General features: G+C 38.7%; 9 pseudogenes; 4 read left to right on the top strand and 5 right to left on the bottom strand.

Moving 5' to 3' along the window:
• Window positions 1–69,124: 69,124 nt before the first annotated feature.
• LOC124143870 lies at window positions 69,125–73,093 on the top strand (annotated as a pseudogene).
• A 5,499-nt stretch (window positions 73,094–78,592) lies between these two features.
• Window positions 78,593–81,531, bottom strand: LOC125373153 (annotated as a pseudogene).
• Window positions 81,532–83,758: 2,227 nt separating this feature from the next.
• LOC125373161 lies at window positions 83,759–87,393 on the top strand (annotated as a pseudogene).
• Window positions 87,394–92,148: 4,755 nt separating this feature from the next.
• LOC125373197 lies at window positions 92,149–95,093 on the bottom strand (annotated as a pseudogene).
• Window positions 95,094–97,330: 2,237 nt separating this feature from the next.
• LOC125373164 lies at window positions 97,331–100,966 on the top strand (annotated as a pseudogene).
• Window positions 100,967–105,721: 4,755 nt separating this feature from the next.
• Window positions 105,722–108,666, bottom strand: LOC124143860 (annotated as a pseudogene).
• A 2,769-nt stretch (window positions 108,667–111,435) lies between these two features.
• LOC124143859 lies at window positions 111,436–115,029 on the top strand (annotated as a pseudogene).
• Window positions 115,030–119,804: 4,775 nt separating this feature from the next.
• LOC124143858 lies at window positions 119,805–122,713 on the bottom strand (annotated as a pseudogene).
• Window positions 122,714–127,633: 4,920 nt separating this feature from the next.
• Window positions 127,634–130,644, bottom strand: LOC124143857 (annotated as a pseudogene).
• Between the last annotated feature and the right edge of the window lie 13,535 nt (window positions 130,645–144,179).

Genomic DNA, 144,179 nt, shown 5'->3' with positions numbered 1-144,179 from the left:
GAAACTATCTATCTCTGCCAGATGCATCGATACCTGAGACTCCTGAAACAGAGGTTGCAAGAATAATCTGACATTGAAAGCTTGTAAAAGAAATATTTGACAGAAATAAACGTTGAATTTATGTTGCACTGGTAAAATCATTAAAATGTTGCGAGTATTGAAATATCCTTCATTCCCTTCTGATCCACAAAATAAGGCTCGACTGTAGTGTACGCCTTCGTCTCCTCTTTGATGGTAATCAAAGGATTGAAGAATGCTTTCCATATAGTCTGGACGATTCTGCCATGACTAGCTTTGCAGTTGTGTCCCGAAGAACCAGGTTCGAACCCCGCATGTTTGCAGTGAACGGAAGCCGAACCGGATGTTTAGTGCCCTCGCCGTCATAAACTATCATCTTGCTAAGGTGTTGGAAAACCATACCCATTCAGTCTCCATCTAAACGTTAGGGCGTTTTAATATTTGATAAGATGGAAAACATAATCAGCATCCACATATTCCAAGGCATACATACACATCTGAAAGCATTACCATCTTCAAGCTTCTGTTTCAGAGGTTTTAAATACATGCATATTTTCTATCTGCAAAACGTGCTTTTCAATTGTTATTAACATTTATTGGCTTCTAGGACCAATTCCAGAACAGCAGACTTATGTATCCAGGGAAAAGTAAGCAATGTCCTTGACAAAGGCATGTGCAATCTGGCGAACGTATTTATACCACAGGAGCTTTTATGGTCTTGCTTCAAATTCGGAACAGTTGAAGATAAAGGTTTTCTCTTGGCTTATTCAACCTCCAGGCACGAAATTAGCAATATCAAATCTGATCATATGTCATTGGCGCGCTTGCATTTTCGTCATATCAATTGCAAGGTGTTCATAAACAAACTATATAATCGCATATTATTAAATAACTATCCCCTCTTTCTGACATGAGAGTTTATGGTTTTCTGTACATGCATGAAACACTATTTTAGCTTCACCACTGTAAATAGTCAATCGCCTGAGCTAGATTCCTTTCCATATGTATAAGAAATCACCGTCCAAGACAGAGTCGATTGTAAGATTCCAACTATATCCTAGACATGTTTTTATAATTCACTATCAAATAAAGATAATACTAGGTGTTCGCGGAAAGGTGAGCATGTCCTATCCCACCGATTGGCACCCGTCACAAACACATGCAATGGCAAATCAATGTTCACCTTACAGCACGAGGGATCGTAAGTCAAAATATATCAAACACGACTTTTGTCTCTGCTGTCACTGAAAGCTTTACTGAGACCTCAAAATGATCAAGCAACTTTTGAGCAAGAGTCGTTTGACGCCATTTGAAGACTCCATAGAAAGAGCTTGTTCTATTGTGATTCAAAATGTGTGAAATGAGGACACCAAAGGCTGACCCGGCTGGAATATTGCCCGTTGACTATAGGAAAGTTCCTGTCGTCTCGGAGGCTTTTTTTTCGCTCTGAATCTTTATACATGGATCTATGTATAAAACTGACGACTCGGTCTCACTGGTCTCCTTTATTTCTAGTTCAGGGGGATAAATCAGCGAATCCTTGTTTAGATTTCCGTTTAAAGAAGCAGATCAGCGAGAAGGGTAGAGCAATTGGTGCTCATGGGAATGTCTTCTTCTTGCCTAAATGTCTTACCCCACAATTGTACGTTATGTTATCCATGAGGAAGTCCATCTTTGCACATTTTGTTCTCTCAGTAAACTTCAGATGACATTTGCTTTTATTTTTGACAAATTGTCATGGACTTCTGATGATAGATGTGTAACTATATTTATGGTCACCACGTTTTGTACAAAATGTTCCATGGAATTACGTTTTTCATTTTGAGTAGTGGTGAACAAAGTTAAAAAAAGCAAATGATTTGACAGAATTGATCTTGGTTCTTTTGTGAGATTGCAAAAAATCAAGAAAATCCTTTGATTGTTTTGAGAATACATGGTATTAATTTCACTTGTCACAAATTATTAAATAGTTTCTGTGAATAAATGTAGTTCTTCCTTGATCGTAGTAAGGATTATGGTTAATCTTTGAGATATATATATAGATATATATATAATAAACATAAATGTACTGGTTTAATATCATCGCCCATGTACTGACTGACTGATGACACAGAAAATGTAACAATTTTGGGGGTTGGCACTGAACAAAGCAGCCCGTCCACCCAATGAATGGAGCTGTGTCCGTTAAATGTTTTACTTTCTTGGTAATTTAATCTTAACAACTGTTCATGGATATGTATCACAGAATACAATAAGCAACATTTTTCATCAATACCTTTGTTTGGAGTCACATAAATGAATAAATGCACATCACAATACTGGTATTTCTTTGATTGTATGATGGATCATATTCGTAAATACAATGGGAGTGTGTAAATATATAATATACTTAAATGTACTGGGGTAATATCATCGCCCATGTACAAATATATACATATATGTTCATCCATTTGTTAATGTGAAAATAGATGTGTGTTCCAAAAACGTACATGTTATATTTAATGGTCAACATTGAGGACACACTGTGTCACAACAAACGTCAGCGGTTGAATGGTAAGCTTTGCAACACCACCGTGCACACAACATTTAACTTCAAGATGATACAAGATTGTGACAAGCTTGTCAGCGTTTCCCTCTGGTTTTTGAAGGTCGAGGTTACAGGAACTGGACACAATCTATTACATAGTCACAATGATCCCATTGTGCTACACTATCGTATCAGAATTTTGTTCTTCAAGCATGTGTTAAGTAGAAATGCACGTACGTGTTACTGCTAATCTTTATCTCTGAGTATTGGTGACACGTGAAGATCCAGGGTAGAATAGGTCTTCAGCAACTCATGCTTGCCGTAAAAGGCGACTAAGCTTGCAGTAAGAAGCGACTAACGGGATCGGGTGGTCAGGCTCGCTGACTTAGTTGATGCATGTCAGCGATCCAAATTGCGTGATCGATGCTCATGATATTAATAACTGGAATGTCTGGTCCAGACTCGATTATTTACAGACCGCGTTCATATAGCTGGAATATTGCTGAGTGCGGCGCTAAACAACAAACCAACCAACCAACCAAATCTGAGTATTGATAGATATACACCCGTGGTATCATCGAATACCTTCCACTTGGTGCATATTTGCTAACCGTACCAAGAACATAACTGTTCAACTGTCAGTTCTCTGTCTCAAAAGTGCTGAAAGCTGACCCCGAAAGAAATCGTTGATTCAAACCTAAGCCCCTTGAAAAAATTAAGTTCCACGTCTTCCTGGTTATTCCTTTCCGTCCGAAATTAACCATAGCCGCTGATGAATGGGCGCTGCACAGTAGGACAGTGACCCAAGTTGGCTTGTTATGTACACGGATGAAAATAACTGTCACACGACTTAAGTTAAAAGATGACAACTGTAATTTTGAAAAGGAGATATTTCCCTTGTGTACCTAATGCTCTTGATTCTCTCTGTTGATGTGAATACTGATGTCAACATGGTAAAGGTGGTGCTTTAGGCATCTTCCCGAGGCAAGGGAGTGGACTGACTGTAAAAGTCCAGTTTCCTTGTTGCCGAACTACTCTGGAATGTCTGGGCTCGATCGTAGCGTCAGTAGTGGCTATTACAAATTATGTCCCTTCTGTGTCCCTATGACCAATGTTTACGAACCGGATGTCGATTGGACTATGCATGAGACTCGTTAGTCCAGCCAAAATATAACTCCATAATCCCAGCCAAGTTTAGCGAGGGTTGAAACTGGACTTTTATAGTCAGTTAACTCCCTTGCCTCGGGAAGATGTGCTTAAGGTTGACTGGATTGTCCTCTCATTTTCAACAAAATAAATATCTTCCACTAAAATCAGCGATTGAGTAAGATAAGTTTAACTCCTGCTTTTTATTTCAGTATTTCAGTCATGGCTTATAGTGCTAACAATCCAAGAATCGATTTCATGGCGCATCGTTAATATACGATCTCGTACACTTGGAAGATAAAGAGGTAAGTTGTATATTTCCAATAAAATGGATTTAGATATATTTTTGACAATAATTCCCAGAACACGTTCCTAAACATTTCTGATGGAAAGACATTATAGAATAAAGTAAATAGAATTTGAGAAACTATTGTCACATTGTGTATCAAAGGATGAAAGGTTTACAATGGAGTAATTGCCAAACTAGAAGTAATGAATGGATAATAACATTCATGATATCACCAATGAAATAGTTCTTGTATTAAAATGAGGACGGGGTGAAATGGGGTTTAACGTCGCATTCAAGATTATTGCACCCATATAGTGATGTATATGCATGTGTGTTGCTGCTTGTACTAGTCCGGACTAGTGCCAAGTTTGTAGTACTTGACCATTCAGACACAGTGTACTGATTCCGAGCAAACAAGACGAAAATTTACGCAAGATTGAAACCTCATTCATTTCAAGTAGGTTGAAAAACTTTGAAATTTATGCAATTTCAGAGGTATTTTTCCTTTGGGCTCCAAAAGTGGACAGATGAACAGATTATATCCAAAGGTAAGACTAAGTTACACAATTATTATATGAATACTGACAGACAGAGGGTTTTATGCAGTAAAAGGCCTCTGGACAAAAAAGCATATAACAGTATGATCAAAGATGTGCATTTTATATCGGAGTTACAATTGGTTCTTACTCTTTAATGTGTCATAGAAATAGACATAACATTCCTGATTATATCAATGCTCTCACGCCGCATTACAGAAAAACAATTATTATTTGTAGGAAATGTACTAAAATACTTTACAGTGAACTTATACAACATTGCAGAATAGGAGTCACATGCACGGAAGGTACATTTGGAACGTAGTAAATAACCAACAAGCTACGATTAATTACTGATTATATGTCTAGGGTGAATGATGTACCCCTCAAGAAGCGGGTAACGTTGACGACGGTTACGTTTGTTATGACTATGATTACGTGTTATCAAAAAGTAAACATACATATGAAACACTTTTAACGGTAGCACACTAACTGACTGTCCAAGTGATTTTAACGAGTTTTTATCAGCAATTAGTTTGGGTACTTATTTGTTATAAACCTATTTCAAGAAATGTAATTGAGAGAGCAGAGTTCCGGTTCAAGAATGGCAAATCTATTCGAATAGATGACATACATGTAGAGGTTTGAAAAGAATTTCCTTGGCATCACAAAGCGCTCTTCTAATGTAGCTTCGAAAGGAAATATGGGTTTTAATTCTCCGGTTGTTAAACAAGATTATATATGTTTTAGACTCTGTATAAAGCTTAATGATGATACTGATACCCGTTATGATTTGAGCAAGAAAATATTTGATATGTCCCAAAATTAGAAACATTCGTGAAAAAAATAGAATTGTAAAATTTGCCTGTAATAATAACCTTAATGACATTTTAACCTCGCCCTAAACAAACAAATTAAATATTTTTATTTAAAGGTGATAATGAAAGATGGAGCAGAGAATTGTGAGACGACCAAAATTATGTAAATGGCAATAAGCTTAGAAGTTACAGGCAATTTAAGACTCAAAATGTTGTTGAATCGTATGTTTTAAATGTAAAATACAGGGACCACCGTCGAATTTTAACTTTGTTCAGATGCAGATCTTTACCTTTTGCCATAGAAACTGGACGTTTTAACAAACCACCAACCCCAGTTCTTGATAGCATTTGCCAACAATGTTCTAAACAATTTAATGAGAGAATTATTGAAGATGAATTACATTTATTAATAACATGTCTTTTTTATAAATATTTTAGACAAGCAATTTTTAAATATCGCATATTATGAAATCCTTCCTTTATATATCTGACTGATTTAAACACATTTATATGTATATTAAAGTCAGAAGCCCTATTAGCAAGCAAAATTTATAACATGTATAAACGTAAACAAATATTTCATTCATGAACATTATGTTAACTATGAATATTACCATGTATAATGTTTTGTGCAGGATACAAACAGTACGACTTTATATATATAATTATATATTGTTTTATTGTGTCTCATGTAAGCCTTATGGCTGGGCGTTACTTATACTTATATGTCCATTTTTTGGCATATGCAGAGTTAATGTAACGCGTGGCAAATAAATATATTATTTCTCTCTTCTCTCCATGTAACATTCATTCACGAGCCTCAGGAATTTCTGTGTTGAAAATGACCACTTTAAAATGAAAAACGTATAAAAAGTCAACACTACAGAGCGCCTTCATTGAAATCAACCTTTCCTCAGACAACATAACATTTATGACGCCAAATGACATCATATGGTATGTCCCTTTCCTGTCGCGGGTACCGGGTGTCATCGCCCGATGGACTCTAGTCTAGATAATGGAGACTAGTCATTCTCTTGCGATGACGTTTTGTGTTTATTTTTTATCTTAATCACGCCATGTAACGTGCAAATTCTAACATGATCCAGGCTCAAGAGCAATTCCAAAATCATGTTAATGGAAAAATATAAGTGCTTCAACATATATCGAATGTAAATTTGCAAAAGATGGCACTGATAGAGTGCATTTCAAAACAGGAATGATAGATCATATTAATGTTATCACTATACAGAATAGGTTTTTGCAAATAGGCGGAATTGGATATTTTCTTACTGCAAAACTACTGCAACCACATTGCAGAGTTCAAATTTCAGGCATCCCGGGCCAGACGAAAAGCATAAATTTACCAGAAGCCCTTACGTTGGAGTTCATTTTCTGTCCATACACCCGGTGCAAAGCAATCAATTTTCATGACAGGATTCTCTTTCGAAAGAAATACCAGACTAACTACCATTAATGGGTTAATACCTTTACGTTGCAGCTATGTCTTTACCAAGCGTACACCCTTTCCCATGTACAAGAAGTACTGCAGCCATAGTATCTAATTTGTTTTTGACCATAAAACAATATATACTCATGACATTGCTTCAATCGTGGAGTTTTCGGAAAATGAGTCAGTAATCAGAAGCCTATTTCAAATAATATATGTTATCATTAGTATTTCACTTTTTTATTTAAGTTGGTTTATTATATTAAGATGTCCAGTGTCAATAATAAACTACCATCTATATTGAGTTAACGAAAACTCACATGAGCCTTTGAGCGTAATTGAAGAAGTGGAGAACTATGCATCAGCAGTCAGGATTTGCAATTTGAAACCTCAAACAACCTATTACGTTTCTTTGCTTATATTTGTCATGAACTCATTGTTGTACCATTGATTTCTTTTTTCAATAGAAAACTGTAGTCAATCTTATTTAGAAACAAATGGAATGATGTATCCTTGTTCTGCTCGAACTAAACTTACTTCTAGCCACAGATTCACTCCATCAATTTTTGACAGACGTGTATGAAGTGGTCAAGTAAAGCAAACATATGGACATACACACAGAATACACAATGCGGCCGAGACGTTCTTGACCTCTATGGGATAATTCACCTTCAGATGCCTCCTGGATGAAATATATAGTTGCTTCACTTGTCATGTGTTATGAGTTTTTGACCCCTGAAATTATCCCTGCTTCTACACTAATCCATAAAATATAGATCGTCTGTGGCTGAGAATAGCATGGCCGTCGTCTTCTCCTTGATGTTAATCATGGGAGATGATGAATGATTTCCGCCCTGTAGGATAGTCTGGGATGGTTCTAATGATGACATATCCTACAAGTCACATGAATAAGTATACCCATCTCCTCAGTGATAATTCAAGGAATCCGCATATCTGAAATGACCCTTGCTTGACGTCAGGTAATGCAATTAGAAACTGAAGTGTTCCTAAACAACGAAACATTCAAACAATGAGATATGTTTTCGCTGATGTCTCCTAGACCTTGCCTGGGCCTCTTACATTGACATTTTAGTTAATGTTGTACTTTCCAATAACAATAGATATCTATTCGGTGGCCTTGTTAAAACGATGCCTTATCACGTCAAAGGCCCGGGTTCGATTCCCAAAGTGTGAACAAACTACAAAACCATTTTTATAAAACCATCTTTAGCATGCTAAAAGCAGATTCCGTTCTACGTTTCCAACCATCATAGAATATGCTTGTGAATCACTATCAATTCGTGATCATACCGGGTGTTTGACGCCAGTTTCCGCCCACTCACTCGTTTTGTTCTTCCATTGTGTCAGAACCTGACGACATGACAATGATAGTCTCAGACATGTTATTGGTACATACGCCAATAGGTGTGTGATGAATATCGAACAGATCATTATCGTTGTGTGTTAGAAATGATTAGGATGTGTCACAGAACTGTCTGTAAAACAAAGGTGCATCATGGGCAACTAATGCACGTAATTGGAATGACAGCCTTGTCAGAATTGTCTGCGCTCAAAGATAAACTTGCCTCACATTTCGTCAAAACACTTGTCTGTGTTGTGGAACAGTCGGGGCTTGGAATTATATCGGGTCTTGTGAGATAGTGAGAGGAAGATGTCTTTCAAATAGGTGTGTTTCAGACAGACAGTTTGATATGCTTTGTCATTTGTCTGATGAGAAGACTTTCCAATTTGATCTGAGTTTTACTATACTTGGATAAGTACGATCAGGTAGTGTTTCTGTCTGATGAACAAAATCGTTATGTTCACTATTATCTGATGTAGAACAGTTACACATTTGTAAAGTAGCTGGACTAATGTTACCGTGTTTAGCAAATAATTTATAGACGAGCTCATTTACCAACATCGTTTCCTCGGCTAAACCTGGTGCTAGCTGGAATTCGGCATTAGGGGAAAATAAGACTGGTCTGCTCAGAGTAAGTGTAATGTGTCTGACTGGGGTATCCATGTTAAAATGCGTAATGGTATCTCAGTGTGCCAGCGCTATAAAATCGACATGCCGACACGGAGGCACACAAACATGCACGCACGCACTGGAATGTTACAGCTGCATTGACTTATAGTACAGCTACATCACAGAGACCAATAAATAACGGTGTCGTCACTTGACAAGGAAAACCGAGGCACTGGGAAGCTATTCTATGGCAGAATTACCACGGAGGTGAGATATAGGCCTCGTCTTGTTACACAGTCAGTATGTGTTGTATTTGTTTCGTTTGAGGCGAGATGTCATCACTTTGGTTCAAAGAGGAGATTGTAATTTGACAAAGTGAACATTTTGTGAATGTATCTCCATTTAAACCTTTGAAGAGAAACTATTACAATATGGTATCAGCAGTAATATTAATATTATAGACATCTGATAACAAAGTACCTACTGCCATCACGCGTACCAGTATAATTGGTAGAATGAAGAAGCATGTGCCTTCTTGTCACATAAATTACTTAAACAACAAATTCATCCATATAATTTGTTGTGTTCATAATTATACTTTTATAGATAAACTAAATTTGGCGATACGGCAATAATGTAATACAAGACAGATAACCGGCATAGAACCTTTTATATTAAACCTGTTCCTTTATTCATTTATATTTTTGAAGGAGTGAGTGAGTGAGTTAGTTTAACGTCACATCGGCAATATTTGAGCTATATCGTGACTATGTTTGAAGGAAGCTGAGGTCCTCATTATGTTCTCTCAATAGGTTACACCCCATTTGCTCGTCACGATATGGCTGAAATATTGCCCATGTGACGTTAAATAATAACTCACTCACTCACTACACCCCATTTGTCAGACATCCCATTTGCCGGACACCTTAAAATCACAAATGTCAAGGTTTATGTCAAATGTATTGACAGGAAAATTAACGGCCGGTTTGTGTGTATAGGGAAATCCGACAACAAGGTTTGTGTAAAGGAATGCTATGAAAGAAACAAAGTCAGCTGCCTACATGTGAAACAATATCCTACATCTTCGACCACGCAGTTATGGCTTCATCGACGTGAGAATATCATGGTTTTATGTGCAATGGAATCCTTTCTTACAATTACGAGGAGTGTCTCAAAGCCACATAAGGGTTCACATCACTCACAGTGGTCTTGTTCGTGATAGATGTAATCTGATCAGATACCTCTCTGAACACATAATAATGATTCATAAAACTGATGTAAAACCATTTTACATGATACATGAGGACGGAAACCAAATAATGATTTACATTGACCATGGAGGAAATCTGATACCATAAATTATGGTGACTTATTCAATACCAAAACATATTTCACATCACTCATTGTGATGTCATTTAACATGAAAATCCTCCACCGTACAATATAATTTTTCAATTCCAAATAATGATATACATACCTCATTGTGATATTACTTAAGATGGGCATCATTTTAAATTATAACAGGGACTGCTTCAACACCACAACTTATACAATGAGAAAACTAATCAAATACAATCAAATGATGAACCTCTCTGGTTTCTCCCCATCATTGTATTTTATCATTTAGAAAGTTACTTGGGCAAGCATTTACTGTCACGCATTAAATATTCATTTCATAAACATCATTTGAACATAAACTGCCGGGCTAAAGAAAGTATACACCCATGTTTGATGGGGGCTTAAATGAAACGAAAAAGAAATGGTTATGTAGTGATTCTGTATCTGATAAGGGAATCATGGTTGTGTGTTTGAACTTTCTTTTGCCAGGCAGTTTAGGTTATATTTCACAATGGATGCTCTGACAAAATAAGTCGTGAGTATGGTCACCAAGCTCCAAATCCAGCTACATCACGGCACGGGGACACCAAAGATTGGTTGGTTATTATGTAGCCCACGCTTAACGATCAATAAAGTCTCAGTATACAAACAGGATCTAAAATTAGTTTTAACAAAACAGGCATATTTCAGATTCACGACAATGATACATTGTATCATTTATGTTTTAGTGATGTGTATCGCACTGCTTAGCATATAGCATATGATCTCTGTTCTGACGAGTTAAATCAATGAACAGATGTATACAGAGTGTCAGATGTACAAGCAAGATGGAACCTTATTGTACATTGTTATATATTGTTAAGTGTAAGTGAACGTTGCTTGTTCGTGAGAAAGGCTAAAGCAACTTAATGTCTATGTTCCAATTCATCCCAAACATTAATTCAATGCCCTCTTCGGACTACGAATCGACTACAATTGAAAAGGCTGTGTATTTTGCTAATCGGTTAGTCGGTAATTAAACAGCCACTGGAAATTGTGGTTTATGATCAATATTAATGCAATGTACCATTCATTACATATACAGTAGACTACGCTTATAACGAACTCGAGGGGACCACTAATTTTAGTTCGTAATAACCGTAGTTCGTTATAAGCATACATACAGCATATATACAACAAATGGTCGGGACTAAAAATAAGTTCGTTATATCCGTCAGTTCGTTATAAGCGTGTTCGTTATAAACGTAGTTTACTGTATATGTATAGACCAAAAACATTACCAGCAATGAATACTTTTCGAAATTGTTTTGCTTCACAGTATTTCCTTCATATCGTACTTTTGCCTCCCTCACATATGATCAAATAAAGACATTTTTCAATATTGTAAGTTCATCCTCGGGTTCGGGGGTAGTACATAAAAATACTTCCACTTGCTTATCGCTGATGCGTCCTGCTTAGAAAATACATTAGCGTCTTCCCGGTACGATATATCTGAGTATTTATTTGACTGAAACTATATATCTATGCCAGATGGATCAATACCTAAGACTCTTGAAACAGAGGTTGCAAGAATATTCTAACTTTGAAGGTTTGCATAAGAAAATATTTGACAGAAATAAAATCGGCAATTTCTTCTTCCAGAAAATCATATGTTGCGAGTATTGAAATATCTTTCCTTCCACTTGGATCCACAAAAATAAGACTCGACTGTAGTGCACGCCTTCGTCTTCTCCTTGATGGTAATCAATGGATTGAAGAATGCTTTCCGGAGAGTCTGGACGATTCTTATGATGACATATTCTGAAATAACACACGAAGAATTATATCCGCATTTGGCCACATCTAAATTGGGCAGCATGGCCTGTTATTAAAGGGGATGAATTTTATCATTAGGGTCATTGATGGCAGTGCCCACACGTAAACCCCGCAAAATATGGACGTATTTACCCTAACGAAGACAGAAGATATGCGGTGTAGTGAAATGGGGATTAACGTCGCATTTAAGATTATTGCACTTTTATAGTCGCGCGCGTGCGAGTGTGTGTGTGTGTGTGTGCGTGCGTGCGTGCGTGCGTGCGTGCGTGTGTGTGTGTGTGTGTGTGTGTGTGTGTGTGTGTGTGTGTGTGTTAGGATGTGTGTCTGAGTGTGTTATTTCGGCTTAGTGCTGCGTTTTATAGTGCTAGCCCCATGAGATACCATGCCGTGCGCCAGGGACCCTATCGATAGAGTTGTGCTCAACTGGTTATCAGACATCAAATTTGTTACGTCAGCAAAGGATCATATCAAAATGAAAATTGACAGCGAAACACATATTCCTTTTAAGTAAAGTATATCTGAAGTATATGCGTAGTTATGATTGTTGTCCTGATTGATAAAAATGGAAAGTTAAGCACTAATGTTTTAGTTAAATTGACGATCCATATATCATAAGAACGGTCTTCAAAAGAACGAAAAAACATTTCTATGCTCATCGTGTTTGCAAGCACTGAAACATCAACAGCTGATTGTTCTTCATCAAAGTTGCTTTACTGAATCATCTAACTCTCCAGACAGCGTAATGTTTCTACAACCTCAATATTTTCATATTTGTTACTGCTGAAATCTAAACTCAATGCTTTTGATCCCACTTAGCCTTCATGTGCAACCACAAAGTTAGTGATACATATCGAACGTACCTTATTCTTGGACGTCGTGAAGATGTGTCAAGATATGTGTAAAAACAAGTTGACTGCAGGTTACCTATTATTGAGCAGGCAGCGCGTGTGTATTTCGGGGCATCCCCTGTGATGTATGAATTGGTGAGTATCAATTGTGTTTGTTGGTGAATGAGACTAATTCCTAGCACATGAACGTCATAAATTCTACAATGACATTTCAATATTCAATATTATGTAAAACTTCCAAATAGCATTATTTTTTATTGATAACTGAATATATCTGTATTTAAAGCCATCTTTAGCTTTGCTGTTCCGTCTTAAAGACCCAGGCTCGAACCCCACATGTATTCAGTGAACAGCAGCCGGATATTTAGTTTCGTCAACGTCATATGACTATCATCTTGCTACAGGTAGTGGAAAAGCATACTCACTCAGTCTCCATCTACACGTTAGGGCGTTTCAGTATTCGATCAGATGGAAAACGGCATAATCAGCATCCACATATTCCAAGGCATACCTACACATACCATCCATCAGAAATAATTATCATCTGCAAGATTCAGTGAGAGTTCTTAAATAGTCCAAAATACATGTTTAAAGGCAAAACGTGCTTTTTATTTGTCTATTTGTCATTAATATTTTACGGGCTTCTAATACCAATTCCAGAACAGCAGATTTGTGTATCCCTGAAAAGTAAACAGTGTCCTTTGTACAAGCATGTGCAAATCTGGCGGACGTTTTTCTGCCGCGGAATTCTTAATAATATGTACTTCCTTTAAAAGCAGAATAGTTGATGATATTTATTTTCTCTTGGCTGTTCCACCTCAGGCTTGTAATTATGCATAATCCTTTTTTTTAAGTAAAACTGATCAAATTCCAAATCTGTGCATTTACCAATTGCAAGTGTTCCTGAACATTCAGTTTGATCAAACTATATAACCGATTCATATTCAGTAACAATCTACTACTTCTGTAAACGAATGACTTATCACATTCACTAATTTAGATTTGATACTAATCGTTCTTCATCATGTTGGTTGGTTGGTTTGTTGTTTTACGCTGCACTCAGCAATATTCCAGCTATATGACGGCGTTCTGTAAATAATCGAGTCTGGACCAGACAATCCAGTGATTGACATCATGTGCATCGATCAAAGCAATTGGGACCAATGACATGCATCAACCAAGTCACCGAGCCTTACCACCCGATCCCGTTAGTCGCCTTTTACGGCAAGCATGAGTTGCTGAAGACCTATTCTACCCTGGACTTCACGTGTCACCAATACTCAGAGATAAAGATTAACAGTAACACGTACGTGTATTTCTACTTAACACATGCTTGAAGAACAAAATTATGCTACGATCCTGTAGCACAATGGGATCATTGTGACTATGTAATAAATTGTGTCCAGTCTAAATAATAAACACGATATGCTAATTTTGAGTTACGTCTGCTCTTTTCAAGTGCAGAATTTATGCGTCTTATAAGTAAAGAAAAACGTTTAAGAAATATATTCGATTTGCATCACAGTGTGTGTGCGTGCGTGCGTGCGTGCGTGCGTGCGTGTGTGCGTTTGTGTGTGTGTGTGTGTGGGGGGGGGGGGGGGGGGGGGGGGGGGCAGTTTTAAAGTCTCCACCCGAACATATTTTTTTTTGTCGTTGTCTCAGCATAGATAAATTCTGCTGAACTCTTGACGTAACTCAGTCCACCAGCAGAAACATCGACCCAGTTGAAGTAAATATAAATTGTCAATGCAAGAGAATAACCAGATGATCTGTGTTAAATTCATGTGGTTGTATTTATCACATAGTTTGTCAGATATATGTGGGATGCGTGATTTAATATGTTTTTGTTTTTTATTTGTTCCTGGTTAAAAAATGATCAGACTCTCTCAAAATAGCAAAACCGTTGTAGAAGCATCCATTTTCTTTTAGGAAATCGCATACCGAAGAAAATCATCTATTTCGATGTTGTAAATAGAAAGTATGTTTGAAACACTGATTTTGAACATTCAAATCTCGTTTACATGTATTGTACTATAACCGGATCTTTTTCTATTACGTTTCTGACAAAATTCAAACAAGAATTGACAAGGGTGCAGCAATGGTCAATGGTTCCATTTAATGCATTTTTCAAACAGATGTGAAAATTCAGATGCCAAAATTCACCATCCGGGGTAGACTAGGTCTTCAGCAACCCAGGCTTACCGTAAGAGGCGACTAACGGGATCGGGTGGTCAGGCTCCCTGAGTTGGTTGATACATGTCATCGTATCCTAATTGCGTGGATCGATGCTCATGATGTCAATCACTGGATTGTCTGGTCCAGACTCGATTATTTACAGACCGCCGTCACATAGCTGGAATATTGCTGAGTGTGGCGTTAAACAACATACAAACATTGGACTTTGAACATTGCCAATGGCAAATAAAGCCAATCAACACATGGTCATTACGAATAAAATAATTATTGCCATGGAGCACTCGTTTCACAACACTACAATACTGTTATTAAGTCTTAAGTCTATCGAAATGTACTGGACTGTACTACTCCAACTTTTTAATCATTGTAGACGCTTATATTATGGAAAAAAATACACATTTAATATATATATATGCAATGATTATTTCAGTAACACTGAAAATATCGCAAGTGAAAACAAACTCCTGGTTTGATTAATTTCATCAGTCCCTACGAACCTAGATCAAACGTCAAGATCAAATTAAACTGAGAAGGTTCATGCCCATATCAGTCGGAATATATCTGTGACCTCTATTCAAATAACTGAGGACAAAGATACAAACCTTCGTTGTCTGATTAACCTAAACAGGGAGTTAATAACATAGTTATGTTTTCAACAATCAGAACGACATGCGGCAACTGCTCGTTATCTAATTTTTTTATAAAGTGATCATCATGTACAAAACAATTACAGCTGCGTTAGAAGTGTCCTGAAGCTCAGTGAAGTATTCGAGTTTGCACTAATTGTCAAGAAAACATAATTCCATGGAGGAATGTCGCTGTCCGTGTGGATATATAACATATCTATGACATATCGGCACATGATAGGCTTTCTCTATGGAGGTTAATGTCAGAAAACCACCTGCATATAACTCAGTTACGTTTCTTGTACTACTGATTTATAAATGCATTATATGAAAATGATCCGCACATGTATGTAATATTTTAGTGATTTGTAATCAGGTATAATGACATGTTCAGTAAAACATATTGAATATCCATTCGTAATGATGGGTCAAATACGGACCATTCAGCCTGATTCACTCATGCATTACATGTACGTCTTCATTGATTACCTATAAATCCAATCATTTATTTACTGTTGGTTTCCGCTTCTTTATTCGTACCAGATCGAATGACGACATTTAAAGGGATATCCCATGTCCAGTTACTCAGGTACTGTTTTTATCTGTCAAGCATGTCAAGCATGTCAAGCTGCCTATAGGAATCATTGCTGCCGAGGGACATAGCCTTCCTGGGGCTAACGATTGTAATTCTAATAATGCTGCTAGTGAGTGTTCGTCCACGTATAGGACTTGGTTCTGACAAAACAGAATGTATGTGCATCTGAAATAGAAAACGCCTCTAACAAACCTGTCATTACAAGTAACTGAATAAGGCGTCACCAATCAAAGTGTGTTCAACAAACACCGCACGGCGTCTTCCTTTAACAATTACCCCACATATAATGATACCGCTGTGTTGGTTTCCATCACTTGGCTTTTAATCACCATACGTATGGCTTCGATCAAGGTGTAAAAGTCAACGATCTGAGTCAATTTGGTCGTTCCTCTTATTTAGTGAGTTAGTTCAAATTTAAGTCACGTCGGCAATATTTCAACCATATTGTGACTTGAACAAATTTACATCCAAATTATTTGGTTAAAAGCTTTCGTCAAGGGATAGTATAATCACTAGTGGAATATCACTGGTTTTCCTGACACCAGTTGTGGAACATTTAAACAGACAATTAGACACGGATACGTAATAAACAATCAGGCTGGATCGCCAGCCACCACACCAGGGACCATTTGGACTCACGGTACCTCTCTTACCTGCACGGTACCCACCTCCCTCATATAACTGAATAGTTGAGGTGAAATGGGGTTTAACGTCATGTTCAAGGTCATTGTACTTATATAGCGACGTGCATGCACGTGTGTGTGTGAGTGAGTGAGTGTTTTGGTTGGTGGGTTTGTGAGGGAGTAAGGGAGGGAGCGAGCGTGTGTGGCTGCTTGTGTTAGTCCGGACTAATGTCGATTTTAGAAGCCCACCGAGATACCATGCCACAGTTTAACATGAATATCCCACTCAGATATAGTATACTGACTCCGAGCCGACCAGCCCATTAATGCCGAGCTCCAGGCAGGGAAACAAGTACCATCTTTTGACGTATTTTGGTATGACGCGTCCGGGCATTGAACCCCGGATCTTTCGCTCTCGGGGCGGACGCTCTACCACTAGACCACGGAGGCTGTCTGACATCTGTTGAAAGAAGCCTCCAACCAAACAGCGTAAAAGCTAGAAGCTTCCTCGTCCGTTTCTTGCTAATTTCAGTGAACTGTCAGACCATTACACTGTTATACTGCATTTACTGATAAAACGTATTTGTGCGGAAATATACATTCGCATTCGTGAAGGACACCCTGATTATGTTAAAAGCCTTGAAAAATAGATATGTGTACGTTGATTTAAATATGTATGTGATAAATATGTCTGCATTGTTCAACAAAATGAAAGCTCCGGACATGGCCATGTTCCTGTAATTCAACAACACATTAAGAACATTCAATAGACGGCTGTCCACGACATGTTCCCATATATAACAGCACAATGTCGGAAAGGATTACACTCGACGTATTGCTACGACACAACCCGAAGGTAAATATAGTAATCCAATATCCAACAGGGATCGATCTTGACAACCAATATAATTTGGAAAAGCAACGATCCTGGAGAAGCGTTTTTATCTTCAAATAATTTTAAATAGAGGGTTTTTTGCTTTCTTAAGACAACCTACGTAAAAAGAGGAGGAAGCAACAAGCTCATAAATCTCTACTTTCAAGACGTTTGTCCTTGGGAAAAAACATGTTTTTTTTGGCAACGTATAATTTGTTTTTTCGCTAGTAGAAAAAGGACTAAACCAATTATTTCACCCTAACGACATGATTTAAAATGGATCATCGTGCGCCTGCTGTGTACGTCCATCTCAATCCAGGATAATACTACAGCGAGGGCTCTTGTTAAAATTCTCCGGGAAGAAATAGCTTCGTTTATGAAACTTAAGGAAAACAGCCTCAGCAAGCCTTCGATGGAGAATCACTGAACAATGGAAATTTAGGAATAAAGGAGAGGCTGCCTCCGAATAGTGTCAATGGTCATAATGCGAGACCTGGACAGGAACTCTTCACCAGTTTGACAAACTGTGCCCTTGACAGGTCCGATGAATGTGTTAACCTGACTGTGAACATGGCAATTAGAGTCAATACTTGAATGGGATCAACCTTGTCATCTTCGGATCCAAGGGCCGGCCATATGCTCTACAACTAAAGGAACTGAGGGTAACGTTCGAGTTCACCTAAATTACATAGTTGATAAGTGAAAATATTTAACGGATATTCTCCACTCGCCAATAAATAGTCACAGAAACGGTACGATTTGACAAGGGATTTAGTGGAACCAGACCAATTATCCACATTAAAAAGCCCATCTCCCTATATAATATTGCATGCCATGTTACTTCTTAAGTAATTTGTGATTATGTAACACCTGAAACGTTTCACCTGTCTACACAGCATTCAAGAAGGGTTCAGATTCTTACCTCTAGAATATAAACAGGCCAATCAATCCTTAGTCGTGTGCCATGAAGAACATGCAGAATAATACCTTAACAGGTCGTATATCACGACGTACACCAACCTGGCACCATTTGTACTCCCCCAACTGGTCTGTTTCTTTATGAGTACGAGTCAGAATGTCAGCAAAGTCAAACAGGCAGAGCGTTATGCGACTCTTGCTCAAGGGTGTAAGGCCTTCGTGAAGCATTCACATGTTTTATAGACGTAATTCAAAATTGACATACCGTTTTAGAAGTTTAACAAAATCTGTAAATGCACTATCGGGTCACTGGAGCTTTTGGTTCATCGATCACTTGTTTGTGTAGTTTGTTTACAGGCCGCCGCCGTCGTATGGCAGTAGTACTTCTGTGCGGCGTCTGCAAACAAATACTTACTTTTTATGCAAATTGTGTAAATAGAGGGTGCTACTGGTAGGGCAGGGCATGCTTACCCTTTTCGTGAACAGCTGGTGTCATCACTGATTTTCACTAGGCCATTCATGTAATTTTCACAGCTATTTTGTCCTTTGCGCCAAATTGAATATCTTTCAGTGGATAATTTAGACAGGGTATTCTCTTGCATTGACAATATATATTTATAGTAGACATGTGGAGGACATTTGCAAATTCGACGCATCAGTGAATGAAAGATATTCCCTATTTTGACTTGTACCATACATGTATGTACCCGTGTTTATTCATTGCCTTTGCACCGGTGGGACAGGAAACGCTCGACTTTAAGCGAACACCTGGTATCATCACGATGTTGGAATCGTACAATGTACTCATGAGTTTTGCAGTGAATATTTATGAATATGGGACGGGTTTTGTTGTTTTTATTCACAGAAGCTTTTTATGTGGTCGGATTCGTACAATGGACAGAGCACAGATTCCGTATGATTACGAAAATAAATGTTTTTGTCACTTTCATTTATATATATAAAAAATTATATTATATTATATATTATATTTTCGATTTTCCTGATCTATACACTGGCTGTCACAACACGGGTTACATGGACGTCTCTGACATTTTTATACATGCAAAAAGCTACTTTCCTAATGATGGCACAACCTACACACCCGCCAGTTTCCTAAAGCAAAAGTAGCTGTGGGGGTTTTAAACACGCAAATCCGTGACTTGTAAAAATACCCTTGCCCATCAAAGAGTCGCCAGCGGAACCTACGTTGTACATATAATTTGATATGCTACATATCCACATGAAATGTGGTGGGCGAATTAAGGAAAGGGAGGAGTGATATGTCTGTGTATCACTGTTTAGTGTCACACAAGACAGACACTTATACTTTTTGTTCTGTTATTACCAACGTAATGCCTTTCTTTATTTGACATTACACTAAGGCATAAGAATCGGCTGGCGATCTTTATGATACGTTCACTTTGTAATGGGATGCAACTATTTTATTGAACAAGCGTTGAAGATGGATACATATACAATTTTCATCGTTTTCAGCCAAAGGATTACTTTTGTTCCCTTTCCATATTAACTTGAATCTGTTTATCATCCATTCATATTGATTTGTCCAGTATCATCTAACGGTCAGTATTACTGACATCTCCACTGTGGTATTTCTGGTTTATTGAACGGGTATAAAGACGGCGAAAAATCCTTACACCCTAAGGAAGGAAATTTAATTGTGTTGACGTAAGGTATTAGTTCATCGTCTACACAGGTCATTGTCTATGAAGACGATGTCAAAACAGTTATGGACCCGTGAAGATCAGGGGTAGAATAGGTCTTCAGCAACCCATGCTTGCCGGAACAGGCGACTATGCTTGTCGTACGGGATCGGGTGGTCAGGCTCGCTGACTTGGTTGATGCAAGAAATCGTATCCCAATTGCGTGGATCGATGCTCATGATATTAATCACTGGTTTGTCTTGCCCCGACTCGTACTCCCCCCCCCCCCCCCCCCCCCCCCCCCCTCCATCCCAACCCCCACCCCCACCCGTACGAAAGCTACTTCTTCAATTATTTGGCTAATAGTCCCCCAGTCCCCCTGGTCAATTCCTTGCAACATGTCTGATACCTCATGTTGTGGAGACATCATCATGGCTTCTCGTTATCTCTCTTCGCCTCCATATAACTCCCTCTCTGAATGCACAGAAACACTGGGCGGTGTGGTGACAAAACATGATGTAAGTGTATCGTCCAGGGCAGACAGTTGTAACACGTCTGCCAATACATTTAGCTCTTTTAAAAAAGTAACATTCTTTTTCAAACTAACGGTACATGCGGTGACATATGGTTCTCATTTCTCAAGTGCAACAAAATCAATAATCACACTTTCCACTTTCATCACAACATGCCACATTGTCTTTGTGGGTTGAGGTGAAAGTGATGAAAGATGTTGAGTTAGAATCATGAACAATTCTCATTTTGCTGCTACAACACCAATTCCCAACTTTGGGAAGGTGGATAGGATAGATGTTAAATTCATTCAATCTGTTCAAGTGACTTAGATTGTAAACATGGGTCCACTGTAAAATCCATACCATTCATTTCGAACGCCTGGTTTCAATGTTTGATAGTGATTCATAAACAAATGCGACAAAACCCTTTCCATATTTATTTGAAACATCTAAAAGCGGGGTCGATTGTACGATTTCCAACTATTTCATGAACACGTGTTTATGAATCACTATCAAATAGAGATAGTACCAGGTGTTGGCGAAATGTTGAGCGTATCCTGTCCCACCGTTGGCACCCATCACAAACACATGCAAAGGCATGTCAATTGTTGATCTAAAAAACCCGCATGCTAATGATTTTGTCGGAATCGTACAAGGGACTCTGCTTTTAACAGAGACTTCGTATAATTAAAGATAGAGTATTGTCGCTTTTGTTTACCTGGCAGTGACACCAATGGAAAGACTGTTCATGGTGGCGTAAACCCAATTCATTCCTATATAGATTTAATGTATAATATGCAAGTATAATTTGTTAGCTGGCTGGTTCACAATGCAGTGACCAAAAATCAAGCTATTACATGGATGTGTGAAATAAATCGGATCTGGCCATGACATACCAGTGATGAATATCCTGAGCAGAATCCAATACAATGTGAGGAGTACTGCGTGGATTCACAATGTAACATGTTATCGAGCCTGACGACCCGAATAAAGGTAGGCATAATATGTTTGTTCCGAAAAAGGGGCATTGTGTCTCTAATAGGGGAAGGTTTGTGCATGTGAAACGTATTGTCTAAATTAAAATAGTTAATATCCTATAGTGACTATAAGCAGTATTTTGTATAGTCCAAAGACGTATAAAATTAATGTGTGTAGTATAAATGAGATGAAAATTGTCAAATGGTTTTAAATAGTTTTATGTTTATGTAAGGTTTATGTTTAAAGTTCGTATTTATAGAGCGTGCCAAAAACGATAACTCTAGTATTTTGTTATGTGTCTGAGTGAGAGGCGCGCTCGTGGCTGTTGTTTGCCGAAATGCGGAGCGTATAAAACGGTATGTAAACTTTATTTGTGTAAACAATTTAGTGAACATTGTTGTTTATATGATATCTTACGTTTAGAATTGTATTTTTGGTAAAATGTAATGTTTTTGATAGTTTATTTATGGAAAAGCAAATTTGTGTTGTTAGAATAATTTTTGCATTAATTGACTGCTATAGACATTGTTGTTTTATTTAATTTTGCAGTCAATCCTATCCTTCTGAATATATCTCGACCATATCATGGAATAAATCGACGGTTGGATTGGAATTGTCGTTCGCTCTTATTTACAGTTTATCTCAGCCGCAAGTTGTACACGACTTCAAGTAATATTCCCAGTTAACTCCGTGCAGCGGTTTTGACACCGGGTCTGACAAAACCATTGAGTTTGGAAATACAGTTATCTGTACTGAAGTCAGTCTGTGAAATATCCTTGACAAGCGTTTGATGCCTCAACCTTTGATCATTCAAAATGGCTTCTCAGTTTCTGAATGCGTTCTCGAACAGTCACATCAAAGACAAAAATCGAGATATCAATAAGCGTTTATCGTCCATTTAAATGTCTGTAGTTTTGTCAATTGATTAAGCAATCTCACACACATGAACATTAGATATTGCAGACAAAACAACTGGCCTGCAAAAGTAGCTCCATGTTTGCGAATGACATTTGTTATCCATTTGTGCATTTGCAATCAGTTGACACGTGACATACATTTTAGACGAGATGGCGTGGTAGAATCAAATTTGATTACATTTGTCAGGGTTTAATAAGAAACAAGACAAGTCAAATTTTGTTATTACGTGATTGCTGTCAATGATTCGCAAAAACATATAATTGATCACCGACCACATCTCCGTATGCTTAATTATTCTTTTAGTCTACTAAGTGTTTTATTTGGCAATGAAGGCGCTTGGTGTAGTTTTAATCCTGAGTTCCAGGCGTCCCTATTGGCCAACGCTTTACTATGTCTAGAAATTCGAAACATTTTGAAAACTTGGAACACTATTTGGGTATTATTTTTTTCTTAGGACGCAACAAATCTTCGTTTATAAAGGAATAAAGGACAGGTAGACAGCTTACCGTACCTTCAGTTGTTAATCACTATTATTTACTGTACAGGGATAAACGTTCCTGATTAAGAATATATATTTATAATACTAGTAGTCTGGGAGCCACCAGTGTGGCACGATGCACTTGCCTTTCCGCGAACCACCCGGCATTATGTCAACTAGTATTTGAAAATTAAACACATACTTTTGATATGGTCTCATCGCACAACGTTCTCTGCTTTTAACAGTGATTTAGTATTATTATAGAACGGGTTTTGCCACTTTATTATATATTATACATTATTTATATCAATGTGGGTTTATTGTGTTCGTGCAGATGTATTCGCGTTCTGGCTCGGAGGTCTCAAATGAAATTTCATTCATTTTGCATCTATCTATACCTAGGACAATACTTGTGATATTTATGTAGTTTGTTATATATTTCTGTATCTATGCAAATGCATCATATATGCAATTTTGTTTCAATACCTGCGGCCTAGTCGTCTAAGCGCCGCGATTCGCTGTGGAGAGTTGCGTCCCTTGGGCACGCCAGAAACCTATGATTGTGGGTTCGAATCCCGGTTTGCCCCGAATATGTTTCTAGGTTTGTCAGCACCATACCCATGTTCGTGGGTTTCACCGGTGGTAAACGTCTGAGATCTGCATCACTTCGGGCTTTCCTCCCACATTAAGCTGACACGCCGTGATATAACTGGAATACTGTTAAAAGCGGCGTTAAACCTAACTCACTCACTCACTCACTGTTTCAATACCTAAACCTGCATCATCAGATATGTACATGCGTGTTTATGTTTGTAACCAACCAACCAACGAGTTCAAAGTTATCCATCTGATGCTTGTTGCACGAGCTTGGACAAACGTGTTTCATATCAGTGTTATATGACTCTTGTTTACCACGTGGGCAATACACAATGATCAGAGACTACTTACAAAAACACAAGAAAAACACTAATACCCAGTCAACGGATTTGCGTGCATCACCTGAGTGAGAAAAACTCAAGTATTATGTAGAGATCTAGAAAGTGGTGCATTCACATCGCCTTCCCTTTTACAGCTGGATGAACAGAGACCCATTTCACAAAGTCGCTTGCCTAAGGAGACACCACGTGTTTTGAATCTGTGTGTCAATGTTGGAAAGGACCAAAACCCACAGTCAAGATTGACATCAACCTACTCTTAGCTGCCAGGGCTGCTTAACTTCCCTGATTAATGTCCTGAGCACTATGCACAAGACCACACACCACACTGTATGTAACACATTGTACATCCGCGAAGATTGGTCTATTCTGGGGCATTGAAACGGTAATTCCTTAGGGGAAATCTTAATCGTATTTCAGTGACAAGTACAGAAAAATGCAAGCACAGTGAAAGGGACATATCCAACTCACACTGCTATACCACCAATGGAAATGGTAGTCTGGAATCAATACTCTGGCTACTCTCCTTCTGAAACCCAAAGGAATAAGGCACTGCGTCACATATATGTTTAAGTCAGCAGAATGCTGTTTTGAATTTAGAGGTCTGTTATTGTCCACGTGAGGCCAAAGGGGTTTGTAACGTTAGATGACACGTTAGATGATTAGCTGTACCCAACCGCTACTTTGTTTTTTCCTTGATTGTTGTTTAACGCCGCACACAACACTATTCCAGCTATATGACAGTGATCGGTCAATAATCGAGTCTGGACCAGATAGCCCAATGATTGGCATCATGACCTCATCGATCGACGCAATTGGTGTACGATGACCTGCATCAACCAAGTCAGCGAGCCTGACCACCCGATCCTGTTAGTTGCCTCTTTTGACAAGCATAGTCGCCTGTTACGGCAAGCATGGGTTGCTGAAGACCTACTCCACCCCTGATCTTCACGGGTCCATTAATGTTTTGACATCGTCTACATAGATCAAGCATGCTAAAGACCCGGAGCCACAACGTGGGAGCCAAACTTAATGGCTAGCCCATGGTGTGTTGCCACACGTATATAGATACATATTTGATCCAATTCCTGCGAGGTCACAAGTACGTTAAGGGTTATGAATACAAAATCCTACCTCATGCATCACACGGTATTTACAGAGTAAACACAAAGAAAGCGGTCTCTAGGGTCAATGGAAAGAGGTGATGTGAAATGGGGTTTAACGGCGCGTCCAAGATTATTGCACGTACATGTATATAGCGAAGTGCATACACTTACGTGTTTGTGTGTGTGTGTGTGCGTGTGTGTGTGTGCGTGCGCGTGCGTGCGTGCGTGTGTGTGTGTGTGTGTGTGTGTGTGTGTGTGTGTGTGTGTGTGTGTGTGTGTGTGTGTGTGTGTGTGTGTGTGTGTGCTTAAAAGGCAAAATAATGGTGAAAATATTATGAATGGAATCAGTGAAAATCACTGATAACACTAGGTGAGGTGAGGTGAGGTGAGGTGAGGTGAAATGGGTAAAACGTCGCGTCCAAGATTGTTGCACTTATATAGCGACGTGCATGCACATGTGTGTGTATGTGTCTGCTTTTACTAGTCCGGACTGATGCCGATTTATAGTGCTAACCCACTGAGATACCAAGCCGCAGTTTAACATGAATACCCCACTCAGACACTATACTAACTCCGAGCCGAACAGCCCCTTAATGCCGAGCGCCAGGCAGAGTAACAACAAGTACCATCTTTTAACGTCGTTTGGTATGACGCGGCCGGGGATAGAACCCCGGACCTTCTGCTCTCGGCGCGGACGCTCTACCACTAGACCACGGAGGCGGTCTCAATGAAATGAAGTGATAACAAAAATTGTTGTGTACACACACATGAAACTTCACTTAAGGAATGACCCCGTCTGTAAAACCTTTCGAATGTTATTGTGATTTGATACGTTTTACGCTTAGAAGTGTAACTATATTCAACCGTGCGCGTACATGAAACATTATGACGTCCCAGTTCCACGAATGTATAAAATAGCCTCAAAACAACTCATGTTCACGCAGAAGTAAGTGAATGAGTAAGTTGGGTTTAACGCCTCTTTGTACAGTGTTCCAGTTGTACAAGAGCGTGTCAGCTTAATGTGAAACCCAGGTGACCTCTCGTATATGAAGATCCTAAATCATTTTTTGATTATTCGTTCAACTACTTCTGAAAGGACAAGAAGGATGCACACTTCTGACATTATATGTGGTGTTCTGGGAGAGATTGGAAATATGCAAACTTCACATGATTACATTTGAAAAAGATAAGGGATGCACACCTATATTCATATACGGTAATTCACAGATGATAATGAAGGATGGCCACTTCCTGTGTTCATAGAAAGGGTTCTTGGTGTACCAAATGTTGTTTTTTGTCTTCTCGGTCTATATGTGATGATTCAGGAAGGTTCCTACATTCACAACTCTTATATTCATCTAATGTGCTCCTGAAAAGATAAAAGGATGTACACCTTAATATCAACGTGGTATATAACCTTGCTAATAAATCTATCACGGAAATTTATAAAGATTTAATGATTAAAAGCTAAATGTATACAGAATCAATTCATTAACACGTCGTTTTAACGTTCAGTTTATCAAAGACATCATATTTCAGTTTTGCAATATGTTCATATCACACGTAACATTAAAGAACTTTTGACGGATTAAAATATACAATAGCATATTTACAAATATAGAAAATATAGAAAAAATATACGTACCAGTCAAGTACACTGGTTTCGTCATTATCACGTTGTCGAATCACTTTAGATTGTGTGATGAAAATAAAAGCGACAAAACCTATCCATATTCATCAGAAGTATCTGCAAAGAAACAGAGTTCAATGTACGATTCCGACTATATCATGAGCATGTGTTTATGAACCACAATAGTGATGATACCAGGTGTTGGCTAAAACGTGAGCGTATCCTGCCCCACCTGTGGCACCCGTCTTAAACACATACAAAGGCAGGCAGTTGTTTACCTAAACAAAACATCGCCTCTGTGTTCTTGTGGCTAGAGGGGCGGTCGGGTAGCCTAGTGGTTAAAGCGTTCGCTCGTCACGCTGAAGACCCGGGTTCGATTCCCGACATGGGTACAATGTGTGAAGCCCATTTCTGGTGTCCCCCGCCGTGATATTGCTGGAATATTGCTAAAAGCGGCGTAAAACCATACTCACTCACTCACTCACTCACTCACTCACTTGTGGCTAGAGCGTCTGCTCGGAGAACGGAAGGTCGGTCGCTCGATCCCCTTCCGCGTCACACCAAAAGACTTCAAACGACTGTAGTTGTTGTTATCATGCCTGGCGCTAGGCTTTAAGGAGAAAAAACAGTAACTGGTCCACTCGGGCTCAGTATTCTGTGTCTGAGTGGGGTAGCCATGTTAAACTGCAGCATGGTTTCTCAGAGGGCTAAAAGTATATAATCGTCAGTAGTTCGGCCAGCACACACACACACACACACACACACACACACACACACACACACACACACACACACGACGTTAAGCCTTATTTCATCTCACCCAACCTTCTCTTCCATAGCCCCTGACGGGTAATGACTTAACACGTGCTAACAGGCACTTGCAATACGAACTGTGGATGAAGAAATCTATCTGAAGAACAAAATAACTTAATTTTTAAATATGTCCATAAATTTATTGTAGAAACAAACATATTTTAGATTGTATCCTAATACAACAAGAATTATAACAAGAATTATATTTCACGAGCGACTTTCAAATTATCTGGATTTTACAAGTGACTGGCACATATAATACATGGTTGTTTCAACACTCTGATTTTGATGTAAAACAATAGCTTTCCCTGTAACTATCACAGCTTAGTTACATTCTAGATTTCCCGCCCTTCACATAAATTTAAAATGTCTATTACATGTAGTTTATTAACTACTGTGTTAATTTATAAATATATCAAGTACCATTGTATATCAAAAATGTAAATTCATCATATGTATATATGTAGATGTATGTGTGAGTGTATGTAGGTATATGTGTTTGTGTGTAATACTGTATATCTATGAATATGTGTGTGTTATTATATTTTCTCATTACTTGTAATTCCTATGCACTGTACATTTATTCTGCACCACAGAATTCACATACCACAATGTAATGAAATGTATATAGGAGAAGGCCTCGTAAGTGTTGTCACTTGTGCCTAATCCATTTGGTTTTCCGCAATTAAATATGTTTAAAGCAAAATCAAATCAACTGTGGATGAGGACAAGAAGAGCTGACAAACGTCACAATGGTACCCCTCCTTATAACGCCCTGGCCGCATAGTGAAGCACAGGTTCATTACACAGCAATCATCGATTAAGAAAAATGTGTTTAATTTCAAACTGTGTCACAGTTTATGGGTTTGATAACATGCTCTGCGGTTATGGTCAGGATTGGTTTACTTTACCCGATTCCCGCAATATCAGTGTTTACAATTTCGGCCAAAACCTCAGAGTCTTGTTTTATCCTGCACATACCAATCTCTGGAAATCCTCCAACACAATAAGCCCATCATTCAGTTTCAGTGCCCACTTGAAATTTGGCTGCTCTGAAACAGACTTTAACACTTCCTAGAATGAAAGTCAGAGCAACCAAGTTCAAACTTTGAAATACATTCATCACTGCATGAGTCTATAATGAAATTTTCTACAATTCCGCTGATTGAAACTGCAGCGCTATTGTAAAAATAGCACAATCGCTACCACGGCCGAATCAGGGCGATATCGAGAATTCCTGCATGTTGAGCGCCTGTCTCTGTTTCTGGAGAAAAGAAAACCTATAATACGAATCTTAATTTGATGATCGGTGTCCAAATCAAGTCAACGTTGTCGCTTTCTATAACATAATCTGCCAGATCAAAAGAATGAGATTTGCAGATTTGCAGACGAGAAAAAGAGAAATGATATTTATCGGTCGGGTTGAGCAAAAACGGATATGTTCGGCGTTGACATCAAAGCTCCAGCCCAACTGAATTACTTGACCTTGTTCAATTGCAAAGTCCTCCAAAATGTTTATATGCCAAACTGCCACATCAAATAAACTGACTCATTAGAAATCTCTCGGCTATCTAAATAAGACATGTTTGAGTTTGGAGCGTTTGTTTGCAATTACGATGGGACATAAAACGGCGTTTACAAATAGGTTGGTGTTAAGATTCAAATGCTCAATCTACTGCTTCCTTGCGTTAATATTTACTCTATTTTCATGAAGTCACATGAGTTCATATATCTCTTTTCTTGTATACATGAATGTACGTCTCTGTGGAAGGTACAGCCAGTGTCCTACATTAGATCAGACAGACTTTCTTTTATATAAACTGGTGAGAACCATCATTTGTTGGTATTCAACTTCTGTTATCCTGTTGAATGACTTTCAGTGAGGGTTTAGCCAGTGCGTGCCATTGATAGAATGCAAGAACTGAAAAGAGGCTGGCTAATTGAAAAAAATACATTCGTCCCAGCCAGCTGTCATCCAAAGTCTGTCTACCCTATATGATAATACCTCAGATAATATAAACATTATGTAATTAATTATTAATAATTTGATCAAAGAGCTTGGTGCAAGTGACATCAGATAATGCCACATATAAGACCAGTATGTTAACTGGGAAGAAATCTGCCCAAACCAAGCATCAATACCGTCAACTTTTGTTTTGTTCTCTTAACAATCTGAATATATGTCCATTCTCCTTTTGCATTGAATTCCAAAGTCTCATTAACATTCGTACAAAAAGAGGTATCTTGCAGATTCCTGTTTATGTACCGCCAAATGCCTGTCTAAAAAAGTATTCATAATTTGTTATACAAGCAAGGAAAGACTCGCGTTGTATTCCCAGAAAGTATTTGAGACAAGTGAATTAAATACTATAATGTGAATTCTCAAATGAATACACTGTCTTACACGACAGACAAGCATAAAGCGTCTTTGAGTCATTGGGCATTTGTCACTAAACGTGGTGACCGTAAATATATTTATAGATCCGTGACAATTTATAAACATTGAAAGCAAATGTCATCTGAAGTTTACTGAGAAAATAATTTGAACTTCCTCATAGATAACATCTGTGTAAACAATTGGGGATAGGACATTTATTCAAGAGGTGGGCACAAATTGTGCTCCCCTTCTTGTTGATCTGTTTCGTTATGCATACTAGTCACAATTTCTGCTGGGATTGGCAAAAACATAAAACAAGGGTATTTGGCCAAGAAATTCCACAAAGATTCAGAGTGACTTAGCACTCGCCACAAGACTGTATGACAAGAGGATTGACTTTAACTTTCCAGTAAGTCAACTTCATCAGGGTTACAACATTCAGGACCTTAGAAAAGCTTTCAAAAAATGGAAGACACGTGGAGGACATTTCCAAATTTGACACATCCGTGACAAAGATTATGTCCAATGCAATTCCGTATTTTGAATTGTACCACATGTCCCCGTGGTTCTTTACTTCAAGTTAACGACTGACTTTCCTATGGATGTGTTTCTGACGGATGCCACCGGTGGGGCAGAATACGCTCTCTGTTTTCCCAACACCTGGTATCATCACTGTTTGATAGTATTTCATAAACACATGATGTGGTCCGAATCGTATAGTTTTGGCAGATACTTCTCATGAATATGGATAGGGTTTTGTAGCTTTCGTTTTCAACATACAATCTCAAGTGATTGAATGCTATGATGACGCAACTAGTGTACTTGTCCGGTAAGTGTATATATAACAGGTATTTCTTAAGATCATACATATACTGTCAGCAAAAGAAACGTCACCATTGATAGATATATGAGAACCCTTATTTGTCCGAACACTATAAACATACTTTGAGACATTAAAAAGATGAAACTTGGCAAAACTGATCATCAAGGTTGAACTTAAAGTGTCAAAATTCTTAAAGTGAAACACAACACTAGTCTCTGAGAAAATGGCATCACAAGTCAGTATCTCGTGTGTCCGCCATGTGCATTGATGTCTGCCGTGCAACATCGATACATGGATGAGGCGGCTGATGAAGGCACTTGAGCCCACACTCAGCCCACAGTTCAGCCGTCTTTGAATCTCGTCCCACAGGTGCTCAATGGGATTTAAATCGGGAGTGAGGGCAGGCCACTGCATGGTTCTGATACCATTCTGCTGGAAGAAGTCTCTTGTTGATCTCGCAGTGTGGGCACGGACGTTATCTTACTGAAACTCGTGGTTGCGGAGTCGTGCCAAATGAGGTATGGCGTGTGGTCTCAAGACTTGATCAATGTACCGAGCAGCTGTGACGCCATTGCCTCTCCCTGGACCGATGTTCTGGAAGACCACAGGGCCGACCCTCTGTGCAAGACCAATTCCACCCACACCATGATGCCCACTCCACGAGTCTCTCTCAACAACATATGCATCCGAATAACGTTCCCCACGGCGTCGCCAGACTCTCTCTCTCTCTCTCTCTCTCTCTGCCATCTGCTGTTGAGACACAGTAACGGCTCTCGTCTGAGAAGAGGACTCTTCTCCACTGCTTGTGGCGCCAGTGCTGGTGCTTTGTTTCTCACTGAAGATGACGTGGTGTCAGAATGGGTCCTCGGTGTGGCCTATGACAGTGGAGGTGTCTGCTCGTCAATCATCGACGCACGGTGTCCGTACTGTGTCGCTGGTGTGTCCCCATGGTCTGCAGTTTCCGCAGCAGTAACAAAGCGATCTTGAAGATGCTGTCGCACAATCTGACGATCCTGACGTCGGGTGGTGACCCTTGGTCATCCACTACGTGGTCGGTCATCTGCAGAGTTCGTGTTCTGGTACCGTTGCTGGAGCCTGTATGTGGTCATTACGTGGACTTGAAATTCATTGGCCACTTGTGCGGCAGTTTGTCCAGCTTGTAATCGTCAAACGGCTTTGTGTCGCTGATTTCTTGTCAATCTTGACAGGTGGAATGTTATCTGAGCTGTGTGGATTTTTATAGGACAAGAAATGGGGGAACGCAAGTGCACTTCAATTTGCACGGAACTCACACGCATCGGGTTACCATGGCCGTTGCCGTGATGCGTTTGGGCGATCGGTTTTATTGTCATCTGCTTTGTTTTTTTATCATCAAATTTCATTTTTTACCGGACAAGGTAATGTTAAATTTTAGAAACTTTGACAAAAATTACCCAGATATTTAAAGGACAACTTTTCAGGCAAAGTTACTTGGGGTGACGTTTCTTTTGCGGTTCAGTATAGTAATAGTTTTGTAGCTTATTCTTAAGAGTGTTTACTTCATGTAAAAGAGTTAACAAAACGGAATACATCACACAGAATTCATAGAACCGCACTAGTGTATTGGTGCTACATTTACGATGCTTTTGAATTGCTCAGATTAAAGTTATAACTGTTGATATGATCAGGTGTTGATCAGACGGATAAATTGAACACACCAATGGTAACCAACCGGGACTAAGTCAACTTTAGTCAGTATCATGGGAACAGTCTGGAAATGAAACAGTGACGTAATCAGGTTGATGTGTGAAGAACACGTCATTTATATATATATATATATAACAGTAAGGTTTAATCGCACTGTTGATGAGGGTTTAATTTGACAGCTGGCTATGTATATTCCATCGCTGGTAGACATCTTGAGCTACAACGCGGTGGAAACAAAAGGCTGAAAATGACCTAGATGTGTCGCCGATGTCAAGTGAAAATTTCAAAGACTCTACATCTCTCGCGGGATAAAGATGATAGGACGTCGTCTGCACAGCCTTAGAAGTTATGGATCAGAGGGTATTTGCGTCGCAATTCTGTCCAAAACACTGTGTTGAGATAATGCTCAGAGAAACGTTCCAATATTCAGTGTCATGTCATGTCAAAAATACTAACATCGAAATGCAATAGTAGCTAATATGTCCAATAAACATGTCACAGAATTTGTAGGTGTAAAGAAGTTATCACTTGGGAAGCTCGATATGGGATCTATGTATGAATTTCCTTCTACTTGTATATGAGTGAATTTATTGGTGTCATTGGTTTCGACAATATTGCTTTAAAGTAGAAGATATGACTGACACTTATGTAATTGCGATGTTCGTTTTTTTATCAGGAAAAACTAATGCATCGTCTCCAAGGCCGTTAACTCAGACTAAACTCTGACTCAGGAAGATAGTATCACAACATTAAATACCCAAAGGCAAAAACAACACTGTTCGTATACATTCATTTAATCGTCTCCTGATGCCAGGCAAAGCTATCTTTCAAGGGTGCAAATGACAACGGAAACAAAAGCAACAATCTGTGACTATATAGCTAGGTATGATCTTCCATGTGAGTTGAAATATTGTCGACATGATATATATGACCTTATAAAGATAGGTGTGTTGTAAATTTTAACATCTAATTGCTGTGAAACTCTTAAGTCAGTTACTCTTCTTGTCTGTTCAGGAGGATAGTTGGCATGCCTTAAGTTCGCATCGTTTTTAACGTGTCACCGGTGGGGAAGGATATGCTCACCTTTTCTCGAACACCTGGTATCATCACTTTTTTATCATCACATAGACACATGTTTACGATGTAGTCGGTATCGTACAATCAACTCTGCTTTAAGCTTTATTTTGTGAACAAATAGAACATCATGCAGAAGACCTGGGTACAGTGCGTGATACGCCATGATACATCTGAAGTACTGCGTAAAAACCGCTCACTCACTTTTGATCTAAAACACTGGAGAGACGGTGAACATTATTGTAAAACATTTTGTAAAACCTATTGTCTGCTAAAGCATCTGTGTCTAATGGGTTTAAACGAGTGTTTTCTAATCACCTCTCGTCCAGTAACAATTACAGTTCAGCCTAAAAATAGCCAGTCTTGTTCCTAGACTCCACAGTATTTCATAATGCTTACCAGACAATGCTTTCTTCACCTTTGGAAAGATGAACCAAATCTGGTGAAAACGGAATATATTCAGCGACTTGCACCACATTCATGCAGCTATGCCGACAGCAACCTTGTTCACGAACAATTCACCTTTAATGTGTTTTCCACGACGTGCAGCCATTGATATTTCTCATGCTGTTGCCTAAACCGATTGGCATAATATTGGTCATTAATGGTCTCACCTTTAGGGAGGTAGCCCACCAATCGAATCGCAGAAAACTGAAGCTGTCACCCTGCCAGCTGATGGAACAGACTTTGCGTTTTCCATCGGAGGAGACGTCAGATGTGTCCACTGCTTTGACTGTTGTTTAGTCTCTGGCTGATAGCGATGATCCCATGGTTACAAATCGCTCAACAAAATTAGCTCTGATTGTTTCAAAAGACGAAAATGCTCATGAGAGATGACGAGCCTGGGGCGTTTCTGATCATTAGACGGCAGCTTCCAGTTTATTCCTCAGAATTTTCTCAACTCTCTCGTGAGAGATGCAGACTGTATTGGCAATGTGAACTCTCGTGAGAGATGTTGACTGTATTGGCTATGTGACGGGGGGTGAGTCGTTGATGATCAATAATCATATCATGTTTTTCCATATCAACATTTTCCTCGTGTTGACAGTAAGGGTCTTCCTTATCATCTCCGCTGCCCACCTCTTAACCGTTGACACTATGCATGTCTGCATTGATGGCTGTTGGAGTCACGGTTATGTATTTGTTTCAAATCTGTTCCGTCTGTAAGCATGGTAAGTGAACTTGATGCATGATGCAAAATGTCAAGAGTGTACTAAACATCCTTTGGGCCTTTGGGCTACGCACTTTTCAGCCCCTCATCGCATGCGGGAGGGACATCATGGACGTAGTCAGCTGTCTTTGTATGCGATGATTACGCGTCTAAGGTGGTTTTGGTTCTTCCGGTCGTATAGCAGGTGGTGAACTTGTTAAGCATCGTTTTCTATATCAATATTTAGACAACAAAGGGCAAAACATACCATCATTTAAAGCCAGTTTAATATATGCCAAGAATGTGTCTGCCCAAAATAAAATAGCTCGTCTCATAAAGCAGAATATTATAAAAATGATATTAATACGTATAACAAAGAGAAAAATGCAGATAATAGATATATTTAAGTATTCTTAAAGACATTTTAATGTTTCAATGTTGCAATGTCCTTGTTGCATATATATATATTGCAACATTAAAATGTCTTTAAGAATAAGATTCATTACCCAAAGAAAATACAATGAGAGATAGAAGTGTGCTCTTACAGTTATCTACAGGTGAACATCGAGTGTATAGACAATGGTTTGTACCGACTACCGTCGCCACCTTGTCTCAACTTATACTTTTAAATATACAACGCAACGATGACCTGATGGCCTATAGTTCCATAGTAGGAACGCGCCCACTGTAAAGGTCACTGGGCAAATGTTCAAGACTGGCGACTAAAACTGACCACGTGTAACACTGACAATTCTTTATGGGCCACTAGTTTAATCATAATAATGGCCCTGTCTGCAAATCATTCGAAATTAAACTTTGTGTTATTAATTATGCTTAATCCTTAAGCGCAAACATATACCAATGAAGTCATGATGATATAAATCTTTTAATAACTAACACACATACACACACAAAAAGTATAAAGAAAAATCATGACAATTTTCCTGGTCTGTGCACTAGCTGTCATAACAAGTTTTTTGACGTCTTTGATATTTTCAAATTTGCAAAACTCCGACTTTCCCCATGACAGGCTGTCAGTGCACAACCTGTACATGTACAGCCCAAGACACCACGTCGACATAAAACTATAACATAGCCTCGGATATTTCAAACACGCAAATCCGTGACATTTGTGACAAATTCTGCCAAGGAAGAGTCACTGTTGGTATAATCTGACATGACATGTGCCTGAAATCTGGTGGGTGATCTGGGGAAATGTCGGTGTGACATATCTGTGTATCACGGTTATGTGACACAAGACTGACTAACTGACTGACTGACTGACCTTAAGTTCTCTAATTCACAGCGTTATTCATGTCGTTATTTGAAGGTACTGTCAAAGCTTTTGATCTTTGGTACAGGCGTGGGCCATCACACTTTCAATGCGCCATGAATGCCAATTGTATTGTTGCATACAAGAGGAATGCGATGACAAGTTGCCGAACTTGATCATTTGTTGTTCTCGAATAAGACATATTATGTATACTTCTGAATCTGTTCTTTATACATCCTCATTACCTTGGCCATTGTTCTCTACTATGATATTGCTGCAATATTGCTGGACGAGGCGTAACATTATACTCATTTTTTCCATGGTAGGTCATTTCTCTGACATGGATACATCATTATACAGTGCGGTAACCCTTGTTCGCAGTTCAATTATAGTTTAACCCTTTCAATAATGGGAGATCTCGGCTGAAAAGAGTCGTTTTTATAGTCCGACTATATCATGGGCATGTGTTTATGAGTCACAATCAATTTTGGTTGTTTTTGTTTGTTTGTTTAACGCCGCACTCAGCAATATTCCAGCTTTATGACGGCGGTCTGTAAATAATCGAGTCTGTACCAGACAATCCAGTGATTGATAACATGAGCATCGATCCACGCAATTGGGATCGATGACATGCATCAACCAAGTCAGCGAGCCTGACCACCCGATCCCGTTAGTTGCCTTTTACGACAAGCATAGTCGCCTTTTACGGCAAGCATGGGTTGCTGAAGACTCATTCTACCCCGGATCTTCACGGGCCGAGTCACAATCAAACAGTGACGACACCAGGTGTTCGCGAAAAGGAGACCGTATCCAGTTCACCTGGAGAAAACAAATGGTACAAATCAAAATAGGGAACTACATCGGGCATCATTTTTGTCACTGTTGTGAAAGGTGGAATTGTTCACCAGGTGTTTACAATAAAACGTTTTGGAAACCTCACAAGACATTGAATGGTGTAACCCTGACACTTGCTTCGCGTAGAAGACGTGGCAAAATGCATACTCGTATGATTGAAGCATCATCATTGATGGTTGTCAAATGATCTCATGCAAATTCAAATTCCTGAGGATAATATCCGCGTACAGATGATTCGTCTGGCAATATGTGTTAAGCAAGTTGTCTGGTACCGCACAAGTGTTGTGGCTTCTCGTTATCGCCCTGAACCTCGATATAATTCCCTTCCTGCATGCACCTACACACTAGGAAATGTTGTGACGAAACACGATGTAAATTTATCGTTCACTGCAGACAGCTCAAACAAGTCTGCCCATGCAATTAGCTTTATTTGTTACACTTCTGTACATGGAAGCGGTGCAAGGTGACACATGCCAAGAAATCAATAATCTCAGTTTCGTCTTTCATCACAGCCTTCCACATTGTCTGTGTATCTAAAAAAACAGCTGTGTACTACGAGTCGTGAAAACAATCACAGTTACTCCCACATATATAGGAAACTATTTCCTAACCTAGTAGAGTTGTACAGGACAGGGGTGAAACGGTGAAAGTGTAGCTCCCGTCGTGATGTCTGTACACACTACAGTAGGTCCCTGAAAACAGTCCACCACTGTCCTTCGGGAAATAGGTCTCTCGGAACGAATTTTAGGAAATGTTTTTAATATGGAACACGGCACTCGATTACATTTTATCTTAGGGACGGCGGTGATTGGCAAAGAAGCAACGGAGTATCCGTATGTTTTGCAAATGTCAATTTTACGAGACCGGCCTCGGCTTCGGCCTTGGTTAGTGGTTAAAGTGTTGCCTCGTCATAGTTACCATGTGTACCTGGCCGTAACATATTCTAACGTAACCGATGCAAACAAAAGTCACGCAGTTGCCAATGTGGATAACTGTACTGAACTCCCTGTATGAATATTCTTGACAAGTCTTTGGTGACTTAAAGTCATACTGCGCATGAATGCTCCCACCTCCGATGAGTCAAAATAGCTTCCAACTTTCTGAATGCGTCCGCGTACAGACGAAACTAGTTATCAATAACCGTTTGTTGGGCTTTTACACCTCTGCTGACCCGTGAAGATTCCGGGGTAGAATAGGTCTTCAGCATACAATGCTTGCCGTAAAAGGTGACTATGCTTGTCGTAAAAGGCGAATAACGGGATCGGGTGGTCTGGCTCGCTGACTTGGTTGATGCATGTCATCGATCCCAATTGCGTGGATCGATGCTCATGATATTAATAACTGGAATGTCTGGTCCAGACTTGTTATTTACAGACCGCGTTCATATAGTTGGAATATTGCGGTGCGGCGCTAAACAACAAACCAACCAACCAACCAAATCTGAGTATTGATAGATATACACCCGTAGCATGTGTTAAGTAGAAATGCACGTACGTGTTACTGCTAATCTTTATCTCTGAGTATTGGTGACACGTGAAGATCCAGGGTAGAATAGGTCTTCAGCAACTCATGCTTGCCGTAAAAGGCGACTATGCTTGCAGTAAGAAGCGACTAACGGGATCGGGTAGTCAGGCTCGCTGACTTGGTTGATGCATGTCAGCGATCCCAATTGCGTGATCGATGCTCATGATATCAATCACTGGATTGTCTGGTCCAGACTCGATTATTTACAGACCGCCGTCATATAGCTGGAATATTGCTGAGTGCGGCGTTAAACAACAAAACAACCAACCAACCAACCAACCATCACCTCTGCAGATTTGTCCATCGATTAAGCAATCTCTATCAGAAAACAAAACATTCAAATATGGAGACAAAAGAATTGTCGCCGAGGGTATCTCCGTGTTTACGAATGTCAAATTAATAACATTAATTATTGCCCATGGTGCAGTGAAAATACATCCCACTTATATCATGCTTGTCGAAAAGGTGAAGAATTGGGTCTCTAGGTTCTGTTACTTGAACAACTGCATGTCATCGTCCCCAGTGAAGATTCGGGTTAGCACTTCTTCAGGAACCCATTCTTTTCGTTAGAGGCGACTTACGGCATCGGGTGGCCAGGCTCCATTACTTGGCTGATTCATGTCATCGTATCCCAATTGCTTAGATCGATGCTTATGATGTCAGTCACTGGACTGTCTGGTCCAGACCCGATTATTGACCGACAACCGTCTTATAACAAACGGCGGTCGTCACATAGCAAATAAACAAAACCATTTCAAAGTACCCCATGTCCATTGGTGCCCGTGTCACTGTGACACTCACTGCAACGTTTACAGCAACATATATGTCTGGATACGTCTGCCGCACAGACTTAGCTATACCATTTACGAGTTGTCCGAATCATAGCAAGAAGGCCCTACTTTGGCATTATGTTTCCTCAAAGTAGACTTCAGCGGCTGCAGTGCTGTCGATTATATTATCACTGACTCCCTCACTGTTGACGTAGCGTTTGGTTTGGTGATGAATTCCGTTTCCATCTTCAAACAGAGATTTGCAGGACAGTGTGTATCGGTTAGGGAATAAGCGTTTTTCCAAATACTGTGTTCCAATGCAAGAAGTCAACTGTTTCGTTGTTCATATTCAGGGTACTTTAACAGGTGTGTGTTATTGTGACGAGTCGTTGCGTTGTCCCAGCTCTGCAAGTACCAGGCACCATTTGTCCACATGACAATGATTGTCCCCTCAAGTCTTGAGATTTCCTCAGTGCTCAGAACATAAACGTACTGCCATGACCGTGAATGTCACCGGATATCGACCCCATTGGGCATCTGTTGGATGAGCTTGACAGACGTTTATGACAACATCAACCAGGGCCACAGATTCTGCAGCACTTTCAGGAAGAAAAGGAACCAAGGATCAAATTCAAGTTTTATCTAGGATTCGATCAAATGCGCCTTAGACAACAATGCCATCCTTCCTAAATGCTAGTATCGGGACGAAGGGGCAGTCTTGTTATTAGAAAGTTCGCCAAATATCTCGATTCCATTCACACCATGTTCATTAAGAGTGAAAGAAATTGTTTTCAAGTCGTTATTCATTATGTTTGTATCACAACATCGTTTCTAATATAATGACTGAGTAACCGACGATCAATTCAATATTCACAATATAAAGCCACTTAATGAATATCGTCTTGGGACCAATGAACATTTGATATATAGCTTAGTTTAATCATTATTTATTTCTGGTTATGTCAGAAAGAAATGGGAATCAATATAAAGTCAAAACAAAATAGATTTATCTTTGTTAACGACATATTTGCATTGATACACACATTTTTAATAAGCCATCATAACCAAATGAATAAAGTACATGTAAGTCGGTCTATAATACACGATAAATAAGGTAGAAGCAATTTAGTCTTCAGAAAAACTAAGTATTTGGTAATCAGTCGCTTGTGAAGGTATAGCTGTTACACACAAAATAATGCAATTTAGTGACTAATGCCACTGACCGAGCTGCCAAACCAAAAAGGTTCTTCCACTTTTGTTACTTTCTCCTGGTATCCTTTTCTTTGTGATGTCTGGTTCCAACTGCAAGAGTGTGATGAATAATTACAGCCTTTCCCCCTGTATTGTTTGAGTCTTCACGTACATGCGTACAAGCAAGAGCTAAAAAATGTAGATTTGTCCTCACAATCTTGAAGGATTCCTATTTTCCGCGATTGAATCACATACTCCAATGACTGTCTAGTCCATATGTTCCATTGTGCCTGTTATTGTGCATGGCAATTGACCGCTAGTTAATCAGTCAAGGTTCACTATGAAACAGGAACATTTAATAACGCCGGCGTACAGCTAAGTCACGCTAGACTTTGAGGAGTGGCTATTTATTTTGCGTATAGGCGTTTGTATGCCCTCCTCTTGAATAGCGTCAAACATATATGCCGAGATTATACACGTCAATAGACAAAGAGAAGTAAGGAGATAAAAAGAAAGTGCATTTATTCAATGTGTTGTACAGTTACCCTTCCAAGGTCCAGAGACGTGCTCAATAACTCCCATACCTTTGCATCATCAGCATTGCGCGGTTCATTACCATTAGATATAGGGCAAACACTACCACTTATAGAGCGCAATACTCGAGGGGTAGGTTCAAACCATTGAATATTTATTATCCTGGTCAATGGATTAGTGTGCATTCCAATTTGATTCTCAGCTCCAAATGGATTATTCAGTACAACATGTATGTAGAACGCTAGACGGTATTGCAATTACATTGTCTACCGGGTACGCATTTCAGGCTTGATGAACATATTGTGTCGTAAACACAATGCACAAAACCACGTTTCACAATGTACATGTATGTAAAACAGTGTACATTCCAAAATATAGTCTCATTATATTCTTATCTTATTTCACCGACAAGAACAGGAACATACAAGCATTCAAAATAAAAAACGAACTCACAATGCCAAATTGCTCCTCTATTGAAGAGATCGAGATGGTCTGAAATCAATATTCAGACACATGTCTACCCTAACCAGTCGCAATCACAATGAACATATTTTACAGATGTGATTCACAATGGCTGTCACATACTGTATATAGCACCATCAACTCAGTTTTATGCCTTATGCATCACGCAGTCGTGCCAATTCAATTTTCGCCACCAAAGAAATAACAGCAAATCTGCGACAGAAGGTCAAAGATAGGTAGTGTAAATATAAGTGTCTGTAAACAATAAAGTGAAACTTTGCATACATTATTGATGCGCCAGTGAAATTTAATATGCTATTGTGAGTTGATACGTGCTGTTGACGTGTTGATGTACTTAGTGTCAGTTGTTCTCAAGGAGTGGAAAATCCGTTATCTCGCTTGAAAGAGATATTGTGTCGAGCAATATTTCAGCAGCTACATGCTCTTTTTACGATGATTTCAAAGAACATCAAATGACCCGTGGGGGAAAGTCAGGGTTAAAACCCTCAAGGGCTTGGTAAAGCTAGAAAACGTTTTAGGGTAGACATGTTGGTGACATTTAAATTAGATCTAAATTATATGCATCACTGACAAAAAAATGTTGCCCGATCCAGTCCCTATTTAAAGGTGCAAATTTGACACGTCTGTGTTTTTGTGACGGGTGCCGCCCGGTGGAGCAGGACACGCTCACCTTTTCGCGAACAACTTGTATCATCACTATTTGATAGTGAATCATAAACACATGTTTATGATGTTGTAGGAATCGTAAGATTATATGGCCTGGTTCAAATCATTCGATCTTCCGCCCCTGGTTCTTATAAACAAATATGGCAGGATTGTTCGATCGAGGGAAAGGAAGTTTGGTAGGACAGTTTCTTGAAGGTTGAATGTACATATATCATTAAAGACAACAAATCTCTTCCATATTCATTAAAAAAACACATCTCTACTAAAAGCGGAGAGCCGACTTGCATCTTATCTGCTTGCCAAGTGCGGATTGGATACTTATCTGAAATAAAGCAACAAAACCCTTCCAATAAAACGAGTCTACAGTGACAGAATTCTGTACATTCGTGAGTGCATTTACATTACTTCTAGGTCCTGTTACTTAATGCTGCTGCCATGTATTTGACCAATTGCATTGCCTTGTTTGATTGTAAACTTAAACCCAAGTGTTTGAATATAATATATTCATCATTCATTGATCTTGTGTTGTCATACTGCTTTTACAAATTAGTTTCGTGCGAACCGATTTCTGGGTTAACCTTATGTTTCACCTCGTATCACGCTTCCTACTCAATCATCTACAAATAAAAACAATTCACTGTTCACATGGAAAAACACAGGAGCACATGGTACAATATAGGGAATTGCATCGAACATAATTTTGTCACTGATGCGCCACAAAAAACCTTGCAGGTCTTACTATTAGCCTTACATTAACGTTTTTAACTGTGAAAATCAGAGCAAAGCAAGTTCAAACTCTTCAATACATTCATCACTGCGTGAGCAGTAATTCCGCTAACACAATCATCACAACTACGGTCGAATCAGGGAGACATCGAGAACTCCTCCATGTTGAGTGCCTGATTCTGTTTCTGGAGAAGAAAATAACACCTATAATATGAATGTTAGTTTGATTATCGGCGTCAAAATCAATTCAGTGATGTCGCTTTTTTCAACATGTTCTGCCAGATCTGAAGGATGGTTTAAGATTTGCAGACGAGAGAAAGAGAAAGTGATATAAAGCGGTCAGGTGGAGCAAGACCCAATTTGTTTGGCATTGCAGCCCAACCAAATTACTTGACCATGTTCAACGGCAAAGTCCATCAAAATGTTTGCATGCCACTTCCCACAAATATCTCTTGTTTTTTGATTGCTGTATCAACTTCCGTGTATGTCACCTAAGGTCATACAATACTTCTTTGATGAGCATGGCTCGGTGGAAGTAACATCCAGTGCCCCGCCTTAGATTTCATAAGATATACTTTGTAATATCTTTGAATATGGATTTTGACAACGGTTCTTCATACTAACCCGCTCACCTATCCTGGAGTGTAGCTCTACAGTGTTCATGATACTCAATAGCATGTTGTTAATTTCTCATTATCTTAGATAACGCCCTATTTTAGTTTTTCATATAGCGGATCAATGGACTTTGATTTAACCGTATCCTAAGTGAAACGTATTACATCCCTTTCTCACTCAATCCATGTAACAAATTTTAACAAAACAATGGTTCTTTTTACATGTAGCCTGTAAACAATGTTGAAAGGCAAAATGTCACATGTTTTCATACTGCCCACACATATTTACCTTCAACGGGAGTCCTCGGGCTCAAGAAAGAAGTGTGTCGATTATCAGTATTAAAAGACAAATGAAGTGTCAACATTACACCATTATGACGATATTGATTCTCACGAGCCCTAAACGTAAAATTGTCTTCACGTTATATGCAGTTATATGCGTTATATGCAGACTGTGATTAAATTAAATCATGTCAAATATTCTTATTATGAAATACATCAGAAACATATACACCAAAATATGCACATACGAAAAGTAGCATGTAAAATTAAGTGAGTGAGTATGGTTTTACGCCGCTTTTAGCAATATTCCAGCAATATCACGGCGGGGGACACCAGAAATGGGCTTCACATGTAAAATTAAGGAACATGATAATAAAGAACATAGACAAAACGACAACTCTGTATAGTATGACTGAGGAATTATCTATAATGGTTTGATACGTCTATTGTGGTGAAAAAACAATTTCATCTCAGTTGAGGGGCGAACGGGTAGCCAAGTAGTAAAGCGTTCGCTCGTCGTGCCGAAGACCCGGGGTTCGATTCCCGACATGAGTACAATGTGTGAAGCCCATTTCTGGTGTCCCCCGTCGTTGTATTGCTGGGATATTGCTAAAGGCGGTGTAAAACAATACTCACTCACTCATCTCAGTTGACTGAATTGTAATGACCGAAGTGACAGCTAACATTAAGGCGACAGATCTTCATTCATCATATTCATTGGTGAGGAAGTGATACACAAATGTAGTCCTCTTGGAGTCTTCTGATCGTGCACGTGATTTTGAATGTCGGGTTGTGGATTGTCTGTCATCCTTGCTTGGTGATGGCGGGGCCCTGAAAAATACATTGCCGAACGGAGAGGAAAAGTTAGTTTGTTCATGTCAGTACTTCTTGATTTGGAGAGGTTTGGACCTCTACAAGTATGTACTATAATATATTTACAAGTCAGTTATTTATTGCAAAATATTGTCAGGTGAGAAAGATATTTATGACAGTGCTAACATTCGTTCATTCAAGTGTGTGAGCGCGCAAGCGAGCTTAATGTGGCCATTTGGAGACGTTTATAATTTTGACTGAGCACAGGTATGATGCTGAAGTAGCATAACGTCATTAAACATATGACATCCTGAACTTGTCATATTGATGACGGGATTGACCTATTGGGGTCAAGGCGTCCAAATTGGGATCAGGTCCTTACTTAAATTTAACAGCTGTATGAAAAACACAGGATTACATTCTTGGCGAACTGTTTGGTGTGCATCCCACGATCAGTGAATTCTGGCACAAGTAAGGGACGAAACTACGCACAGCTTGTCGAAGCCAACCGTACACCCTCTATGCATCTAACAGGTCTGTCAGGGTATTTTTGTATCCATAAAAGAGTACATTAGGACAAGTGCTTATGTGGACAACCACAACAAGTGTTCTATTTCATCATATAATCTCGATAAGAGATGGCCTACACAATCCACAGAACACTGTTCATTCTTGTTAACAACCGTATATATCCTGAAGATGTCGGTGCTGGGAATAAGATCAGATAAGCCAGTGAAGTTCAGTGTTTAAACACGGGTTACCTTGTAACCAAACCTATTCAAATGTACATGTATGTACATTCGTCTTTCACCTTTTGTATGATTAATACTGATGGAATACAGTTCAATAAAATTGAATTTATGCTGAATTTAAATAAAGCATTTTCAATACATATTCATGAAGACATCTCCTCGACTTTGATTCACATTTTGCACGATGTTCGCGTGTTTGTTGTACTTTGTACTGTGGAAAACATACAAGGTGCTCATAAAAACCTTTTGTTTAACCTTAATTAAAGCCAATACTTGCTGAAAATCAACTTCAACGCGCGATAAGTATGCTGCAAACAGGAATGGCGCGAAACGAAGTTGACAGACATTTAATGTTCATCGAAACACAATATATCCTTTCTTTGGAGACGTTATCTACAGAAGGGCAACACTCCTTACTTGCCACAGTCCGGTCGTCTGTATGTGAAGTCACGTCAATAAGACAACCATATTCGAGTGGTGCATCTACGGAATCGATACCAAACTGCCACACCAGCTCGGACAATTCCTGGGTTGAGACCAATCAGTGGCAGAGCCGTACGCAACCGGTGGAGGGAGGACAACATCCGGCCCAATTTGCTTCCACCGTCGTAACGTCGAAGTCACGTCACGTTGCAGCAGGATAATGCTCTTCCACATGTTGCACGTTGCTTTTTGTGGCGGCGTAACATTTGCTGTACTGCCATGGCCGGCTGTTTCTCAAGACCTCACCCCCATAGAATATGTTTAAAATGAGATGGAGAGACACCTACGACAGGACCAGTACCAGCCGATGATGCTAGCTTAGTTTGAACGATGAAGCCATTTCGGATAAGTCGAAAATGTGAAAAGAATATGGACGTCGCCAAAGACGACCTTTCAGGTCAGATGAGCTTAAGTATACTCAACCTGCCAAATTACATGACATTATTACCCATATGGGCTCAAATATGCAGTGTAATAACTTTTTGATATTTGCACAGTGTGCAATTAGTGATTCTCGAAGCTGATTGGTCAGTGGAACAAAGATCAATTTTCATTGGACAACGGAACTATTTTTTCTCTCATCCCATTCATTCACAAATCCACGCCTTTCCCTTCAGATGTTTTACGTGCTACAATCTCACTGTTCCGGGATTTTTAAGACAAGACACATAGTTTCATATTAACAACATGATTTCACATTATCAATTTTTTCATTTATTTCACATGATTTTCATTTTACAGTAAAAACCAAAACTACGTCCCCGTTTGTAAACAGACATGGCTGGCCATTTGAGACCTGTCAAAGTAAATGACCTCGGAGATCTGACTGACATGAAAAGTTATTCGTATAATTCAACCTCTGAACACATTTAATGTCTTTGTTGTCAAAACTGCATATGGCCAGATTGAAGTTCCAAGATTCAGATTGTGATGTTGCCAGAAACTGTCTCTAGGGCGCCAAGATCATCACCACCAAGTCCTAGATTGCGTCTGTGTTAGAGGGCTTGCTGTTTGATGAATTTTTCGACCGGCCGAATCCAAAAGTCGGACTTTGTATAGACAGGTTTGCCTTTGTGAACGATGATGACATCGATAACTGCCAATGAAAATGAAAACACAATGAAAAAGACTAAACTTGACAAGTTGACATGAACTTTGTTCACAAATGTATACAGATAAGAAAAACACGAAAAATATGACTACTCACACTTTCAACGATGGCATGAGAATAAAAACAAATTCATTTTGCAACAACATTTAGACTTTCCGAAAGACATCATAGAGATACACTATTTCGTACAATTTTGTAACGTTGAGTGAAGAAATAAGAACGTGACACTTTTTTATACAATGTATACGTTTTTCGTAACCGCGACGTCTGCAAAGTACGGCGCTGAGCGGTATACAGGCTGATTGACATCCGGGGACAATATGACTATGAGGGTTAATGACACAGGAAAGGTGCAACTAAACATTTGCAAATGTATCATTTCGGCATGCACATCAGACAATTCAGAATTCAGATCAAGGGTAGCATAGAGTGTTACCTTAGCGACATGATTACCAGCATCTGGTTGCGAAATCGATGCACTTTGCTGAACTCGGAGAGGTTTTGAAATCAAAAGCAAAATAATTATTAAAAATACAAGGAAAAGTAAACATACCCCAGCGAGCTGATCCTGTGTCCGACACTGAACTGAATGAACTCCGTGGATGCGGACAGCTTAGCACCAAGTCTCCAGATACCGTGATTGTCTATCAACAGGTATTCGACCATTATGAATCACATCAAAATATCAACAAACTCCCGTCATCTGACTGTGTCCACTCCGCGTTTGACAAATCCTCCTGAAATCCCACATGCACATGTTTCCAATCAGTGACACTTGTCTCAAATCACACACGATGTTCATTAAACTTGTTGTCCGGATTAAACTGTAACGCCGGTTCTCTTGTCATTCCTGGTTTCGGCTGTCTCATATCTGGGTCAAGACGGGTCATTCATTCCGACACTGTGACAGCAATCATACTTTTCAAAGTTTACCTTCTTTTCGTAACTTTTCTCTAACAAACAAGACTTCTGTACATTCCGTCCATGTTGTTGTTATAGGTTTTGGCATTTTTGTCAAATGACACATTAAAAAATTGACAGGTTTTCCGTGTTTCCTCTTCTCAATGTGAAATGCATGTATCTGCCGATGCACGACTGTCAGTGACGAGATCTTGTCAAAACAAGCTTTGATTAAAAAACCTGACAAACCTTTTTGGAAACCTGTCTTCTTTATCAATGCTAGATAGTGTTCGCTGTATATATATAATAACTGCAATAATGTGATCTTTACAATTTTTTAACAGAACTATGTTTTTCACGCGTAAAAACACGTTAAATGAGTAATGCGGTTGGAATGAGTGGACAGTGTTTTTTCACACGCGGATTGATACAAAACAGCTGATTCTTGATCGGCGACAGTTGATTGTTTTTTGCTTGAAACATGTCTTTAATATGAATATGGGTAATAAATAGGATAACCCACTCGGTACGAGTGATTACGGAAAATATGTCACTCGTGAAATTAATGTTTTAAGTTCCTCGCTAAAGCTCGGAACTTAAAACATTAATTTCACTCGTGACATATTTTCCGTAATCACTCGTACCTCGTGGGTTATTCTATAAATGTTACATAATGGTGTTAAACAGACAATGTAGGCTCCACCTACTAAAAGTCTGCATTTATACATGTACAACACATTTCATAATTAATCATGTATTTCAAGTAATGTAGAGGCTATCGCATATCAATTTTACAACACAGCGAACAATGTCTTCCAACCAACAGCAAACCTTGTAATCGACAGTTACACCTTGAGAAAATAGTAATACAATCTTGTCTATAATCTATAGGTTTTACGAGTTTCATTGCTTTTGGTTTTCTTAATATAACATAATTGATGTAATATCACGGGGTGTCAGCTTATTGTGAAAGAAATGCAGCTATCAGACATTTACCAATTTAGTGAAACTCAGGAGTATGGGTATGGTGCTGACAAACCTTTAAACATAATTAGGGCTAATCGGGATTCGAACCCACAATCGTATGTTCTTGGCGTGCTCAATGTACTCAACTCTGCACAGCGAATTGCGGCGCCTGAAACGACTGGGACACTTGCGCCCCCTGCGCTCCCTCAAGGAGCAAGGAACTATTAAGGCTAACCATAACGGACACGTTACATCAAAATTGCGTAAGTTTTTTGCCTTGTCAAAAAGCATTAAAGAGTCAATAAAACGGGAAACATGTACACACGAATCAGGGAATGGCAGTAAAGCAATTGCAGTATTGGCACCAATGGTAAAATAATAATATTATGCCAACTTCAATGTTGGATAATAACTATAATCAGTATAATTATTACACTCCTCGGCAACATGGTTCTATCTGAAATGAAATACCAACAAAACTTCGTTAATTGATCAAAGCGAGATGCAGCATTACTGTCCTTACTGTCCATGTGTCAAGAACATCTCACATATATTGCAAGGGATAATCTCACTGTTGATAAGGGTCTCGGATCTTCTTAGCTGCAATCGTGGGGTTAAATTGAACGGATGTCTATATATCCTTCATCGCTGGCAGAAATCTAGAGTGTAAAGTGGTAGCAACAAACGACTGAAGTTGATCTATACATGTCGGCGATGTCAAGTCAAAATTTCAAAGAGTCTACATCTGTCGCAGGCTATAGATGAAATTACGTGGGCTGGGCAGCCTTTGAAGTTATGGATCAAAATGGCATTTGCTTAATTGCTTTAAGTCACACTGTTGTCGTCCAGGGTCAATCAGTGCTCAAAGAACAACTGCACATTTCAGTGTCATGAAGGTTAGACTAACATAGACGTGAAAAGTCCAATTACACAAATGTTTCGTGAACATCAGGGTTTCAATAAACGTAAAGACTTCACAGTGATGGCAATGGATAAAACCCATGGCGCTATTCAAAAATGTCTTCCTGTATGTTTGGTTATATGCAAGTGTTGATGAGTGAGTATGGTTTTACGCCGCTTTTAGCAATATTCCAGCAATATCACAGCGGGGGACACCAGAAATGGGCTTCACACTTTGTACACATGTCGGGAATCGAACCCGGGTCTTCGGCGTGACGGGCGAACGCTTTAACCACTAGGCTACCCGACCACCCCTGCGAGTGTTGGTGTCATTGGTTTTGACAGAACTTGAAATTAGAAAAGAATGACTGACACGTGTGTGCAGACTGTATGATATTCTTTTTATTATTAAACCTCTCGGCGTTTGTCTCAAAGGACGAAAGTCATGTAATTTAGATCATACTTGAATTTAGGAAGATTATATTTAAAGGGAGATTATGTTATACTCAAAAGTATTTGTAATCATATGAATTTATTGATACCTAAACATATATATTGACAATCGCAATATCAGATTCCGATAACAGTTACCCTTTAATGTGTGTGTGTGTGTGAATGTGTGTGTTTGTGTGTGTGAGAGAGAGAAAAAGAGCGAGAGCAGTGATACTTCATTTGTCGCGCCTTCACGAGGTACAGACAATAAAGACAGTCACACCTTAAATGTATTGCCCTTCCAAACGGTTGTACGTATATAATGTTTCACTTTATCCCAAATCTACAACCAACAACTATAATAAAAAACAACTTATAAATATAGATGTCTATATAGTCTCCTAACACAAGCGCAAATATATCAGATTCTCTTTACATGTGTGAGTGTGAGTGTGTGTGTGTGTGAGAGAGAGAGAGAGAGAGACAGAGAGAGACAGAGAGAGACAGAGAGAGAGAGAGAGAGAGAGATTTACCAATCATCACAACAATGCTCGTCCTCCCCGACAACATCCACCTACACACCAGTGATACTTCATTTGTCGCGCCCTCACGAGGTACAAGCGCACAGAGGTAACTTATTTCTTAAATGTGGTAATATAGTAATGAGTAATCGGAGCTGAACATATACATGTATGAAGAACGTTTTCTTTTCGACAAACAGATAAAGAGTGCAAGGTGAACTTGATGCAGCAAGGCATTATGTGTCCCACGACCTATTTATTCTGGAATCTATGTAGTGACATTTCTGATTCCTTCATCTTATCGTGCTAGGGTAATCAACCTCACTCGGAAATATACCAGATCAACAAAACAAACCAACGTCACGTTTGTATACGAACGTAAACATAGTAGCAAAATATCAAGTTCCTTTCAGTTAGGACAGCTCTAACCTATGTATCATCTTCAATTGTCAGAAATCACAAAGGTTTTTCGGAATATGTATGTCAAAATGAAAAAAAGACAAAACCAATTTGTATCCTTGGCACAAACTAACGTAATGTAAAACTTCAATGTTATCAAACTTTCTAAACATACACGTTTTGGAGGTGACATGTTTAGGATACGATAATGCAATTTACCTCAAGTAATGTATACTACTCAAAAGAAGTTAAGGATCACCTGATTCTTTCATATTACAATAGTTAATCTCTCATGCCATGACAGATTAACATTACCAACTTCTTTTTGGTAGTAAATATACACCACCATTCATCATGCCATATGGAACTAATCCATCGTGATACATTTAGGATGAAGTTTGTGAATTACAATACCAGGTTGCTCTGAAAAGCTCTGCATCAGTTCACAGGAAATTCATTTGACTCAATGGTGTTGGTAAATGGAAACATGTTCTCATTCACACAAGTAATACAATGTAACCTTGCCGGGCGTGTCACTCATGCCAAATCTAATCTTATTCCACTGAGCTTGTGTCTGAAAGGAACCGAATACGAAGAGCCATTGAAATCCCTTATCTCAAGCCTATATTTGTAAATGGCAATAATAACAGACTGAACATTTCAGGATCTACGAGGGGTGTTCAGTAAAGATTTCCACTAAACCACTTAGGGTTATCATATTTGATTTGAAATTTCACATGTGTAATGATACATGTATCTTTGGGTTATCTTTGAATTTGCAGCACCGAACTATTAATATTACCACTTTTACAGATGTTATGATCGAGTAGGGTGTGACAATGGAGCCAGTAGAATACCGAGCAGTGATTATATTTTTATATTTGAAAGGTCGCACACCAAAAGAAACTTTCGATGAAATGAAAGCAACTTATGGGAAAGATGCCCCATCATATGTGGTTGGACATCTGTGGAAACAGCTGCCATTCCTGGTCGCCCCCATTCAGCCATTGATGAGGACACTATCCATCAAGTGGAGACCGCCATTTTGGCAGACCGACGTATAACTATTCGCCAGTTAGCACAAGATGTCAAGATCAGTGTAGGGTCTGTGGAAAAAATCATCCATGAAAGTTTGAACATGCATGCACGATGGATTCCCAGGTTGCTCACACCTTTCCAAAAGCAGGAACGAGTCAATTGCTCAAAGGATCTTTTGGACATGTGCCAAAAAAACCAGGCAAACTTTTTTGACAGACTTATCACACAGGATGAAACATGGGTAGTGATGGTGGATTTCTTGGCAAAGGGTACCACAATTACAGGTGCTTATTATGCTTCACTGCTGCGGAAATTGCGGGACGCTATCAAGCTTAAGAGGCGTGGCATGCTGACCAAGGGTGTCCGTCTCCTGCAAGACAATGCTCCAGTACACAACTCTCATGTTGCCCAGACAGAAGCGCGGTCCTGTGGCTATGACATCCTTCCACATCCTCCTTAATCTCCTGACCTTGCACCATCTGACTTCCACCTCTTTCCAACCATGAAGTCATTTTTGAAGGGAAAACGTTTCACAGATGATGAAACACTGATTTCTGAAGTCAAGTCCTGGTTTGAGACGCAAAATGAGGGCTTTTACAAGCGAGGTCTCCATAGTTGCATAAAACGATGGGAGAAGTGTGTAACTCTTGGTGGTTCCTATGTGGTGAAAGACTAATACCTATGCCAAGTTTCATTCCACTAGGTCCATCGGAAGTGGGTCAGGGGAAATCTTTAATGAACACCCCTCGTAAAACAGTATATGTTATCACAGTTAAATAATCAGTCAAACCATTCTTGAATTAACATGCGCCTAATAACAGCAATACCGCATTCCTGATCACAGTTGATACCAGAATATCGCCAACATGGCAAGTTCGGACGGGTGAAGACACAAGCGTCGATATGAAATAATTTTCTATGCTTTAATGAATATACATAAAATTATCAAGAATATACATAATTTTGACACAAGTTTTACCATCTTGGTCTACACATACATGTACTTCGAATTAACAAATTTATTTATCGGGTCACAAAATATGTTGATGCAAAGCTGTGGTGACTTTCACAAAATTGTCCACTTTGTTATATAGGTAAACGCAGCTCTTTGCCAGTGTCAATTATTGGCTTGGAAAAGCGATCTTGATTTAATGATTTTCTAATAACGTGTGACAGGGAGGACTTATCATGTTATCATGTTCTATTCCGTCAACTACTGAAACTTTAAGGAGACGAAAAACGCCAGAATGTATTGATAAGATCATGAATAGCACAATAACTTGATTTCACTTCATGTTGTTTGTTGACGGCTTGTGAAAAATAAAAATGCATATTTTTTCTATAATAAAGGTAATCGATAATGTTGAAAAGATTGAGCTATTTAATCACAGAATCTGTTTATCAAATGAGTGCCTGCCTTTATCACGTCACCAACCTTTAACATTAGTATCCAAAGCCCCATACAACACGTCGTTTGTCTGTCACTGAACACCAACGTTTTACGAAACGATTCTTGGAGCCAACATCAAATTAATTGCTTGTTCTTAGCGTATTACTTGATAAAGTTGCAGATGCAGAAGACACATTATTTGGGGAAACGTCTGAAACATCTTAATAAACTCTCTTGACATAAGTCACATCTTACGCAAGTAAATGAAAGTGAATAGATAACAAGAGTAATTATGTTTATAAGATTTGTCCGTCAAGATTCCTTTAGCCCATGAATATTTTGAAAGCTTTTTGCGGCACAGAAACGTAATTCAGCAGGAACTAGAAAGATAGAGTAAAGGTCATTTTTTCGAACTTGACATTTGAGATGTTCGGTTAATAAAATTATGCAAACAATGACGGGAGAGGGACGGAGCTGGGCTAGTGGGTTGTTGGGATTGGGTGGTATTGGTGGAGGGGCTTGATAGACTATGACAAAAAACACGAAGTAAATTAATCATAGCCGCCACATTCGCTTATGTCCTTTCAAACATCGCCATAAGACTCTTGCTCAAAAGTTGTTTGATCAAGGTTACAACATTCAAGGCCTCAATTAAGCTTTCAAAACGTTTTATAGTAGCCATGTGGAGGATATTTTCAAATGTGAAGAGAGAGAAAATTGATGAACGATGAAATGTCTTTTTTTACTTGATACTATACGTGTTTTTCGGGTGAACAATTGGACTTGCCTTTGCATGTGTAGTGACGGTGCCACCGGTGGAGCAGGATAAGCTCACCTTTTCTCGAGCACCTGATATCAGGACTATTTGATAGTGATTCATAAACACATGCTCATTGTACAGTAGCAATCGTAGCAGTGAATACATGGACAATATACCCCTAGGAAGATGGCCGCATATGATATTCTTCAGCAGATATTTAAGAATTCAATTGCAGAAGGTCTCGCACATTTCCAAATCTTCAGTTTCGCCATTCAACAAAATGAATCATGGAAATACTGTCTTCCTTAAACAAACGAAAAGTGTCCAAAATGCAAATTCATATTTGATTCCAATATTTACACTTACTTTTTTGTTGTGGCACTTTGCTCTCATGTTTCAACACGGGAACAATCCTACTAAAAGTGTGACCTTTTTCATGAGCCTTGGTCAGAGGTCAAGAATGATCTATGACAGTTTTTATCAGATGTCTTGAAAGTTTTCTTTTTGAAATGAAACCAATTCTCTATCCCTTTTCACGCAAGAAGAAGCAAATATGCGTCATAAATCGTTTAAGCGCTCATGATTGAACATGTCATTTTGCATGATATTGCTTGTTGGCGATATGAATAACAGCCAAGTTGATCAAAGATTATTTGTCAAAATGCATTTGTTCGGATATGATCAATCGAAAAACAGCTCCAGTCGATCAACTCGTAAATTGCTCTTTTCAACATATTCACGTTCCATAAATCGCTCATCACTTTCAATGAATGCTTGATCCTTCATCAATGAGTATCAGTAAGTACGTCAATAATACAGCCGCAATGTACTTCTCCGCTGGGCAGTTAACAAGAAGATCAATCAAACAGCATGTGATGCCACAAATGTTTCCTTGGGGTTCTACAGAGGAACAACGTACATAGGATCGGCAATGAGACGCACTAAAGAAAGGCATCACATACCTGGAAGTGTCGTGTGGGACATATGGAGGCAGGGAAACTATATTTGATTGAAATGTTACAAATATCACTAAGTGCCATTCAATGAATACAGATCTGCTTGATGAAGGCACTGGTATCTGTACAGAAACGTCGCATACAAAGAATAAAGACGTTGAAATACAGGAATCAACTTTGTCTTACTCTAATATTAAAAAGATGTTCCAAATAATTGTAGGATTTCGAATTACCTTTATGGCAGTAATATCATAAAGATACATTTCCCTGTCAATGTAATACACACATACAAACACATACACATACATATTTTGTATTACACATAACATTTGGCGTTGTAATAAAACTTTATATACTTTATGAAAACCAACCAAACCGTTCAAAGTACAAAAAAATATAACATGCAGGGTAAGACAAACAGTGTTATCTAACTTTTAGTGTGATATTCTTCGTCGGTTGAAAAGATGCCATTAGACATGATGAGATCACTAAACACAGCAGCTGGTATCAGCTGTGAAGATCAAAGGTCCTCCTTACAATGAGGTGTCTCAACATGTACTTGAGACGAAACCTGTCAAAGAACGGGCCGAGTTGGGAGGCGAGACCAGTGATCCGTCACCGATGGTCCGTTTGTGAAATAGGATGAAAAGAACAGTCTAGACGTCACTGTTGCATAATATCTGGCGCTAGTCAGTATCATCTTTCGTCATGATATGAAGGACAAACGAATGAATTTCAAAAGAACTGTTGTTTTTTTCGCTGCATTGAGCAACATTACATCTATATCATGGATATCTGTGTATAACTGAGAAATTATTGGTGAGGCAACTAGCGGTTGATAGCCTGACCAATGCCGTTAAAATACATGTACGATCACACACAGTGAATCAGGTGACATCATTTTGTATATCCGATCCTCTTCTTGATCGGTTTTCACGCCATGTGTTGTGGGAGCTATTCAGTTGATATTATTAAAACACTATGCATTTCTAACGATAGAACCCTTGTATACTCAGTGTAATGCATGTAAAAATAATATTTAAATCAAGACGATTTGTATCCTTCAAGTTAATGGTTCACGATGAATGGATTGTCATTACGGGACAGATGACATGAACATAAATGTAATTCAGAACGTCAACACCCGATACTAATCAGACATATCTGCCGAAACAGATTCCTTTGAGCGTAAAAGGCAAAATAGTTATGACAATTATATTGATGGATTACAGAAAATCAGTAATGACACCAGGTGTTAGCAATAAGGGTAAACATGGATTGTCATGCTCACACAAATATAAATAACATTAAAATGAACAGCTGGCCCCGGAGATCGCCCGTGTCGAATATTGATGAAGGGGGAATACATAAACAGAGGGAACATATCAACACCCTCTACAATATGGCTACGCGCTATTTTTCAACAAGTGATGTATTGAAAAAGGGTTGCTTTAAAATACATAAACAATTCGAATGGTATGTTTTTTAGCACAAAAACAAGGGATCATAAATGCAAAGGTCCAACGTAATGATCCCGCGATTTTGGAGATTAAAATGTGAAATACCGTAGCTCATATGATCTCATATTTATCAACAAAGGAGATACTTTAGACGCTAGCAGTTGTCAGCGTGACTATGTTAAGATCTTGTAGCAAATGTAGTGTTTAATACTAGCGTCCTCCGTCGTGACAATATATACCACTTAAAGCATCGTTAACTTTTATGCATATAACGAACCTTGTAGTTGACAACAGACGTGCATATGAAAGTCAAGATGGACTTATCTGTTATTGCTGAGCAAAGCCATATACAACAATGAGTTCTCACGTTATAAGAAATGTAAATCAAATTTTATGTGGCCACATATGAGTGTGAGATTTCCAAGTACGTAAAGTTGTTACAATTAATCATATTTCTTCGGCGATGATTTAAGGGAAACATTGTTGTGCACAATGTTAATTTTCGATACAGATATTCAACCCATAAAACCCATTAAAATATGTTGATTTGAATTGATTCAACAAAATCGAAACCTTTATTGTGAGACCATTTTTTCATAACCTTTTGTGCAGGCGACAGATGTCGGGCAAACATGTGATGGCCCAAGGTTTCATGTATTTCAGTCCGTTGAGCTGTCCGTAAAAAGTCATCTTATTTCACCACGTGTCACAGGGTTCCCTTTTGACACCTATCTTGTTCAGGTGAGCTAAAACTATACTGTGTCACTCCCAGGATCACGTGACACATGCCACACATGCCTTATCAAAGCCTCGAAAATCCCCATCTTTGATCTTCTTTGAAATTGGCAACAGGAACGGTTTCAACAATATTTCTCCGTCAATAACAGCAAAGTTATCACAATTTATTGATTAATTCGATTCCTGCGTCAACTGTGTAACTTGCCTATGAGATTGACCAAGCTCATTTCAGTGTAAATATAGAAACACCGATCGCGATCTCCCGTTCCTGATCACAGCTGACACTGCTGCCTCATTTTCACAACCATTACTACTGCGTCGTAACACGATCTGACAGATAGAAAAACAGAAGTCAGTGTGATACAATTGTCGATGCTTCAAATAACACACACATAATCCAATCAGAAAAGCGTCATCAGGACACATTGTTAACATCCCCGGCAACACAAGTGTATTATCAGATAATCAAATCGGTCACTGAGATGATTTACACACAGTGTATTCTTTGCTTTTGACAAGTATGGACTAAGAAAGGCAAGTGTAAAGATTTCTAATCAAGGGACTTCTATCATTTTACTGTACCCTATGCTATCAAGTACTGAAAGGCTTGAAAAATATCAAGAAGATCACGATTTATACAATTACGTAGTTTGATCATTGCTTAGTTGTTGTTTCAAGCAGCTAAAAAAAACACATACCAGTCGATAATGAATACATAACAATGAAGCACATGGGGTCAAACAAGTGATTCATTCAGCATCATTAAACTGCTCAAATATTCAACTGAAATAACAGTTGAACTGCAAGCAAATACCAACCACACCCCGAAAAGGGACCCCAAAAACGGTCAAATATTCCACTATAACCACTTCACGTCTGGATTGTATAACATTTAGTAAAATATGCAAGTTACTCAAGTCGAAAATGAACTTGTGGACAGCATCAACACACCAAAAAGAAGCTTGCGGTGTCAGCTCCAGAACAACTGTTTCCACTTTCCAAGGATTTTAACATCCAAACTTCAGCGCACATATATTTGAACACGTTTCTGTGACTGTCGGTTATCGTTTGTAGCACCTAAACATATTTAAACAAATTAAGTTCTCATTTAAATTGATTGTTCATAGTTAACAATGTACTACAGCAAAAGTAGTTTACTGGATGTTCTAGAACCTATCAAAAATATATCGGGTTGTCGGTGATGCAAGACAAGGCACAATGACCTTACTGTTGCTAATTGTTTTGCCTCGATCATAAAGTCAAATTGTCTGCAACGATACATCTAGTTACCAGAATTGGAGTTGACGACGATTTTTTGTACTTGAATGACTATGCATGTAAATAAAAGCGACAAAACCATTTCCATTATCATCAGATATATCTGCTAGAAGCAGAATCCTTTGTACGATTCCGACTATATCATAAATATGTGTCATGAATCAGTAGTGCAGAGTTGCGTCCCTTGGGCACGCCAGAACCCTATGATTGTGGGTTCGAATCCCTCTTCGTCCCGATTTTGTTTCTAGGTTTGTCAGTACCATACCCGAGCTTGTGGGTTTCATCGAAGTGGTAAACGTCTAAGACATGCATCACTTCGGGCTTTCCTCCCACATTAAGCTGACACGCCGTCATATAACTGGAATACTGTTAAAAGCGGCGTTAAAAAAACTCATTCACTCACTACAAATCAGTACGAAAGAGTGATGATGCCAGGTGTTCGTGAAAAGGTGAGCTTATCCTGCCCCACCAGTATGAATTTGTATCCAGATTCGAAAATATTTTTCAGTTGCAGTTTAAGTGCCAGGCATTTGTTTTTTTAGCCTTTTTTGAAGAAAATCACGTTGTAACAATGTAGTTTTTGTGGTAGGCAATTTCTTTTGTTAGCATAATCATTGAAGCATAATCATTTATTTCAAGAAATTTTGGGAACGATGTATTTTTTTCGATAAAATGATTAATCACAGACAACAGCAGCATGTCAAATGATCGGTCTCTAACCGTCAAAACGATGAAAATGTATAGACACGTCAGACTACTTATAGGTATTATAGTCCAATATTGATAATATACCGGTGACTGGATGTTCCCATAGTTCCTTTATCTGTATTTATGTTGATTTCATATTGTTTGGAGCACAGCTTTGATGCTAACGATGTTGCAGTAGCCTGTGTGATTTCCAGCTTTGCAATGCAAGGGAAGCAACTCTAGTTTCTTTTGCAGCTATGTACTGTGATGACTTAACATATTTAAAGAGGGTATTAATGCCACAACAAAATGCACAATATGTTGACGTCGAGTGTATGAGTGCAACCCATGATAATACAATGTATTATATTCACGTAAAAGCAACAAAATAGTCTAACTGGACCCAAAAGCAATCAATTGAAATTAAATATTAAGTAAACACTTGGAATTCAAAATGGACAGTGGTCGACTTCATATGATAATTCTTTTTGGCAGAGATTTCTTATGAATATCGAAAGGGTTTTGTCGCTTTTATGTGAATTAAAGGTGTCTCGAACTACGGACAACTCGAACTGTTTCCGATGACTTAGAGATCAGGTGGTTGAGCTACACATACATATTTTTTGCACGACAAGGCTCTATGGATGTCGGCTTACCTTCTTGCAGCGCTGGAAATCAGTGGAACACTGAAGACAGGAGTGATACAAGGCGGAAGGAATAACCGGCTCGGGGAGAGACTCAAGGAACAGCAACAGGGCCTCGGCCACTGAGTGGACGCTGCCTGCTGGTGGGGGAGGTCAAGGAGAACATGTGACTACTATACTGACACACTACGTAAACGCATCTTCCACCTACATGGTATTATGAGTTTGTTTAACAACTCTTTTAGCAATATCCCAGCAATAGCAAACATGGGCTTTACTCATTGTATCCATGTGGGGAATCGAATTCGGGAATTTGGCGTGAAGACGAACGCCTTAGCAATAATGCCACCCCATACATTTATTAAAGTGTTCGAATTCGCTGATTAATGTTTTCAGGGAAAATAAAACTCGTGAAAATATTTACAATTTGTGGTTGTGTATCATTTCTACGCAAAAATGGAGTCATTCTGTTATTCTATATGTAACGCCCGCCAAACGTTCAGCATTGAATGTCTACTAGGTGTTTACGTTATACAGACTAATGCCGTCACACACAAAAATGTGTAAGTCAAAATCGTCCACCAGGAAAAACCTAATCACTTCAACAATTATATGATGCAACGACATTTAAAGAGTTTTGTAGAACATGAATACTCTCTTCGTTTTTATCATTGATTTGAAATCTACAGAAAACACCAAGGGTGCGAAGATATTCAGGGCTGCCGGTGTCAAGAGCATCTCTCATCTGCTTGATCTCTGAAGGGTGACCTCACTTCAGGAACATCGATTCCTGACTACGTTTACAGAGAAGCTGTTGTTTATTTGTTTGTTTGTTTTTTAACGCCACACTCAGCACTATTCCAGCAATATGACGGCGGTAAATAATCGAATCTGCACCAGAGCATCCATTTAAACTGCCAAGCAAAAGAAAAGCATCTTTCTGTTGTCTCTGTTGGTCTATTGTTTTTACGCCGCAGTAAGTACTTTTCCAGCTTCATCACGCCAGCCTGTATATAATCGAATCAGATTAAATTGTAGTTGATGTCATGAGCAGGATACGAAGACACGCATAAACCATATTATCGACCTTGCCTGCCTTCCTATCCATTTTAGTTGCCTCTCACGACAAGTGATGGAGTGTTTGGGGACCTAATCTGACCCATGTATCCATGGTATCCTAAACTACCGGGCAAAAGAAGGTATACAGACATATTTTTTATGGTGGCTCAAAATGATACAAACAATAAATGGTTATTAGATTATGATGTATTTGAATTGTGTTGGATCATTATTGTGTTTTGGACTTTAAGCGTTCAGTGTTTTGGTGACTGGTTCAGCCTTGTAACATTTTGATAACGTTTGTAATGTCTTGGTAAAATTCGATTTTCAAGTGAATTGTCTTTTTGCTTGGCAATTTATATTACGTGCAAATATCCCTGGTTAGAGAACGGTCACATGTTATCAATGAAGTCATTTAGCTGACCACAAGACTGTCGACTCGTACGGCCAAGGTTGTAACGCGTAAAATGCTGGTTTCGACAGTGTTTCAGTTTCGTCAAGGCGAGGCAGTGTTAGGAAGGCAAGACTGAAGTGATGTACGTCATACATGTCACGACCTTGTGTCAACACTCATACAGTATGGTGCTGACAATCCTAGGATTAAATTCGGCGTGATTCTAGGATTCGAACCATCGACCAGCGAGTCCTTTAGCTACAGAGAGCATCTCTGCAAAGTACCACTGAACCATCCGTAATACAGATATGACGCTGACAATCATAGGACAAAATTCGGAATAATTCTAGGATTTGAACCCACGATTAGCAGATCATGGTGGCTACAGTACGTGACTCAGGCTTCACTGGACCACCGTGTCTGAAGTATCCAGAATGATCTAGAATATAAATAGTATATACTAAATTTATATAATTCACTCCACTTTCGGATTCGTCAGATGACTATCGCGCTCTATCCAGCAATGTGTTCAAAAAGCACGTGTTTATATTCTATCTATTACGAAATCGTATATTTCAGCACATATGGATACGGGTTTAAAGATGAACATTAGCGTAACATCGGCCTTAACCGCCGTGGCCATAAATTGGTTTATGGCATCATTGCGCTAAAGGGGGATACATGGAATTGTCGTCTAAGGCGCCACAATTCCCTGCAAAGAGTTGCGTCCCTTAGGCGAGCGGGAATCCTAAGATCCTGGTTTCGAATCCCAGACACGCTCTGATTATAATCTTATTTTTGTCAGCACCAGACCTACTCGTGGGTTTCAACAAATAGCTAAATGTGAAAGACATGCTTCACTATATTCCTCTCACAATAAGCTGACACCGTGATATAAGTACTGCGCTGTTAAAGCAGCGTTAAACCAAACACACTCACTCATCAAGGCGCCGACATAACACGTGAAGTGTATGTAATTTTTGCCTATTTATTGTAGATCTGTCACAATACGGTTACGACGTGACGTTTGTGCACATATGAAATGATTAGAAGAACCACGGCGCTAATTGCATGCCTAGTTTATTCCAAACCAATTCAGTTTTAATACTCATCTTTTTGCCATTTCTTTCGAGTCAGGAGTATTGTTTTTCTTTATGAAATGTTTCATATTTGAAATTTTTAATTTCACATTTCAAGATAATAACATCTCAACTTACTTGTATTTACGGCCATGGTATGTAGCCGTTGAACTTAAGAATGCCGCTTCACTCTGGATACAGAAATGGGGACCAAAATGTCATTTCATGCCATGCGAATTTCGATAGTGGTAGGAAAGTACATTGGCGGTACATTGCCCAATATTTTACACGGTTTAACCAATACCAATCAGCCAATACTGAATATCGATAGTAGCAGGACAGTACAATGGCGGTTCATTGACCCAAATATAAGACTGCAATAGAAGATGAATATTTTTGTACACATATAAACGGTTATCAACTGAGTGAGTGAGTGAGGTTTTTTTACATTATTTGAGCCTTCAGTGGATGTTAGCTTGATGTGGTAGGAAAGCTCGGCGACTTTTTATCATTTCGTCTGTGATTCGTCCGTGTTCATATACGAGGGTCTCGATGGATGTGCCGAAGCTACTGGGAACATACGTCTTCAACATATTCGTAAACCTGAGGTCAGCCTCTGTGACTTAGCTGATTGTGTGTCATGTGCAGCTATGTCAAGGCCATGTCAAGGCCATCACTATTAACCAGAGATGCACTGAAACACAAAGATGTATAACCACATGTTTTATCAAGCGTGATTCAGTATAATGATTGGAATATTTCACTGGAGAAACATCTTCATTGTCCTTATTTTCATATACCCAAATATAAAGAGATAATTTGAGATTCAAGGACTATTTGGAATATATACTTGCAAAATATTAAAAGGCAATTTTCGGATTTCTTTATATTTTAATCAATAATTCATCGATTAAATACATAAGTAGTTGAAATAGTTTTCGGAACAAAATTTCACGAAAGCTCCCATGAACGTTTCTAGCACCAAATATATTGTCTTTAATTTCATCAAACACAGTCGTGGGATTTATGAATAATAGCTTACAGAAAACAATTGTAGCGGTTGCTAACCTGACTTAACATAGGAAACCATACCGCGATTGAGATCTTGTGACTTTCCTCATGGCAAAAAGAATAGATGGAGCAAACTATAATGCCTCAATGAATTTTACACGTTAATATATTCGATAGAAATTGTTATGGTCCCATTTTGGGAATCGAACCCGGGTCTTTAGCGTGACTAGCAAACGACTTAACCACTGGTCTACCCCCCGTCCCAACTCGCTATACACGTAGTGAGTGGGTGATTGTGAATTTACGCTGATGTTCGCAACAGTGAATCCATGTGACGACTAGGTACGCGATGGATGTGCTTCACACACTGATCACATTTAAGGAATAGAGCCCGGGTTCTCGACACGACAAGCAGAAGCTTGAACCACAAGGCGATCCCATCCTAACTATTTCGTTATAAAACCAAAAATCAAATATTTATCAAACATCAACACAACAGAGTAATCAGTTTACATTATCCACCGAAACAGATTCCATTGGGCCCAAAAGGCAACGAATTTCTGAAAATTGTAATAATGGATCACTTTAAATCAGTGATAACACCAGGTATTCGCGAAAAAGGTAATCATGTCCAACACACAACTGGCCATTTCTGAAAGGCAATACCGATAGAACACCGACCCCGGCATCAAAGAGGTAACTGACAGGTTTGTGGTCGCTGATCTTTAGTCCGGATGGGAGTTGTAACGCAGCTGTCGAATCCCTGACCCTTTCCAAAGTATCCGGTCACACCATGCTGGCAGACACCGTTTCTCGCTGTGGACGGGAAATCACGCCAGGAATGATTCCATGAAGACAAACCAAGATGGGTCTGGCATGTCATGCTCCCACGAAGCAATGTACTTACAGAAGAACAGATGCAAACAAGTGTCAGGCTGTTGATGGCTTCACTTCAATAATGTGAATCACATATTTCAAGCTGTGAACTGCAATACCATTATTGATGTAATATATCTAGAACAACTCACCGTTATTGTTACTGGCTAATTATAATTAGTATGTGTGTTTAACTTAGGATGAGATTTGCTGATGTTTTTGAACATTTGATCTGACAGGTTAGACATGAAGGGAAAGTTGCCTATTTGAAAGTTGAATTCATCCCTCTTATCAGACAGTCTTGTGGAGAGTGTTTTGTCACTCTGAATCTTTATGATTTGAATATAAAAAAAAGATTAGGCGGTATCGCTTGTCTCCTTTCTAATTTAGGTTGGTGAATCAGGGAGGGGAATTGGCTATTTGATGAAACAGATCCGCAAGAAGGGGAGCACAGTGGGTGCCAAAGGGGATGACTACTTCTTGCCTAATTTCATGTCTTACGACTAATTATTACATTGATGTTATCAATGAGAAAGTCCAGCATTTCACATATTATTTTCTCAGTAAACTTCAGATGGCATATGCTTCAATTTATGGGAAATTGCGCTGAACCTCTGATTATGGATACGTAACTGTATCTGTGGTCACTACGTTTTGTAAGAAAAACACTGGCTTTTCTGGCCCAAAGTCGATTGCTTACAGACCGCCGTCATATAGCTGCACTATTGGGCGGCATTAATAAACAAGCAAATCTTTTGTCTATACCAGGAAGCAAGTATCAGATCACGGAGTGTCCTTTTAAATGTATGGTTTACCTTGTATCCCAGTTGTCAGTGCCTAGATCGTACCTTATCGATGGACGATAATTTATGACAACCTCAGTGTAACCGGCAAACACTTGCCCAGCTGAAAACGAGATGTGTCAAAATTTATTAAAAATATGGTATTGATGTTTCTTTGTTGTTTAATGCCGCACTTAGCAATATTCCTGCTATATGACGACTGCTTCAGTGATTGATTACAAGCAGCAATCAACGCTGCGGGGCACGATGACATGCAATCCACAGAGCCTGACCACCCGATCCGATCTTACGAACAGCATAAGTCACTGGGCATCAATTCTAAACCGGAATCTCAACGGGACACTGTGGTAATGAAATTAACCAACAGTGCTGTCAATGCTTGACCTGAGGTACATGTATTAAAGATATAAATGACTCGTTGTCGTTGTTTATCCTACAATAAAACACTGCAGAGAGAAAACACTATATGAGGAGCACAGTCCCGATTGGTTTATTCTCCCTACAGTGTGTTATTGTACGATAAACAACGACCACGAGTCGTTTATTACTTATGTGAGATATCAACATTTTGTAGAGCCCCTTTTATCAGGATGTTCAAAATTATTTACACGTATTTTAATAATGATGATTCCCTGACTAGAATCCGACCTCGGAAATGGGAAACAGGTCCATTTTATGAACAGGTGTGTAAAATTTCCCGCATATTCTCACAATCCTCACGTCGATTATCGTACCTTTTCTCCAAATTCTGATTGTCATATTTCTCCCACTTTCGGATGCGATCTTTCTGCGTTTATCTGCGTCGCCCAGCTAAAGCTATGGGGAACAACTCACAATACACTTCCGCTCAAACCTAACATCATCCATATATACGACGTCATCCAGTTTCGAGCGTATGTTCGAATCTCCTGAATAGACGTCATGATAGAACTGTTTCATCGTGAAATAATTAAATTTTTGTTGTGTTCATGAAATTCCTGCATTCTGATTGGCTGATTGGTCACGTGTTATTGCATTCATTTCCTAATGAATGTAAAACATTAAGCCACGCCTACCAAGGCGCACTACTTTTATTACTGCGGAATGTCGGGGAATCCCAATATTACAGTCGAGGGAATTCCCTTTCTGCTCACGTGTATCGTCATGCACAGGACATTTAGCGACTTTCCTGCATATTCATTGTCCAAACTACCCTTTGAAACCGAAGGCCGAGAATGAATGAATGCAGGCTCGCTCGCTTTTTTTTTCCCCGCTCGCCTCGGTTGAACTTTCATGTCTTCCGGTTTCATTTCTAACTATCATTTTTCCAACTGTCTTTTATCGTAATCAGGGAAGTAATGTTTGAATCTGGCGGTAACTGACCATGTTATTTGAAACAGCCGCCTTCTCCCGGACATATTTCTCCCGGTTCGTTACAGTCTGACGGTTGCAGTTCTTTTCGCCTCTTGCCTTAATTGACAGGCCCAATGAACATTGTTTTGATCCTACTCTCCGTTGATTGGCTACTGACTGTGTAGGCGTGTCAAGTTATGTGCATAAATTCAACAATCACCTGATTCATGTCACGCCACAGTATATAATCCTACACCTTGAATGTTTAACAATCGCGTCATTGTTGTCTGTTTTGACATGTACAACTGTTTTTGGTTAAACTATTGTAGATAAAACATGTCGAACCTAATTATAAGCATTGACTGTGTATTTTGGGGGTTCATTGAGGTATGAATTGAAAAACCGATATGCAAACTGTATGAATCCGCGTAGCAGTCAATCCTTAAATAAACCTCGCTTCGTTGTTCATTGATCTTTGCGTTTTATTTATCTTATATATGTAGATACATGATCGTGTGACAGAAGTCTTGTATACTGATTATTGCGTTTGTGTACTGTGCGTATTGTGCGACCAAACCCTTTCCATAAATCTCTGTTTAAAGCAGAGTAGATTGTACAATTCAGACTATATCACGAGCATGTGTTTATGAATCACTGTCAAATAATGATGATACCAGGTGTTCACGAAAAGGTGAGCGTATCCTGCCCCACCGGTGGCACCCGTTAAAATCACATGCAAAGGCAAATCAATTATTCACCTGGAAAAACACGGTAACACATTGTACTGATGGAATTGCGTCAGGCACCATTTTGTCACGGATGTGTCAAATTTGCAAATGGCTTCCATTTGTTTACTATAAAACGTTTTATATCCTGCGGGCGATGGAAAGCCAAGGGCTGTAACCCTCACAGAATCTTGTTACCCTGATCAAACAACTTTTGAGCAAGATTCGTATGACGCTCTTTGAAATCTTCAATTCTCAAGAAGGGGAGCACAACTGGTGCCCATGGAGAGGCCCTCTTCTTGTATAAATATCTTACCCTAAATTTCAGATACCGTATTCGACGTAATAAGCGCCCCGCTCTAATAAGCGACCACGGCGGTATTTGCTAAAATAATGGCAAGTGAACAATCCCAATTAGCACCCCTATCGATCCGATTGATCAATGTTCACAAGACTTATTTATTAGCGTACAATACGCGATTGTGTGTTATACGCACCCTTAATTATGGGCAATTAAATTGAAGAAAAATATATCTGTCGTACATAATCATTTCAGGCTGTCAGCATAACCCACGAAATTTATCTTTCAACTCGTTTTTTTCACCAAAATAATATTCTAATAAGAGCCCCCTATTTCTAATTTTGAGAGTGCCCTGGGCGCTTAATACGTCGAATACGGTATATGTTACTCACTGCCCACATCCACTTTACAAAGGGGTGCGAGGGTACGGGAGGGGTTTACTCCATAGCCATAAACCTCCGGTAACGTCATCCCATTGACCTTTGAATATAGACGGAGAGGCTTTTACTTTCAAGTAAATATGAATTGTCAATACAATAGAATAACAAGCCTAGCTTGTCTGCCTAAACAGATTCCACTTGGCGCGAAGGGCAAGAAGAATTAAGACCTGGTTCGAGGAGATACTTTTTAGCTATATCAATTACTTCGCATCGAATTGTGATTTTTCCCCTCTCTCCATCCCTGCATCCCTCACACACTTTGTAATAGCAGTTGAAATTGTATGAGGAGATTTATAATGTTGGCCACAGTACAGAGAAGAGTGACGGTCTTAGCGTCGGCTGTCCTGGGATTACGATGCTTGTATAGTATGTACATGTACGCACTTATTTCGTCAGATCTTGCAAAACACCTGCTGTTTTTTCACATGTTCATAAATATAACGAAGAGTTGACACGTTGAATTGAAGGAGGCTGTTTACAACCTAGAATTGCGTAATTATGCAAGTAAGTGGAGTAATCAATATCAGGTTTTGAACATGTGGATGCTTACTGCGCAGTGAATCACCTTGGTACAATAAAAAAATGAATGTCATAGGCAATGCATACGATATGTCTTTGACGAACTTATACATAAGACAAACTACTGACAATATCCAATTAAGACAATATCCAGGGTGTTATACGTCCTTATCTATTATGATGAACACCCTGGTCGTTTTCGCCACCTTAGCTTCTTTGTAAACCCTATTTAAAGGGCATTATGGTAAAGATTGCCCACCAATCCAATTACTCTCACGAGAGAGAAAACATATTATGTGTTAAATTGCAGTATACTTGCAGTATAGTGTAGGTTGTGAAAATAACCATTGTCGTAGTTGCTTATAGTCTCAGTTCAGATGTTCATATCACCAATTAATGGTTTCAAAATGTGTATGTGCTAAACAGTTAATTTGGTAAGTTGTAAGTTAGGCTGCATATTGATATTAACTTTAAAAGCGTATAATAGATTGTGGCCTGGCAAATATAAGATGTATAATCAATATTATGAAATACTGTTACATCACTTGACATCTTCAATAAGAGCCATAAACCTTCAAAGTGTTATCAGTTTGGCTGCACCATGCATAATGGCACATTTATGATGGTGAGAGAAGAACATATGATTTCTTCCCTGATCTGTATAAAAGCCTACCTGTCTGCAAACATTGTCACTTCATCTCGATCCTCAAAGATGAACGCAACATCCTTCTCTGCACCTTGGCCGGTAAGTTGGTATTCTTATTCCAAATGTCTCTGATCTATTTTACAGTTACAAAGAACGAGCTACTGTCATACTATGGTCGGGTTTCCAATGATAAAACATAATAAATATGACCAGGATCACTTATTTTGTATTGTACATGTACACGATACATGCTGTTGTAGCTACGGCCCTGGCTGAGATCAGCCCCAACATCGTTGGAGGCAGCAATGCAGCTGCAGGAGAGTTTCCCTGGCAAGGAAGTGTCCAGGTGAGGAGCGGCAGCAGCTGGTTCCACATCTGTGGCTGCGTCCTCTACACCACCAGCAAGACCCTCACTGCCGCCCACTGTCTCTCCAACAGGTAAATATGTACACTGATAACACAATAAGCAGAAACATGCAATTAAACCATGTTAAGAAGTAATTATTCATATTACTTGATATCACGATCTGATAATATGCTAATGAGATCACATGGTCGGAACGACTTTTAGCGCCATACGGGGCGATGCAATGTCTACTTGATAAGTAAATCAGAAGAAGTTCAATTAGGGGTTTGCCGATGTGTGGGTGTTTCAGGAGACAAACATGGCTGAAAATTATTTGGCACTATAGTATATAATGGGGTGGTTCTCTCTGTAGTCATACGCTGTTGCTAAAGTTACTTCCTTTCCTGAAAAATACCAAAATTATCTTAAGAATAGTATTATATATTAAAGAGATTATTACATTGGTGTGTTTCCGTATCGTAAATTTCATTTATCAGGAATACAAATATGTATTATGCTCGACAAGACTCGCATAATACACACTTTCTTCGGAAGATATGATTTGTACGATACGGCAACGCACTTGCCTGATAGAAATATTTTGTTTTAGTTGTGACATTGCAATTTCGAATGTCCTGAAAGTTGAACGGTAGTTTCGTAAAGGAAGTAGTGTGTATGGTTTACCACAAAATGAAAAAGGAAGATTCTATCAATCCTTATTTCTGAACTGAAGGATCATAGGCTTATAGTCAGAGATATTATTTCAGAGTAGTAGAGTCTATACATTATAGCATGATAATTAAACATTGACAATTCTTGCAAAGTTACACTGCTGTTGGAGGAATTTAACAGACACTCAAATTTAGTGATAGACATTTGGAAAAACAAAGTTATATTCTGATATATACTTATTTCTAAATGTTTGACAAACCAGAAGAAAATGATACTCATCTTTTGCATTTTAATGACATTATGGGCAAATTGGATCCTCTCACCAGGTGTTTGTATATTGTCCAGGTACAAGCAAAAACAATCGAAAGCTAGCAGGATCTGTTCGAAGTGTGTTTTACATTAAAAAGGGATAAATACTGTTCAGTGTATATATGCGTTTTCATAATCTGTAAGAAATGCATCTGCTTGATACCATTCAAGTTTGAACCAATTTTTGTTAAAAGTATATCCGTCAGTCTTCGTATTCGAATTCGTGACATGATAAATATAGAGTTGGATTCTACACACTCATCAACATGCATTGCCAATACAATGATTCTTCACGTCAGTCTGAATCATCTGTTACAGACTTTCCTTTTCCATTTCTGTCATAAATTAACATTGCATTTAAACGGTCCTTGTGCAATCTATTAAACTCCTATGGCCACCTTTATTGTTTTCTATTTTTCTAGTCTCAGTCAGTACTTAATAATCTTAATGTGTGAGTATATAGACATAGGAAATCTATCACATTCGCAGAATACGACAAGAATGGGAGTCTAACTCTTAACTCTGAGAAGTTGTTTTTGCATTGAAATATGTGTATTTTTTCCACAGCATTAAAGTGATTTTCCCATAGTATTATTGGACTTATATTGACATCAAAACTGATTTGTACATAGTGTCACAAAGAATATCTAGCTAGGTGTATGCTTTAATATACCCACTAATACCTTTTGTGTTTGCGATGATGCTTCTTTGACCAAGATAATTGGTAAAGTAAACACCAACATTTTCATGGCAAGTACAGTTTTCTTAACATTCCCCTTTATGGAACCATTTTTCACAACCGGCTCGCTTTCCATAATTTCTAAAGACTACGACATTTATTTTGTCTCTGTTAACAGTTAGTTTCCATTCTTCACAATACGTCTCCAGTTCCCCTATCTGTCTCCGTAGACCATTAATACAACTTTTAAACAAAATGATCTCAAATGCAATTTTATATAAAAAAATATGTTAAAGCTGGATGTTTCTGAATCCCATGCATGCACTCATCTTGAATCTGGATAGCTAACTTGTTAATAGAGAAAGAGAACAGAAAATTACCTAATATTATTATGAATGTGAATATCTAACCAAATGTACTAAGAAAAGTATTACCTCCGTAATCATTTACACACAGTCTGTTTGGATCTTTTTGTTCGTGGATTATATTAGTATATGGTTGAGAACAAAAATCCCTTTTTCACATTGAATATTAATTTGAGATGTAGAAGTAACAAATCTGAAGAATATTTTGAAGAACTGGGGAATAATATGAGATAACCTCGATGCTTTGTTGCATGTGAGATGCTGTAAACACTCAAATACTTCTTCCCTTGATAATTGTAGAATCACGAATATTTTGGGTAACTTCCGGGTGCATTTCTTGTTTTAACTATCAAACACAACACAATTGTTATAATCAATCACTGTAGATGCCTTAAGTGTTATCGGCAAAGTGTGAAACTAATCCCTATGAAAGCTCAAATGTTGAAGCATGTATTAACTGAGAAAATATTTGAATTTAGTAGTTGTGTGAGGAATGATTTAATCACTTAATGCTCATGCAACCCTGAAAATGTCTCTCTCGTGATGTTCACAGCGCCAGCAGTTACCGTCTGGGGTTTAGCATGCTTAGAATGAACAATGTTGATGGCACTGAACAGAACTCCTCAGTCATCTCCTACACCAACGTGAGTTATGTCTCTCAGTTTAAACACTTTTACATAACGTCTATCGCCTACAGTTTACTTTCATGTTTGAATTTTAAAATGGAAAACATGGAATTATATTGTGTTGACAGTTTCAAGTGTCAGCTACTGAACACTATTGTGTCTGTTTATCTCGTGTAGCACCCTAATTACAATGGTAATGCTGCTGGCTATCCTAACGACATCGCAGTCCTCAGACTGTCAAGCTCAATGGACACAAGCAGTTCAGCTGTGGGAACCGTCAGTCTGGCTTCTGGTAGCAACGACTATGCCGGACAAACATGCACGATGAGCGGATGGGGAAGACTCAGTGGTCAGTATTCCTAATTGAGTGCAGCCTTTCGTTACCATGTTACGGTTCATTTGTCCATACGATCTATGCACACTACATCAATGTGGCAGTACATGTACCATGTGTTTGCTCCCGTAGGAGGTGGCAGCACCCCCAACAACCTTCAGAAGGTCGACATGACCGTGCTGACCAACAGCGAGTGTTCCAACAGATGGTCTGGTATCAGTGGTGCCACCGTCAACATCTGTATCTTTGAGTCTGGCAAATCTGCCTGCAGTGTGAGTTCACGTTACCAGGCCTACCTTTGTTGACATATAAATTACGTAGATAAGCCATTCCTGTACTGGCCCTACCGCTATCTCTGCAAGTGTACTACGTTGTTTCACATAAAATGATTTATCATACGGATATGTTGTTGTAGTATGACGTGTTTGTCATTGTGAATTACCATCTTATATCTTCCATTAACGTGTGATAATAATCTATATAGGTTTTAACTGACAAATTACTTTGTGTTTTAGGGTGACAGTGGTGGCCCGCTGGTATGCGGTAATACGCTGACTGGAGGTATCAGTTCCTGCTCTGGCAGCTAGTCTAGTGTCTACAATCGTGTGTCCTCCTTCTACTCCTGGGTCCAGGGACAGTAAAATGCACTCCTTGTGGAACTGGCGGTTCACATTTCACGAATAAAATAAACCAACCATTCAAAATGTGTTATCTCTTTTTGACAGAAAAAGAATCAGTCTGTATGATACATTTGTGGAAAATTTGCTGTGACAAATCAACGCTTTATCTATGGACTCCCTGTCTCTGTGGGTTCTTATGGCCTAAAACCCAGCTAACACAGAAACATTTTTAAAATGTTTTGAAAGCGTTTCTATATAGATGCAAAAACCTAAATAAGTGGAGTTTCTTTTACGTTTTCAAAACGTTTCAAACAAAACGTTGGCTAGAAATATTATGGAAACCTAAAAACATTATTAAAACGTTTTGTGAGCGTGTCCATATGGTTTCAAAAACGTTAACAAAAACCGTTTTCAAAAACTAAATGTGTGGAGTTTCTTTTACGTATTCAGAACGTTTCCAAAAACATTTTAGTTAGAAATATTATGGAAACCTAAAAACCTTCTTAAAACGTTTTGAAAACGTTTCCACATGGTTACAACAAAATTCGAAAAAGGGGTTCACCCCTTATGAGTAGCGCCGGGGTGGGATTTTATTGAAAACATTTATTGTCGTGCAACATTCTTGACAAAAAGAATTATGCTTCAGATTGGTGAAAAATAAATATTGCCTGCCACAAAAATGACACAGTTGCAAGGTTGCTTATCGTCTGGCTTATAGAGTTAAATAAAAATATATATCTGCTTTTATAGCTGTGACCGAAAATATGTCTGATCTCCTTAGAAAGTTCCAGTTCTAAAAATCAACTCTATATAGTATTTTTCAACTTTCAGTCATGGAACGTGTCCTTTTAACAAAGAACTCCAAGACACAGTTGTGTTGACATTTTAATATTTTAAGATAATTGAAAACTTATACACTTTTCGAAATTATAATGCACAAAAAGTTTTTATTAATCTCGAGAAGGTATTTGAACTATATATGATAAGAAACATTCAATTGGAGATCAAGTTTTATCAATATTCTAACAACAATGTATAATATGCAAGTGTTTGATGTATACATATGTTAACATTCATAGAACACAATACATTTATGCAAATACAGACAATGGGATTCAACAACTGTACTTGCATTAACATTTTTCACAGCCCCAGGTTTTTTTGGTGTATTCCTCAATGATCCAACATTCTTGTTGTGCCTCGTGTCTCAGTTACACCCTTGCTGCAGCGAAAACAACAATGTACCACTTTAGAACAGTCAAAACTATATTCAAGCATATATTTATAGTTTATCCAAAAAAATAACATATATCGTATAATTGTTCAAAACACCAGTAATACAATTATCAAGTTCATACCAAAATAAGAAACACCTTACGTAATTTGGTTTAAATATCATGCTCCGGTCTGAAAGAATGGATTCTTGGCAAGACCAACCAGGGATTGATATTGTGATCCACGTCCAACAACCTCGGTCGGAGTTCAATGACACACAATTAGTCTTCATTTTGCCTCCCATTAGGCAGCTGTTAGTACTACCATGGATTATTAGGGACTAATTCTAACCCGGAATCTAAATGGAAATAGATATATCAAACAGCCTTTGTTACTAATTACGACTCACATATTCATCACTGCGCAGTTTACAGGTACAGTACAATTTTGAAATATATATCATATAAAATTTATTTGGTTCTACAATTATTGAACATAATAGAGTTCAATTTAATTCTGTACAGTAGATGGCAAAATATGGAGATCGGAAACCAAACGAATATGTTTGCTATCAATTTCGTGGTATTTTTCATTGGTGCACATTGGCTACAACTATCTCACCTTAATAATCGACAAACGATAACCAACTCACTGACAATATATTGTAATAACTTTTGACCACTACCATTCACAAGCTTATCACCACACCACCAAGGACCAAGTACCGCAAACACCCCGTTATAGCGCAACGCGAGACTCTACACGTTTTTATTAGAAGGGTGACGAATATATTTATCGTAAAATGATGAATTGAGTCTTTGGGGAAAATATTAAAAATACACATTGTAAGCGCTTTGTTATGATATAACTTGAGAGAACACCAACAACCAGATGATCCACATTCAGTCAGAGCTAATTACATGTAGGCCTATTCGTAATTGGCAAGCATGTTTCTGTCTCTTCCCGAAAATACAATTTAATAACATCATTTAGTGCTTTAGACTATGGCGATAACTAGCAGCCTACAGGTGATCAACCTGAAAATATTTCCATTGTTTTGATTACCTCTTTTCGCTGTATAACAGAAATCTACTCAACCTTTCCAACGGGCTGAAATGAGCGAAATTGTTTCACAAAAATCGAATTCAAGATGAGTACATCTACAGTAAACTTTAAATAGAAATTATTTCAGAAATAATGCGGAAGAAATGGCGATAACAGTCAGTGGTCAGTAGGCGATGTATACGTTAGGGTAGAATGTGGTAATTTCGTACAGTGGGATCGAAAACCGAACGAAATATTACGGCAACAAATAGTGAGTGAGTGAGTTTAAACTTTAACATCCTATCGGCATTATTTCGACTAAAAGAAAAACAAAACTCCGCCCGACTTAATTTTGAACAAACATATACTGCTTGCGCTTGATAATTACCCTTTGTATCCACCATAATATTAATAATATGGGAAAAACCCTTGGGCATCCTTCACCACTATATACATCATGGTCTGTGTATCAAATATTAATATCAACTATGGCTCCACACAAAGGGAAAGTTGATCATTGGACAGTAAAAGTATCCCTCTTTTCTAACACACCGGTAAAACTGTAAACATGGTAATAACATTTTGTGCTCCAAGGCATAACCTACATCTTTCAACATATATCCTCCACTTTAGCTTCTGTTTCTTAAGTTTTTTATATAGTGATTCATGCACAAATGCTTGTGATATAGTCGAAATCGTACAAATGCTTTTAGTTGAGATTTATTAAGATTATGGAAAGGGTTTTGTCGCTTTGATTTAACAGAGCGATCCAGCTGTTATGGAGACATATAAAGTCATCCATTGTGTCATGACGTCAGAGCGTTTCACAGGAAACAAATAACTGCGAAATAATGTTGTTTGCACATCTGTTTGTTGCTTAACGCCAGCAGCATACCAGCTGTATGACGGCGGCCTGTAAATAGTCCATGGCACGATGACACGCTATCGACCAAGTCACCGAACACGAACACCCAATCCTCTCACGACCAGCCTTAGTTGCTGAGTATCAATTCTAACCAAGAATACACAGAATTATAACCATTTATTAATAAACTCCCGAAAAATACCAACAACTGTCTACGTTGATATACATTAAACGCGGCTAAATTCGGGAATCAAATGCTCAGAAACTGCATCTCCGAAATAATTTTAAGTAGTAAAAGGGAAGCCAAACTCGTGTAAATCGCCAGTCCCAGGAGATTTGACACAATTTGTACAAACATGACTGTCTGCCTGCTAATCATATATATTTTGATGTATATTAAAGTATTACATGGTGAATATACATGTATATCCTCATTACGCATACACATATGCATTTGCCCAGTCTCATGCAAAGTACAAATTACAGCTTCTAGCCAGGATAGGGGCGGTCGGGTAGCCTAGTGGTTAAAGCGTTCGCTCGTCACGCCGAAGACCCGGTTTCGATTCCCGACATGGGTACAATGTGTGAAGCCCATATCTGGTGTCCCCCGACGTGATATTGCTGGGATATTGCTAAAAGCGGTGAAAAACCACACTCACTCACTCACTCTAGCCAGGATATAAAGATAACAGTGTCAATGAATAACACATTCATATCCCTGAAAGAGGGTCTATGGGCAATGCAAACAATATAATATTGTGATCCTCAATGGAACCGATTAATAGCTTAACGATTTAATTGCATATTCGTTACATCATCTTTTAATATCCCCATGCATCGCTCCCGGCTTTCCTCCCACATTAAGCTGCCACGCCGTCATATAGCTGATAAACTGTTCAAAGCGTCGTTAATCCAAATAAATTAAAAGCGACAAAATATTTTCCTTAATCTTAATAAAAAATCTCAACTGAAAGTACTGGTACGATTCCGACCGTTATCACAACCATGTGTTTATCAATCACCATCAAATAAGATTAGCAAATTAGCTACAGTAACGGATTTATTTTGAAAAATGTAGGATATGCCATGGAACACAAGAATGTTATTACCATGTCCAGAGTCTTTCCATTGTGTTAGATGTGAAGAATTATTTCGACCATCAAACGATCAACTTTCCCTTTGGGTGGAGCAATAGTCCAGCAGCTGCTACCTTTGGCGCCTTCACAACTTTTGAGGTACAAGCGAGCATGCTCTTTCTTCCCACATAAACAAAGTTTGTGTTTGTTGCCTGCCACCGCGACACATGCTCATCACATTGTTAGAATCATACAAACTAATCTGCTTAGAGCAGAATTTCTGATGAATATAGAATGGGTTTTGTATGTATTTTATTGGATGCTGATTATGTTTCACTTTGAACAAGAACGGAGTCTTCTTAAATATCCGTGGAAGATGGTGTGAAGATAATATGATAGAAGATAATGGTGTCAAATCTAAATCATGCATTAAAGTACTCTATAAACCCTTTGCTCTTGTTATGCTTTCAGTTGTGGTCATTTGGTTTTAACTACTGTCGACAAGACCATTTGGATCGTGAGATGAAATGAGGTTTAACGTCACGTTCAAGAGTATTGCAATTATATAGTAACGTGCGTGCGTGTGTGTGTCTGTTGTGGCTGCTTGTACTAGTCCGGACTTAATTCGCTCTTTGAAATCTTGATGCAAAGAGCATGCTCGATTGACTTCAAAATTTGATAGGTGAACGCTATTCCTAGAACCAGTGCCCTCAACCAAAACAGGGGCACAAACCACCTGGATGCCAAACTTAGTTCAACTCTTACGAGTAGCAATGGATGCCCAGGTTTTTACCCTAGGTTACCGAGGGGACCTCTGTTTTGGATTTCGTTCCTGGTAATTGTGAGGTGACATTTACTTAAACATTCTCACATTTACTAGGGAACTCATGAAAATTGGCGACTGTTCAGTTCACGATATACCGATCTACAGGGCGCATTTGTTGGTAACAGCAACTCATTTAACTTTCATCCCCTTCCTGTTACAGCTGTGTAAATAGAGGCTACAAAACACTTTTGGCGTATTACATCATACTGTGTATGGTAAGAATCAGCGTCGCCGTTTCCATAAAAATTCATATAGCGTGTACTGTTCACGTATTACATACTATCACATAATGGGTGGTTAATTTATATATGATCATCAATTATTGAGGAGTTTTGTTATATCTAGTGAGTTATTATGTAGGAAAATAACAATAAGCACATGTATTTATTGTTTTGAAATTTCCTGACATTGGCTATATCTTCAGTAGTATTTCAGGCCATAAGAACCAACAGAGACAGGTATGTAGTTTTTAAAGCCTTGACTTGTCACTGCACATTTTCCACAAACGCATCATACAGACTGGGTCTTTTTCTGTCAAAAAAAGATAACACACTTTGAACGGTTGGTCTATTTTATTCGTGAAACGTCATCTGCCTGTTTTACAAGAGTGTCTTTTATTGTGTCTGGACCCAGTTGTAGAAGGAGGACACACGAGTGTAGACACTGGGGTAGCTGCCAGAGCAGGAGCTGATACCCCATGATGTGATTCCAGTCAGCCTATTACCGCATACCAGCGGGCCACCACTGTCACCCTAAAACACAAAGTAATTTGTCAGTTTAAACCTATATAGAGTATTATCACACGTTAATGGAACATATGCGATGGTAATTCACAATGACAAACACGTCATACTACAACAACATATCCGTATGATAAATCATTTCATGTGAAACAACGTAGTACACTTGCAGAGATAGCAGTAGGGCTAGTGCAGGAATGGCTTAACTACGTGATTTATATGTCAACAACGGTAGGCGTGGTAACGTGAACTCACACTGCAGGCAGATCTGCCAGACTCAAAGATACAGATGTGTCCAGAGTTGACGGTGGCACCACCAATACCAGACCATCTGCTGGAACAGTCGCTGTTGGTCAGCACGGTCATGTCGACCTTCTGAAGGTTGTTGGGGGTGCTGCCACCTCCTACGGGAAGAAACACATGGTAAATGTACTGCCACATTGATGTAGTGTGCATAGTTAGTATGGACAAATGAACTGTAACATGGTAACAAAAGACTGTACTCAATTAGGAATACTGACCACTGAGTCTTCCCCATCCGCTGATCGTACATGTTTGTCCGGCATAGTCGTTGCTACCAGAAGCCAGACTGACGGTTCCCACAGCTGAACTGCTTGTGTCCATTGAGCTTGTGAGCCTCAGGACTGCGATGTCGTTAGGATAGCCAGCAGCATTACCATTGTAGTTAGGGTGCTACACGAGATTAACAGACACAATTGTGCTCAGAAGCTGACACTTGAAACTGTCAACACAATATAATTCCCTGTGTTACATTTCCATTTCGAAATCCAAATATGAAAGTAAACTGTAGGCGATAGGCATTATGTGAAAATGTTAAATCTAAGGGACAAAACTCACGTTGTTGTAGGAGGTGACTGAGGAGTACTGTTCAGTGCCATCAACATTGTTCATTCTAAGCATGCCAAAGCCGAGACGGTAACTGCTGGCGCTGTGAATATCATGAGAGAGACATTTTCAGGGTTGCATGAGCATTGAGTAATTAAAACATTCCTCACACTAGTGCCACTAAACCAATAATTCAAATATTTCCTCAGAGTTTCTCTATGCTAAAACATCTGAGCTTTCATCCGGTTGTGAAAAATGGTTCTATAAAGGGGAATGTTTAGAAATCTGTACTTTCTATGGATATGTTGGTGTTTCCTTTACCAATTATCTTCCTCATTTCAGACCAAACAAGCATCGGTGCAATACGAAGATGTTCTTAAAAATAAATATATATCAGATTATTACTTTGGGTTTCCAAATGTGTTAAATTTGAGTGTCTGTTAAATTCCCCTAATAGCAGTGTAACTTTGCAAGAATTGTCAATGTTTAATTATCATGCTATACTGTATAGACTCTACCACTACCACTACTTAGTACTATAGGCCTGTGGCCTCTTCGGTGCAGATTGATAGAATCTTCCTTTTTCAAAAATAATTTTGTGGTAAACCATACATACTACTTCCTTAACGAAACTACGGTTCAACTTTCAGGACATTCGAAATTGGAATGTCACAACGAAAACAAAATGTTTCATTAGCCAAGTGTGTTGCCGTATCGTAAAAATCATATCTTCAGAAGAAAGTGAATATTATGCGAGTCTTTAGCGAGCATAATACACATTTATCATCCAAAACTAGCTCCCACAATAGATATCGCTTCGGTGAGATCAAGCGATATCTACATTGTAGATATCGTGACAATGAAATTGCATCACAATGCTTTGTAGACCATCGTGACGTCATTGGTTACCATCAAGTCACAATCAAATGACATCACTATTGGCTCTGCTACTGAAGCTCTTAGCAGTACTTTTTAAACTTAAGACACTACTCTTTACTATCTACGAACTGCAAAAAATTGCAAGAATTATGTTGGATGAGAAATAAAATCTCACCCTCGTATCTTTTGCTATCAAATATATCAACACTCATTTATATATTTGATAGCAAAAGACACTCGGGTGAGATTCTCTATTTGTATTCCTAATATATGAAATTTACGATACAGAAACACACCAAGGTAATAATTCCCTCAATATATAATCTGATTTTTAAGATAATCATGGTATTTTTCAGTAAAGGAAGTAACTTTAGAAACCGCGTATGACTACACTGTTTGAGTGAACCGTCCCATTATATACTATAGTGCCAAATATTTTTCAGCCATGTTTTTTTGCTGAAACACCCACACATCGGCAAACCCCTAACTAAACTTCTTTCTGATCTATTCATCAAGGAGACATTGCACCGCCCCGTATGGCGCTTAAAGTCGTTCCTGCCTGAGTATTTACTTCTTAACATAGTTTTTATTGTAGTTTTCTGCTTCTTGTGTTATCAGTGTACATATTTACCTGTTGGAGAGACAGTGGGCGGCAGTGAGGGCCTTGCTGGTGGTGTAGAGGACGCAGCCACAGATGTGGAACCAGCTGGTGCCGCTCCTCACCTGAAGACTACCTTGCCAGGGAAACTCTCCAGCAGCTGCATTGCTGCCTCCAACGATGTTGGGGCTGATCTCAGCCAGGGCCGTAGCTACAACAGCATGTAATGTGTACATGTACAATACAATGTAAGTGATCCTGGTCATATTTAATGTGTTTTATCATTGGAAACCCGACCATAGTATGACAACTGTTAAATAGATCAGAGACATTTTGAATAAGAATACCAACTTACCGGCCAAGGTGCAGAGAAGGATGTTGAGAAGTGCGTTCATCTTTGGGGATCGAGATGAAGTGACAATGTTTGGAGACAGGTAGTCTTTTATAGAGGTCAGGGAAGAAATCATATGTTCTTCTTCCACGATCATAAATGTGTCATTATTCATAGTGTAGCCAAACTGTTACTACCGTGAAGGTTTATGGCTCTTACTTGCGAACGTCAGCGTCACTCAACAACTCATTGAAGATGAACGTGATGTAACAATATTTCATAATATTGATTATACATCATTTATTTGCAAGGCCACATTCTACTGTACGCTTTTAAAGTTAATATTAATATGCAGCTGAATTTACAACTAACCAAATTAACTGTATAGCAAATTCACATTTTTAAACCATTGATTTGCGTAATTAACAGCTTAAACTGAGACTATAAGCAACAACGACCATGGTTATTTTCCCAACTTACACTATACTGCAAGTGCTAATTTAACACATATGTGTTCTCTCTCATGAGAGTAATTTGATTGTTGGGCAATCTTAAATATAAGACTTTGAATAGGGGTCACAAAGAAGCTAAAGTGGCGAATACGTCCAGGGTATTCATCATAATAGGAAAGGATGGATAAAACCCTGAATATTGTCTCAATAGTTTGTCTTGTGTATCAGTTCATTTAAGACACATCGAATGCATTGCCTATGACATTCATTTTTTGTTGTTCCAAGGTGATTCACTGCGCAGTATGCAACCACATGTTTATGCTCATAACACTTGAAAACCTGATATTGATTACTCCACGTGGTAGCTTTGGGCATAATTACGCAATTCTAGGTTGTAATTTTGCTTTTCAGAATGTAAGACCACCACAACAGCCTCCTTTCTGTCACCAAGGCAACTATACGTAAGATTTATTAACACAAGAAAAAACAGAAGGTGTTTTGCAAGATCTGACGACATATGTACATGTACATACTATACAAGCGTCGTAATCCCTGGACAGCCAACGCTCAGACCATCACTCTCCTCTGTGCTATGGCCTTCATTATAAATCTCCTCATACAATTTCGAAAGCTATTACAAAGACCTCCCCATATTCAATAGAAGCCTCTGCTAAAAGCCGAGTCAATTGTACGATTCAGACTATATCACGAGCATGTGTTTATGAATCTCTATCAAATAGTGATGATACCAGGTGTTCACGAAAAGGTGAGCGTAACCTACCCCACCGTTAAAAACACATGCAAAGGCAAATCAATTGTTCACCTAGAAAAAACACGGGAACACATGGCACTGATCGAATTGCGTCAGGCACCATTTTGTCACGGATGTGTCAAATTTGCAAATGGCTTCCATTTGTTTACTATAAAACGTTTTTATATCCCGCGGGCGATGGAAAGCCAAGGGCTGTAACCCTCGCAGAATCTTGTTACCCTGATCAAACAACTTTTGCGCAAGATTCATATGACGCTCTTTGAAATCTTTAAATCTCAAGAATGGGAGCACAACTGGTGCCCATGGAGAGGCCCTCTTCTTGTATAATTATCTTACCCTAAATTTCACATACCGTATTCGACGTAATAAGCGCCCCGCTCTAACAAGAGACCACGGGCGCTTATTACGTCGAATACGGTGTATGTTACTCACTGCCCACATCCACTTTACAAAGGGTTGCGGGGGTACGGAAGGGGTTTACTCCATAGCCATAAACCTCCGGTAACGTCACCCATTGACCTTTGAATATAGACGGAGAGGCTTTTACTTTCAAGTAAATATGAACTGTCAATGCAATAGAATAACCAGCCTAGTGTTTCTGCCTAAACAGATTCCACTTGGCGCGAAGGGCAAGAAGAATTAAGACCTGGTTTGAGGTGTTACTTTTTAGCTATATCAATTACTTCGCATCGAATTTTTATTTCCCCCTCCCCCTCGTCTCTCTCCATCCCTGCAACTCTCATGAGAGAGAAAACATATTATGTGTTAAATTCCAGTATACTTGCAGTATAGTGTAGGTTGGGAAAATAACCATTGTCGTTGTTTCTTATAGTTTTAGTTTAAGCTGTTAATTGCGCCAATTAACGTTTTAAAAATGTGTTTGTGCTATACAGTTAATTTGGTAAGTTGTAAGTTCAGCTGCATATTGATATTAACTTTAAAAGCGTATAACAGATTGTGGCCTGGCAAATATAAGATGTATAATCAATATTATGAAATACTGTCACATCACTTGACATCTTCAATTAGTTGTTGAGTAACGCTGACGTTCGCAAGTGAGAGTCATAAACCTTCCCAGTGGTATCAGTTTGGCTACACCATGCAAAATGGCACATTTATGATGGTGGGAGAAGAACACATGATTTCTTCCCTGATCTGTATAAAAGACTACCTGTCTGCAAACATTGTCACTTCATCTCGATCCTCAAAGATGAACGCACTTCTCAACATCCTTCTCTGTACCTTGGCCGGTAAGTTGGTATTCTTATTCAAAATATCTATATTCCAAATGCCCCTGATCAGTTACAAAAAGAACGAGCTAATGTCAAACTATGGTCGGGTTTCCATTGATAAAACATAATAAATATGACCAGGATCACTTATTTTGTATTGTACATGTACACAATACATGCTGTTGTAGCTACGGCCCTGGCTGAGATCAGCCCCAACATCGTTGGAGGCAGCAATGCAGCTGCTGGAGAGTTTCCCTGGCAAGGTAGTCTTCAGGTGAGGAGCGGCACCAGCTGGTTCCACATCTGTGGCTGCGTCCTCTACACCACCAGCAAGGCCCTCACTGCCGCCCACTGTCTCTCCAACAGGTAAATATGTACACTGATAACACAAGAAGCAGAAACATGCAATTAAACCATGTTAAGAAGTAAAACTCCTATTACTTGATATCACGATCCGATAATATGCTGATGAGATCACATGGCAGGAACGACTTTAAGCGCCATACGGGGCGGTGCAGTGTCTACTTGATGAATAATAAGAAGTTTAGTTAGGGGTTTGCCGATGTGTGGGTGTTTCAGCAAACAAACATGGCTGAAAATTATTAGGCACTATAGTATATAATGGGACGGTTCACTCAAACAGTGTAGTCAATCGCGGTTTCTAAAGTAACTTCCTTTACTGAAAAATACCCCGATTATCTTAAAAATGAGATAATATATTGAAGGAATTATTACCTTGGCGTGTTTCTGTATCGTAAATTTCATATATTAGAAATACAAATAGAGAATCTCACCCGAGTGTCTTTTGATATCAAATATATAAATGAGTGTTGATATATTTGATAGCAAAAGATACGAGGGTGAGATTTTATTTCTCATCCAACATCATTCTTGCAATATTTTCAGTTTTTAGAGACTAATAAGCAGTGTCTTAAGTGTTAAAAGGTACTGCTAAGGGCTTCAGTAGCAGAGCCAATAGTAATGTCATTTGATTGTGACGTCATGGTGATCAATGACGTCACAATAGTCTGCGAAGCATTTTGATGCAATTTCATTCTCACGAGGGTGAGATTTTATTTTTCATCCAACATCATTCTTGCAATTTTTTGCAGTTCGTAGATAGTAAAAAGTAGTGTCTTAAGTGTAAAAAGTACTGCTAAGAGCTTCAGTAGCAGAGCCAATAGTGATGTCATTTGATTGTGACGTCATGGTTACCAATGACGTCACGATGGTCTACAAAGCATTGTGATGCAATTTCATTGTCACGATATCTACAATGTAGATATCGCTTGATCTCACCCAAGCCATATCTGTTGTGGGAGCCAGTTTTGGATAATAAATGTGTACTATGCTCGCCAAAGACTTGCATAATATACACTTTTTTCTGAAGATATGATTTGTACGATACGGCAACACACTTGGCTAATAAAATATTTTGTTTTCGTTGTGACATTCCAATTTCGAATGTCCTGAAAGTTGAACGGTAGTTTCGTAAAGGAAGTAGTGTGTATGGTTTACCACAAAATGAAAAAGGAAGATTCTATCAATCCTTATTTCTGCACTGAAGAAGACATAGGCCTATAGTCAAAGATATTATTTCAGAGTAGTAGAGTCTATACATTATAGCATGATAATTAAACATTGACAATTCTTGCAAAGTTACACTGCTGTTGGAGGAATTTAACAGACACTCAAATTTAATGACAGACATTTGGAAACAAAAAGTTATATTCTGATATATACTTATTTCTTAATGTTTGACAAACCAGAAGAAAATGATACTCATCTTTTGCATTTTAATGACATTATGGGCAAATTGGATCCTCTCTCAAGGTGTTTGTATATTGTCCAGGTACAACCCAAAACAATCGAAAGCTAGCAGGATCTTTTCGAAATGTGTTTTACATTAAACAGTGATAAATACTGTCCAGTGTATATATGCGTCTTAATAATCTATAAGAAATGCATATTAATTTGAGATGCAGAAGTAACAAATCTGAAGAATATTTTGAAGAACTGGGGAATAATATGAGATAACCTCGATGCTCTGTTGCATGTGAGATGCCGTAAACACTCAAATACTTCTTCCCTTGATAATTGTAGAATCACGAATATTTTGGGTAACTTCCGGGTGCATTTCTTGTTTTAACTATCAAACACAACACAATTGTTATAATCAATCACTGTAGATGCCTTAAGTGTTATCGGCAAAGTGTGAAACTAATCCCTATGAAAGCTCAAATGTTGAAGCATATAATATCTGATGAAATATTTGAATTATTAATAATTTAGTAGTTGTGTGAGGAATGTTTTAATCACTAAATGCTCATGCAACCCTGAAAATGTCTCTCTCGTGATGTTCACAGCGCCAGCAGTTACCGCCTCGGCTTTGGCATGCTTAGAATGAACAATGTTGATGGCACTGAACAGTACTCCTCAGTCACCTCCTACACCAACGTGAGTTTTGTCCCTCAATTTAAACACTTTTACATAACGTCTATTGCCTGTAGTTTACTTTCATATTTGAATTTTCAAATGGAAATGTAACACAGGGAATTATATTGTGTTGACAGTTTCAAGTGTCAGCTACTGAGCACTATTGTGTCTGTCTGTTTATCTCGTGTAGCACCCTAACTACAATGGTAATGCTGCTGGCTATCCTAACGACATCGCAGTCCTGAGGCTCACAAGCTCAATGGACACAAGCAGTTCAGCTGTGGGAACCGTCAGTCTGGCTTCTGGTAGCAACGACTATGCCGGACAAACATGTACGATCAGCGGATGGGGAAGACTCAGTGGTCAGTATTCCCAATTGAGTGCAGCCTTTAGTTACGTTGTCACAGTTAATTTGTCCATACGATCTATGCATACTACATCAATGATGCAGTACATTTACCATGTGTTTGCTCCCGTAGGAGGTGGCAGCACCCCCAACAACCTTCAGAAGGTCGACATGACCGTGCTGACCAACAGCGACTGTTCCAGCAGATGGTCTGGTATCAGTGGTGCCACCGTCAACTCTGGACACATCTGTATCTTTGAGTCTGGCAGATCTGCCTGCAGTGTGAGTTCACGTTACCACGCCTACATTTGTTGACATATAAATCACGTAGATAAGCCATTCCTGCACTAGCCCTAGCGCTATCTCTGCAAGTGAACTACGTTGTTCACCAAAAAATGATTTATCATACGGATACGTTGTTGTAGTATGACGTGTTTGTCATTGTGAATTACCATCGCATATCTTACATTAACATGTGATAATAATCTATATAGGTTTTAACTGACAAATTACTTTCGGTTTTAGGGTGACAGTGGTGGCCCGCTGGTATGCGGTAATAGGCTGACTGGAATCACATCATGGGGTATCAGCTCCTGCTCTGGCAGCTACCCCAGTGTCTACACTCGTGTGTCCTCCTTCTACTCCTGGGTCCAGGGACAGTAAAATGCACTCCTTGTGGAACTGGCGGTTCACATTTCACGAATAAAATAAACCAACCATTCAAAATGTGTTATCTTTTTTTGACAGAAAAAGAATCAGTTTGTATGATACATTTGTGGAAAAATTGCTGTGACAAATCAACGCTTTATCTATGGACTCCCTGTCTCTGTGGGTTCTTATGGCCTAAAACCCAGCTAACACAGAAACATTTTTAAATGTTTTGAAAGCGTTTCTATATAGATGCAAAAAACCTAAATAAGTGGAGTTTCTTTTACGTTTTCAAAACGTTTCAAACAAAACGTTGGCTAGAAATATTATGGAAACCTAAAAACATTCTTAAAACGTTTTGTGAGCGTGTCCATATGGTTTCAAAAACGTTAACAAAAACCGTTTTCAAAAACTAAATGTGTGGAGTTTCTTTTACGTATTCAGAACGTTTCCAAAAACATTTTAGTTAGAAAAATTATGGAAACCTAAAAACCTTCTTAAAACGTTTTAAAAACGTTTCCACATGGTTACAACAAAATTCGAAAAAGGGGTTCACCCCTTATGAGGAGCGCCGGGGTGGGATTTTATTGAAAACATTTATTGTCGTGCAACATTCTTGACAAAAAGAATTATGCTTCAGATCGGTGAAAAATAGAAATTGCCTGCCTAAAAAATGACACTGTTAAAAGGTTGCTTATCGTCAGGCTCATAGAGTTAAATAAAAATATATATCTACTTTTATAGCTGTGACCGATAATATATCTGATCTCCTTAGAAAGTTCCAGGTCTACAAATCAACTCTATATAGTATTTTTCAACTTTCAGTCATGGAACGTGTCCTTTTAACAAAGAACTCCAAGACACAGTTGTGTTGACATTTTAATATTTTAAGATAATTGAAAACTTATACACTTTTCGCAATTATTGAATGACAGAATCTTTTTCCTTTGGTTTTCTTTTTATCAACTTCCCTGAAATGCACAAAAAGTTTTTATTAATCTTGAGAAGGTATTTGAAATATATATGATAAGAAACATTCAATTTGAGATCAAGTTTTATCAATATTCTAACAACAATGTATAATATGCAATTGTTTGATGGATACATATGTTAACATTCATAGAACACAATATATTTATGCAAATACAGACAATGGGATTCAACAACTGTACTTGCATTAACATAATTCGCAGCCCCGGGTTTTTTGGTGTATTCCTCAATGATCCAACATTCCTGCCGTGCCTCGTGTCTCAGTTACACCCTTGCTGCAGTGAAAACAACAATGTACCACTTTAGAACAGTCAAAACTATATTCAATAAGCATATATTTATAGTTCATCCCCAAAAAATACATATATTGTATAATTGTTTAAAACACAAGTAATACAATTATCAAGTTCATACCAAAATAAGAAACACCTTACGTAATTTGGTTTAAATGTCATGCTCCGGTCTGAAAGAATGGATTCTTGGCAAGACCAACCAGGGATTGATATTGTGAGCCACGTCCAACAACCTCGGTCGGAGTTCAATGACACACAATTAGTCTTCAATTTGCCTCCCATTAGGCAGCTGTTAGTACTACCATGGATTATTAGGGACTAATTCTATCCCGGAATCTAAATGGAAATAGATATATCAAACAGCCTTTGTTACTAATTACGACTCACATCTTCATCACTGCGCAGTTTACAGGTACAGTACAATTTTGAAATATATATCATATAAAATTTATTTGGTTCTACAATTATTGAACATAATATAGTTCAACTTCATTCTGTACAGTACATGGCAAAATATGGAGATCGGAAACCGAACGAATATGTTTGCTATCAATTTCATTGTATTTTTCATTGGTGCACATTGGCTACAACTATCTCACCTTAATAATCGACAAACGATGACCAACTCACTGACAATATATTGTAATAACGTTTGACTATTACCATTCACAAGCGTATCACCACACCACCAAGGACCAAGTACCGCAAACACCCCGTTATAGCGCGACGCGAGACTCTACACGTTTTTATTAGAAGGGTGACGAATATATTTATCGTAAAATGATGAATTGATTCTTTGGGGGAAATATTAAAAATACACATTGTAAGCGCTTTGTTATAATATAACTTTAGAGAACACCAACAACCAGATGATCCACATTCAGTCAGAGCTAATTAGGCCTATTCGCAATTGGCAAGCATGTTTCTGTCTCTTCCCGAAAATACAATTTAATAACATCATTTAGCGCTGTAGACTATGGCGATAACTAGCAGCCTACAGGTGATTAACCTGAAAATACTTCCATTGTTTTGATAAACTCTTTTCGCTGTATAACAGAAATCTACTCAACCTTTCCAACGGGCTGAAATGAGCGAAATTGTTTCACAAAAATCAAAGTCAAGATGACTACATCTACAGTAAACTTTAAATAGAAATTATTTCAGAAATGGCGATAACAGTCAGTGGTCAGTAGGCGATGTAGTGGGATCGAAAACCGAACGTAATATTACGGCAACAAAACGCCACCCGAGTGAGTGAGTGAGTTTAAACTTTACGTCCCATCGGCATTATTTCAGCCAAATAGCGACTAAAAGAAAAACAAAACTCCGCCCGACTGAATTCTGAACAAACATATACTGCTTGCGCTTGATAATTACCCTTTGTATCCAACATAATTTTAATAATATGGGAAAAAACCTTCGGCATCTTTCACCACTATATACATCATGGTCTGTGTATCAAATATTAATATCAACTATTGCTCCACACAAAGGGAAAGTTGATCATTGGACAGTAAAAGTATCCCTCTTTTCTAACACACCGGTAAAACTGTAAACATGGTAATAACATTTTTGTGCTCCAAGGCATAACCTACATCTTTCAACATATATCCTCCACTTTAGCTTCTGTTTCTTAAGTTTTTTATATAGTGATTCATATACAAATGCTTGTGATATAGTCGAAATCGTACAAATGCTTTTAGTTGAGATTTATTAAGATTATGGAAAGGGTTTTGTCGCTTTGATTTAACAAAGCGATCCAGCTGTTATGGAGACATATAAAGTCATTCATTGTGTCATGACGTCAGAGCGTTTCACACGAAACAAATAACTGCGAAATAATGTTGTTTGCACATCTGTTTGTTGCTTAACGCCAGCAGCATACCAGCTGTATGACGGCGGCCTGTAAATAGTCCATGGCACGATGACACGCTATCGACCAAGTCCCACATTAAGCTGCCACGCCGTCATATAGCTGATAAACTGTTCAAAGCGTCGTTAATCCAAATAAATTAAAAGCGACAAAATATTTTCCTTAATCTTAATAAAAAATCTCAACTGAAAGTACTGGTACGATTCCGACCATTATCACAACCATGTGTTTATCAATCACCATCAGATAAGATTAGCAAATTAGCTACAGTAACGGATTTATTTTGAAAAATGTAGGATATGCCATGGAACACAAGAATGTTATTACCATGTTCACAGTCTTTCCATTGTGTTAGATGAGAAGAATTATTTCGACCATCAAACGATCAACTTTCCCTTTGGGTGGAGCAATAGTCCAGCAGCTGCTACCTTTGGCGCCTTCACAACTTTTGAGGTACAAGCGAGCATGCTCTTTCTTCCCACATAAACAAAGTTTGTGTTTGTTGCCTGCCACCGCGACACATGCTCATCACATTGTTAGAATCATACAAACTAATCTGCTTAGAGCAGAATTTCTGATGAATATAGAATGGGTTTTGTATGTATTTTATTGGATGCTGATTATGTTTCACTTTGAACAAGAACGGAGTCTTCTTAAATATCCGTGGAAGATGGTGTGAAGATAATATGATAGAAGATAATGGTGTCAAATCTAAATCATGCATTAAAGTACTCTATAAACCCTTTGCTCTTGTTATGCTTTCAGTTGTGGTCATTTGGTTTTAACTACTGTCGACAAGACCATTTGGATCGTGAGATGAAATGAGGTTTAACGTCACGTTCAAGAGTATTGCAATTATATAGTAACGTGCGTGCGTGTGTGTGTCTGTTGTGGCTGCTTGTACTAGTCCGGACTTAATTCGCTCTTTGAAATCTTGATGCAAAGAGCATGCTCGATTGACTTCAAAATTTGATAGGTGAACGCTATTCCTAGAACCAGTGCCCTCAACCAAAACAGGGGCACAAACCACCTGGATGCCCAACTTAGTTCAACTCTTACGAGTAGCAATGGATGCCCAGGTTTTTACCCTAGGTTACCGAGGGGACCTCTGTTTTGGATTTCGTTCCTGGTAATTGTGAGGTGACATTTACTTAAACATTCTCACATTTACTAGGGAACTCATGAAAATTGGCGGCTGTTCAGTTGACGATATACCGATCTACAGGGCGCATTTGTTGGTAACAGTATCACATTTAACTTCCATCCCCTTCCTGTTACAGCTGTGTAAATAGAGGCTACAAAACACTTTTGGCGTATTACATCATACTGTGTATGGTAAGAATCAGCGTCGCCGTTTCCATAAAATTACATATAGCGTGTACTGTTCACGTATTACATACTATCACATAATGGGTGGTTAATTTATATATGATCATCAATTATTGAGGAGTTTTGTTATATCTAGTGAGTTATTATGTAGGAAAATAACAATAAGCAGATGTATTTATTGTTTTGAAATTTCCTGACATTGGCTATATCTTCAGTAGTATTTCAGGCCATAAGAACCAACAGAGACAGGTATGTAGTTTTTAAAGCCTTGACTTGTCACTGCACATTTTCCACAAACGCATCATACAGACTGGGCCTTTTTCTGTCAAAAAAAGATAACCCACTTTGAACGGTTGGTCTATTTTATTCGTGAAACGTGAACTGCCAGTTCCACAAGGAGTGCATTTTACTGTCCCTGGACCCAGGAGTAGAAGTAGGACACACGAGTGTAGACACTGGGGTAGCTGCCAGAGCAGGAGCTGATACCCCATGATGTGATTCCAGTCAGCCTATTACCGCATACCAGCGGGCCACCACTGTCACCCTAAAACACAAAGTAATTTGTCAGTTTAAACCTATATAGAGTATTATCACACGTTAATGGAACATATGCGATGGTAATTCACAATGACAAACACGTCATACTACAACAACGTATCCGTATGATAAATCATTTCATGTGAAACAACGTAGTACACTTGCAGAGATAGCGGTAGGGCTAGTGCAGGAATGGCTTATCTACGTGATTTATATGTCAACAAATGTAGGCGTGGTAACGTGAACTCACACTGCAGGCAGATCTGCCAGACTCAAAGATACAGATGTGTCCAGTGTTGACGGTGGCACCACCGATACCAGACCATCTACTGGAACAGTCGCTGTTGGTCAGCACGGTCATGTCGACCTTCTGAAGGTTGTTGGGGGTGCTGCCACCTCCTACGGGAACAAACACATGGTACATGTACTGCCACATTGATGTAGTGTGCATAGTTAGTATGGACAAATGAACTGTAACATGGTAACAAAAGACTGTACTCAATTAGGAATACTGACCACTGAGTCTTCCCCATCCGCTGATCGTACATGTTTGTCCGGCATAGTCGTTGCTACCAGAAGCCAGACTGACGGTTCCCACAGCTGAACTGCTTGTGTCCATTGAGCTTGTGAGTCTCAGGACTGCGATGTCGTTAGGATAGCCAGCAGCATTACCATTGTAGTTAGGGTGCTACACGAGATTAACAGACACAATAGTGCTCAATAGCTGACACTTGAAACTGTCAACACAATATAATTCCCTGTGTTACATTTCCATTTCGAAATCCAAATATGAAAGTAAACTGTAGGCGATAGGCATTATGTGAAAATGTTAAATCTAAGGGACATAACTCACGTTGTTGTAGGAGGTGACTGAGGAGTACTGTTCAGTGCCATCAACATTGTTCATTCTAAGCATGCCAAAGCCGAGACGGTAACTGCTGGCGCTGTGAATATCATGAGAGAGACATTTTCAGGGTTGCATGAGCATTGAGTAATTAAAACATTCCTCACACTAGTGCCACTAAACCAATAATTCAAATATTTCCTCAGAGTTTCTCTATGCTAAAACATCTGAGCTTTCATCCGGTTGTGAAAAATGGTTCTATAAAGGGGAATGTTTAGAAATCTGTACTTTCTATGAATATGTTGGTGTTTCCTTTACCAATTATCTTCCTCATTTCAGACCAAACAAGCATCGGTGCAATACGAAGATGTTCTTAAAAATAAATATATATCAGATTATTACTTTGGGTTTCCAAATGTGTTAAATTTGAGTGTTTGTTAAATTCCCCTAATAGCAGTGTAACTTTGCAAGAATTGTCAATGTTTAATTATCATGCTATAATGTATAGACTCTACCACTACCACTACTCTGAAATAATACCTTAGTACTATAGGCCTGTGGCCTCTTCGGTGCAGATTGATAGAATCTTCCTTTTTCAAAAATAATTTTGTGGTAAACCATACATACTAATTCCTTAACGAAACTACGGTTCAACTTTCAGGACATTCGAAATTGGAATGTCACAACGAAAACAAAATGTTTCATTAGCCAAGTGTGTTGCCGTATCGTAAAAATCATATCTTCAGAAGAAAGTGAATATTATGCAAGTCTTTGGCGAGCATAATACACATTTATCATCCAAAACTGGCTCCCACAATAGATATCGCTTGGGTGAGATCAAGCGATATCTACATTGTAGATATCGTGACAATGAAATTGCATCACAATGCTTTGTAGACCATCGTGACGTCATTGGTTACCATGACGTCACAATCAAATGACATCACTATTGGCTCTGCTACTGAAGCTCTTAGCAGTACTTTTTAAACTTAAGACACTACTCTTTACTATCTACGAACTGCAAAAAATTGCAAGAATTATGTTGGATGAGAAATAAAATCTCACCCTCGTATCTTTTGCTATCAAATATATCAACACTCATTTATATATTTGATAGCAAAAGACACTCGGGTGAGATTCTCTATTTGTATTCCTAATATATGAAATTTACGATACAGAAACACACCAAGGTAATAATTCCCTCAATATATAATCTGATTTTTAAGATAATCATGATATTTTTCAGTAAAGGAAGTAACTTTAGAAACCGCGTATGACTACACTGTTTGAGTGAACCGTCCCATTATATACTATAGTGCCAAATATTTTTCAGCCATGTTTTTTTGCTGAAACACCCACACATCGGCAAACCCCTTACTAAACTTCTTTCTGATCTATTCATCAAGGAGACATTGCACCGCCCCGTATGGCGCTTAAAGTCGTTCCTGTCTGAGTATTTACTTCTTAACATAGTTTTTATTGTAGTTTTCTGCTTCTTGTGTTATCAGTGTACATATTTACCTGTTGGAGAGACAGTGGGCGGCAGTGAGGGCCTTGCTGGTGGTGTAGAGGACGCAGCCACAGATGTGGAACCAGCTGGTGCCGCTCCTCACCTGAAGACTACCTTGCCAGGGAAACTCTCCAGCAGCTGCATTGCTGCCTCCAACGATGTTGGGGCTGATCTCAGCCAGGGCCGTAGCTACAACAGCATGTAATGTGTACATGTACAATACAATGTAAGTGATCCTGGTCATATTTAATGTGTTTTATCATTGGAAACCCGACCATAGTATGACAACTGTTAAATAGATCAGAGACATTTTGAATAAGAATACCAACTTACCGGCCAAGGTGCAGAGAAGGATGTTGAGAAGTGCGTTCATCTTTGGGGATCGAGATGAAGTGACAATGTTTGCAGACAGGTAGTCTTTTATAGAGGTCAGGGAAGAAATCATATGTTCTTCTTCCACGATCATAAATGTGTCATTATTCATAGTGTAGCCAAACTGTTACTACCGTGAAGGTTTATGGCTCTTACTTGCGAACGTCAGCGTCACTCAACAACTCATTGAAGATGAACGTGATGTAACAATATTTCATAATATTGATTATACATCATTTATTTGCAAGGCCACATTCTACTGTACGCTTTTAAAGTTAATATTAATATGCAGCTGAATTTACAACTAACCAAATTAACTGTATAGCAAATTCACATTTTTAAACCATTGATTTGCGTAATTAACAGCTTAAACTGAGACTATAAGCAACAACGACCATGGTTATTTTCCCAACTTACACTATACTGCAAGTGCTAATTTAACACATATGTGTTCTCTCTCATGAGAGTAATTTGATTGTTGGGCAATCTTAAATATAAGACTTTGAATAGGGGTCACAAAGAAGCTAAAGTGGCGAATACGTCCAGGGTATTCATCATAATAGGAAAGGATGGATAAAACCCTGAATATTGTCTCAATAGTTTGTCTTGTGTATCAGTTCATTTAAGACACATCGAATGCATTGCCTATGACATTCATTTTTTGTTGTTCCAAGGTGATTCACTGCGCAGTATGCAACCACATGTTTATGCTCATAACACTTGAAAACCTGATATTGATTACTCCACGTGGTAGCTTTGGGCATAATTACGCAATTCTAGGTTGTAATTTTGCTTTTCAGAATGTAAGACCACCACAACAGCCTCCTTTATGTCACCAAGGCAACTATACGTAAGATTTATTAACACAAGAAAAAACAGAAGGTGTTTTGCAAGATCTGACGACATATGTACATGTACATACTATACAAGCGTCGTAATCCCTGGACAGCCAACGCTCAGACCGTCACTCTCCTCTGTGCTATGGCCTTCATTATAAATCTCCTCATACAATTTCGAATGCTATTACAAAGACCTCCCCATATTCAATAGAAGCCTCTGCTAAAAGCCGAGTCAATTGTACGATTCAGACTATATCACGAGCATGTGTTTATGAATCTCTATCAAATAGTGATGATACCAGGTGTTCACGAAAAGGTGAGCGTAACCTGCCCCACCGTTAAAAACACATGCAAAGGCAAATCAATTGTTCACCTAGAAAAAACACGGGAACACATGGTACTGATCGAATTGCGTCAGGCACCATTTTGTCACGGATGTGTCAAATTTGCAAATGGCTTCCATTTGTTTACTATAAAACGTTTTTATATCCCGCGGGCGATGGAAAGCCAAGGGCTGTAACCCTCACAGAATCTTGTTACCCTGATCAAACAACTTTTGAGCAAGATTCATATAACGCTCTTTGAAATCTTCAAATCTCAAGAATGGGAGCACAACTGGTGCCCATGGAGAGGCCCTCTTCTTGTATAATTATCTTACCCTAAATTTCACATACCGTATTCGACGTAATAAGCGCCCCGCTCTAACAGGCGACCACGGGCGCTTATTACGTCGAATACGGTGTATGTTACTCACTGCCCACATCCACTTTACAAAGGGTTGCGGGGGTACGGAAGGGGTTTACTCCATAGCCATAAACCTCCGGTAACGTCATCCCATTGACCTTTGAATATAGACGGAGAGGCTTTTACTTTCAAGTAAATATGAACTGTCAATGCAATAGAATAACCAGCCTAGTGTTTCTGCCTAAACAGATTCCACTTGGCGCGAAGGGCAAGAAGAATTAAGACCTGGTTTGAGGTGTTACTTTTTAGCTATATCAATTACTTCGCATCGAATTTTGATTTCCCCCTCCCCCTCGTCTCTCTCCATCCCTGCAACTCTCATGAGAGAGAAAACATATTATGTGTTAAATTCCAGTATACTTGCAGTATAGTGTAGGTTGGGAAAATAACCATTGTCGTTGTTTCTTATAGTTTTAGTTTAAGCTGTTAATTGCGCCAATTAACGTTTTAAAAATGTGTTTGTGCTATACAGTTAATTTGGTAAGTTGTAAGTTCAGCTGCATATTGATATTAACTTTAAAAGCGTATAACAGATTGTGGCCTGGCAAATATAAGATGTATAATCAATATTATGAAATACTGTCACATCACTTGACATCTTCAATTAGTTGTTGAGTAACGCTGACGTTCGCAAGTGAGAGTCATAAACCTTCCCAGTGGTATCAGTTTGGCTACACCATGCAAAATGGCACATTTATGATGGTGGGAGAAGAACACATGATTTCTTCCCTGATCTGTATAAAAGACTACCTGTCTGCAAACATTGTCACTTCATCTCGATCCTCAAAGATGAACGCACTTCTCAACATCCTTCTCTGTACCTTGGCCGGTAAGTTGGTATTCTTATTCAAAATATCTATATTCCAAATGCCCCTGATCAGTTACAAAAAGAACGAGCTAATGTCAAACTATGGTCGGGTTTCCATTGATAAAACATAATAAATATGACCAGGATCACTTATTTTGTATTGTACATGTACACAATACATGCTGGTGTAGCTACGGCCCTGGCTGAGATCAGCCCCAACATCGTTGGAGGCAGCAATGCAGCTGCTGGAGAGTTTCCCTGGCAAGGTAGTCTTCAGGTGAGGAGCGGCACCAGCTGGTTCCACATCTGTGGCTGCGTCCTCTACACCACCAGCAAGGCCCTCACTGCCGCCCACTGTCTCTCCAACAGGTAGATATGTACACTGATAACACAAGAAGCAGAAACATGCAATTAAACCATGTTAAGAAGTAAAACTCCTATTACTTGATATCACGATCCGATAATATGCTGATGAGATCACATGGCAGGAACGACTTTAAGCGCCATACGGGGCGATGCAGTGTCTACTTGATGAATAAATAAGAAGTTTAGTTAGGGGTTTGCCGATGTGTGGGTGTTTCAGCAAACAAACATGGCTGAAAATTATTAGGCACTATAGTATATAATGGGACGGTTCACTCAAACAGTGTAGTCAATCGCGGTTTCTAAAGTAACTTCCTTTACTGAAAAATACCCCGATTATCTTAAAAATGAGATAATATATTGAAGGAATTATTACCTTGGCGTGTTTCTGTATCGTAAATTTCATATATTAGAAATACAAATAGAGAATCTCACCCGAGTGTTTTTTGATATCAAATATATAAATGAGTGTTGATATATTTGATAGCAAAAGATACGAGGGTGAGATTTTATTTCTCATCCAACATCATTCTTGCAATATTTTCAGTTTTTAGAGACTAATAAGCAGTGTCTTAAGTGTAAAAAGGTACTGCTAAGGGCTTCAGTAGCAGAGCCAATAGTAATGTCATTTGATTGTGACGTCATGGTGATCAATGACGTCACAATAGTCTGCGAAGCATTTTGATGCAATTTCATTCTCACGAGGGTGAGATTTTATTTTTCATCCAACATCATTCTTGCAATTTTTTGCAGTTCGTAGATAGTAAAAAGTAGTGTCTTAAGTGTAAAAAGTACTGCTAAGAGCTTCAGTAGCAGAGCCAATAGTGATGTCATTTGATTGTGACGTCATGGTTACCAATGACGTCACGATGGTCTACAAAGCATTGTGATGCAATTTCATTGTCACGATATCTACAATGTAGATATCGCTTGATCTCACCCAAGCCATATCTGTTGTGGGAGCCAGTTTTGGATAATAAATGTGTACTATGCTCGCCAAAGACTTGCATAATATACACTTTTTTCTGAAGATATGATTTGTACGATACGGCAACACACTTGGCTAATAAAATATTTTGTATTCGTTGTGACATTCCAATTTCGAATGTCCTGAAAGTTGAACGGTAGTTTCGTAAAGGAAGTAGTGTGTATGGTTTACCACAAAATGAAAAAGGAAGATTCTATCAATCCTTATTTCTGCACTGAAGAAGACATAGGCCTATAGTCAAAGATATTATTTCAGAGTAGTAGAGTCTATACATTATAGCATGATAATTAAACATTGACAATTCTTGCAAAGTTACACTGCTGTTGGAGGAATTTAACAGACACTCAAATTTAATGATAGACATTTGGAAACAAAAAGTTATATTCTGATATATACTTATTTCTTAATGTTTGACAAACCAGAAGAAAATGATACTCATCTTTTGCATTTTAATGACATTATGGGCAAATTGGATCCTCTCTCAAGGTGTTTGTATATTGTCCAGGTACAACCCAAAACAATCGAAAGCTAGCAGGATCTTTTCGAAATGTGTTTTACATTAAACAGTGATAAATACTGTCCAGTGTATATATGCGTTTTAATAATCTATAAGAAATGCATATTAATTTGAGATGCAGAAGTAACAAATCTGAAGAATATTTTGAAGAACTGGGGAATAATATGAGATAACCTCGATGCTCTGTTGCATGTGAGATGCCGTAAACACTCAAATACTTCTTCCCTTGATAATTGTAGAATCACGAATATTTTGGGTAACTTCCGGGTGCATTTCTTGTTTTAACTATCAAACACAACACAATTGTTATAATCAATCACTGTAGATGCCTTAAGTGTTATCGGCAAAGTGTGAAACTAATCCCTATGAAAGCTCAAATGTTGAAGCATATAATATCTGATGAAATATTTGAATTATTAATAATTTAGTAGTTGTGTGAGGAATGTTTTAATCACTAAATGCTCATGCAACCCTGAAAATGTCTCTCTCGTGATGTTCACAGCGCCAGCAGTTACCGCCTCGGCTTTGGCATGCTTAGAATGAACAATGTTGATGGCACTGAACAGTACTCCTCAGTCACCTCCTACACCAACGTGAGTTATGTCCCTCAATTTAAACACTTTTACATAACGTCTATTGCCTGTAGTTTACTTTCATATTTGAATTTTCAAATGGAAATGTAACACAGGGAATTATATTGTGTTGACAGTTTCAAGTGTCAGCTACTGAGCACTATTGTGTCTGTCTGTTTATCTCGTGTAGCACCCTAACTACAATGGTAATGCTGCTGGCTATCCTAACGACATCGCAGTCCTGAGGCTCACAAGCTCAATGGACACAAGCAGTTCAGCTGTGGGAACCGTCAGTCTGGCTTCAGGTAGCAACGACTATGCCGGACAAACATGTACGATCAGCGGATGGGGAAGACTCAGTGGTCAGTATTCCCAATTGAGTGCAGCCTTTAGTTACGTTGTCACAGTTAATTTGTCCATACGATCTGTGCATACTACATCAATGATGCAGTACATTTACCATGTGTTTGCTCCCGTAGGAGGTGGCAGCACCCCCAACAACCTTCAGAAGGTCGACATGACCGTGCTGACCAACAGCGACTGTTCCAGCAGATGGTCTGGTATCGGTGGTGCCACCGTCAACTCTGGACACATCTGTATCTTTGAGTCTGGCAGATCTGCCTGCAGTGTGAGTTCACGTTACCACGCCTACATTTGTTGACATATAAATCACGTAGATAAGCCATTCCTGCACTAGCCCTAGCGCTATCTCTGCAAGTGAACTACGTTGTTCACCAAAAAATGATTTATCATACGGATACGTTGTTGTAGTATGACGTGTTTGTCATTGTGAATTACCATCGCATATCTTACATTAACATGTGATAATAATCTATATAGGTTTTAACTGACAAATTACTTTCGGTTTTAGGGTGACAGTGGTGGCCCGCTGGTATGCGGTAATACGCTGACTGGAATCACATCATGGGGTATCAGCTCCTGCTCTGGCAGCTACCCCAGTGTCTACACTCGTGTGTCCTCCTTCTACTCCTGGGTCCAGGGACAGTAAAATGCACTCCTTGTGGAACTGGCGGTTCACATTTCACGAATAAAATAAACCAACCATTCAAAATGTGTTATCTTTTTTTGACAGAAAAAGAATCAGTCTGTATGATACATTTGTGGAAAAATTGCTGTGACAAATCAACGCTTTATCTATGGACTCCCTGTCTCTGTGGGTTCTTATGGCCTAAAACCCAGCTAACACAGAAACATTTTTAAAATGTTTTGAAAGCGTTTCTATATAGATGCAAAAACCTAAATAAGTGGAGTTTCTTTTACGTTTTCAAAACGTTTCAAACAAAACGTTGGCTAGAAATATTATGGAAACCTAAAAACATTCTTAAAACGTTTTGTGAGCGTGTCCATATGGTTTCAAAAACGTTAACAAAAACCGTTTTCAAAAACTAAATGTGTGGAGTTTCTTTTACGTATTCAGAACGTTTCCAAAAACATTTTAGTTAGAAAAATTATGGAAACCTAAAAACCTTCTTAAAACGTTTTAAAAACGTTTCCACATGGTTACAACAAAATTCGAAAAAGGGGTTCACCCCTTATGAGTAGCGCCGGGGTGGGATTTTATTGAAAACATTTATTGTCGTGCAACATTCTTGACAAAAAGAATTATGCTTCAGATCGGTGAAAAATAGAAATTGCCTGCCTAAAAAATGACACTGTTAAAAGGTTGCTTATCGTCAGGCTCATAGAGTTAAATAAAAATATATATCTGCTTTTATAGCTGTGACCGAAAATATATCTGATCTCCTTAGAAAGTTCCAGGTCTACAAATCAACTCTATATAGTATTTTTCAACTTTCAGTCATGGAACGTGTCCTTTTAACAAAGAACTCCAAGACACAGTTGTGTTGACATTTTAATATTTTAAGATAATTGAAAACTTATACACTTTTCGCAATTATTGAATGACAGAATCTTTTTCCTTTGGTTTTCTTTTTATCAACTTCCCTGAAATGCACAAAAAGTTTTTATTAATCTTGAGAAGGTATTTGAAATATATATGATAAGAAACATTCAATTGGAGATCAAGTTTTATCAATATTCTAACAACAATGTATAATATGCAAGTGTTTGATGGATACATATGTTAACATTCATAGAACACAATATATTTATGCAAATACAGACAATGGGATTCAACAACTGTACTTGCATTAACATAATTCGCAGCCCCGGGTTTTTTGGTGTATTCCTCAATGATCCAACATTCCTGTTGTGCCTCGTGTCTCAGTTACACCCTTGCTGCAGTGAAAACAACAATGTACCACTTTAGAATAGTCAAAACTATATTCAATAAGCATATATTTATAGTTCATCCCCAAAAAATACATATATTGTAGAATTGTTTAAAACACCAGTAATACAATTATCAAGTTCATACCAAAATAAGAAACACCTTACGTAATTTGGTTTAAATGTCATGCTCCGGTCTGAAAGAATGGATTCTTGGCAAGACCAACCAGGGATTGATATTGTGAGCCACGTCCAACAACCTCGGTCGGAGTTCAATGACACACAATTAGTCTTCAATTTGCCTCCCATTAGGCAGCTGTTAGTACTACCATGGATTATTAGGGACTAATTCTATCCCGGAATCTAAATGGAAATAGATATATCAAACAGCCTTTGTTACTAATTACGACTCACATCTTCATCACTGCGCAGTTTACAGGTACAGTACAATTTTGAAATATATATCATATAAAATTTATTTGGTTCTACAATTATTGAACATAATATAGTTCAACTTCATTCTGTACAGTACATGGCAAAATATGGAGATCGGAAACCGAACGAATATGTTTGCTATCAATTTCATTGTATTTTTCATTGGTGCACATTGGCTACAACTATCTCACCTTAATAATCGACAAACGATGACCAACTCACTGACAATATATTGTAATAACGTTTGACTATTACCATTCACAAGCGTATCACCACACCACCAAGGACCAAGTACCGCAAACACCCCGTTATAGCCCGACGCGAGACTCTACACGTTTTTATTAGAAGGGTGACGAATATATTTATCGTAAAATGATGAATTGATTCTTTGGGGGAAATATTAAAAATACACATTGTAAGCGCTTTGTTATAATATAACTTTAGAGAACACCAACAACCAGATGATCCACATTCAGTCAGAGCTAATTAGGCCTATTCGCAATTGGCAAGCATGTTTCTGTCTCTTCCCGAAAATACAATTTAATAACATCATTTAGCGCTGTAGACTATGGCGATAACTAGCAGCCTACAGGTGATTAACCTGAAAATACTTCCATTGTTTTGATAAACTCTTTTCGCTGTATAACAGAAATCTACTCAACCTTTCCAACGGGCTGAAATGAGCGAAATTGTTTCACAAAAATCAAAGTCAAGATGACTACATCTACAGTAAACTTTAAATAGAAATTATTTCAGAAATGGCGATAACAGTCAGTGGTCAGTAGGCGATGTAGTGGGATCGAAAACCGAACGTAATATTACGGCAACAAAACGCCACCCGAGTGAGTGAGTGAGTTTAAACTTTACGTCCCATCGGCATTATTTCAGCCAAATAGCGACTAAAAGAAAAACAAAACTCCGCCCGACTGAATTCTGAACAAACATATACTGCTTGCGCTTGATAATTACCCTTTGTATCCAACATAATTTTAATAATATGGGAAAAAACCTTCGGCATCTTTCACCACTATATACATCATGGTCTGTGTATCAAATATTAATATCAACTATTGCTCCACACAAAGGGAAAGTTGATCATTGGACAGTAAAAGTATCCCTCTTTTCTAACACACCGGTAAAACTGTAAACATGGTAATAACATTTTTGTGCTCCAAGGCATAACCTACATCTTTCAACATATATCCTCCACTTTAGCTTCTGTTTCTTAAGTTTTTTATATAGTGATTCATATACAAATGCTTGTGATATAGTCGAAATCGTACAAATGCTTTTAGTTGAGATTTATTAAGATTATGGAAAGGGTTTTGTCGCTTTGATTTAACAAAGCGATCCAGCTGTTATGGAGACATATAAAGTCATTCATTGTGTCATGACGTCAGAGCGTTTCACACGAAACAAATAACTGCGAAATAATGTTGTTTGCACATCTGTTTGTTGCTTAACGCCAGCAGCATACCAGCTGTATGACGGCGGCCTGTAAATAGTCCATGGCACGATGACACGCTATCGACCAAGTCCCACATTAAGCTGCCACGCCGTCATATAGCTGATAAACTGTTCAAAGCGTCGTTAATCCAAATAAATTAAAAGCGACAAAATATTTTCCTTAATCTTAATAAAAAATCTCAACTGAAAGTACTGGTACGATTCCGACCATTATCACAACCATGTGTTTATCAATCACCATCAGATAAGATTAGCAAATTAGCTACAGTAACGGATTTATTTTGAAAAATGTAGGATATGCCATGGAACACAAGAATGTTATTACCATGTTCACAGTCTTTCCATTGTGTTAGATGAGAAGAATTATTTCTACCATCAAACGATCAACTTTCCCTTTGGGTGGAGCAATAGTCCAGCAGCTGCTACCTTTGGCGCCTTCACAACTTTTGAGGTACAAGCGAGCATGCTCTTTCTTCCCACATAAACAAAGTTTGTGTTTGTTGCCTGCCACCGTGACACATGCTCATCACATTGTTAGAATCATACAAACTAATCTGCTTAGAGCAGAATTTCTGATGAATATAGAATGGGTTTTGTATGTATTTTATTGGATGCTGATTATGTTTCACTTTGAACAAGAACGGAGTCTTCTTAAATATCCGTGGAAGATGGTGTGAAGATAATATGATAGAAGATAATGGTGTCAAATCTAAATCATGCATTAAAGTACTCTATAAACCCTTTGCTCTTGTTATGCTTTCAGTTGTGGTCATTTGGTTTTAACTACTGTCGACAAGACCATTTGGATCGTGAGATGAAATGAGGTTTAACGTCACGTTCAAGAGTATTGCAATTATATAGTAACGTGCGTGCGTGTGTGTGTCTGTTGTGGCTGCTTGTACTAGTCCGGACTTAATTCGCTCTTTGAAATCTTGATGCAAAGAGCATGCTCGATTGACTTCAAAATTTGATAGGTGAACGCTATTCCTAGAACCAGTGCCCTCAACCAAAACAGGGGCACAAACCACCTGGATGCCCAACTTAGTTCAACTCTTACGAGTAGCAATGGATGCCCAGGTTTTTACCCTAGGTTACCGAGGGGACCTCTGTTTTGGATTTCGTTCCTGGTAATTGTGAGGTGACATTTACTTAAACATTCTCACATTTACTAGGGAACTCATGAAAATTGGCGACTGTTCAGTTGACGATATACCGATCTACAGGGCGCATTTGTTGGTAACAGTATCACATTTAACTTCCATCCCCTTCCTGTTACAGCTGTGTAAATAGAGGCTACAAAACACTTTTGGCGTATTACATCATACTGTGTATGGTAAGAATCAGCGTCGCCGTTTCCATAAAATTACATATAGCGTGTACTGTTCACGTATTACATACTATCACATAATGGGTGGTTAATTTATATATGATCATCAATTATTGAGGAGTTTTGTTATATCTAGTGAGTTATTATGTAGGAAAATAACAATAAGCACATGTATTTATTGTTTTGAAATTTCCTGACATTGGCTATATCTTCAGTAGTATTTCAGGCCATAAGAACCAACAGAGACAGGTATGTAGTTTTTAAAGCCTTGACTTGTCACTGCACATTTTCCACAAACGCATCATACAGACTGGGTCTTTTTCTGTCAAAAAAAGATAACCCACTTTGAACGGTTGGTCTATTTTATTCGTGAAACGTGAACTGCCAGTTCCACAAGGAGTGCATTTTACTGTCCCTGGACCCAGGAGTAGAAGGAGGACACACGAGTGTAGACACTGGGGTAGCTGCCAGAGCAGGAGCTGATACCCCATGATGTGATTCCAGTCAGCCTATTACCGCATACCAGCGGGCCACCACTGTCACCCTAAAACACAAAGTAATTTGTCAGTTTAAACCTATATAGAGTATTATCACACGTTAATGGAACATATGCGATGGTAATTCACAATGACAAACACGTCATACTACAACAACGTATCCGTATGATAAATCATTTCATGTGAAACAACGTAGTACACTTGCAGAGATAGCGGTAGGGCTAGTGCAGGAATGGCTTATCTACGTGATTTATATGTCAACAAATGTAGGCGTGGTAACGTGAACTCACACTGCAGGCAGATCTGCCAGACTCAAAGATACAGATGTGTCCAGAGTTGACGGTGGCACCACCGATACCAGACCATCTACTGGAACAGTCGCTGTTGGTCAGCACGTTCATGTCGACCTTCTGAAGGTTGTTGGGGGTGCTGCCACCTCCTACGGGAACAAACACATGGTACATGTACTGCCACATTGATGTAGTGTGCATAGTTAGTATGGACAAATGAACTGTAACATGGTAACAAAAGACTGTACTCAATTAGGAATACTGACCACTGAGTCTTCCCCATCCGCTGATCGTACATGTTTGTCCGGCATAGTCGTTGCTACCAGAAGCCAGACTGACGGTTCCCACAGCTGAACTGCTTGTGTCCATTGAGCTTGTGAGCCTCAGGACTGCGATGTCGTTAGGATAGCCAGCAGCATTACCATTGTAGTTAGGGTGCTACACGAGATTAACAGACACAATAGTGCTCAATAGCTGACACTTGAAACTGTCAACACAATATAATTCCCTGTGTTACATTTCCATTTCGAAATCCAAATATGAAAGTAAACTGTAGGCGATAGGCATTATGTGAAAATGTTAAATCTAAGGGACATAACTCACGTTGTTGTAGGAGGTGACTGAGGAGTACTGTTCAGTGCCATCAACATTGTTCATTCTAAGCATGCCAAAGCCGAGACGGTAACTGCTGGCGCTGTGAATATCATGAGAGAGACATTTTCAGGGTTGCATGAGCATTGAGTAATTAAAACATTCCTCACACTAGTGCCACTAAACCAATAATTCAAATATTTCCTCAGAGTTTCTCTATGCTAAAACATCTGAGCTTTCATCCGGTTGTGAAAAATGGTTCTATAAAGGGGAATGTTTAGAAATCTGTACTTTCTATGGATATGTTGGTGTTTCCTTTACCAATTATCTTCCTCATTTCAGACCAAACAAGCATCGGTGCAATACGAAGATGTTCTTAAAAATACATATATATAAGATTATTACTTTGGGTTTCCAAATGTGTTAAATTTGAGTGTTTGTTAAATTCCCCTAATAGCAGTGTAACTTTGCAAGAATTGTCAATGTTTAATTATCATGCTATAATGTATAGACTCTACCACTACCACTACTCTGAAATAATACCTTAGTACTATAGGCCTGTGGCCTCTTCGGTGCAGATTGATAGAATCTTCCTTTTTCAAAAATAATTTTGTGGTAAACCATACATACTAATTCCTTAACGAAACTACGGTTCAACTTTCAGGACATTCGAAATTGGAATGTCACAACGAAAACAAAATGTTTCATTAGCCAAGTGTGTTGCCGTATCGTAAAAATCATATCTTCAGAAGAAAGTGAATATTATGCAAGTCTTTGGCGAGCATAATACACATTTATCATCCAAAACTGGCTCCCACAATAGATATCGCTTGGGTGAGATCAAGCGATATCTACATTGTAGATATCGTGACAATGAAATTGCATCACAATGCTTTGTAGACCATCGTGACGTCATTGGTTACCATGACGTCACAATCAAATGACATCACTATTGGCTCTGCTACTGAAGCTCTTAGCAGTACTTTTTAAACTTAAGACACTACTCTTTACTATCTACGAACTGCAAAAAATTGCAAGAATTATGTTGGATGAGAAATAAAATCTCACCCTCGTATCTTTTGCTATCAAATATATCAACACTCATTGATATATTTGATAGCAAAAGACACTCGGGTGAGATTCTCTATTTGTATTCCTAATATATGAAATTTACGATACAGAAACACACCAAGGTAATAATTCCCTCAATATATAATCTGATTTTTAAGATAATCATGATATTTTTCAGTAAAGGAAGTAACTTTAGAAACCGCGTATGACTACACTGTTTGAGTGAACCGTCCCATTATATACTATAGTGCCAAATATTTTTCAGCCATGTTTTTTTGCTGAAACACCCACACATCGGCAAACCCCTAACTAAACTTCTTTCTGATCTATTCATCAAGGAGACATTGCACCGCCCCGTATGGCGCTTAAAGTCGTTCCTGCCTGAGTATTTACTTCTTAACATAGTTTTTATTGTAGTTTTCTGCTTCTTGTGTTATCAGTGTACATATTTACCTGTTGGAGAGACAGTGGGCGGCAGTGAGGGCCTTGCTGGTGGTGTAGAGGACGCAGCCACAGATGTGGAACCAGCTGGTGCCGCTCCTCACCTGAAGACTTCCTTGCCAGGGAAACTCTCCAGCAGCTGCATTGCTGCCTCCAACGATGTTGGGGCTGATCTCAGCCAGGGCCGTAGCTACAACAGCATGTAATGTGTACATGTACAATACAATGTAAGTGATCCTGGTCATATTTAATGTGTTTTATCATTTGAAACCCGACCATAGTATGACAACTGTTAAATAGATCAGAGACATTTGGAATAAGAATACCAACTTACCGGCCAAGGTGCAGAGAAGGATGTTGAGAAGTGCGTTCATCTTTGGGGATCGAGATGAAGTGACAATGTTTGCAGACAGGTAGTCTTTTATAGAGGTCAGGGAAGAAATCATATGTTCTTCTTCCACGATCATAAATGTGTCATTATTCATAGTGTAGCCAAACTGTTACTACCGTGAAGGTTTATGGCTCTTACTTGCGAACGTCAGCGTCACTCAACAACTCATTGAAGATGAACGTGATGTAACAATATTTCATAATATTGATTATACATCATTTATTTGCAAGGCCACATTCTACTGTACGCTTTTAAAGTTAATATTAATATGCAGCTGAATTTACAACTAACCAAATTAACTGTATAGCAAATTCACATTTTTAAACCGTTGATTTGCGTAATTAACAGCTTAAACTGAGACTATAAGCAACAACGACAATGGTTATTTTCCCAACTTACACTATACTGCAAGTGCTAATTTAACACATATGTGTTCTCTCTCATGAGAGTAATTTGATTGTTGGGCAATCTTAAATATAAGACTTTGAATAGGGGTCACAAAGAAGCTAAAGTGGCGAATACGTCCAGGGTATTCATCATAATAGGAAAGGATGGATAAAACCCTGAATATTGTATCAATAGTTTGTCTTGTGTATCAGTTCATTTAAGACACATCGAATGCATTGCCTATGACATTCATTTTTTGTTGTTCCAAGGTGATTCACTGCGCAGTATGCAACCACATGTTTATGCTCATAACACTTGAAAACCTGATATTGATTACTCCACGTGGTAGCTTTGGGCATAATTACGCAATTCTAGGTTGTAATTTTGCTTTTCAGAATGTAAGACCACCACAACAGCCTCCTTTATGTCACCAAGGCAACTATACGTAAGATTTATTAACACAAGAAAAAACAGAAGGTGTTTTGCAAGATCTGACGACATATGTACATGTACATACTATACAAGCGTCGTAATCCCTGGACAGCCAACGCTCAGACCGTCACTCTCCTCTGTGCTATGGCCTTCATTATAAATCTCCTCATACAATTTCGAATGCTATTACAAAGACCTCCCCATATTCAATAGAAGCCTCTGCTAAAAGCCGAGTCAATTGTACGATTCAGACTATATCACGAGCATGTGTTTATGAATCTCTATCAAATAGTGATGATACCAGGTGTTCACGAAAAGGTGAGCGTAACCTGCCCCACCGTTAAAAACACATGCAAAGGCAAATCAATTGTTCACCTAGAAAAAACACGGGAACACATGGTACTGATCGAATTGCGTCAGGCACCATTTTGTCACGGATGTGTCAAATTTGCAAATGGCTTCCATTTGTTTACTATAAAACGTTTTTATATCCCGCGGGCGATGGAAAGCCAAGGGCTGTAACCCTCACAGAATCTTGTTACCCTGATCAAACAACTTTTGAGCAAGATTCATATAACGCTCTTTGAAATCTTCAAATCTCAAGAATGGGAGCACAACTGGTGCCCATGGAGAGGCCCTCTTCTTGTATAATTATCTTACCCTAAATTTCACATACCGTATTCGACGTAATAAGCGCCCCGCTCTAACAGGCGACCACGGGCGCTTATTACGTCGAATACGGTGTATGTTACTCACTGCCCACATCCACTTTACAAAGGGTTGCGGGGGTACGGAAGGGGTTTACTCCATAGCCATAAACCTCCGGTAACGTCATCCCATTGACCTTTGAATATAGACGGAGAGGCTTTTACTTTCAAGTAAATATGAACTGTCAATGCAATAGAATAACCAGCCTAGTGTTTCTGCCTAAACAGATTCCACTTGGCGCGAAGGGCAAGAAGAATTAAGACCTGGTTTGAGGTGTTACTTTTTAGCTATATCAATTACTTCGCATCGAATTTTGATTTCCCCCTCCCCCTCGTCTCTCTCCATCCCTGAACCCCTGATGGCCACAGTACAAAGGAGAGTGACGGCCTGAGCGTCGGCTGTCCTGGGATTACGACGTTTGTATAGTATGTACATGTACGCACATATTTCGTCAGATCTTGCAAAACAACTGCTGTTTTTTCACATGTTCATAAATATAACGAAGAATTGACACGTTGAATTGAAGGAGACTGTTTTGATGGTTTTACATTCTGTAAAGCAAAATTACAACCTCGAATTGCGTAATTATGCCCAAGTTTACCACGTGGAGTAATCAATATCAGGTTTTGAACATGTGGTTGCTTACTGCTCAGTGAATCATCTTGGTACAATAAAATAAATGGATGTCATAGGCAATACATACGATATGTCTTTGACGAACTTATACATAAGACAAACTACTGACAATATCCAATTAAGACAATATCCAGGGTGTTATACGTCCTTATCTATTATGATGAATACCCTGGTCGTTTTCGCCACCTTAGCCTCTTTGTAAACCCTATTTAAAGGGCATTATGGTAAAGATTCTCCACCAATCCAATTACTCTCATGAGAGAGAAAACATATTATGTGTTAAATTCCAGTATACTTCCAGTATAGTGTAGGTTGGGAAAATAACCATTGTCGTTGTTTCTTATAGTTTTAGTTGAAGCTGTTAATTGCGCCAATTAACGTTTTAAAAATGTGTTTGTGCTATACAGTTAATTTGGTAAGTTGTAAGTTCAGCTGCATATTGATATTAACTTTAGAGTGTATAACAGATTGTGGCCTGGCAAATATAAGATGTATAATCAATATTATGAAATACTGTTACATCACTTGACATCTTCAATCAGTTGTTGAGTAACGCTGACGTTCGCAAGTGAGAGTCATAAACCTTCCCAGTGGTATCAGTTTGGCTACACCATGCAAAATGGCACATTTATGATGGTGGGAGAAGAACACATGATTTCTTCCCTGATCTGTATAAAAGACTACCTGTCTGCAAACATTGTCACTTCATCTCGATCCTCAAAGATGAACGCACTTCTCAACATCCTTCTCTGTACCTTGGCCGGTAAGTTGGTATTCTTATTCAAAATATCTATATTCCAAATGCCCCTGATCAGTTACAAAAAGAACGAGCTAATGTCAAACTATGGTCGGGTTTCCAGTGATAAAACATAATAAATATGACCAGGATCACTTATTTTGTATTGTACATGCACACGATACATGCTGGTGTAGCTACGGCCCTGGCTGAGATCAGCCCCAACATCGTTGGAGGCAGCAATGCAGCTGCTGGAGAGTTTCCCTGGCAAGGTAGTCTTCAGGTGAGGAGCGGCACCAGCTGGTTCCACATCTGTGGCTGCGTCCTCTACACCACCAGCAAGGCCCTCACTGCCGCCCACTGTCTCTCCAACAGGTAAATATGTACACTGATAACACAAGAAGCAGAAACATGCAATTAAACCATGTTAAGAAGTAAAACTCCTATTACTTGATATCACGATCCGATAATATGCTGATGAGATCACATGGCAGGAACGACTTTAAGCGCCATACGGGGCGATGCAGTGTCTACTTGATGAATAAATCAGAAGTTTATTTAGGGGTTTGCCGATGTGTGGGTGTTTCAGCAAACAAACATGGCTGAAAATTATTAGGCACTATAGTATATAATGGGACGGTTCACTCAAACAGTGTAGTCAATCGCGGTTTCTAAAGTAACTTCCTTTACTGAAAAATACCATGATTATCTAAAAAATGAGATAATATATTGAAGGAATTATTACCTTGGCGTGTTTCTGTATCGTAAATTTCATATATTAGAAATACAAATAGAGAATCTCATCCGAGTGTCTTTTGATATCAAATATATCAACGAGATTTTATTTCTCATCCAACATCATTCTTGCAATATTTTCAGTTTTTAGGACTAATAAGCAGTGTCTTAAGTGTAAAAAGGTACTGCTAAGGGCTTCAGTAGCAGAGCCAATAGTAATGTCATTTGATTGTGACGTCATGGTGATCAATGACGTCACAATAGTCTGCGAAGCATTGTGATGCAATTTCATTCTCACGAGGGTGAGATTTTATTTTTCATCCAACATCATTCTTGCAATTTTTTGCAGTTCGTAGATAGTAAAAAGTAGTGTCTTAAGTGTAAAAAGTACTGCTAAGAGCTTCAGTAGCAGAGCCAATAGTGATGTCATTTGATTGTGACGTCATGGTTACCAATGACGTCACGATGGTCTACAAAGCATTGTGATGCAATTTCATTGTCACGATATCTACAGTGTAGATATCGCTTGATCTCACCCAAGCCATATCTATTGTGGGAGCCAGTTTTGGATAATAAATGTGTACTATGCTCGCCAAAGACTCGCATAATATACACTTTTTTCTGAAGATATGATTTTTACGATACGGCAACACACTTGGCTAATAAAATATTTTGTATTCGTTGTGACATTCCAATTTCGAATGTCCTGAAAGTTGAACGGTAGTTTCGTAAAGGAAGTAGTGTGTATGGTTTACCACAAAATGAAAAAGGAAGATTCTATCAATCCTTATTTCTGCACTGAAGAAGACATAGGCCTATAGTCAAAGATATTATTTCAGAGTAGGAGAGTCTATACATTATAGCATGATAATTAAACATTGACAATTCTTGCAAAGTTACACTGCTGTTGGAGGAATTTAACAGACAATCAAATTTAATGACAGACATTTGGAAACAAAAAGTTATATTGTGATATATACTTATTTCTTAATGTTTGACAAACCAGGAGAAAATGATACTCATCTTTTGCATTTTAATGACATTACGGGCAAATTGGATCCTCTCTCAAGGTGTTTGTATATTGTCCAGGTACAACCCAAAACAATCGAAAGCTAGCAGGATCTTTTCGAAATGTGTTTTACATTAAACAGTGATAAATACTGTCCAGTGTATATATGCGTTTTAATAATCTATAAGAAATGCATATTAATTTGAGATGCAGAAGTAACAAATCTGAAGAATATTTTGAAGAACTGGGGAATAATATGAGTTAACCTCGATGCTCTGTTGCATGTGAGATGCCGTAAACACTCAAATACTTCTTCCCTTGATAATTGTAGAATCACGAATATTTTGGGTAACTTCCGGGTGCATTTCTTGTTTTAACTATCAAACACAACACAATTGTTATAATCAATCACTGTAGATGCCTTAAGTGTTATCGGCAAAGTGTGAAACTAATCCCTATGAAAGCTCAAATGTTGAAGCATATAATATCTGATGAAATATTTGAATTATTAATAATTTAGTAGTTGTGTGAGGAATGTTTTAATCACTAAATGCTCATGCAACCCTGAAAATGTCTCTCTCGTGATGTTCACAGCGCCAGCAGTTACCGTCTCGGCTTTGGCATGCTTAGAATGAACAATGTTGATGGCACTGAACAGTACTCCTCAGTCACCTCCTACACCAACGTGAGTTATGTCCCTCAATTTAAACACTTTTACATAACGTCTATTGCCTGTAGTTTACTTTCATATTTGAATTTTCAAATGGAAATGTAACACAGGGAATTATATTGTGTTGACAGTTTCAAGTGTCAGCTACTGAGCACTATTGTGTCTGTTTATCTCGTGTAGCACCCTAACTACAATGGTAATGCTGCTGGCTATCCTAACGACATCGCAGTCCTGAGACTCACAAGCTCAATGGACACAAGCAGTTCAGCTGTGGGAACCGTCAGTCTGGCTTCTGGTAGCAACGACTATGCCGGACAAACATGTACGATCAGCGGATGGGGAAGACTCAGTGGTCAGTATTCCTAATTGAGTGCAGCCTTTCGTTACGTTGTCACAGTTAATTTGTCCATACGATCTATGCATACTACATCAATGATGCAGTACATTTACCATGTGTTTGCTCCCGTAGGAGGTGGCAGCACCCCCAACAACCTTCAGAAGGTCGACATGACCGTGCTGACCAACAACGATTGTTCCAGCAGATGGTCTGGTATCAGTGGTGCCACCGTCAACTCTGGACACATCTGTATCTTTGAGTCTGGCAGATCTGCCTGCAGTGTGAGTTCACGTTACCACGCCTACATTTGTTGACATATAAATCACGTAGATAAGCCATTCCTGCACTAGCCCTACCGCTACCTCTGCAAGTGAACTACGTTGTTCACCAAAAATTGATTTATCATACGGATACGTTGTTGTAGTATGACGTGTTTGTCATTGTGAATTACCATCGCATATCTTACATTAACATGTGATAATAATCTATATAGGTTTAAACTGACAAATTACTTTGTGTTTTAGGGTGACAGTGGTGGCCCGCTGGTATGCGGTAATACGCTGACTGGAATCACATCATGGGGTATCAGCTCCTGCTCTGGCAGCTACCCCAGTGTCTACACTCGTGTGTCCTCCTTCTACTCCTGGGTCCAGGGACAGTAAAATGCACTCCTTGTGGAACTGGCGGTTCACATTTCACGAATAAAATAAACCAACCATTCAAAATGTGTTATCTTTTTTTGACAGAAAAAGAATCAGTCTGTATGATACATTTGTGGAAAAATTGCTGTGACAAATCAACGCTTTATCTATGGACTCCCTGTCTCTGTGGGTTCTTATGGCCTAAAACCCAGCTAACACAGAAACATTTTTAAAATGTTTTGAAAGCGTTTCTATATGGATGCAAAAACCTAAATAAGTGGAGTTTCTTTTACGTTTTCAAAACGTTTCAAACAAAACGTTGTCTAGAAATATTATGGAAACCTTAAAACATTCTTAAAACGTTTTGTGAGCGTGTCTATATGGTTTCAAAAACGTTAACAAAAACCGTTTTCAAAAACTAAATGTGTGGAGTTTCTTTTACGTATTCAGAACGTTTCCAAAAACATTTTAGTTAGAAATATTATGGAAACCTAAAAACCTTCTTAAAACGTTTTGAAAACGTTTCCACATGGTTACAACAAAATTCGAAAAAGGGGGTTTTCGGTGAAAAATAGAAATTGCCTGCCTAAAAAATGACACTGTTAAAAGGTTGCTTATCGTCAGGCTCATAGAGTTAAATAAAAATATATATCTGCTTTTATAGCTGTGACCGAAAATATATCTGATCTCTTTAGAAAGTTCCAGGTCTACAAATCAACTCTATATAGTATTTTTCAACTTTCAGTCATGGAACGTGTCCTTTTAACAAAGAACTCCAAGACACAGTTGTGTTGACATTTTAATATTTTAAGATAATTGAAAACTTATACACTTTTCGCAATTATTGAATGACAGAATCTTTTTCCTTTGGTTTGGTTTTTATCAACTTCCCTGAAATGCAGAAATTGTTTTTATTAATCTCGAGAAGGTATTTGAAATATATATGATAAGAAACATTCAATTGGAGATCAAGTTTTATCAATATTCTAACAACAATGTATAATATGCAAGTGTTTGATGGATACATATGTTAACATTCATAGAACACAATATATTTATGCAAATACAGACAATGGGATTCAACAACTGTACTTGCATTAACATAATTCACAGCCCCAGGAATTTTGGTGTATTCCTCAATGATCCAACATTCCTGTTGTGCCTCGTGTCTCAGTTACACCCTTGCTGCAGTGAAAACAACAATGTACCACTTTAGAACAGTCAAAACTATATTCAATAAGCATATATTTATAGTTCATCCCCAAAAAATACATATATTGTATAATTGTTTAAAACACCAGTAATACAATTATCAAGTTCATACCAAAATAAGAAACACCTTACGTAATTTGGTTTAAATGTCATGCTCCGGTCTGAAAGAATGGATTCTTGGCAAGACCAACCAGGGATTGATATTGTGAGCCACGTCCAACAACCCTTGTCGGAGTTCAATGACACACAATTAGTCTTCAATTTGCCTCCCATTAGGCAGCTGTTAGTACTACCATGGATTATTAGGGACTAATTCTATCCCGGAATCTAAATGGAAATAGATATATCAAACAGCCTTTGTTACTAATTACGACTCACATCTTCATCACTGCGCAGTTTACAGGTACAGTACAATTTTGAAATATATATCATATAAAATTTATTTGGTTCTACAATTATTGAACATAATATAGTTCAATTTCATTCTGTACAGTACATGGCAAAATATGGAGATCGGAAACCGAACGAATATGTTTGCTATCAATTTCATTGTATTTTTCATTGGTGCACATTGGCTACAACTATCTCACCTTAATAATCGACAAACGATGACCAACTCACTGACAATATATTGTAATAACTTTTGACTATTACCATTCACAAGCGTATCACCACACCACCAAGGACCAAGTACCGCAAACACCCCGTTATAGCGCGACGCGAGACTCTACACGTTTTTATTAGAAGGGTGACGAATATACTTATCGTAAAATGATGAATTGATTCTTTGGGGGAAATATTAAAAATACACATTGTAAGCGCTTTGTTATAATATAACTTTAGAGAACACCAACAACCAGATGATCCACATTCAGTCAGAGCTAATTAGGCCTATTCGCAATTGGCAAGCATGTTTCTGTCTCTTCCCGAAAATACAATTTAATAACATCATTTAGCGCTGTAGACTATGGCGATAACTAGCAGCCTACAGGTGATTAACCTGAAAATACTTCCATTGTTTTGATAAACTCTTTTCGCTGTATAACAGAAATCTACTCAACCTTTCCAACGGGCTGAAATGAGCGAAATTGTTTCACCAAAATCAAAGTCAAGATGAGTACATCTACAGTAAACTTTAAATAGAAATTATTTCAGAAATGGCGATAACAGTCAGTGGTCAGTAGGCGATGTAGTGGGATCGAAAACCGAACTTAATATTACGGCAACAAAACGCCACCCGAGTGAGTGAGTGAGTGAGTTTAAACTTTACGTCCCATCGGCATTATTTCAGCCATATAGCGACAAAAAGAAAAAACAAAACTCCGCCCGATTGAATTCTGAACAAACATATACTGCTTGCGCTTGATAATTACCCTTTGTATCCAACATAATTTTAATAATATGGGAAAAAACCTTCGGCATCTTTCACCACTATATACATCATGGTCTGTGTATCAAATATTAATATCAACTATTGCTCCACACAAAGGGAAAGTTGATCATTGGACAGTAAAAGTATCCCTCTTTTCTAACACACCGGTAAAACTGTAAACATGGTAATAACATTTTTGTGCTCCAAGGCATAACCTACATCTTTCAAAATATATCCTCCACTTTAGCTTCTGTTTCTTAAGTTTTTTATATAGTGATTCATATACAAATGCTTGTGATATAGTCGAAATCGTACAAATGCTTTTAGTTGAGATTTATTAAGATTATGGAAAGGGTTTTGTCGCTTTGATTTAACAAAGCGATCCAGCTGTTAAGGAGACATATAAAGTCATCCATTGTGTCATGACGTCAGAGCGTTTCACACGAAACAAATAACTGCGAAATAATGTTGTTTGCACATCTGTTTGTTGCTTAACGCCAGCAGCACACCAGCTGTATGACGGCGGCCTGTAAATAGTCCATGGCACGATGACATGCTATCGACCAAGTCACCGAACACGAACACCCAATCCTCTCACGACCAGCCTTAGTTGCTGAGTATCAATTCTAACCAAGAATACACAGAATGATAACCATTTATTAATAAACTCCGGAAAAATACCAATAACTGTCTACGTTGATATACATTAAACGCGGCTAAATTCGGGAATCAAATGCTCAGAAACTGCATTTAAGTAGTAAAAGGGAAGCCAAACTCGTGTAAATCGCCAGTCCCAGGAGATTTGACACAATTTGTACAAACATGACTGTCTGCCTGCTAATCATATATATTTTGACGTATATTAAAGTATTACATGGTATATCCTCATTACGCATACACATATGCATTTGCCCAGTCTCATGCAAAGTACAAATTACAGCTTCTAGCCAGGATAGGGGCGGTCGGGTAGCCTAGTGGTTAAAGCGTTCGCTCGTCACGCCGAAGACCCGGTTTCGATTCCCGACATGGGTACAATGTGTGAAGCCCATATCTGGTGTCCCCCGACGTGATATTGCTGGGATATTGCTAAAAGCGGTGAAAAACCACACTCACTCACTCACTCTAGCCAGGATATAAAGATAACAGTGTCAATGAATAACACATTCATATCCCTGAAAGAGGGTCTTTGGGCAATGCAAATGCCATGGAACACAAGAATGTTATTACCATGTTCACAGTCTTTCCATTGTTTTAGACGAGAAGAATTATTTCTACCATCAAACGATCAACTTTCCCTTTGGGTGGAGCAATAGTCCAGCAGCTGCTACCTTTGGCGCCTTCACAACCTTTGAGGTACAAGCGAGCATGCTCTTTCTTCCAAGATAAACAAAGTTTGTGTTTGTTGCCTGCCACCGTGACACATGCTCATCACATTGTTAGAATCATACAAACTAATCTGCTGAGAGCAGAATTTCTGATGAATATAGAATGGGTTTTGTATGTATTTTATTGGATGCTGATTATGTTTCACTTTGAACAAGAACGCATGCTCGATTTACTTCAAAATTTGATAGGGGAACGCTATTCCTAGAACCAGTGCCCTCAACCAAAACAAGGGCACAAACCACCTGAATGCCAAACTTAGTTCAACTCTTACGAGTAGCAATGGATGCCCAGGTTTTTACCCTAGGTTACCGAGGGGACCTCTGTTTTGGATTTCGTTCCTGGTAATTGTGAGGTGACATTTACTTAAACATTCTCACATTTACTAGGGAACTCATGAAAATTGGCGGCTGTTCAGTTCACGATCTACCGATCTACAGGGCGCATTTGTTGGTAACAGCAACTCATTTAACTTTCATCCCCTTCCTGTTACAGCTGTGTAAATAGAGGCTACAAAACACTTTTGGCGTATTACATCATACTGTGTATGGTAAGAATCAGCGTCGCCGTTTCCATAAAATTACATATAGCGTGTACTGTTCACGTATTACATACTATCACATAATGGGTGGTTAATTTATATATGATCATCAATTATTGAGGAGTTTTGTTATATCTAGTGAGTTATTATGTAGGAAAATAACAATAAGCACATGTATTTATTGTTTTGAAATTTCCTGACATTGGCTATATCTTCAGTAGTATTTCAGGCCATAAGAACCAACAGAGACAGGTATGTAGTTTTTAAAGCCTTGACATGTCACTGCACATTTTCCACAAACGCATCATACAGACTGGGCCTTTTCCTGTCAAAAAAAGATAACCCACTTTGAACGGTTGGTCTATTTTATTCGTGAAACGTCATCTGCCTGTTTTACAAGAGTGTCTTTTATTGTGTCTGGACCCAGTTGTAGAAGGAGGACACACGAGTGTAGACACTGGGGTAGCTGCCAGAGCAGGAGCTGATACCCCATGATGTGATTCCAGTCAGCCTATTACCGCATACCAGCGGGCCACCACTGTCACCCTAAAACACAAAGTAATTTGTCAGTTTAAACCTATATAGAGTATTATCACACGTTAATGGAATATATGCGATGGTAATTCACAATGACAAACACGTCATACTACAACAACGTATCCGTATGATAAATCATTTCATGTGAAACAACGTAGTACTCTTGCAGAGATAGCGGTAGGGCTAGTGCAGGAATGGCTTAACTATGTGATTTATATGTCAACAAATGTAGGCGTGGTAACGTGAACTCACACTGCAGGCAGATCTGCCAGACTCAAAGATACAGATGTGTCCAGTGTTGACGGTGGCACCACCGATACCAGACCATCTGCTGGAACAGTCGCTGTTGGTCAGCACGGTCATGTCGACCTTCTGAAGGTTGTTGGGGGTGCTGCCACCTCCTACGGGAACAAACACATGGTACATGTACTGCCACATTGATGTAGTGTGCATAGTTAGTATGGACAAATGAACTGTAACATGGTAACAAAAGACTGTACTCAATTAGGAATACTGACCACTGAGTCTTCCCCATCCGCTGATCGTACATGTTTGTCCGGCATAGTCGTTGCTACCAGAAGCCAGACTGACGGTTCCCACAGCTGAACTGCTTGTGTCCATTGAGCTTGTGAGCCTCAGGACTGCGATGTCGTTAGGATAGCCAGCAGCATTACCATTGTAGTTAGGGTGCTACACGAGATTAACAGACACAATAGTGCTCAGTAGCTGACACTTGAAACTGTCAACACAATATAATTCCCTGTGTTACATTTCCATTTCGAAATCCAAATATGAAAGTAAACTGTAGGCGATAGGCATTATGTGAAAATGTTAAATCTAAGGGACATAACTCACGTTGGTGTAGGAGGTGACTGAGGAGTACTGTTCAGTGCCATCAACATTGTTCATTCTAAGCATGCCAAAGCCGAGACGGTAACTGCTGGCGCTGTGAATATCATGAGAGAGACATTTTCAGGGTTGCATGAGCATTGAGTAATTAAAACATTCCTCACACTAGTGCCACTAAACCAATAATTCAAATATTTCCTCAGAGTTTCTCTATGCTAAAACATCTGAGCTTTCATCCGGTTGTGTAAAATGGTTCTATAAAGGGAAGGGGAATGTTTAGAAATCTGTACTTTCTATGAATATGTTGGTGTTTCCTTTACCAATTATCTTCCTTATTTCAAACCAAACAAGCATCAGTGCAATACGAAGATGTTCTTGGTGACACTATGTACAAATCAGTTTTGATATCAATTTAAGTCCAATAATACCATGGGAAAATGAGGTGTGGGGACTAAACAAGTTTAATGCTTTGGGAAAAGTACACACATTTCCATGCAAATTGTGTAACAGATAATTCAGACTGATGTGAACAATCACTGTATAGGATTGGATATGGTTATGCATGTTGATGAGTATGTTGAATATCACGACTACGAAGACTGGCGGATAAAAGTTTTACAAAAATGGGTTCAAACCTTAATAGTATCAAGCAGATGCCTTTCTTATAGATTTTTAAATTCGCATATATACACTGAACATTATTTATTACTTTGTAATGTTTCGAATAGATCTCGCCAGATTTCGATTGTTTTTGGTTGTACCTGGGCGATATGTGCCTCATTTCGAAATAAATATATATCAGATTATTACTTTGTGTTTCCAAATGTGTTAAATTTGAGTGTCTGTTAAATGCCCCTAATAGCAGTGTAACTTTGCAAGAATTGTCAATGTTTAATTATCATGCTATAATGTATAGACTCTACCACTACCACTACTCTGAAATAATACCTTTGTACTATGGGCCTGTGGCCTCTTCAGTGCAAATTTGATAGAATCTTCCTTTTTCAAAAATAATTTTGTGGTAAACCATACACACTACTTCCTTAACGAAACTACCGTTCAACTTTCAGGACATTCGAAACTGCAATGTCACAATGAAAACAAAATGTTTTATTAGCGAAGTGAATTGCCGTATCGTAAAAATCATATCTTCAGAAGAAAGTTTATATTATGCGAGTCTTTGGCGAGCATAATACACATTTATCATCCAAAACTGGCGCCCACAATAGATATGGCTTGGGTGAGATCAAGCGATATCTACATTGTAGACATCGTGAGAATGAAATTGCATTACAATGCTTCGCAGACCATTGTGACGTCATTGGTTACCATGACGTCACAATCAAATGACATCACTATTGGCTCTGCTACTGAAACTCTTATCAGTACTTTTTACACTCAAGACACTGTTTATTACTCTATTTTCTGCTTCTTGTGTTATCAGTGTACATATTTACCTGCTGGAGAGACAGTGGGCTGCAGTAAGGGCCTTGCTGGTGGTGTAGAGGACGCAGCCACAGATGTGGAACCAGCTGGTGCCGCTCCTCACCTGAAGACTTCCTTGCCAGGGAAACTCTCCAGCAGCTGCATTGCTGCCGCCAACGATGTTGGGGCTGATCTCAGCCAGGGCCGTAGCTACAACAGCATGTATCGTGTGCATGTACAATACAATGTAAGTGATCCTGGTCATATTTAATGTGTTTTATCGTTGAAAACCCGACCATAGTATGACATTAGCTCGTTCTTTGTAACATTTGGAATAAGAATACCAACTTACCGGCCAAGGTGCAGAGAAGGATGTTGAGAAGTGCGTTCATCTTTGGGAATCGAGATGAAGTGACAATGTGTGCAGACAGGTAGTCTTTTATACAGATCAGGGAAGAAATCATATGTTCTTCTCCCACCATCATAAATGTGCCATTATTCATAGTGTAGCCAAACTGATACCACTGTGAAGATTTATGGTTCTTACTTGCGAACATCAGCGTTACTCAACAACTCATTGAGGATGTCAAGTGATGTAACAGTATTTCATAATATTGATTATACATCTTATATTTGTCAGGCCACAATCTATCATACGCTTTTTAAGTTAATATTAATATGCAGCTGAACTTGCAACTAACCAAATTAACTGTTTAGTAAATACACATTTTAAACCATTAATTGGTGTTATTAACAACTGAACTGAGACTATAAGCAACAACGACAACGGTTATTTTCCCAACCTACACTTTACTGCAAGTATACTGCAATTTAACACATATGTTTTCTCTCTCATGAGAGAAATGTGATTGGTGGGCAATCCTTACCATAATGGCATTTGAAGAGGGTTTACAAAGAAGCTGAGGTGGCGACCAGGGTGTTCATCATAATAAGGACGTATAATTATTTGAATATTGTCAGTAGTTTGTCTTATGTATAAGTTCGTCAAAGACATATCGAATGCATCGCCTATGACATCCATTTTTTAGTGTACCAAGGTGATTTTACTTCGCAGTAACCATCCACATGTTCAAAACCTGATATTGATTACTCCACGTGGTAAATTTGAGCATAATTACGCAATTCTAGGTTGTAATTTTGCTTTTCAGAATGTAAAACCATCAGAATGTCTCCTTCAATTCAACGTTTCAACCCTTCGTTATATTTATGAACATGTGAAAAAACAGCAGGTGTTTCGCAAGATCTGACGACATATGTGCGTACATGTACAGACTATACAAGCATCGTACTCCCAGGACAGCCGACGCTAAGACCGTCACTCTCCTCTGTACTGTGGCCATCATTATAAATCTCCTCATACAATTTCAAATGCTATTACAAAGTGTGTGAGGGGTGCAGGGATGGAGAGAGGGGGAAAATCAACATTCGATGCGAATTAATTAATATAATAGCTAAAAAGTAACACCTCAAACCAGGTCTTAATTCTGCATGCCCTTCACGCCAAGTGGAATCTGTTTCGGCAGAAACACTAGGCTGGTTATTCTGTTGCATTGACTATTTATATTTACTTGAAAGTAAAGCCTCCCTGTCTATATTCAAAGGTCAATGGGATGATGTTACCGGATGTATATAGCTATGGAGTAAACCACTCCCGCAACCCCGCAACCCCGCAACCCCGCAACCCCGCAACCCCGCTCCCCTTTGTAAAGTGGAAATTTAGGGGTAAGATATTTATACAAGAAGTGGGCCTCTCCATGGACACCAACTCTCCTCCCCTTCTTGCGATTTGAAGAATTCAAAGAGCGTCATACGAATCTTGCTCAAAACTTGCTTGGTCAGGGTTACAAGATTCTGTGAGGGTTACAACCCTTGGCTTTCAATCACCATGCCCGCAAGATTTAAAAACGTTTTATAATAGACATACGGAGAACACTTGCAAATTTGACACATCAGTGATGAAATGGTGTCTGATGCAATTCTATCAGTACCATGTGTTCCCGTGTTTTTCCCGGTGAACAATTGATTTACTTTTGCATGTGTTTTTGACCTGTTCCACCGGAAGGGCAGGATACACTCACCTTTTCGCGAACACCTGGGCCTAGATTTTCGAAACGATCGTAGAACTAAAATTATCGTTAATTTGTCGTAAGGAAATCGTAGGCTATCGTAGCATATTTTCGAAACTATCATAGCCCTAAGATATCTTAAGATTGTCGTAAATCTAAGATAGCCCCATACCTGTCGTAAGTTTATTTTATCTTCATCCAAGATGGCGGCATACTTTTCCCATAGATATTGTGCCAAACAATTAGTCTGCTTTACGTTCAAACATTGACATTTCATTTTGTAAAACTTAGTGATTCAAATTGGCACTTCGAAAACATGAAGAACGCGTCAAGGATTTCACGTCAAAAATGTTCTTAATCGCGACAGCGATCCACATAACTGTGGAGTCGATAGCTTACAATATATTTCTCTCCGAGTCCATGCTGAAGAAGTGTGAAACAACATACCATTTCGATATTTTGGGAAGGATAAAAACGGAAGGTGTCGGCAGGCTACAGTAATGACCGTGACCTTATTGATAACTCAGGGGGAGTTAAGAAATGTGTTGAAGCACGCGCTGATGCACGCAGGTTGTTGCGTGCATTTCATGCCTCCGACAGTAAAGTTGATAGACAGCTATATTCATCGACATGGAAATACTATAAAGAAATTTCTGTAACTAAATCACAGTATTACAGATCAGTTTTGGTGGAAAAACTGGTGTCTTCTTGGGAAATAAGTAATAATAAGATATTTGGGTCTTTAGTCTCAAAAAGGACTTATGCCCCGATAGGTATCGTAGCTCTGAACGATCTGCGACAGGTTTACGATAGTTTCGAAAATCTATCTTATCTTAACCTTAAGATATCTTATCTTGGAACGAAAGTTGTTAAGATATATCTTAGCTAAGATCGTTTCGAAAATCTAGGCCCTGGTATCATCACTATTTGATTGTGATTCATAAACACATGCTCATGATATAGTCTGAATTGTACAATCGAATCTGCTTTATACACAATACAAACCATACGCACAATACACAATACACAAGACACAATAATGATTATCGATCAATAAGATCAATGAAGAACGAAGCGGGGTTTATTTCATTGTTCTATCATGACGTCATTTCGGAAGATTCCAACATACGCTCGCAACTGGATGACGTCGTATATATGAATGACGTTAATTTTGAGAAGGAAGTGTATTGTGAGTTGTTCCCCATTTTTACGCAGTGGCCGAACGATCGCAACCCAAACTGGGGAAAATATGTCAATTGGCATTGGGAGAAACGGTACAGATAATCGACGTGAGGATTGTGATAATATGCGGGAAATTCCAAATTGCACAGACCTGTTCATAAAATGGACTTGTCCGCTATTGCCGAGGTCGGATTCTAGTCAGGGAGTCATCATTATTAAAATATGGGTAAAACATTTTAAACATCTCCAAAGGGGCTGTACAAAATGGTGATATCTCACATAAGTAATAAACGACCCGTGGTCGTTGTTTATCGTACAATAACACACTGTAGGGAGAATAAACCAATCGGGACTATGCTCCTCATAGTTTATTCACTCTGCAGTGTTTTATTGTAGGATAAACAACGACCGCGAGTCATTTATATCTTTAATACATGTACTTCAGCACTGATGGTGTTAATTTCATTACCACAATGTCCCGTTGAGATTCCGGGTTAGAATTGATGCCCAGTAAACTATGCTGTTCGTTAGATCGGATGGAGTGATCAGGCCCGGTGGATTGCATATCATCATGCCCCGACGGAATTGATCGTTGCTTCTAATCAATCACTGGATTGTCTGTTCCAGATTCGATTATTTACAGGCCGTCGTCATACAAGCATCGTTTATCAATCACCATCAAATTAGTTTAGCAAACAAGCTAAAGTAGCTGATATATTTGGAAAGATGTAGGATATGCCATGGAACACAAGCATGTTATTACCATGTTCACAGTCTTACCATTGTGTTAGATAAGAAGGATTATTTCTACCTTTCAATGATCAACTTTCCCTTTGGGTGGAGCAATAGTCCAGCAGCTGCTACCTTTGGCGCCTTCACAACTTTTGAGGTACAAGCGAGCATGCTCTTTCTTCCCACATAAACACAGTTTGTGTTTGTTGCCTGCCACCGCGACACATGCTCATCACATTGTTAGAATCATACAAACTAATCTGCTTAGAGCAGAATTTCTGATGAATATAGAATGGGTTTTGTATGTATTTTATTGGATGCTGATTATGTTTCACTTTGAACAAGAACGGAGTCTTCTTAGATATCCGTGGAAGATGGCGTGAAGATAATATGATAGAAGATAATGGTGATAAATCTAAATCATGCATTTAAGTACTCTATAAACCCTTTGCTCTTGTTATGCTTTCAGTTGTGGTCATTTGGTTTTAGCTACTGTCGACAAGACCATATGGATCGTGAGATGAAATGAGGTTTAACGTCACGTTCAAGAGTATTACAATTATATAGTAACGTGCGTGCGTGTGGCTGTTGTTCCTGCTTGTAGTAGTCCGGACTTAGTGCGCTCTTTGAAATCTTGATGCAAAGAGCATGCTCGATTGACCTCAAAATTTGAGAAGGGAACGCTATTCCTGGAACCAGTGCCCTCAACTAACACAGGGGCAAAAAACACCTAGTTCAACATCTCTCGAGTAGCAATGGGTGCCCAGGTTTTTACCCCAGGTTCCCGAGGGGACCTCTGTTTTGGATTTCGTCCCTGGTAATTGTGAGGTGACACAACTTAACTTAAACATTCTCACATTAATAGGGAACTCATGTAAATTGGCGGCTGTTCAGTTCACGATCTACCAATCTACAGGGCGCATTTGTTGGTAACAGCAACTCTGTTAACTTTCATCCCCTTCCTGTAACAGCTGTGTAAATAGAGGCTACAAAACACTTTTGGCGTATTACATCATACTGTGTATGGTAAGAATCAGCGTCGCCGTTTCCATAAAAATTCATATAGCGTGTACTGTTCACGTATTACATACTATCACATAATGGGTGGTTAATTTATATATGATCATCAATTATTGAGGAGTTTTGTTATATCTAGTGAATTATTATGTAGGAAAATAACAATAAGCACATGTATTTATTGTTTTGAAATTTCCTGACATTGGCTATATCTTCAGTAGTATTTCAGGCCATAAGAACCAATAGAGACAGGTATGTAGTTTTTAAAGCCTTGACTTGTCACTGCACATTTTCCACAAACGCATCATACAGACTGGGTCTTTTTCTGTCAAAAAAAGATAACCCACTTTGAACGGTTGGTCTATTTTATTCGTGAAACGTCATCTGCCTGTTTTACAAGAGTGTCTTTTATTGTGTCTGGACCCAGTTGTAGAAGGAGGACACACGAGTGTAGACACTGGGGTAGCTGCCAGAGCAGGAGCTGATACCCCATGAAGTGATTCCAGTCAGCCTATTACCGCATACCAGCGGGCCACCACTGTCACCCTAAAACACAAAGTAATTTGTCAGTTAAAACCTATATAGAGTATTATCACACGTTAATGGAACATATGCGATGGTAATTCACAATGACAAACACGTCATACTACAACAACATATCCGTATGATAAATCATTTCATGTGAAACAACGTAGTACACTTGCAGAGATAGCAGTAGGGCTAGTGCAGGAATGGCTTAACTATGTGATTTATATGTCAACAAATGTAGGCGTGGTAACGTGAACTCACACTGCAGGCAGATCTGCCAGACTCAAAGATACAGATGTGTCCAGAGTTGACGGTGGCACCACCGATACCAGACCATCTGCTGGAACAGTCGGTGTTGGTCAGCACGGTCATGTCGACCTTCTGAAGGTTGTTGGGGGTGCTGCCACCTCCTACGGGAACAAACACATGGTACATGTACTGCCACATTGATGTAGTGTGCATAGTTAGTATGGACAAATGAACTGTAACATGGTAACAAAAGACTGTACTCAATTAGGAATACTGACCACTGAGTCTTCCCCATCCGCTGATCGTACATGTTTGTCCGGCATAGTCGTTGCTACCAGAAGCCAGACTGACGGTTCCCACAGCTGAACTGCTTGTGTCCATTGAGCTTGTGAGCCTCAGGACTGCGATGTCGTTAGGATAGCCAGCAGCATTACCATTGTAGTTAGGGTGCTACACGAGATTAACAGACACAATAGTGCTCAGTAGCTGACACTTGAAACTGTCAACACAATATAATTCCCTGTGTTACATTTCCATTTCGAAATCCAAATATGAAAGTAAACTGTAGGCGATAGGCATTATGTGAAAATGTTAAATCTAAGGGACATAACTCACGTTGGTGTAGGAGGTGACTGAGGAGTACTGTTCAGTGCCATCAACATTGTTCATTCTAAGCATGCCAAAGCCGAGACGGTAACTGCTGGCGCTGTGAATATCATGAGAGAGACATTTTCAGGGTTGCATGAGCATTGAGTAATTAAAACATTCCTCACACTAGTGCCACTAAACCAATAATTCAAATATTTCCTCAGAGTTTCTCTATGCTAAAACATCTGAGCTTTCATCCGGTTGTGTAAAATGGTTCTATAAAGGGGAATGTTTAGAAATCTGTACTTTCTATGGATATGTTGGTGTTTCCTTTACCAATTATCTTCCTCATTTCAGACCAAACAAGCATCAGTGCAATACGAAGATGTTCTTAAAAATAAATATATATCAGATTATTACTTTGTGTTTCCAAATGTGTTAAATTTGAGAGTCTGTTAAATTCCCCTAATAGCAGTGTAACTTTGCAAGAATTGTCAATGTTTAATTATCATGCTATAATGTATAGACTCTACCACTACCACTACTCTGAAATAATACCTTTGTACTATGGGCCTGTGGCCTCTTCAGTGCAGATTGATAGAATCTTCCTTTTTCAAAAATAATTTTGTGGTAAACCATACACACTACTTCCTTAACGAAACTACCGTTCAACTTTCAGGACATTCGAAATTGGAATGTCACAACGAAAACAAAATGTTTCATTAGCCAAGTGTGTTGCTGTATCGTAAAGATCATATCTTCAGAAGAAAGTGTATATTATGCAAGTCTTTAGCGAGCATAATACACATTTATCATCCAAAACTAGCGCCCACAATAGATATCGCTTCGGTGAGATCAAGCGATATCTACATTGTAGATATCGTGACAATGAAATTGCATCACAATACTTTGTAGACCATCGTGACGTCATTGTAACCATGACGTCACAATCAAATGACATCACAAATGGCTCTGCTACTGAAGCTCTTAGCAGTACTTTTTACACTCAAGACACTACTCTTTACTATCTACGAACTGCAAAAAATTGCAAGAATGATGTTGGATGAGAAATAAAATCTCACCCTCGTATCTTTTGATATCAAATATATCAACACTCATTGATATATTTGATATCAAAAGACACTCGGGTGAGATTCTCTATTTGTATTCCTAATATATGAAATTTACGATACAGAAACACACCAAGGTAATAATTCCTTCAATATATAATCTCATTTTTAAGATAATCATGGTATTTTTCAGTAAAGGAAGTAACTTTAGAAATCGCGTATGACTACACTGTTTGAGTGAACCGTCCCATTATATACTATAGTGCCAAATATTTTTCAGCCATGTTTGTTTGCTGAAACACCCACACATCGGCAAACCCCTAACTAAACTTCTTTCTGATCTATTCATCAAGGAGACATTGCACCGCCCCGTATGGCGCTTAAAGTCGTTCCTGCCATGTGATCTCATTAGCATATTATCGGATCGTGATATCAAGTAATAGGAGTTTTACTTCTTAACATGGTTTAATTGCATGTTTCTGCTTCTTGTGTTATCAGTGTACATATTTACCTGTTGGAGAGACAGTGGGCGGCAGTGAGGGCCTTGCTGGTGGTGTAGAGGACGCAGCCACAGATGTGGAACCAGCTGGTGCCGCTCCTCACCTGAAGACTTCCTTGCCAGGGAAACTCTCCTGCAGCTGCATTGCTGCCGCCAACGATGTTGGGGCTGATCTCAGCCAGGGCCGTAGCTACAACAGCATGTATTGTGTACATGTACAATACAATGTAAGTGATCCTGGTCATATTTATTATGTTTTATCATTGGAAACCCGACCATAGTATGACAACTGTTAAATAGATCAGAGACATTTGGAATAAGAATACCAACTTACCGGCCAAGGTGCAGAGAAGGATGTTGAGAAGTGCGTTCATCTTTGGGGATCGAGATGAAGTGACAATGTTTGCAGACAGGTAGTCTTTTATAGAGGTCAGGGAAGAAATCATATGTTCTTCTTCCACCATCATAAATGTGTCATTATTCATAGTGTAGCCAAACTGTTACTACCGTGAAGGTTTATGGCTCTTACTTGCGAACGTCAGCGTCACTCAACAACTCATTGAAGATGAACGTGATGTAACAATATTTCATAATATTGATTATATATCATTTATTTGCAAGGCCACATTCTACTGTACGCTTTTAAAGTTAATATTAATATGCAGCTGAATTTACAACTAACCAAATTAACTGTATAGCATATACACATTTTTAAACCGTTGATTTGCGTAATTAACAGCTTAAACTGAGACTATAAGCAACAACGACAATGGTTATTTTCCCAACTTACATTATACTGCAAGTGCTAATTTAACACATATGTGTTCTCTCTCATGAGAGTAATTTGATTGTTGGGCAATCTTAAATATAAGACTTTGAATAGGGGTCACAAAGAAGCTAAGGTGGCGAATACGTCCAGGGTATTCATCATAATAGGAAAGCATGGATAAAACCCTGAATATTGTATCAATAGTTTGTCTTGTGAATCAGTTCATTTAAGACATATCGAATGCATTGCCTATGACATTCATTTTTTGTTGTTCCAAGGTGATTCACTGCGCAGTATGCAACCACATGTTTATGTTCACAACACTTGAAAACCTGATATTGATTTTTCCACGTGGTAGCTTTGGGCATAATTACGCAATTCTAGGTTGTAATTTTGCTTTTCAGAATGAAAAACCATCAAAACAGTCTCCTTCAATTCAACGTGTCAATTCTTCGTTATATTTATGAACATGTGAAAAAACAGCAGGTGTTTTGCAAGATCTGACGAAATATGTGCGTACATGTACATACTATACAAGCCTCGTAATCCCAGGACAGCCGACGCTAAGACCGTCACTCTCCTCTGTACTGTGGCCATCATTATAAATCTCCTCATACAATTTCAAATGCTATTACAAAGTGTGTGAGGGCTGCAGGGATGGAGAGAAGGTGGGAATCAAAATTCGATGCGAAGTAATTGATATAGCTAAAAAGTAACACCTCAAACCAGGTCTTAATTTTGCGTGCCCTTCACGCCAAGTGGAATCTGTTTCGGCAGAAAAGCTAGGCTGGTTATCCTCATGGATTTACAATTTACATTTACTTGAAAGTAAAGCCTCCCTGTCTGTATTCAAAGGTCAATTGGAAGACGTTACCGGAGGTTTATAGCTATGGAGTAAACACCTCCCGCACCCCCGCACCCCCGCACCCCCGCACCCTCGCACCGCTATGTAAAGTGGGCAGAGAGTATGCTTTTTCTTCTAAGATCTCAAAGAGCGTCATACGAATCATGCTCAAAAGTTGTTTGATCAGGGTTACATCATGCTGTCAGGGTTATAACCCATGGCTTTTAATCGCAATGCCTGCGGGATATTTCGTTGTGGGGGACATTTCCAAATTTGACACATCCGAGACAAATTGGCGTCTAATTCAATTCCATCAGTACCATATGTTCACGTGTTTATCAAGGTGAACAATTGACTTGCCTTTGCATTATTTGATGACGGGTGCCACCGGTGGGGCAGGATACACTCACCTTTTGCGAACCCCTGGTATCATCACTGTTTAATGGTCATTCATAAATACATGCTCATGTTACAGTCTGAATCGTACAATCGACAATTTGAATATGGGAAGGGGTTTGTCGCTTTTATTAATATTTGGAAGAAGTGCTGTTGTACCTTTGCACAACCAAAGCTGAACATCCTATGTATCCACAAGAGAATTTGAAGTAATGGTGTTTGGATACAAGAAAACAGTTTCCAATACCGATTTCGAATACCATCAGGCCCTGGCGCCGTATTAGATTTGGACCTTCTAGTTACATTTTTCAGGCAATCAGGTGTAATGAAACATGGTGGCCTTATTGATTCATGCACACTTTCTTTGTAATCCTCGAGCCATGTTCCTCTAGGTTACAGTTGCCGGGTATGGACCACAACTGTTTCCAAAACCTTTCACTTGAATCCATGGTGGGTCTTTCCATCGTACGACTTATGCACAGAAGTTGTTAGATCAAGGTTACAACATTCAAGGTCTCAGTAACGCTTTCAAAAAGGTTTTTGCTAGACATGTGGAGGACATTTCAAAAGTTGACGCCATCAGTGACAAAAAAAGTGTCCGATGCAATTCCTTATTTTAACTTTAGTAGATATTTCTTATGATTATAGAAATGTTTTTGTCTCTTTAACTTCCCAGGAAACTTCAGATGGTATTTTCATTCCTTTTTGACAAATTGTGCAGAGCCTTTGAAGACAAAGATCTAACCCAATCTTAAGTTTCCCCATTTGGTGACAAATGCCACAAACTCACTCACTCTTCAGGGAAATACGCTAGTAACCCCAGAAGTTGGATACACGTGGGTGGCGTAACAATACGATCAATACGAGAGGCTATTTCACTAAACGGGGTGCTAGGGAAAACGATCTTAACGTTCCTAAATATGGTGCACCGCGATAGGCTCTCGGGTGTAAAAGACGTTCCGATTGTAACGGTATATCTTGTAAAAGAAGGGAAGGGACAGCCCAATCGGGACTGCGCTCCTCATGGCTTATTCTCCCTGCAGTGTTTTATTGTACGACAAACAACGTCCACTGGTCGTTTATTTCTTCAGTACAAGTATTTGAGGGTACGCATTGACAGGATTTTTGGTGTTACTAAATTGATGCCAATCCACCTATGCTTTTCGTAAGGTCGGATCTGTTGATCAGGCTCGATGGGTTGCATGTCATCGTGCCCCGACGGCGTTGATCGGTGCTGGCAATCAATCACTGGATTGACTCGTCCAGACTTGATTATTTACAAGCTGTCGTCATACAGCTGCAATATTGCTGAGTGTGGTGTTAAACAACAATGAAACATTACCATAGTTAAATTAATTGTTGACACATCTCGTTTTCAGCTGGGCAAGTGTTTGCCGTTGAAGTTCTCATTAATTTTCGTCCATCGTATAGATACGATCCAGGCACTGACAAATTGGATACCAGGTAGACCATACATTTAAAGGGGAACTCCGTGATCTGATACTTGCTTCCTGGTCCAGAAAAAAAGATTAGCTTGTTTATTAACGACGCACAATAGTGCAGCTATATGACGGCGGTCTGTAAGCCATCGAATTTAGACCAGAAAAGCCAGTGCTTTTCTTACAAAACGTGGTGACAACAGATACAGTTACTTATCTATATTCAGAGGTTCCGCACAATTTGTCAAAAGTGATAGCATATGCCATCTGAAGTTCACTGGGAAAATAATATGTGAAATGCTGGACTGCCTCATTGATAAGATCAATGTACAATTTGAGGGGAAGGCATTTAGTAGGCATGAAGTAGGCATCCCCATGGGCACCAATTGTTCTCCCCTTCTTGCGTATCTGTTGCCTTGTGCATATGAATTTCTGCTCGGTAAAAAGTCAAACCAAGGTAATTTGACCAAGAAGTTTAACTTACACTTCACATATATCGACGATCTGATATCATCTAATAATCATCAAATAGGCAATTCCCTTCCACTGATTTACCCACCTGAACTAGAAAGGAGACGCGTGAGACCGCCTAATCTTTTTTATATTCACATCATAAAGATTCAGAGTGACAAACAGTCCCCAGAAGACACTAGGACAGGAGGGATGACTTCAACTTTCCAATTGTCAACTTTCCCTTCATGTCAAGCCTCTCACATCAAATGCTCAAAAACATCTGCAAATCTCATCCTAAGTTAAAGACTTATACTAATTTGCCAGTAACAATAACGGTGAGTTGTCCAAGATGTATTATATCGAGAATGGTATTGCAGTTCACAGCTTGAAAGATGTGATTCACATTCACTTGTTTGCATCTGTTCTTCTGTAAGTACATTGCCTCGTGGGAGCATGACACGTAAGACCAGCCATGGTCTGTCTTGCTGAAATTCCTGGCGTGATTTCCCGTCCACTGCGAGAATCGGTGTCCGCCAGCATGGTTTGACCGGATATTTTGGAAATGTTCAGGGATCCCATCCGGACTAAAGATCAGCGACTACAAACCTGTCAGTGTCCTCTTTCATGCCGGGGTAGGTATTCTACCGGTATTGCCCTTCAGAAAAGGCCGGTTGTGTGTTTGAAGTAGCAATGAAATAGCAGACGTACTATATGTCAACCTTTTATAAAATATACGGAAGCTACATGTACCCGAAAATATCAATACAAATGGTGTAAACTAGTTAACCATGATTTCGATTTGCAACAAGCTGAATTGTTGAATTGGTGGGTGATACCGATACCGATACCGATAGGGCAGGACATGCTTATCTTTTTCGCGAATACCTGTATTATCACTGATTTTAGGTGATCGAGACCGCCTCCGTGGTCTAATGGTAGAGCGTCCGCCCGGAGAGAGGAAGGTCCGGGGTTCGATCCCAAGCCGCATCATACCAAAAGACGTTAAAAGATGGTACTTGTTGTTACCCTGTCTGGCACTAGGCATTAAGGGGCTAAAACAAGGACTGGTCGGCTCGGAGTCAGTATACTGTGTCTGAGTGGGGTATTCATGTTAAAACTGCGGCATGGTATCTCAGTGTGCTGACACTATAAATCGGCATCAGTCCGGACTAGTACAAGCAGACACACACACACACACACACACACACATACACGTGCATGCACGTCGCTATATAAGTGCAATAATATTGGACGCGACGTTAACCCCCATTTCACCTCACCTTAGGTGATCGATTCATACTCTCAGCGCTTCGTTGCCTTTTGGGCCCATTTGAATCTTTTTCAGCGGATAATGGAAACTGATTATTCTATTGTATTGACGTTTTATAAATATTTGATTTTGGGTTTCTATAACGAATTGGTTTTTATAGGATAACCTTGTGGTTCAAGCTTCTGCTCGTCAAGCCGAGGACCCGGGCTCTATTCGTGTACCTTGTCGTCACATGGATTCACTGTTGCGAACAGCAGCCTAAATTCTCACTCACTCACTCACTCGCTGGGGTAGGCTTGTGGTTAAATCGTTTGCTCGTCACGTCAATGACCCGCGTTCGATTTCTTACATGGGTACAATGTTGGAAGACCATTTCTGGTGACCCCGTCGTGCTATTGTTGGAATATTGCAAAAAAACATATTCACTTACTCATTCACTATAACGAGTTGATACCAGTGACTATAGTAAGCGTTGGTTACGAAATCGTATACAGAAGAACGAACATAGCTCCAATGTAAAGCCCACAACAATTTCTATCGAATATATTTACGTGTAAAAATGTTAGGTCAGGTTAGCAACCGCTACAATTGTTTTCCGTAAACTATTATTCATTAATCCCACGACTATGTTGAATAAAATTGAAGACAATACATTTGGTGCTAGAAACGTTCATGGGAACCTTCGTGAAATGTGTTTTGGAAAACTATTTCAACAATTTATTTATGACTTAATCGATGACTTATTGATTAAAATATAAAGAAATCCGACAATTGCTTTTTAATATTGTTAAAGTATATATTTAAAATAGTCCTTGAATTTCAAATTATCTCTTTATATTTGGGTATATGAAAATAAGGATAGTGAATTTGTTTCTCCAATGAAATATTCCAATTATAATTCTGAATCACACTTGATACAACATGAGGTTATGTAACTTTGTGTGTCTCTGGTTTATAGTGATGGCCTTGACATGGCCTTGACTTAGATGGCCTTGACATAGCTGCACATGACACACAATCAGCTTAGTCACAGAGGCTGACCTCAGGTTTACGAATATGTTGAAGACGTATGTTCCCAGTAGTTTCGGCATATCCATCGAGACCCTCGTGTATGAACACGGACCAATCAGAGACGTTCCTGGTTCAGATACAGGCACGCCGTGAATAAAAACTCGATTGCAAACGTGCGCATCATGAAATGATAAAAAGTCGCCGGGCTTTCCTGACACATCAAGCTAACATCCACTGAAAGCTCAAACTATGTTAACAGCCGCATTAAAAACTCACTCACTTGATAACACTTTATATGTGTCCAAAAATAGTCATCATCTATTGCAGTTTCATATTTTGGTCAGTGTACCGCCAATGTGCTACTATCGAAATTCGCATGGCATGAAATGACATTTTCGTCCCCATTTCAGTATCCTGTTGAAGAGGCGTTTTTAAGTTCAACGGATCCGTACAATAGCCGTAAATACATCTACCCCCAAAGAAATCTTCTGTCTTGTCAACCACCTCTACAAATACGGCGGGAAACAGACAAGTTGAAATGTTATTATCTTGAAATGTGAAATTAACTTTCAAATATGACACATTTCATAAAGAACTGCTGACTCGAAAGAAAAGGCAAAAAGGATGAGTATAAAACTGAATTGGTTTGGAATGAACTGGGCATGCATTTGGCGCCGTGTTTCTTCTAATCATTTCAAATGTGCATAAACGTCATTTCGAAACCGCATTGTGACAGATCTACAAGAAACAGGCAAAAAGCACATACACTTCACGTGTTATGTCCTCGCCTTGATGAGTGAGTGTGTTGGGTTTAACGCTGCTTTTAACAGCATAGTAGTTATATCACGGCGTGTCAGCTTAATGTGGGAGGGAAATAGTGAAGCAGGTCTTTGACATTTAACTATTTGTTAAAACCCATGGGTAGGTCTGGTGCTGACAAAAATAAGATTATAATCAGAGCGTGTCCCGGGATCATAGGATTCCGGCTCGCCGATGGGACGTAACTCTTTGCAGGGAATTGTGGCACCTGATACGACAATTCCATACATGCCCCTTCACAGTAATGATGCCATAAATTATGTATGGTGGTGATGGCCGAAACAGTTCGAGTTGTCCGTAGTCTGAGACGCCTTATATTCACATAAAAGCCACAAAACCCTTTCGATATTTATTAGAAATCTCTGCCAAAAAGGTATTATCATATGAAGTCGACCACTGTCCATTTTTTTAATTCCAAGTGTTTACTTATTTCATTTCAATTGGATGCTTTTGGGTCCAGTCAGACTATTTTGTTGCTTTTATGTGAATATAAGGCGTTATATTATCATGGGTTGCATTGATGCACTGGACGTCAACTTATTGTACATTTTGTTGTAGCGTTATTGCCCACTTTAATATGGTAAGTCATCACAGAATATAGCTACAAAAGAAACTATTAGCAATAGTGAATGTTTGGGAAGATATAGTGCCCGTGGAAGTATGAAATGCCGACGTACAATTATCTTGGGGCGAGTTAACGAAGCATACCAAGTGACATTAATTCATTCAGAGTTGCTTCCCTTGCATTGCAAAGCTGGAAATCACACATGCTATTGCAACATTGTGAACATCAAATCTGTGTCCAAACAATATGAATTCAAAACAAATACTGATTATCGAAGCCTGGGAACTTCCAGTTTCCGGTATATTATCAAATTGAAATACCTGTAATTAGTCTTACGTGACGATACATTTTCATCGTTTTGGACCGCCTCCGTGGTCTAGTGGTAGAGCGTCCGCCCGGAGAGCGGAAAGTCCGGGGTTCGATCCCCGGCCGCGTCATACCAAAAGACGTTAAAAGATGGTACTTGTTGTTACCCTGTCTGGCGCTCGACATTAAGGGGCTTAAACAAGGACTGGTCGGCTCGGAGTCCGTATACTGTGTCTGAGTGGGGTATTCAGGTTAAACTGCGGCATGATATCTCGGATATAAATCGGCATCAGTCCGGACTAGTACAAGCAGCCACACACACACGTGCATGCACGTCGCTATATAAGTGTAATAATCTTGGACGCGACGTTTAACCCAATTTCACCTCACCTCATCGTGTTGACGGTTAGGGGCCGACCATTTGACAAACTGGGGCTGCCTGTGATTTTAGCGAAAAAAATACATCTTTCCCGAAAATGCTTGAAATAAATGATTATGCTTCAGACTGTTCAATACAAAAACAAAGTGCCTGCCACAAAAATTACATTGTTACAATGTTTTTCTTAAAAACAATTTCAAGCTCAAAGTTTTAAATAAAAAATATCTGTTACTTAAGCTGCAGTTAAAAAATATTTTCTAATCTGGAAACAAAATACCACTGGTGGTACAGGATAAGCTCACCTTTTCACGAACACCTGGCATCATCAATCTTTCAAACTGATTAATAAATACATGTTCATGATATAGTCGGAATTGAGCAAAGGATTCGGATTTTAGCAGATATTTCTTATGATTATGGAAATTGTTTTGTCGCTTTTATTTACATATATAGTCATACATGTACAGTTAAACATAGTTTTTACTCTAACTCTAATTTTCGTACATAAAAGTCTTTAAAATAATCAACCATATTCATTACGTTACTCTTCTCAGTGTACATCTTTTCGTAAAACAATTTTGTTCCTTTAAGTATATCCTCGCGGGGTTGTATAACTGAGCCATCATGGGTTTTTCCAATTCAATGAGAGATTTTTTCAGAACGTTTGTAAATTCTAATTGAAAAAAATAATTTTTGGTTGGCTTTACTCCAAGTTCAATCCATTTAGATATGATCTATGACCGTGCCTTCGTTGATTATTTATTTCATCCAAGGTATTTCTCACTGTATTAATTTCATTTAAAATACTTTCTTCCAGCGATTTCATTGGCCTTATCCAATTGTTTATATGTTTCTAAGTTTGTTTCTAATTCTGTTTCATTTATGTTTAAAAAAACAATTTAAGTAAATAAATAGTAAATAATTTTACTTCTAATCATTAATAACACGGTTTCCCAGAGCAACTGGTGCTACGTGTCAAATCCCAAATTAAACAATATATTCACCCAGAAATTTGCACGCAAAATAACTGAGGGTGAAAGCAACAAACAACCAACAAGTAGTATATAATCAACAAATGTAATTAAAAATTCACTAACTTTACAAATCTGTACAAATTACTGCGCAGCACTTACAATGGCAGTAAACAATAGAGTGGTAGTACAATATCCAATGGCAGTATATAATGTAATGGCAGTGGTCAGTATCAAATACACAAATACAGTTGGGATAGCAAAAGTCAGTGACTATAATATATATTCACACAGCGGCGACACGGGACATGCTTCCGAGATGGGATAGGCAGGGAATCAGGGATGATGACCGATCCTCACATGAAAGTTGGTTCCAAAGAGATGAAATGTGTGAGAGATATGTAAACACGCTCTTGTCAAAACAAAATAGATTTCTCTAAGTAAACAAACAATTCATTAGTATTGATACACACATTATTTAGAAGCAACCATAACCAAATGAATAAAGATTTATTACAGTGCATGTATGTCGGTCTAATATACGCGATACGTAGGTAGCTTAGACTGGAAATCAGTCGCCTCTGAAGGTATAGTAATATACTCAAAATTATACAATTTAGTGATCAATGCCTTTGACCAAGATGCCGAACCACACATCTTCTTTCACTGTTTGTTACAACCTTAAGGGATCATACAAATCCTCCAATTACCATCCTATATGTCTCACAAGCTGCGTTTGCAAACCTATGGAGCGTATGGTTAATACTCTATTAGTTTGGTATTTGGAAATCAATCATCACATTCCCGATATATTATGTGGTTTCCAGAAAATAGAAGTTCTATTGATCATCTGGTACGTTTAGAATCGTTCATAAAAATGTCATTGTAAACAAACAACATGCTGTATCCATCGTTTTCGATTAAAAAGATCTTGTGATACAACTTGGAAGCATGGCATTTTGAGAGATCTTCATGATGTTGGATTGCGAGGTCGTTTACCTCAGTTTATATCCTGTTTTGTAACCGACAGACAATTTCAAGTCCGTGTGGGTTCCATCCTGTCAGACCATTACAGTCAGGATCAGGGTGTCCCACAAGGGAGTACTTTTGTCTGCCTCGTTGTTCAGCATTAAAATAAAAAGTCTCTCCAAGGTATTGAATGACTCAATTGATGGGTCCCTTTTTTAGTAGATAACTATAATATATCTTGCTGTGGCAAAAATATGAACACAATAGAAAGGCAACTACAGCTTTGTCGCAATAAAATCCAAAAGCGTTCACTTTAGAATGGTTTGAAATTTTCAAAAGCAAAGACAAATTGTAGACGAAATTATGTTCAACAAAGACAGGCAGCGGTAAATCACTTTCATTCGAATATGTACCAGTCGTGAATGTTGATTTTGTGAAACGTTCTCAGATTGGACTATCGATATGTGCGATAGTCCAATTATATTTAGCACAGGAAAGTGAGCTTGATGTGGCAAGGTTGGAAACAAGACTTTGATGACAAGGCTAGTGGACACTCTTGCCTCGGGAAGATGCCGTTACACATGCTTGGGTTGTCAGTCAAGGTTTCACGAAGTAATTTCTTCGGCAATGTCGTATGGGCCACTCGAGATATAGACATTTATTCATTGAAAGGTGTAGATCCTCCGTTCTGTATCCCTTGTGATAAGAGAATCACTGTCAATCATGTCCTGCTTGACTGTACTGATCTTTCCATCACAAGGGATAAGAATTTCAAAGTTTCATCCATCAAGGATCTTTTTAACATAAGTTCTCATTTAGTTCTTGTTTTTTTTAAAGGAAATGGAATTGATTTATATATTTAGTTTGCTATGTTTCGTAAATTAATTATCTTTTACAATTGGTAGTATGAATCAGTAACTGGCATTGCTAGTGGCTATATCCTCGAAGAGGGTTAAAGTAGCATAAAATTATTGTCACCCTGAGAGGGTTTTGTAAGACCACATCATTCAAAGTATTTTATCTACCGCTGTTTAAACTTCAGAATATTTGTTTATCTTAATCTATGGCCAATCTTGACAACAAACACAAGTGGCGAAAGGGGTGGTGTAAATCCTACTGGGGAACAATGCAGGTAGCAAAGGTACTGTAAATCACCTTGGACCCTGGTATGGTGGGATAACTTTAGTTGTTGGTGATCTTTAGCCTGTTTTTATAATGTGTCGTCTGTCATAATCTGATCCTTTCATTGTTCTAAAACTATGATCTGTGATAAATTGATGGTTATTTATATATGATAAAAATGCCTTACTTGTTCAAGTCACGATATGGCTGAAATATTGCCGATGTGACTTCAAATATTAACTTACCTCCTTACTACTACCTTCTTACGTATCCTTTTTCTGTGTGATGCCTGGTTCCAACTGCAAGAGTTTGATAAGTAATAACAACCTTTACCCCTGTATTGTTTGAGTCTGCGTGAACAAGCAAGAGATTAAAAATGTTGATTTGTCCTCAAAATCTTGAAGGATTCTTATTTTTCGCGATTGTATCACATACTCCAATGACTGTCAAGTCCATATGTGCCATTGTGCCTGTTCTTCACCCAAGTTGAGCTGGTATCTTGATAATGCGGCTTTGCATGACAATTAACCGCCAGCCAGTCAGTCAGTGCTTACTTGTCTTGCCGTGTATAGAACAGGAACTTTTAATATGTGCAGCTAATTCACGTTAGACATGGAGGAGTGGTTATCGGTTATGTGTATCGGCGGCTGTGACCACCTGTTTAATAGCGTCGCACATATACGCCGAGAATATACATGTCCATAGACAAAGAGAAGTCAATACAACTTGTTGTACAGTCACTCGTCCAAGGTCCAGTGACGTGCTCAATATCTCCTGCAGCTTTGCATCAACTTGTCCAGAATGGTGCCTTGCATATACCTTTAGATATATGCCAAAAGGGCCACTTATGCAGCGCAGTACTGGAGGGGTAGGTTCAAACCATTGAATATTTATTACCCTGATTAATGGATAAGTGCGCATTCCAATTTGATTCTCAGCTTCATGTGGAGTATACAGCACGACCGTATTATATATAGTCTTATCTTATTTCACTGACAAGAACAGGAACATTCATTCAAAAAATGAACTCACAATGTTAAAAATGCTCCCAGGCTGAACAATATTCAGACTACACCGTTTCATGCCTCATACATCACACAGTCGTGCCAATACCATTTTCTCCGTCAGTACACAGACAAAGAAATAACAAGTCTGCGACTTAAGGTCCATGATAGGTAGGGAAATGTAACTGTCTGTAAACAATAAACTGAAATTTTGCATAAAAGTTTGACGCGCCAGTGATATCTGATACAGTATTGTGAATTGATACGTATTGTCGATTACACAGTGCACAATCCATTATCTCGCCTGAAAGAGATAATGTGTCGAGAAATATTTCAGCAGCTCCATGTGTCTACATTTCATAACTTTTGAGGTACAATCGAGCATGTTCTTTCTACGAAGATTTTAAAGAGCCCCAAATGACCCGTAGTCAAAAGTTGTTTTATCATCAGGGTTACAATTTTCAAGCTGATAAAGCTTTCATAACGTTTAAGGGTAGCCATGTGGAGGACATGTTTATATTTGACGTATCACTGACACAAAATGTTGTCTGATGCAGTTCCCTAATTTCATTTGTACTAAATGTTACCGTGTGCCTGTGTGCCGCCGTTTGAAGCAGGGTACGCTCACCTTTTCGCGAACACCTTGTATCATCACTATTTGATAGTGGATCATAAACACATGTTTTTGATATTGTCAGAATCGTAAAATTGAATCTCCTGTTTCATTCGATCTACCTCCTCTGGTTGATATGAACATATATGGCAGGATTGTTCATTCGAGGGACAGGATGTTTGGTGAAACAGTTTCTAGAAAGTTGGCTATGCATATATTATTAAAGACAACAAACCTCTTTCCATATCTTCTAAAAGCAAAGCGATTCGTTGCGGTTTTTTAGCTCACTTGCATCTTATCTGCTAATCTCATCATAAGTGCGAATTGTATACTTATCCGAAATGAAAGCGACAAAACCCCGCCGATAAAACAACGAGTTGCTGCCAGCTTCCAACAATATTTTGAAATCCTAAACAGTGACAGGCCTGTTTCAACACATTCGACAGTGACAAAATTCTCAATTTCCGTGAGTGTTTTCATAATAGTTCTCGGGCCTCTTATTGTTGTTGCCATTTATTTTACCAATTGTATTGCCTTGTTTGATTGTAAACTTAAACCCCCATTCATTATTCGTTTGTGGTCATCCACTGATTTTACAATTTAGTTCAGCGCGTTTTGTATTTCTGAGTTAATCTTTGTGTTTCACCTCGTAACACACTTCCTACTCAATCAACCCGCATCTGAAAAAAATCTGACAAAACCCTTCCCATATTCATGGGACTCCACTCCGACTATATCGTGAGCATGTGCTAATGAGTCACCCATCGGCTCCCTCACAAACCCGTACAAATGCATGTCAATTGTTTACCTTAAAAAACAATATTGTACAATTCAAAATAGAGAATTGCAGCGGACATCACTTTTGCCAGGAAGGCGTAAAATAACCCTTGCAGTTCTTCTAAATTGCCTGCTCTGACTTTCACAATGGAAATCAGAGCAAAGCAAGTTCAAACTCTGCAATACATTCATCACTGCGATAGCCAGTAATGACACTTTCTACAATTCCGCTGGTCGAAACTGCAGCATAACTGTG

The sequence above is a fragment of the Haliotis rufescens genome, unplaced genomic scaffold (assembly GCF_023055435.1).
Source record: "Haliotis rufescens isolate VD_foot unplaced genomic scaffold, xgHalRufe1.0.p SCAF_5, whole genome shotgun sequence".
Classification (NCBI taxonomy): domain Eukaryota; kingdom Metazoa; phylum Mollusca; class Gastropoda; order Lepetellida; family Haliotidae; genus Haliotis; species Haliotis rufescens.
The sequence above is the reverse complement of the archived record's forward strand: the minus strand, read 5'-3'. Positions and strand labels throughout refer to the sequence as shown.